At 37.5% G+C, this 107,861-nt stretch overlaps 5 protein-coding genes and 1 long non-coding RNA gene across 8 annotated transcripts; 4 read left to right on the top strand and 2 right to left on the bottom strand.

Annotated features, from left to right (window-relative positions):
* Positions 1-9,486: 9,486 nt before the first annotated feature.
* H2.0 (Homeodomain protein 2.0) lies at positions 9,487-42,586 on the top strand. Its single transcript, XM_044393554.2, has 3 exons — positions 9,487-10,153; positions 24,237-24,703; positions 42,286-42,586. Exons 1-3 carry the CDS (start codon positions 9,646-9,648, stop codon positions 42,511-42,513), a joined length of 1,203 nt encoding a protein of 400 aa, XP_044249489.1. The 5' UTR covers positions 9,487-9,645; the 3' UTR covers positions 42,514-42,586.
* A 2,345-nt stretch (positions 42,587-44,931) lies between these two features.
* Positions 44,932-52,978, top strand: LOC138912577 (uncharacterized). Its single transcript, XM_070213657.1, has 5 exons — positions 44,932-45,053; positions 45,625-45,694; positions 45,755-45,880; positions 45,931-46,083; positions 52,302-52,978. The coding sequence occupies exons 2-5, from the start codon at positions 45,637-45,639 to the stop codon at positions 52,652-52,654; spliced, it is 690 nt and encodes a 229-aa protein (XP_070069758.1). The 5' UTR covers positions 44,932-45,053; positions 45,625-45,636; the 3' UTR covers positions 52,655-52,978.
* A 10,062-nt stretch (positions 52,979-63,040) lies between these two features.
* On the top strand, positions 63,041-77,856 carry LOC108069081 (breast cancer anti-estrogen resistance protein 3 homolog). Its single transcript, XM_017159031.3, has 6 exons — positions 63,041-63,279; positions 63,557-63,914; positions 64,015-65,001; positions 75,036-75,470; positions 76,170-76,576; positions 76,632-77,856. Exons 2-6 carry the CDS (start codon positions 63,621-63,623, stop codon positions 76,756-76,758), a joined length of 2,250 nt encoding a protein of 749 aa, XP_017014520.2. The 5' UTR covers positions 63,041-63,279; positions 63,557-63,620; the 3' UTR covers positions 76,759-77,856.
* Positions 77,857-78,235: 379 nt separating this feature from the next.
* Gal (beta galactosidase) lies at positions 78,236-86,614 on the top strand. The gene is made up of 6 exons (XM_044393498.2): positions 78,236-78,474; positions 78,823-78,986; positions 80,559-80,709; positions 81,047-81,386; positions 81,446-81,593; positions 85,366-86,614. The coding sequence occupies exons 1-6, from the start codon at positions 78,349-78,351 to the stop codon at positions 86,456-86,458; spliced, it is 2,022 nt and encodes a 673-aa protein (XP_044249433.1). The 5' UTR covers positions 78,236-78,348; the 3' UTR covers positions 86,459-86,614.
* Positions 86,615-88,803: 2,189 nt separating this feature from the next.
* Positions 88,804-92,549, bottom strand: Tsp26A (Tetraspanin 26A). 3 transcript variants are annotated; one of them, XR_011418121.1, is made up of 7 exons: positions 91,948-92,549; positions 91,804-91,884; positions 91,464-91,742; positions 91,278-91,388; positions 90,874-90,990; positions 90,642-90,783; positions 88,804-88,941 (listed from the first exon to the last, which is right to left on the bottom strand). XR_011418121.1 is itself a non-coding variant. In XM_017158892.3 (6 exons), the coding sequence occupies exons 1-6, from the start codon at positions 92,233-92,235 to the stop codon at positions 90,715-90,717; spliced, it is 945 nt and encodes a 314-aa protein (XP_017014381.3). In that variant the 5' UTR covers positions 92,236-92,347; the 3' UTR covers positions 89,697-90,714. The 3 variants fall into 3 exon arrangements, 2 of the variants coding, with proteins under 2 accessions (XP_017014381.3, XP_017014379.2); XM_017158892.3 differs by lacking the exon at positions 88,804-88,941 and having other exon boundaries at positions 89,697-90,783; positions 91,948-92,347; XM_017158890.3 differs by lacking the exons at positions 88,804-88,941; positions 91,278-91,388 and having other exon boundaries at positions 89,697-90,783; positions 91,948-92,541.
* A 7,720-nt stretch (positions 92,550-100,269) lies between these two features.
* Positions 100,270-101,757, bottom strand: LOC138912581 (uncharacterized). Its single transcript, XR_011418127.1, has 2 exons — positions 101,468-101,757; positions 100,270-101,409 (listed from the first exon to the last, which is right to left on the bottom strand). It is a non-coding gene; the product is annotated as an uncharacterized lncRNA (long non-coding RNA).
* Between the last annotated feature and the right edge of the window lie 6,104 nt (positions 101,758-107,861).

The raw sequence follows: 107,861 nt of genomic DNA, 5'->3' as shown, positions 1-107,861 counted from the left end.
GTATAGCACATGTCGGTACCTTTAGTAGTGTAGAACTTACAAACTAACGAAATTTAGCTATTTTTAGCTTTTTCCCGCTAAAGTAGCGGCTTTTTCCAAAAGTCGTAGAACAAAAGATTCCTATATGGAACTCTTAAGTGCAAATATACTGATTCCATGACCCTAAAATACAGTTCGGATACCCTCCCACAAAATTCAATACTCAGGGAGCGTTAATTGTTCGAGCTGGCAAAAGTGGCTATTTTCGAATAAAAATAACTTTTAAACGTGACTTTTTACAGTAATGTGTTATATACCAAAATTTAAGGAATCTCAAGGGCTATACAGTTTAAAGTTGTAAGGAAAATCGTTAGAGCCGTTTTTGAGAAAAATAAAAAAAGCTAAAAAGAAAGTTTAAAAAAAATTTCTTTTGTTCATATCTTTTTAACTATTACATTTACACAAATTGCATATAGAAGGCGTTTATAGCATTTAAAAATACCTTTCAAACGAGATGCAGCACAAGCCTGTAGCTTTAGTAGTAGTATAGAAGTTACGGCTTTCCGAATTTTAGCTACTTATAACTGTTTTCCCGCTAAACTAGCGAGTTTTTGCAAAAGTGGTAAAACAAAAGTTTTTTATATCGATGTGATGAACGTCATATCAAATTTTCAAAACTTAAAAAACATGTTTTGGACAAACTGACAAACTGACAAACAGAATTAAATTTTCATTTTGGGAAGACGAAGAAAATCTTATTTTGGCTATAACTTTTGGACGGATTTTGACAAATGACCCCCCATTCGACGGGTATTTTCAAAAGGAATACAATTAAAACATTGCGAGGGGGCATTTATCCCCACCGGCCCCAACAGCGCCAAATTTCGAAATTTTCACTTTTTCACTTTCACTGCTTTCTCTCCCAAGCCAATTGATTTTCTTAGAGTCTTGGTATGCAATCCTGTTAGTTTTTGCAATACCTTTCGATAGGTGTATCATTCATTATGATCGGACCATGACAGTAGATTTTCATTTCTTCGTGTATATATAGTAGTCGCCTTCGCACACTCTCCTGGTGCGCTTCGTCACTACATGGACTGCCGTCCATAGTGATTAAATGATTGATGGGGGTACAGTGAAACTGATATAAAAACATGTGAGAGGAGTGGAGTTTCAGATAGATCTGCTGCTTTCATTGTAAATGCTCCAGGTAGGTCCTCTAAGTAATAGCGTGGAGAAAGATCCGACGAAAGCGACAAAAAGTTTGCATGGAAGTACAGTTTTATCAACAGGAAAAATAAACCTGGAAAATTTACGAATCCGAAAACCTATTATTAAAGAACACCTGAGCCTGGATCGGAGTACATCTTTCAGTCGATTCTGGAAATGCCAGTGAAATCGGGAGTAATAAAGAGCAGTTGGCATTTTCGTCATGGGTTTAACATCAAAACTAAATTCACCTGCACTGATGTCCCGAGTTTATAACTAAAAGATGATTTATTGTTTTGAAAACCATTCAGGGAAATGCATTTTTCTTATATCCAGAAAATATAGCCAGTAATGTTATATGATAAAGTATCTCATGTTAGGAAATCGGCGGTTGAAAAGATGTCGAAAGCAAAGAAGGAATTCGGCTCCTTTCTTTCTAGCGCAGGCTTAATGACAATCTTCTAGCTGCTACAGTTTCTGAGATCTGAGCGCTCATACACACAAAACAAGAGAGAACGCTATAATCGGTTGCCCCGACTATCAGATACCCGTTACTCAGCTAAAGGGAGTGCGAAGGAGATGGAGATAAAAACTTTGATCCGCCCTAACTTTTTAACGAATGCACTATAGGCTGGATGACCACTTTAGGTGGGCAAAAGTAATTTTTTGAAAGTCCTTAAAATTAGGGTCCAATGATGTCATTCTGTTAGGATAACATCAGACTTTAATGTTACATACCAGAAATTTTAACAGAGGCTCGCACTGTTAAGGTACAAGTTGTTAAAACAGCTGTTGGCAGTGACGGGCGCACGTGGATCAAATAATTTAATAAAAACAAGAACTTTTAAATTAATTCAAAGAGCAATTTAGAACGATTATAACAACCGGTGCTTTACATCATCGAAAGAGAGTGGATTAAACTAATTATTTGTATATTTTAAGTGTTAAAATATAATGCGGTTTCTTTGCAATTGACAATTTATTTATACCCCTTTAACTTTTAACAAATCGAAATAAAAACTTATCTTTAAATAGACAAACAAAGAGAATGTAACCTAGTTTCATCTTAATATTTATACTGGGTTGTAGGGAATACAATTCTTGTTCATATGAATGTTATTTGAAGGTGCACTTTTGCGCACTTTTTCTTGAATCTGTAGTGAAAGGCCTCGACCTAAAACGGCAAAACACACGCAAAATTGGTGCACAAATGTCAATTGCGACGATATTTTTAATGAACGGTATACAGGTATCTTTCTAATTATATATTAGTAATTAAACAATTTTTTAACACCATCTTTTCAAAAAAATAACTTTGTTAAAAAGTATTTTTGAATTTTTTGTGTTTCTTATATTGATTTTAATAATTAAAACTCGATTGCACTTAACAAAAAAATGGAAGTCACTCAATTAAGGCCACAAAAAGTGGTCATCCAGCCTATAGTGAAATGGTCCGATTTAAAACATTTTTTCTGCATTTCGATAGGTATTCACAAACACAATAAAACTGCATTTTTACTTTTCTAAGTGATTGTGGGCGTTAGAGGGGGCGTGGCACCCTTTTGAAACCAACTTGCGCTGCGTAGGAACTCCTAGAATCTGCATGCAAATTGTCAATCTTCTAGCTTTTATAGTTTCCGAAATCTCAGCGTTCATACGGACAGACAGACAGACAGACGGACAGACGCACAGACGGACATGGCTAGATCGACTCGGCTAGTGATCCTGATCAAGAATATATATACTTTATGGGGTCGGAAACGCTTCCTTCTAGCTGTTACATACTTTTGCACGAATACAATATACCCTTTTACTCTACGAGTAACGGGTATAAAAAGTATGTTCTAAGGCGTATTTTTTCATGTGCATAAAGTTAGCAATGCAACTTTTGAAAATGCAAATTTTTTTCTATCGACAATTTGCCGTTATTTATCCGTAAATTATTCGTGAAAGAAAAAAATTTGCCGCTCAATTATTTTTAAAATTATGAGATGTTCTGCTAAGTTGATATCAATCTTTTTTAATGGGAATTTGCCGTTATTTATCCGTAAATGATTTGCGAAAGAAAAAATTTTGTTGCTCTTGTTTTAACATTTTTTTTTTTAAAAACATAGTTGTTCTGCTAAGTTGATATCAACTTATATCTCATAATTTTAAAAATAATTGAGCGGCAAATTTTTTTCTTTCACGAATAATTTACGGATAAATAACGGCAAATTGTCGATAGAAAAAAATTTGCATTTTCAAAAGTTGCATTGCTAACTTTATGCACATTATTTTTTCGACATTGGTCTCAATCGAAAGGTCTTGACTAGCACTATAATGGGTGAAAAGTCTGACTTTAAACTCTTGCTCGTTTTTAAGATATATACAAAAAACCAAGCTTTTCGCACGCGACACAGATAGAAGTCGTCTTTTTGACTATCACGCTAGCCCTCGAACTCAGCGAAGCCTGATGGAATTTTTGGATGCAGTTAATTTTATATTGTTTCTCATTCATTCTTCTTTAAAATGTATTTGGTTTGGTTAAAAAAGATTGAGTAGTTATTTGTTGCACCAAAAAATCGACTAAATTTGCGATTTTTTTTATAAAAACTGGTTGGATGGATTTAATTCAAACCTTTTGTATATTATTAAGTGCCATCTAAATAACTTCAACTAATTTTTATAGCCGATACTATTAGCTAATATATCGGTGGCAAAGCGATTGCTGGAACACTATTTAAAAAAGGCGTTTTGCGGTGTTCACTGTACCTCCGCTAAAAATTATCGGATTTCCATTTTGTTTTTACATTTCGCTTAAGAATTTAAAAAAACCTGGGAAGCCCTTTTTTTTAATTTTTTATTAAAAAAATTTTTTTTAAGTCCAAAGTCAAAAATGCGTTTTTAACCTAAAAAATTTGACTTTCGGCTTACAAATAAAATATTTAAAGTTAAAAAATAAAAAAAAACGCTTCCCAGGGAGCGGGTTTTTTTTATTCAGAAAAATATGCGAACAATTTTAAAACGATCGGTTGAGCCGTTTAGAAATGCCGATGAACACAGACTTTCGAAACGTGGTTTAGAGAAAAACACTTACGTACCTAAAGTCTTAGAGGTTAGGGTACTAGTTTTGGCATAACTTCTAAAGTTTTTGTCCGATTGACTTAAAACTTTTTTTGTATAATCTTAAGATGTTAATCTACACGAAACAAAACTTAAAAAAAATCTATATTTTTTTTTGCAAGACCCCCCTTAATAAACTCTATACTAGCTGCACACAAAAAAATTTGCTTGGTAAAATTGACAAACAAAGATAGTTACGTAACTATTTTAATAGTTACGTGTATTTTGTTTTTGCTTTGTGTTTGTGTCTTTGCTAATTGTGTGTATTTTGTTGTTGTGAAATAACAATTAACTTAGTAGAATTGACAATTTTGCTGGTTGGGGCCTGTTTGACAATTATTACAGTTGATTTTACTAAGTTTTTTTTTGTGTGTGGAAGTCAAGTGCAACCCGCACCTTTATTAGGTGTAGGATGAAGTCACTTTTGGAAAAGGTAATTGGATACCTACCTTCCTAAATTTACTTATAAATTACTTTTAATCCTAAAAGACCCTTATCTTTAGCTAAAATCAAACTCAAAATGCTACAGAATTGATAGCGACATGATCTGAAAATAGAACAAATGAACTTATTTTTGTATCCATTTTATTTAAAAATGTTGTTGAATTAAGGACAAAATCAACTTGAAAATAGAACGAAATGAACTTAATGTCGGATTTTTAGCTAACACCATTTCGTTCTGATGTTGAGAACATTCATAATCTGTGCACCAGGTGAACTTCACCCATATTCGCAACAAATTGGATGCGGTGAACAGGCTTTTCTTACACTTTATGATGAAAAATGTGTGCCTAACAATATTTTACAGCCATCTAGAGGCGTCTTTTCTCGAATGTTTGAGACAAATACCACTATTGCCATTTCGCAGTATATAAAATACACATTATTCAAAAGTCGGTATGGATCCTAGCTTACCTCATACTCGGCATAACCAAAATTGCGCAGCCAGTCGGTCACATCGTTGATACTCAACTTGAACACTTCAGTACGGGCTTGGGAATCTACGACGGCGGCGCAAAGATTAAAGAGGGAGTCCGGAGTAGCCCTGAAGGGTAACGGGACGTCTTCTTTGTCGTAATCCACATCCAAGGACATGTAGCTCGGATACCGGAAACAAAACTCCTCATCCTGGGGCGGCTCGCAGATATCCAGGCTATCCATACCAGTAACAATACCACTGTCTAGCCGTGAAGACGAAGACGAGGACGTTGAGAACGACTCCATTCGAGTGGAGGTAGCGCACTGTTTCCTTGGCTAAAATAAATTGAGTTGCCCCGCAACGTTTTAGTTGTTTCCCCCTCAAGAGTAAGTGGCGTTCGTGCCTGTTTACATAGTTTGATTACGTTTCTGATGTTTTCCTTTCATTTATTGTAAGCTCTATGGTTTCCAGGAAATAGCTTACAATGTCAGATATCAAATGAAAGCAGAAGTTATATTTTCCATTTAAAAGTTTGGCGCTTTTAACACTTTTATCGTAAACCATTGGAGGTAGAAAATATTTCCTAATCTGTATTAGGTTTTTAATTTTTCAAGTGTAATAAATAGCCTATTCCTTTTAATTAGTTAAATATTATACGAGGCTAGACTTGTTGAAGTAGTAGATACTTTCGTTTTGTAGAGAATAAAAAGTGTCACCAACTACCAAAGGGATTTCCTGTTTCATTTCTTGTAGCTGGATTTGCATATCCGATTTTTTTGGGTCAATTCGTGGGCTTTGTGGTGCTAGGAGGGTTTTGGAGCCAAACCCGCCCGACGGGGTGGGTATTTGCTGCCGGAAAGTATAATCGCGTTTCGCTTCGGAATTTTCACTTTACATTTTCATCTTAAGGATCACTTCGGCTTCAATAGTTTTCGTTTGGGGAATGCAAGTTGATTTGTGGTCTCACCCAGCGCACAAGCAGCTGATAGCGACGATCAGGTGGAGTTCGCGGAGATCGCTCAATTCCAGCCCAATTGGACTCACATTCCTTGAGTGAGAAAGAGAGATGCCGCATCGGCCTTACCAGTATCTGACTCTGACTCCGCCCAGTGGAACGGATCGCTCGCATTGGCCACCAGCCACACGCCATGGCCTCTATTCAAGGGAACCGGAATTCGAGAGGCTGTCTGTGTGGGAGTACGGGAACATATGGAAAAATCGGTAAACAAATCTCTGCAGCGGTTGAGGAAACAATCTCCGCCTGAGCTAATGACACAGCAGCATGCTTGTGTGTAAGCAACCAAACTGTATACCAAGTTTCCCGTCCGTGCTCGATTACAGTGGGCACAAGTCGATGGAAACTGGTACAAAGGAATTATTATTACTACAGTTGAAGTGATACAATAATAATCCGCTCCGTCCGAATGAACGCTGAGATTTCAAAAGCTATAAAAGTTAGAAGGTTCGGATTTCTCATTCATGTTCTGGGGGTCCCTGCGCAGCGCAAGATTGTTACTTACAGTGTCACACCCGTCATAAAGCTGTATTTAATTGACAAACTAAAAATAGTGGTCAAATCCAAGTGTGTCATTTTTAACAGTTGTTTGATTTAAATTTTTCTATTTTAGAAAAAAAAGTGTTATGGAGACACTTTAATTATCAAATAACAACTATTTTTGATCAGTATCACTACTAAGACTACTACTACAAGACATTAAGAAAATCAATTGGTTCAGGAGAAAGAGCGGTGAAAATGTAAGAGTGAAAATTTAGAAATTTGTAGCTATTGGGGCCGATGGGAATAAATGCCCCTGGTATTATTTTAGTAGTGTTCCTATTAAAAATACCCGCCAAATGAGGGGTCTTATGATAAGATCCGATGCTCGCCTTAAAAGTTATTCCAAACGTAAGCTTTAAGAGGGCTTTCCAAAATATACATTTTAAGCCTCTATTTGTGTGTTAGAGTCAAATCGTTGATTAACGTTTTATAGCTTTTCTACAGCTATAAATAGCTAAATTTGGTACACCGGTATCTTGTTTACTATTAAAGCTACACACAAAAAAAAAACTTGGTAAAATCAACTGTAATAATTGTCAAACAGGCCCCAACCAGTTTTCAATTCTACTAAGTAAATAGTCATTTCACAACAACAAAATTCACACAATTAGCGAAGACACAAACCCAAAGCAAAAACAAAATACACGTAACTATTTTAATAGTTACGTAACTATCTTTGTTGGTCAATTTTACCAAGCATATTTTTTTGTGTAGAGACTTGTGCTATACCTCGTTGAAAGGTAGTTTAAAATACTACACTGGTAAAAAAACGCATAGTAAAATCAAATATTTTTTTAGTTGATTTCATTTACTACTTTTCATAGTTAAATCAAATAAATAAATCATTGATTTTAATAAAAGGCATATTTAAACCTTCATTCAAATATAAAAATAATAAAATCGAAGGGAATTATATTTGAAATGATATTACTGATGTTGAAAACCAAAGTCGCAATAGTAGTTTTTAGTATTGTAAATAGTAAGTTATATACATAGTATAATCAATGTTTTTTCTGATCCGATTAAATACTTTCGCAATTTATTTTGAATAAAAAGTTTATTTGACACAATTATTTTGAAAGTCAAGATTCAAATAATATTATATTAAATTTCCATAAAATGTATGAGTGAAAAGTAGCATTTTTAGTTTTAAAAAGTTATATGTGTTATGGATCGTGTTAACTTTACATTTAAGTTGAACTTATCCACTCGCGCGTAACATGGTGCGATGGATCAATGGGTAAGGCATCTACCTCTGACGCGAGGGGACCCCGGTTCGAAACCGTCTGAGGCAGAGTAAGTAAAAAGTTTTTAAGAAGCGTATTTAACATTTCCTTAACATTTATAAGAACAATATTGTATTAAAAAAGTTGTAAGAATTACTAATTACAAAAAAAAAAAAAAAATAAGTTGTGGTGTCAGCGGGACTTGAACCTGGTACCCCCGAGCACAAAATAGTATCAGAACCTAGCCCTTGACCCCTGAGCCATGCCCATATTATTTCCTATCGAGGCAGAATGCTCTTTTAAGTTCACAGTAATATTTTTGATTGTAATGACAATAAATAACTGCATTTCAAAATTAAAGTAAATACTTTAGGCGCTCACTCGAAAAAAAAACAAATTTGTAAATTATTATTACAAGATTCTGGATAAAAAAAATAGTCAAATCAAATACAAACATCTTTGAATTTACTATAAAAATATTTAAAACATTATTAACTATGCGCCATATACGATTTTACTATTTTCATGTTAGGATCTATTTCGCTGGGAAAAATAATTGAAACAATGGTAAAATAGTGACATTTACCATTTTTTTTTTACCAGTGTATAAGTGCAATTTCAACAAAATTTTTCTAAATACAATAGTTAAACAAGAGAGAACGCTATATTCGGGTTGGTGTCCCGACTATCTAATACCCGTCACTCAGCTAAAGGGAGTGCGAACGTATACAACATTTTTTTGATTGCGCATAACTTTTAATGAATGGTCCGTTTTGAAAAATGTCTTCTACATTTCGATAGGTAAAAATATACACAACAAAACAGACGGACGGAACATAAATTATAGTTAACTTACTATTTTTATACTAAATATACAATTATTTATAGTTATTTCACAGTAATTTATAAGTAATATTTAAAAGGTAGTTGTCCAATTACCTTTTCCAAAAGTGACTTCATCCTACACCTTATAAAGGTGCGGGTTGCCCTTGACTTCCAGGTAGTGTGGAAGTATATTAAAGACTTAAGACAGAAAATAAGTCTTAATGGCTTAGAATCTGACTTGGGCTTGGTCCATGAAGGGCTAGACCCAGTTGGGAATTATAAATATGACATCGCAGAAGATTTCTAAAATTACTGTTGCATACTTTTATACTAAAGAAGTTACGTTAGGGTAACTATTGTTCATATTTAAACAACTATTTAAAATAGTACGCAAAGAAAAAACAAATACACGGACGACTATTTGTATTGTTAAAGTACTATTTTTAATAGTTACTGAACTATCTTATCTATCTGAACTAACTATTGTCGTATAATCCGTATGAAGTAATCATTTTGAGCAGTATTTACTTGTTTTTTTTTTAATTTTTTAGTTCTTTGCCCCACTGTAAACGTTAGGAATACACAATCTCAGCCAGATTAACCTAACACACTATTCCGCGTTGAGTGCCCGAACCGCAATCGATCGTTTAGCGTGCTCCCTGGTCTGTTCCGATCAGTTCTGAGTGGGATGTCTTGGAAGGCGGTTTAATCGGAGGTGCTTTAAATAATATTTCGCGACCGATAAAATCGATTACAAGCGACGGTGTTTGGGACATGATAGTTTTCTTGCGTGAGCCCCACAGATACACCAATATAAGTGAACAATGTTACTACAGGAGAGTGTCGCCAGTATGGAACAGAGTATGCCCGAGAACCTCAGCACTCACATGCACGGCGAGTGTGAAGTGAATTCAACTCTGACGAATTGTCCTGATCTAGCGGAAAGTGATCCAACGACCCAAGAGTCCTGTGCCCCGACTGCCATTGTCACCTCGCCACCCACCATCACGAGCAGCACGAAAGTCAAGTTGAGTTTTAGTGTCGATCGGCTACTGGGCTCCGAGCCCGATGAATCCCTCAAGAGGAACTCTTCGTCGCCTTCGACAAGGTCCTGCTGCGATGGCGGTATATTTTCCTGCTGCGCGTTCCCACATTGCTTCAGCCAAGCGAATGCTGAATCTCGAAAGGTCGGTCATGTTCCGATCCCAGCAAGTACGTCACCCGCTTCAACGCACCCTTACCCCTATTTGGGACTGGATAAACTATATCCTAGCCTGTATATGGATTACAAATCAGTGCTGAGACCGACGCCAATTCGGGCAGCAGAACACGGTAAGTCCGTGGAACGGACAGGATGAATTCCTTCTTGGGGTGCCATGCAAATTCCCGAATCCGCCTCTTCTGTATCGATGTATCAGTACATCTGCCAAAATTTGTATCAGTACTTATGCCAAATGCTTGATCACTTTACCCTTGCACGGTAAATCGTGCAAGGAAACCAAGACTTTTTTAATAGGATACAAATTTTTTTTTTAAAATGATATAAATAATTTATATCAATATATCGGCTTGAAACTTTCCCAAAAGTCTTCTTTCTATTGCAGCTAGTATATAAGTCGGAACCGACCGGATCGGACAACTATATCTTATAGCTTCCATAGGAAGGATAGAAAAAAAAACCTTAAACAAATTTTAGCTTCGGTGTTTTTTGAAATATTATCTTCTGCTCTTGGGATACTATTTTTTAAATATTTCTGAATTTCGAATCGATCGGAAAATTAATGGGAAAGTAATAGAAAATAAATTTTAGCTTATTTGGTTTTTATTGTATTCTCTTCTACTCTAGGACATGACTCTTTTTAAATATTTCCGAATTTTAATTTTAATATTATCAAAATCGGACGACTATATAATATAGCTGCCATAGGAACGATCGAAAATTAATGGCAAATTAAATGGAAACAAATTATAGCTCCGTTGTAGGATATGATTTTTTGTAATATTTCCGATATTCGAATTAAATTTAACAAAAATCGTACGACTAGTACGACTATATTATATAGCTGACATAGGGAAGGATAAAGTAAAATTTTTGCGATTTGTAAGTTATAGGAATGATCAGCAAGGGTATATAAGCTTCGGCTGACCTAAGCTAGCTTTCTTTCTTGTTTTTTAATATTTTCGATATTCCCATAGGGAAGGATAAATTAAAATTTTTGCGATTTGTAAGTTAATAAGAATTATCTGCAAGGGTATATAAGCTTCGGCTGGCCGAAGCTAGCATCCTTTCTTGTTTAAAATGTTTTGGTTTTGTGAATAAATTAATTATACCCGTTACTCGTAGAGTAAAAGGGTATATTGTATTCGTGCAAAAGTATGTAACAGCTAGAAGGAAGCATTTCCTACCCTATAAAGTATATATATTCTTGATCAGGGTCACTAGCCAAGTCGATATAGTCATGTCCGTCTGTCCGTCTGTCTGTCTGTCCGTCCGTATTAACGCTGAGATCTCGGAAACTATAAAAGCTAGAAAATTGACATTTTGCATGCAGATTCTAGGAGTTCCTACGCAGTGCAAGTTTGTTTCAAAAGGGTGCCACGCCCCCTCTAACGCCCACAATCGCTTATATACGATTTTAAATATTATATTATTAAATAATAATATTTTGGAAAAGTAAAAATGCAGTTTTATTGTGTTTATCAATACCTATCGAAATGTAGAAGAAATTTTTTAAATCAGACCATTCGTTAAAAAGTTACGGCGGATCAAAGTTTTTATTTCCATCTCCTTCGCACTTTATCACCTTTAGCTGAGTAACGGGTATCTGATAGTCGGGGCACCCGACTATAGCGTTCTCTCTTGTTTTTAATTTTAAGTTTAATAGAATTGAATACATTTGAATTTTGATTTAAATCGAATGAATGAATGAATGAATGGCATGAATTAAGAAATTTAAACGACATTCCCATTCTAGCCAGTTAACATTTATTTTTTACAAATTGTCGAAAATTTGTTCTTAAAAGAAAGCACAAATAAATGCTGGCAAATTCTAAAAAATAATTAAAAAATTATTTATTCAGTTCGAAAATGAACTAGAAAATTATTTAGTTCATTATACCCTTGCAGAGGGTATTATAATTTCACTCAGATGTTTGCAACGCAGTGAAGGAGACGTTTTCGACCACATAAAGTATATATATTCTTGATCACCATCAATAGACAAGTCCATCTAGCCATGTCCGTCTGTCCGTTTCTATGCAAACTAGTCCCTCAGTTTTAAAGCTATCGCGATAAAACTTTCCCAAAAGTCTTCTTTCTATTGCAGGTAGTATATAAGTCGGAACCGACCGGATCGGACAACTATATCTTATAGCTTCCATAGGAAGGATAGAAAAAAAACCTTAAACAAATTTTAGCTTCGGTGTTTTTTGAAATATTATCTTCTACTCTTGGGATATTATTTTTTAAATATTTCTGAATTTCGAATCGATCGGAAAATTAATGGGCAAGTAATAGGAAATAAATTTTAGCTTATTTGGTTTTTATTGTATTCTCTTCTACTCTAGGACATGACTCTTTTTAAATATTTCCGAATTTTAATTTTAATTTTATCAAAATCGGACGACTATATAATATAGCTGCCATAGGAACGATCGAAAATTAATGGCAAATTAAATGGAAACAAATTATAGCTCCGTTGTAGGATATGATTTTTTGTAATATTTCCGATATTCGAATTAAATTTAACAAAAATCGTACGACTAGTACGACTATATTATATAGCTGACATAGGGAAGGATAAAGTAAAATTTTTGCGATTTGTAAGTTATAGGAATGATCAGCAAGGGTATATAAGCTTCGGCTGACCTAAGCTAGCTTTCTTTCTTGTTTTTTAATATTTTCGATATTCCCATAGGGAAGGATAAATTAAAATTTTTGCGATTTGTAAGTTAATAAGAATTATCTGCAAGGGTATATAAGCTTCGGCTGGCCGAAGCTAGCATCCTTTCTTGTTTAAAATGTTTTGGTTTTGTGAATAAATTAATTATACCCGTTACTCGTAGAGTAAAAGGGTATATTGTATTCGTGCACAAGTATGTAACAGCTAGAAGGAAGCATTTCCTACCCTATAAAGTATATATATTCTTGATCAGGGTCACTAGCCAAGTCGATATAGCCATGTCCGTCTGTCTGTCTGTCCGTCCGTATTAACGCTGAGATCTCGGAAACTATAAAAGCTAGAAAATTGACATTTTGCATGCAGATTCTAGGAGTTCCTACGCAGCGCAAGTTTGTTTCAAAACTTCGGCTGGCCGAAGTTAACTTCCTTTCTGGTTTTAAATAAAATTGAATTAAATAATTCCGAAATTTCATGGTATACACACAAAAAATTTGCTTGGTAAAATTGACCATCAAAGAAAGTTACGTAACTATTAAAATAGTTATAATTGTCAAACAGGCTCCAACCAGCAAAATTGTCAATTCTACTAAGTAAATAGTCATTTCACAACAACAAAATACACACAATTAGCAAAGACACAAACCCAAAGCAAAAACAATATACACGTAACTATTTTAATAGTTACGTAACTATCTTTGTTGGTCAATTTTACCAAGCAAATTTTTTTGTATGTACAATACAATGGAAATTGAATAATTCGTGCATGGCTCTATTCTGTTAACGGTTTTGGTTGGTTGCATTTCAAATCAACCTTCCCAAAACCGACGGTTTCTGTGACAACGGTAGAAATTAAATTTTGGAATTCCTAATTTTGCACACAAAAAAATTTGCTTGGTAAAATTTACCCAAAAAGATAGTTACGTAACTATTAAAATAGTTACGTGTATTTTGTTTTTGCTTTGGGTGTGTGTCTTTGCTAATTGTGTGTATTTGGTTGTTGTGGAATAACTATTTTTAGTAGAATTGACAATTTTGCTGGTTGGAGCCTGTTTGACAATTATTACAGTTGATCTTACCAAGTTTTTTTTTTGTGTGTAGTATACCTACCTTTACCTAATACCAATAATAACACGGGCCAACAGAATTTTTTACCAGGCCAGACACTATTTTATATCGGTAATTGAGTCTTATCTCAACCTATAAATATATTATTAGCTTGAACATCATAGGTTGTCTAGTCAATCTGTGTTACGCATGATAAATACTACATATTATTGTAGGTTATAGAATTTCTATTTGCCCAACTTACTTTCAGCACCTTTAAAAATGATCAAGGATAGTCAAATACTGCGTTTTGTCAATCAAAATGCGTTCCTTTCTGGCAAATATTCAGGATCCTATCAAAACGATCAAAGGAATAGATGAGGAAGTTTCACCATTTACCAATTATAGCATAGGAAAATAACAAAGAAAGACAAGAAATGGAAGTGAGCAAAATTAACATACCAGGAAACACAAATGTGGAATACGGCCTATAAATATCCCGTTCCTATTTGAATTATTAGTTAATCTGTATCCATATTGTGCAATATTCCTGTGGCCAACTGTTCTTTGATTTGGGTTTTGACGAAAACATTTCGTTTGTTGAAATCGACAACAAAATAGTTTCAAATATTTCGGGTATTTGCGTTACTTCCTGCTGTTTTTGTATATCTGGGGACGACGACTTCTTAAAGGCTGCAGGCTGCCAGCGCACTTTGATCTTGTTTATATGGAAATAGTGGGAAACATAATCAATACTTTTTTGTTTTTCGTATAGAAATGGTTCATTGTTTAACAAGCTGCTAGAAATTTATGCATATCGTTAGCCTAGCCTTTCCTCATTCATTTTTGTATACAATCTTATCAAGTGGGTGCTAACAAGCTAAAGGCTGATTGTATAGAAGGTTTCTAATATTGTTAAACATAAAGACTTTTTACTATACCTAATTTGGCATAATTTTATCAGTCCTTAACTAAAGGCCATATTATTTTGCACTTAGGGCATAACTGACCATCAGAAGGTTAGGTAGCACAACGTAACACGGGAAATATTCGCGAAATTTAGATGTTAAGTTCTTAAAATTATTTTTAAAACTATTAAAAAAGTCTTTTCCGGTTCCTGTGACCTAGCTCACGTTTGGATATAAGGTATATGTATTTATACACACAAAAAAAAAACTTGGTAAAATCAACTGTAATAATTGTCAAACAGGCCCCAACCAGCAAAATTGTCAATTCTACTAAGTAAATAGTCATTCCACAACAACAAAATACACACAATTAGCAAAGACACAAACCCAAAGCAAAAACAAAGTAGGGGAGAGTGGGGGAATTTCGTCACAGGCGCAATTTCGTCACCTGCAATATCTCGGAATCCATAAGTCGTAAAAATATATAATTTTTTTGTTTTAGTCCTTCAAGACGGCCAGACACAACCAATGCATTTGTTTTGCACAGAAGGCCAAGATAATTAAGCTATAATATTAAATGTGTTTTAACAGTTCAAAAGCTACATTTAGTTCTCGACGAAATTTTTTCTGTATGCCACAATTCAAAAGGAATAAGATACACGATTTTTTATATAATACACAGTGCTATAATGTGCATTTCTGCGTCAGTGATTTTTAACTTCGCGCCTAATTTCGCAAGAAAAATAATTATTTCTAAAAAAGTACGGTCTGGGGAAATTTCGCCACCCTACGCTAAGGGTAAATTCTCACCTATTTTAAATACATATTTTTATATTTGACGAGCTGGCTAACGAACTGACTACCAGCAGCAGCAACAAATATAGGACGTCAACAAAAATGGTACGCTTGATCAGTGTAGCATATTTTCAGGCGTTAAACTCCCTACATTTTTCAGGTGACGAAATTTCCCCAGTTGTGTGGTGATTTTACCCCCCTGTGTGGTGAGATTGCCCCAGTATATTGGTTTTACATTTTATTTTTTTATAAATCACCAAGCTAATTAAAAAAATAGGGGAATGTCACATTTTAAAGCTTGGTGCTAACCGCATTCAACAATAAAAATAGAAATATGATAACGTGTCTCAAGATGGACAAAAAATAGCTTTGAAAAAATGCTGACGAAATTCCCCCACTCTTTCCCTACACAAGTAACGTAACTATCTTTGTTGGTCAATTTTACCAAGCAAATTTTTTTGTGTGTAGCTATGATGTAATTTTTATTGTGAGGGGTGTGTTGGTACGGTCTGTAAGTTGGAACACCTAACTATCTCAAAACTATATATGCACTCATATTCTTGACCTTCCTACTGTAATAATTGTCAAACAGGCCCCAACCAGCAAAATTGTCAATTCTACTAAGTAAATAGTCATTCCACAACAACAAAATACACACAATTAGCAAAGACACAAACCCAAAGCAAAAACAAAGTAGGGGAGAGTGGGGGAATTTCGTCACAGGCGCAATTTCGTCACCTGCAATATCTCGGAATCCATAAGTCGTAAAAATATATAATTTTTTTGTTTTAGTCCTTCAAGACGGCCAGACACAACCAATGCATTTGTTTTGCACAGAAGGCCAAGATAATTAAGCTATAATATTAAATGTGTTTTAACAGTTCAAAAGCTACATTTAGTTCTCGACGAAATTTTTTCTGTATGCCACAATTCAAAAGGAATAAGATACACGATTTTTTATATAATACACAGTGCTATAATGTGCATTTCTGCGTCAGTGATTTTTAACTTCGCGCCTAATTTCGCAAGAAAAATAATTATTTCTAAAAAAGTACGGTCTGGGGAAATTTCGCCACCCTACGCTAAGGGTAAATTCTCACCTATTTTAAATACATATTTTTATATTTGACGAGCTGGCTAACGAACTGACTACCAGCAGCAGCAACAAATATAGGACGTCAACAAAAATGGTACGCTTGATCAGTGTAGCATATTTTCAGGCGTTAAACTCCCTACATTTTTCAGGTGACGAAATTTCCCCAGTTGTGTGGTGATTTTACCCCCCTGTGTGGTGAGATTGCCCCAGTATATTGGTTTTACATTTTATTTTTTTATAAATCACCAAGCTAATTAAAAAAATAGGGGAATGTCACATTTTAAAGCTTGGTGCTAACCGCATTCAACAATAAAAATAGAAATATGATAACGTGTCTCAAGATGGACAAAAAATAGCTTTGAAAAAATGCTGACGAAATTCCCCCACTCTTTCCCTACACAAGTAACGTAACTATCTTTGTTGGTCAATTTTACCAAGCAAATTTTTTTGTGTGTAGCTATGATGTAATTTTTATTGTGAGGGGTGTGTTGGTACGGTCTGTAAGTTGGAACACCTAACTATCTCAAAACTATATATGCACTCATATTCTTGACCTTCCTACGCATCGCGAAAAAGAAGCCCCAAATCGTTATAGATTTGTAAAACTGCATTTTGTTGAGTTTATTAATATCTATCTGCTAGGGTCCTTGGCATCAAAAAATCAAGTAACTTTGCTTTTTTTCTATAAAAACTGGTTGGATGGATTTAATTCAAACCAATAAAGTATGTTATAAAGTGTAATTTAAATAACATCTACTAATTTTTATAGCTGGAACACTATTAAAAAATATGCGTTTTGCGGTGACCACTGTATCTCCTCCAAAAATTATCGGATTTACATTCAGATTTTACATTTTGCTTAAGAAAAGGAAACACCCGCACCCTGGGAAGCGCGATTTTGATTTTTTTTTTTAAGAATTTTTTTTTTCCCTTCCTAAGTAAAAAATGCGTTTTTCTCCTAAAAAATTCGACTTTGGGCTTAAAAAAATATACTTAAAGTAAAAAAATAAAAAAAAGCGCTAAAGTCTTAGAGGTTAGGGAACTAGTTTTAGCATAACTTCTAAAGTTTTTGTCTGATTGACTTAAAACTTTTTTTGTATAATCTTAAGATGTTAATCTACAAGAAAAAATTTTCAAAAAAATCGAAATTTTTTTGCAAGACCCTACCTCTTCTTAATCAACAAGAGATACGTAAAATATAAAACAGTCTGCCCCTGAAAGGTTTCATCAGTCCTGAGGCTACCTCAGATAAATTAAACTCAAAAGACTAAAGTAAAAATTAACAATTTATGCACAAATTTCGAATCAGTCTTTAAAAATAAACTTTAAACTCACATAGAACGTGGAAAACGTTTGTGGATAGTTTGTTTATTTGCTTGAGCAATTGGCCCGTCATTCATGGGCAGATACAGATAGCTATTCATCTAATTGCTCTCTATAATGAATTGATCTGCTGAAAAAAAGATTAGGAACAAAAGGCAGGCACGGGAAGTGATATAGCAAATGGAAGAGACAGGTATTATATACGGTGAAAGAACTTTGGCCTGTAAAATCCAGCAAATCTCTGATAGATTGGGCGCCACGGGTCCAACCAATGGGACGGAACCGACGAGGCACGGCTGCTGTGCAGGCTAATGACAAGGAATGACTGCTCGATGGATTAAACAAATGGATGACTGTATGGGTAAGGCTATGCGGTGTTTTGGGGGCCAAGCCAAAGGCCAAGTATTTACACAACCACCCACTGTGGTGGCCTTTCCAGGAGAAGGCTACTCTGCGGCTGCCTGCCGGGTCCAACCTGCCTCTGCAGAATTATACGGTGATGGATTGATTGCATCGCATCGCACATCATAAAATCATGGGCCAAGCCAAATTTCTTCAACTCTTCCATCGACTGTTTGTTGCTGTTTGCCTGTCCCGCCTGGTGTTGAGTAGTTTGTGGATTGTTGTTGCTTTTTTGGTTGCGGATCAATCGACCAATCGATCGATTGATGGAACAGACTATTGTCTGATATGGAAATGTTGTCTGAACAATAATCCGGCGCCGTGGGTCTAATTAATTAACAATTTATATGTTAATCCAACTGTTAGGTGCATTTTCAAAGCGCTCAAAGATCCCTGATTAATGATAGCCATAAGACGATTTCTCTTGGAACTTTGAAGATTTGTTTCGAAGTTCTCAACAGCAGGGGAGGGCCACCTCTAACAATAGTAATTACTGTGCTCTGAATTCAAATTATCGGATTGGTTCCTAATATTATTAAGGTAAGTCGGGTCAGCTTGAAAGTTGAGATTAAGCAAACATATTCTAAGGATTCCAGCGAGGGTTGAAAAAACCTCGAAACCAGTCAGTAATAAAAAAAAAAGTAAGCCGCTTGCAAATCATCCATTGAAGTCAGCTGAACAACATGATACCCGATCACTGATGGATTTCTTACGATAGTAAATGATTACACAGGCCGACAAAATGTTACATGGGTCGGTGTCCAGGCCTGCCACCATTTTATTTCCTTTGCTTTGTAGAAGAAAATATTTTTATTTAATTTTAAAACGCTGTTCACAAATAAAGATTTTTAAACTTTTCTGTGAATTTGAAATTTTGAATGCGCCCACCTCCTCGTGTGGTTAAGGTTCCAAAACGACCGTATAAAAGAGACATGTAACTATTTAACTCTGAAAAGATTACCAAAATTGTTTCACCACTCTTGAAGATATATCCCAAAATACGAAGAAAATTGGTGATTTTCTTAAATTAAAGATACCGCAAATACCAGAGCTGATGGATTATAGGCGTAGTGGCAACTTATGCTTAGAAAAGCCTCATTTATCGAAATAAAATGGTGGCAGGCCTGGACACCGACCCATGTCACATTTTGTCGGCCAGTGCTATGCAATTCGGACTAAGTGCAACTTATGAGAAACAAAATTTAAAATGGTGTGGGCTATATTTCAAGTTTAACAATAAGCTCTAAATAATCAGTTGACTCCACTTTTGTTCGAGTTTGAAAAAGTCATAAAGTATGCAACCACCCTTGTTGTCAAAAGGGGGGGGCCAAAGGTACGCAGCCACATGGCCCATTTGGAGCGCAACGCTTTACCTAAAGATCGTTCGCAGTTTACTCAAAAATAAGACATACCAAGAAATATTCACAAAGTCGTAAACACTGAATATACCAGCAAGCCGTGCAAATAAATTGGTTCAAACTTAAACACACATAGGTACAGAATTTACGATTCACAAACACTTCCTTACGGACATGCTTCTGCATCAATGCAGCGAGCATTGGACACGATCTCGAGTGATTTAAGATAGCACACAAAAAAGATCACAACTCATTAGGCTATTTACCAGGCCGCGGGATTAAGGCACCCGGCATTTATAAACGAATCCGATAGTCGGCTATTAATGATCTCGCGCTGCGAGTAATCCGCAGCGCCCCAAATCCCCCCCCCCCCCCCCCACCACGTTGAAGGTGTTGATAATCAGTGAAAACTCATTACAACAAACCCCCGATGGTTGACACAAACCAAATGCCAAAAAGGCCAATTAAGGCGTTATTATCCTCTGCAGACGTACAGATGCAATGCCGTTGCCGATGCTGATATAGCAAGCGAAACAATTGTATCTACAACTGAAGAAGCGCATTTCCGTTGCAATGTAAATAGACACAAAAGAGAAGTGTTTTTCGTAGATAAATAAAACGCTCTCTACAAAAACAAATAGGCGCACGCTGGCAGCACAGAAAGAAACTAATTTTATTTAGCGCGACGTCTTAAAAAGCCAATAAAAAACAAGAAGATCATTCCTATTAAACTACAAATTACAAAATGTTAAATTTCCTATTGATTGACATCTTCCTATAGCAGAAGTAGTAGTAAACAAGAAAGAAAGCTAGCTCCGGCCAGCCGAAGCTTATATACCCTTGCAGATAATTCCTATTAATCACTAATTTTACGATCGTTCCTATGGCAGCTATATGTAGTAGTTCGATATTGATAAAATTAAAATTGAAATTCGAAAACATTTAAAAATAGTCATATCCCAGAGTAGAAGAGAAAACGATCAAAACCAACGAAGCAATAATTTATTTCCTATTATATTCCCATTAACTTTCCGATCGTTCCTATGGCAGCTATATGATATAGTCGTCCGATTTTGATTTATTCGAAATTCAGAATTAGATAAAAAATGGCATTTCCAAAAGTAGGAGGTTATAGGTTTAAAAACACCCAAGATATAATTTTTTTAAAATTTTGTTCCCCGATTATTCCTATGGGAGCTATATGATATAGTTGTCCGATCCGGCTCGTTCCGACTTATATACTACCTGCAATAGATATAAGACTTTTTGGAAAGTTTTAGCCCGATAGCTTTAAAACTGAAATACTAGTTTACGTAGAAACAGACGGACGGACAAACGCACATGGCTAGATCGACTCGTCTAGTCATGATGATAAAGAATATATATACTTTATAGGGTCGGAAACGTCTCCTTCACTGCGTTGCAAACTTCTGACTGAAATCATAATACCCTCTGCAAGAGTATAAAAAACCAACGAAGCTATAATTTGTATCCTATTAATTTCTCATTAATTTTCCGATTGTTCCTATGGCAGCTAAATGGCACTAGATCGAGTCGTCTAGTGATGCTGATCAAGAATATACATATATACGAGGGAGATTGAGATATGCAGTCATCAAAGGTACTCTCGCCATCTAGCGGCTATTAAAATTTTTGATGGCTCCATCTAGCAGCTGTTTAAACTTTTGCTCAAAACTTTTTTATGAAAGATCTGATTTAAAAAAAAGTTTCTACATTTTGGTCTGTATTTTTGAACACAACCAAATTACATTTATACGTTTCGAAAATCTTTAAAGATGTGAGCGCCATGTCTGCAGACACATTTTATAGTCCTTTAAGGAGATTGTAGGCGTTAGAGTGGGCGTGGCGCTCGGTTGAAACAAATTTGAACTGCGTAGAAAGCCCTGGAATATGTGTGTAGAATATCACAGTGCAACATGAAAAATGTAACCGCAATTCTGATTTCATGGGCGGAAAGAACTCATCGAAATAAGCTTAAACCCATTTGGGTTTCGCTGGCTTAGTTCGCGTTTACCTTTTATAGCGAGTTAAAGTTTTACATACAAAATTTATTTGTAACGGCCATATCTTGTGAACCGATTAAAATTTCACTATCAAGTCTTCAGTGATTATGTAGCTAGTTAACCCAAGGAACTAAATTGACAAATGACTCTTGCGCACTTAGCACCTAGTGCAACTAGCGCGTTAAAAAACCAATTTGCCTAATTTTTCGATTTTTAACGCGCTAGGTGTACGTCTTCGCAAGAGCCATTTGTCAATTTAGTTCCTTGGGTTCATAGCTACATAATCACTGAAGACTTGATAGTGAAATTTTAAACGGTTCACAAGATATGGCCGTTACAAATAAATTTTGTATGTAAAACTTTAACTCGCTATAATAGGTAAACGCGAGCTAAGCCAGAGAAACCCAAATGGGTTTTAGCTTATTTCGATGAGTTCTTTTCGCCCATGAAATCAGAATTGCGGTTACATTTTATAACCCTAAAAATGTTGCACAGTGTATCCTAACGTTCTAGCTTTTTTAGTTTCCGAGATCTCAGCGTTCATACTGACAGATAGACGGACTTTTCCTCGAATACAATATACCTTTTTACTCTACAAGTAACGGGTATAATTATGTACCCCTTTTTGGTGACCATGGTTAATCCCTTCGTGGTTTTAGGGACTTATCGTCTTTCTTCTTGCATTGCTCTCACATAGCACACAGTAAGTAAATCACGTTTGCTTCATTACACTCAAAGTGGAATCTAAGCACTTTTAGGATATCTTTATGATGGGCTAGGATCGAATATATTCTTAGATATTTAAAAAACATTTAAATGAAGGAAAGCACTTGGCTCGACCTCAACCCCGTGTGCCCCATGTCGTGCTCGATTACCCCAAATAATTTTCGCTCTCTATATATAATTGTTGTTGTTTAGATTGCCGCTTGAGGTAAACAAATTTTTTGCCACCGAGCCACAAAATGCTTCAATGATAATATCCAATTAAGTGAAAATTTTATTATAAACAAACCCATTTAAATATTTTCAACGTGCATATTACACAGGTCAACAAAATGGACTTTATTAAAAGGTGCAGGCCTATGGGCATTAAAATATGTTAATATAGACGTATATAAGAATATCTGCATACTTCGTTTTCGCGTTTAACGGGTGGTATTTGTGCAATCGCGGTTTGAAAAAAATAGCAACATTTAATGTTTTGATTTAAGATATCTTCGACGGTCTTTGCCCAACTGTATTAAAACCTATGCCAAAAAATGGCTTAGATGCCCATTTACTTAATTGCATTTAAGGTTCCATTATTATTTGAGTCAATCAAAGCCTATGAGCCATTGAAGTAATTTGTTCACCTCTATTCACAACCAACTTAATGCGGTGAACAGTCTTAAAAAATACAAGGAAAAATATGTGCCGTAAAATATTTGACAGGCATCTAGACACGACTTTTCCCGAATTTTTGAGATAAAACCCACTATTGTACTTCAAAGGATGGAATTTATAGAATTTTTTCCGTAAGAACGGAAAAAGTAACAAGAATTTTGAAATTCCATTTTACATAAATATCTGACACATTCGTAGAAATTTGCCTTTCAATTTGTTTAGCAGTAGGCGCCGAACATCGAAAATTTGTATTTTCAAGGGGTTAGTATGCCTGTTAAATATCTCCCCCCACAATTTTAAGGCTACGCCACTGTTATCTTTAAAAAACCTACTGTGTGAAGTCACGACCAACTCGTTACGTAATAGTTACTCAAAAATACTTGTTACTTTTTACGTTCCTATGAAAAAAATTCTATAAATTCCATCCTTCGACGTATAATGGTCTTATTTATCTTAAAAATTCGGTGAAAGACGCCTCTAGATGCCTGTCAAATATTTTAGGGCACATATTTTTCCTTGTATTTTTTTAAGCCTGTTCACCGCATCAAGTTGGTTGGGAATAGAGGTGAACAAATTACTTCAATGGCTCATAGGCTTTGATTGACTCAAATAATGATGGAACCTTAAATGCAATTATTTAGAAGGGCATCTAAGCAATTTTTTGGCATAGGTTTTATTACAACTAAGCACAGACCCTCGAGGATATCTTAAATCAAAACAATTAATGTTGCTACTTTTTTCAAACCGCGATTGCACAAATACCACCCGTTAAACGCGAAAACTAAGTATGCAGATATGCTTATACCCGTCTATATTAACACAATTTAATGCCCATAGGGCTGCACCAAAAACACTGTCGGCCTGTGTTATTGATCAAAATAATTTACTCAAGAAACAAAAATAGGAATTTCATATTTTTCGTGCTAAAAATTTTTTTTGACTGCGAATAATGTACTATTTCCTCCGGATATACTGTACAACTAGTAAGGGAGGATGTGGTCCATAAGTAATGGTGGTATTCTTATAAAAATAAGTACCCCAATGAATGAATAACAAACTCAGCCGGATTCGCTAAAAAAACAATCATGTGTTCAAGAAAATGAGAGTAATTGCTAATTTAAGAAGCAAAGTGTATCCATCATTCAATCGACTCCAACACTTTATATCTCCAAACAAACAGCGGCACCAACATATCCCACGCTGGCTACAAACGCTTTGCTGCGCTTCCATCAGCATCAGAAACAGCAGCATCAACATCACCATCCCAAACAGCTCCATCAGCAGCACAAGCCCCCGCAACATAATTCGACGACAGGTTCGGCGCTGCTGGCGCCTCTTCACAGCCTCACAAGCCTGCAGTTGTCGCAGCAACAGCGATTTATGGGCAAGGCACAGCTACTGAACATCACGCCCACACCGCCCGCATCAGTCATATTACAAAATGGTGGTTCCCCACAAGAGGGTAACAGCAGTTCTACCAGTAACGCTTCCGCAGGCAACAATGGAAAGCGCAAACGCTCATGGTCGCGGGCCGTCTTCACGAATCTCCAGCGCAAGGGTCTGGAGATTCAGTTCCAGCAACAGAAATACATTACCAAGCCAGATCGGCGAAAGCTAGCTGCTCGACTGAACCTGACCGACGCACAGGTGAGTTAAAAATATTGGCCTTGGCGCAAGTTTTAACTTAGAGTCGGTCACGGGTATTCAAACATAAGAAGGTTTTAAAAGAAAAATACTAAAACCTTTAAATAAACTTTGTCTCTTAGTTTATTGAAGTAAAACAATTTTTTTTAACTAAAAAGCATTTGGCACCGTCGTTTCCTTAGTATTTGGCAAAATTTATTACAATAGGAGGGTTAGCATCTGTCAATGTCGAGATGCTCGTCTATTCGTTCTCAGTAGGCGGAAGGAAGGCCATTTAGGCCGATCCACAGTTGGATAACAGAGTCCGATTTTGCGAAAAACGGTAAGAGCTAGAGCAGCCAAATTTTTGCACAGTATTCCATTGGGGGCGTAGGCGCCCACTAAGGTCCGACATGTCCCCCCAGTGGCCCCAAACAGCTCCAACATCCATATTTTGAGCAAAAAAACATTAGATGTACTTAAGCGTAACTTCTAAGCTTTTAACATTTTTATACCCTTGTAGAGGGTATTATAATTTCAGTTAGATGTTTGCAACGCAGTGAAGGAGACGTTTCCGACCACATAAAGTATATATATTCTTGATCAGCACCAGCCGAGTCTATCTAGCCATGTCCGTCTGTCCGTCTGTCTGTCTGTCTGTCTGTCTGTCTGTCCGTTTCTATGCGAACTAGTCTCTCAGTTTTAAAGCTATCGCGATGAAACTTTACCGAAAGTCTTCTTTCTATTGCAGGTAGTACATATGTCGGAGCCGGATCGGACCACTATATCTTAAGGCTTCCATAGGAATATTCAAACAAATATAAGAAAATTCATTGTAACTTTGTAGGAAGTAGGCGTTTTAATTCTTGACTACTTAAAAACAAAATTGAAATAGAAACGCTGAATCTGGAATCCCTGAAATTGCACCGAGTGAGCATTACTTTATCTGCAAGGGCATATAAGCTTCGGCTGGCCGAAGGTAGCTTCCTTTCTTGTTTTAAGTATTTTTAACGAATTTATTTAGATTTTTTAAGTTATTGCGTGGCACTTTGTGGGAGCCTGCCGAGAGAGCGAAACCCAGAGAGCCGATGCCAAGAGAGCGACGGCCGAGAGAGCAACACCCAAGTAAACTGATAAGGGGGAGGGGTAGTGCTGCATGGAAAGGGGAGGGAAAAGGAGCAATTTAAGTTAAAATTTGTTTTGGATTTAAAAAACAATATGCTGCTCCGATTAATATGATTTTCGATCAATAGTCAGTCCTGTGGATCAAATGCTTAGGTTTTATTTTTAAAAAAGTATTTTTCATTTTGTAGCAGAAGTAACATCCCTATTAAAATTCCACCATGACCATGTAAGCAAAGCTAAAATGTGTCCAAGTTAATTACACTATGCAGCATCAAAAATGTACCTCGATGGATGATATATTTTTGGATTCGTTACGAATTCCCAAATTAAACTGCGTTTTCCAAAGAGTTCCCCGACGCAAGGATTCTTAGCAAAAGGACCTCAAAGTTCGAAAAATGCTGAAATTGACCAACTTTGCGGAGCTCTCAGAGGCAAATGGATGCATGGTTTGATTCGATGTTAAAGTTTTTTAAAAGATACACCCTTTATCTTTCAAAAAATAATTTTTCTTTTTTCATTTCTTTTCAGCCAATGCAAAATTTGTCGAGTTTAAAATTAATAATTATCAATCAAATGTGGAATCGGAAAATAATAAGTTACTTTTGCTACTTTTGTATTGCATGCCAACCTTTTCGAGCATGTACAAATGTTTTTGTTTTATTGAAAGCAACCAATTAAAAAACAACAAATTTAAAAACAACCAATCCAAACATGTTTACATTTGTGCGCAAATTAAAATTTGCTTTGATAATTGTTGGGATTCTAAGTTCAAATAAACAAATCAGCGTATTTCGTATTCGATTACACAGGTCAACAAAATGGACTTTATTAAAAGGTGCAGGCTTATTGGCATTAAAACATGTTAATATAGACGTATATAAGCATATCTGCATACTTAGTTTTCGCGTTTAACGGGTGGTATTTGGGCAATCGCGGTTTGAAAAAAATAGCAACATTTAATTTTTTGATTTAAGATATCTTCGAGGGTCTGTGCTCAGTTGTAATAATACCTATGCCAAAAAATTGCTTAGATGCCCCTCTACATTATTGCACTTAAGGTTCCATTATACTTTGAGTCAATCACAGCCTATGAGCCATTGAAGTAATTTGTTCACCTCTATTCCCAACCAACTTAATGCGGTGAACACGCTTAAAAAAATACAAGGAAAAATATATGCCCTAAAATATTTTACAGGCATCTAGAGGCGTCTTTCACCGAATTTTTAAGACAAATAAGACCATTGTACGTCGAAGGATGGAATTTATAGAATTTTTTCCGTAAGAACTTAAAAAGTAACAACTATTTTTAAATCCCATTTTACATGAATATCTGACACATTCGTAAAAATGTGCCTTTCAATTTGGTTAGCAGTAGGCGCCGAACATAGACAAATTATATTTTTAAGGGGTTAATATGCCTTAAAAAAAATCCCCACCACAATTTTAAGGCGACGCCACTGTTATCTTTAAAAAGCCTACTGTGTAAAATCACGACAAACTCGTTACGTAAGAGTGACTCTAAAATACTTGTTACTTTTCCCATTCTTACGGAAAAAATTCTATAAATTCCATTTTTCGAAGTACAATAGTGGGATTTATCTCAAAAATTCGGGAAAAGACGCCTCTAGATGCATGTAAAATATTTTAGGGTACATATTTTTCCTTGTATTTTTTTAAGCCTGTTCACCGCATCAAGATGGTTGTAAATAGAGGTGAACAAATTACTTTAATGGCTCATAGGCTTTTATTAACTCAAATAATGATGGAACCTTAAATGCAATTATGTAGAAGGGCATCTAAGCAATTTTTTGGCATAGGTTTTATTACAACTGAGCACAGACCCTCGAAGATATCTTAAATGAAAATATAAAATGTTGCTACTTTTTTCAAACCGCGATTGCACAAATACCACCCGTTAAACTCGAAAACTATGTATGCAGATATGCTTATATCCGTCTATATTAACACAATTTAATGCCCATAGGGCTGCACCAAAAACACTGTTGGCCTGTGTTATAGTTTCGTTTATTAAGCACAATCAACCACAGCTTACGAGATCAGAAATAAGAGAGAAGGATTAACCGCGTGGTTCACGCTTTAGTGTTACCAGAGATCGATAACAATATAATGCTGATTTTGGTATATACTATAAATTATAATAGGGTTATTCAATACGCCCCCTCAAAATTAGCATTATAAAGAAAATTTAAATTGAAAATTAATTTTACATTTTTCAACTTAATCTATGTGGCTTGTGCTTGCTTGTGTTCTTTCTTTTCTTTTCTATTGGGAAGGTACAATTCAGTGATCCAGCATTCGCTGCTAGGATTGGGAAAACCCAATAAAACCCAATCAGATCACTTCTTAAATTAAAATAGTAAGGGTTCATAAATAAAGATATTCATTATTGTCGTATGGCTCGGATTAGTCTTTGTCTGCTCCATCCAGTCCCATTTTTCCTCGTAAATCCATGAAGCGTGGAGCAGGTAGCGGCTTAGTTAGAATGTCAGCAAGTTGGTTCTCTGTGGAAATATACTCGATACAAATTACATTATTTTCTATTTGCTCTCTATTTTATATCAATATGTTTAGATCTTTTATGGCATGAGGGATTATTAGCTATACTAATACATCCCTGATTATCTTCATATATTTTTATAGGTCTTTCAAATTCGATATGAACACTTTCTAATAGGGATTTCCGCCACAAGGCTTCTCTTACAGCCTCGAACCATGTATTCTGCCTCAGTCGATGAAGCAGCTACTGAATTTTGCCTTTTCGTATTCCAACATATAAGATTTTGGTTAAACATTTTGAATAGAAACCCTGTTGTACTCTTTCTATCGATTTCATTTCCTCCCCAGTCAGAGTCTGCGTACCCTACAAATATATTTTCAAAACTCGTATTCTTTTTAAATTCTAATTTCATATCAATATTCCCTTTTAGATATCTAAGAATCCTTTTTAAACATAGCCATAATTCTGCATTATTTTTATTCATATATCGACTTAAAATATTAACAGCAGTGGCCAAATCTGGTCGTGTACATAACATAACATACATAAGGCAACCGACTAAATTTCGACAAGGCGCGTCATGCCATTCATCTGAATTTAATAATTCATAATTAAGCTTGCTTGCTAGTGGAGTACTGACTGATTTACAATCACTCATATCACTATGGACGGCAGTCCATGTAGTGACGAAGCGCACCAGGAAAGTGTGCGAAGGCGACTACTATTATATAGCCGCAAAATTGAAAATCTGCTGTGATAGTCCGATCGTAATGAGTAATACACCAATCCAAAGGTATTGCAAAAACTTAAAGGATTGCATACCAAGACTTTAAGAAAAACAATTGGCTTGGGAGAGAGAGCGGTGAAAGTAAAAAAGTGAAAATTTCGAAAATTGGAGCTGTTGGGGCCGGTGGGGATAAATGCCTCCTCGCAATGTTTTAGTTGTATTCCTTTTGAAAATAACCGTCGAATGAGGGGTCATTTGTCAAAATCCGACGCTCCGTTCAAGTTATAGCCAAAATAAGATTTTCTTCTTCTTCCCAAAATGAAAATTTAATTCTGTTTGTCAGTTTGTCCAACACATGTTTCTTAAGTTTTGAAAATTTAATATGACGTTCATCACATCGATATAAGAAACTTTTGTTCTACCACTTTTGGAAAAACTCGCTAGTTTAGCGGGAAAACAGCTATAAATAGCTAAAATTCGGAAAACCGTAACTTCTATAACAGTAACATCCCTATTAAAATTCCACCATGACCATGTAAGCAAAGCTAAAATGTGTCCAAGTTAATTACACTATGCAGCATCAAAAATGTACCTCGATGGATGATATATTTTTGGATTCGTTACGAATTCCCAAATTAAACTGCGTTTTCCAAAGAGTTCCCCGACGCAAGGATTCTTAGCAAAAGGACCTCAAAGTTCGAAAAATGCTGAAATTGACCAACTTTGCGGAGCTCTCAGAGGCAAATGGATGCATGGTTTGATTCGATGTTAAAGTTTTTTAAAAGATACACCCTTTATCTTTCAAAAAATAATTTTTCTTTTTTCATTTCTTTTCAGCCAATGCAAAATTTGTCGAGTTTAAAATTAATAATTATCAATCAAATGTGGAATCGGAAAATAATAAGTTACTTTTGCTACTTTTGTATTGCATGCCAACCTTTTCGAGCATGTACAAATGTTTTTGTTTTATTGAAAGCAACCAATTAAAAAACAACAAATTTAAAAACAACCAATCCAAACATGTTTACATTTGTGCGCAAATTAAAATTTGCTTTGATAATTGTTGGGATTCTAAGTTCAAATAAACAAATCAGCGTATTTCGTATTCGATTACACAGGTCAACAAAATGGACTTTATTAAAAGGTGCAGGCTTATTGGCATTAAAACATGTTAATATAGACGTATATAAGCATATCTGCATACTTAGTTTTCGCGTTTAACGGGTGGTATTTGGGCAATCGCGGTTTGAAAAAAATAGCAACATTTAATTTTTTGATTTAAGATATCTTCGAGGGTCTGTGCTCAGTTGTAATAATACCTATGCCAAAAAATTGCTTAGATGCCCCTCTACATTATTGCACTTAAGGTTCCATTATACTTTGAGTCAATCACAGCCTATGAGCCATTGAAGTAATTTGTTCACCTCTATTCCCAACCAACTTAATGCGGTGAACACGCTTAAAAAAATACAAGGAAAAATATATGCCCTAAAATATTTTACAGGCATCTAGAGGCGTCTTTCACCGAATTTTTAAGACAAATAAGACCATTGTACGTCGAAGGATGGAATTTATAGAATTTTTTCCGTAAGAACTTAAAAAGTAACAACTATTTTTAAATCCCATTTTACATGAATATCTGACACATTCGTAAAAATGTGCCTTTCAATTTGGTTAGCAGTAGGCGCCGAACATAGACAAATTATATTTTTAAGGGGTTAATATGCCTTAAAAAAAATCCCCACCACAATTTTAAGGCGACGCCACTGTTATCTTTAAAAAGCCTACTGTGTAAAATCACGACAAACTCGTTACGTAAGAGTGACTCTAAAATACTTGTTACTTTTCCCATTCTTACGGAAAAAATTCTATAAATTCCATTTTTCGAAGTACAATAGTGGGATTTATCTCAAAAATTCGGGAAAAGACGCCTCTAGATGCATGTAAAATATTTTAGGGTACATATTTTTCCTTGTATTTTTTTAAGCCTGTTCACCGCATCAAGATGGTTGTAAATAGAGGTGAACAAATTACTTTAATGGCTCATAGGCTTTTATTAACTCAAATAATGATGGAACCTTAAATGCAATTATGTAGAAGGGCATCTAAGCAATTTTTTGGCATAGGTTTTATTACAACTGAGCACAGACCCTCGAAGATATCTTAAATGAAAATATAAAATGTTGCTACTTTTTTCAAACCGCGATTGCACAAATACCACCCGTTAAACTCGAAAACTATGTATGCAGATATGCTTATATCCGTCTATATTAACACAATTTAATGCCCATAGGGCTGCACCAAAAACACTGTTGGCCTGTGTTATAGTTTCGTTTATTAAGCACAATCAACCACAGCTTACGAGATCAGAAATAAGAGAGAAGGATTAACCGCGTGGTTCACGCTTTAGTGTTACCAGAGATCGATAACAATATAATGCTGATTTTGGTATATACTATAAATTATAATAGGGTTATTCAATACGCCCCCTCAAAATTAGCATTATAAAGAAAATTTAAATTGAAAATTAATTTTACATTTTTCAACTTAATCTATGTGGCTTGTGCTTGCTTGTGTTCTTTCTTTTCTTTTCTATTGGGAAGGTACAATTCAGTGATCCAGCATTCGCTGCTAGGATTGGGAAAACCCAATAAAACCCAATCAGATCACTTCTTAAATTAAAATAGTAAGGGTTCATAAATAAAGATATTCATTATTGTCGTATGGCTCGGATTAGTCTTTGTCTGCTCCATCCAGTCCCATTTTTCCTCGTAAATCCATGAAGCGTGGAGCAGGTAGCGGCTTAGTTAGAATGTCAGCAAGTTGGTTCTCTGTGGAAATATACTCGATACAAATTACATTATTTTCTATTTGCTCTCTATTTTATATCAATATGTTTAGATCTTTTATGGCATGAGGGATTATTAGCTATACTAATACATCCCTGATTATCTTCATATATTTTTATAGGTCTTTCAAATTCGATATGAACACTTTCTAATAGGGATTTCCGCCACAAGGCTTCTCTTACAGCCTCGAACCATGTATTCTGCCTCAGTCGATGAAGCAGCTACTGAATTTTGCCTTTTCGTATTCCAACATATAAGATTTTGGTTAAACATTTTGAATAGAAACCCTGTTGTACTCTTTCTATCGATTTCATTTCCTCCCCAGTCAGAGTCTGCGTACCCTACAAATATATTTTCAAAACTCGTATTCTTTTTAAATTCTAATTTCATATCAATATTCCCTTTTAGATATCTAAGAATCCTTTTTAAACATAGCCATAATTCTGCATTATTTTTATTCATATATCGACTTAAAATATTAACAGCAGTGGCCAAATCTGGTCGTGTACATAACATAACATACATAAGGCAACCGACTAAATTTCGACAAGGCGCGTCATGCCATTCATCTGAATTTAATAATTCATAATTAAGCTTGCTTGCTAGTGGAGTACTGACTGATTTACAATCACTCATATCACTATGGACGGCAGTCCATGTAGTGACGAAGCGCACCAGGAAAGTGTGCGAAGGCGACTACTATTATATAGCCGCAAAATTGAAAATCTGCTGTGATAGTCCGATCGTAATGAGTAATACACCAATCCAAAGGTATTGCAAAAACTTAAAGGATTGCATACCAAGACTTTAAGAAAAACAATTGGCTTGGGAGAGAGAGCGGTGAAAGTAAAAAAGTGAAAATTTCGAAAATTGGAGCTGTTGGGGCCGGTGGGGATAAATGCCTCCTCGCAATGTTTTAGTTGTATTCCTTTTGAAAATAACCGTCGAATGAGGGGTCATTTGTCAAAATCCGACGCTCCGTTCAAGTTATAGCCAAAATAAGATTTTCTTCTTCTTCCCAAAATGAAAATTTAATTCTGTTTGTCAGTTTGTCCAACACATGTTTCTTAAGTTTTGAAAATTTAATATGACGTTCATCACATCGATATAAGAAACTTTTGTTCTACCACTTTTGGAAAAACTCGCTAGTTTAGCGGGAAAACAGCTATAAATAGCTAAAATTCGGAAAACCGTAACTTCTATACTACTAAAGCTACAGACTTGTGCTGCATCTTGTTTGAAAGGTATTTTTAAATGCTATAAACGCCTTCTATATATAATTTGTGTAAATGTAATAATTAAAAAGATATGAACAAAAGACAATTTTTTAAAACTTTTTTTTTAGCCTTTTTTTATTTTTCTCAAAAACGGCTCTAACGATTTTCTTGAAAACTTTAAACTGTATAGCCCTTGAGATTCCTTAAATTTTGGTATATAACACATTACTGTAAAAAGTCACGTTTAAAAGTTATTTTTATACGAAAATAGCCACTTTTGCCAGCTCGAACAACTAAAGCTTCCTGAGTATTGAATTTTGTGTGAGGGTATCCGAACTGTATTTTAGGGTCATGGAATCAGTAAATTTGCACTTAAGAGTTCCATATAGGAATCTTTTGTTCTACGACTTTTGGAAAAAGCCGCTACTTTAGCGGGAAAAAGCTAAAAATGGCTAAATTTCGTTAGTTTGTAAGTTCTACACTACTAAAGGTACAGACATGAGCCATACCTCGTTTAAAAGGTATTTTGAAATACTTTTTAACTTAATTTGTTTAAATACAATGGCTTACAAATTATGATTGACCAATTTAAATTTAAATGTATATATTAGCTCCTATGAGAGCAAATGTAAACAAACAAAAACTTCTGATATCAAATAAAAACACCTCTTAACGAGGTAAAAAACTAGTGACGATCGCACCTTCAACATACAAAAGTTCTGATATCAACATTTGTGACGAAAAATTATTACACTCGTCATTAAATAGACTTTCTAATATTTTTTCATTCGGCACGCTGCAATAGAAAATGCCTATGAAGGGAAAAAGGCTGGAATAGTCTGCTAGGGCGGGCCGAATGAGAAAATATTAGAAAGTCTAGTTTATCTCGTTAAGAGGTGTTTTTATTTGATTGAACTTATTCAGAATCTTTTTAATATAAGCAGATTGGCTTAAAAGTATTTTATCATCATCAATTTCTATTCTCATTCCAATGAAATATTGTATTTCTTCCAAGTCAGTCATTCTGAACTTGTCCATTAAATATGTTTGAAACATTTCATTTTCTCTAAGTCTGATGTGGCAATAACTAAATCATCTACATAAAGAAATAAAATTATGTTTTTCTTCACGCCACCCTTATCAAGAACTTAAATATATCGATCTACCGGTGAGTTTACAAATCCACATTCCTTTAAAGCTTGTTCAAATACCTCAAACCAGCATCTTGCTCCTTACTCTCATTCAGGATACTAACATGATATATATAGCCTGCTGATTTTGGTATATACTATAAATTATAATAGGGTTATTCAATAATAATTCACTCAGTAAAGGATCTAGGATTTCGTTGTGGGGGGTGATATCAGAACAAAATTTTTGTTGCATACTTTTTGAATACCAAAATTCTTTTCATTTTTCACCCGAGTTGGTATTTAACACCCATATCCGCGCATGAATTCACTAGGGGAGTGTAGGGTAATTTGACGAGTAGGGTAATGTGACGAACTCGTCGAATCTCATATATGACGTCACGACAAAAATTCCAAATAAATGTAGTCGTCTCCCCTTATCGTGTCGACAATGTTTTTACAGTAATATTAATAAGAAGTCCCGTAATTTGTTCGTGAGGTAATTTTCGCTAAAAATGTGTTGCGCAAACTAGCAAACCCATTCAATTTACTTGTGTTTCAACAGTGCCAGAGCAAAGATGAGTGGAAAATAAAATCAGGCACCTCGCGTTTTTTTCTTTTGCGCCGTTTGAGAGTGACACCGTTTTTGCTCCAAGTCTACCTTGTAGGGTATCGTGACGAACTTTTTGTAGGGTATTGTGACGAACTTTTTTTATTCAAGAATTTTAACTGTTATCGTTGATTATTTGTAAAAAAAAAATATAATAATACCAGATAACATTTACTGCTGCAGTTTTATTGTTGTTTTTAATAGTGACGTCAGTTTAATTTAATTTAAAAAAAAATTTGCACTTTGACCATTTTTTTTTTGGAAGTTTGGGTATTATGTTATTACTTTTTTCTTTTCCGTATCGAAAATAACCTTTCCGTAAATAATATATAAAAAAATGTATTTTTTTGTTTGTAAAAAGGATGGTTTACACCAAACGCTGTGGGATTTGGCTACGTTGAAATTTCAAATCCAAATTTTTTTAGAAATATGCTCAGTAAATGTAAGCAACTTTCTGCTTTTACACTTTTAAAAAATATTGATTTTTGGAGAAGTTACATTAAAGAACAAATCGTTCGTCACATTACCCTACAACTTTTGAAAGTGCAAAAAAAGTAGGGTTCACGCCAAACGCTGTGGGATTTAGCTGCATTGGAATTTCGAATTTCGAATTTTACAGGGATATGCTCAGTAGATGTAAGCAACTTTCTGCGTTTACAATTTTGAAAAATATTGATTTTTACAAAAGTTACATTCAAAAAACGAATCGTTCGTCACCTTACCCTACACTCCCCTACTTTTATTTAGATCACATTCATTTATTATATAGCTCTGCTCTCCTGACAACCGTACTCCACACTAATTTTAAGCGAACGAGGTCGCTCCGGGTATAGCTAGTAGTACATAAAATTATCTTTCATAATCCGAAACTGAAATCGCATTACGTTTTATCAGACCGAAGTTATCCTTTCTTTAAGTTTTACTTTGGCTCAAATTTTACAAAGACTAGTCAAATTTTATTTTTTATTCCTTTTAAAAAAATATTAAAGTATCAATCTTTATTGTGTCAAAAAAGAGGAAGTGTCATTGTTTTCTTTTAAATGTTAAGGTTCAGATGACACATTCCATTTTTAGCGTCAATTTATTGTGACAATTTTTCATTTGTGTGAGTTTAAAGAAGTGCAAGCGGGTAAGGATTAAAATGATATCGCGCCTTTACTATTGGTGTTATTGGTAGAGCAGCCAAAAATATTAGGTTCTTTCTCGCGCTCGTTTAAAGTCCCATTAAAGAAAAATTGCTACAATAAATTGATGTTAAAAATTGAATGTGTCATCTGAGCCTAACTAATTATACCCGTTACACTGTGGGGCGCCTAGAACAAAAAGCCTGCCAAAATGGTTTTTTTTTTTTTAAGATTTTTCAAAATGTTGCAATGCAACTTTAAAAACAATTGAATTCTCTATACAAATCAAAAGGAAAGAGTGATCTGTGATGAATGGTTTTCCCATTCCAGATTTATAAAGTGGATTTTTCGAAACATAATTTTAGCCAATAAGAAAAGAGGTATTTTTACACATCTTTGAAATTTTCCTGAAAGCGCCCAAGGGCCTAAGTTGTATATGTAACGATTGAAATTTTAAGAGCAACCAATTCTTAAAATATTAAAAAAACAATACAAATTTTAGATACATAATTACTATTTTTTTAATTTTTTAAAAGGGGTCCAAAAAAAAATTGGATTTTTTGGATATTTTTGGACGTAAAGTAGTGTTACACCCTAGATCCCCGTTTAATTCTTTTTTTTTTTAAAGTTTAGATATTTAACTACATTTTCTGAAAAAATTAGCCTGCCCTTTTGTGCCTCTTCTGAGAAAACCGCAGTTTAAGTTTGCAAGAAACAGGGCTGTGAACCACTCCGGAGCTGAACCACTCCGAACCGGAGTGGTTCACTTTTTTTAGAAAACGAACCGAACCGTAAACCGGAGCGCCGAATTTTTTTATAATTGAACCGGAACCGAACCGGAACTTTTTTTTTGATATTCGGTTCGGTTCACGAAAAATTTATTTTGTGTGTTCGTGTTTTTTTATTCAACAGAGTGGGGGGTTTTCTGATCATATTAACATAGAGTTTATTTACTATTTCCCTTAAAAATGCGCCAATTTTTCTGGCTATGCAATGACTGCATCTAACTCGAACAATCTAATAATATATAACTATCATCTTCCAAAACTTTTCGCAGTATGCCCACAATTAAATTACATGAATAAAGCAAAGAGTATACCCTTTGCCTTAACTGGTAAACACTTTATAAATCATAAATCTAGTAACTTTACTTATAAGTCTTAATGTTATGGTACATATTTCAATGAAAATACATGGAAATAAATGTTGACTTTATTATTTCATTACAAAAAAAATTTTTTTTTGAACCCTGGTTCGAACCTGAACCCTGCTCCGGCTCATCATTGAACCGGTTCGCAAACCGGAACATTATCTGTCGATTAGGTTTGAACCCCGAACCAAGAAATGTTCATAATTTGAAATATCGTCAGCCCTGGTTATCCGCGCGCCCTAACATCATGAAGATATTTTACTTATGTGAAGGTATTGATGAAGATAATGATAAATTAATAAACAAATTTGGGTTTAAAATTTTAAATTATGTTATTTTACTAAAAATGCAGATATGAAATAAATACCGGTTTCTACCAGTTTTTTTTTTGAAAATATGCTATATTTCCTTGATTGACCAATTAAAAAACAAGGTAAGCATAGAGCTAAAATGATAAATAATGCCTTAATCCCAATTTATATGAACCAATATTGAAATAGAACCGAGACATTCCCCTTTGTAATAAGCGTTTATATGGCAGCTATAAGTTATAGTTGACCGATTTGAATAATTTTTTTTTCAAAAATCAAGTTAAATAAAAAAAAAATATTGGGAAACTTAGAACCCTATAACTAACTTATTTATATTTTTTTCTTAAAAAAACAATTTTTTTTTTCTTAAAAATTTTCTACAACAAAAAAAATTTCACTAAAAAAATTCAATCAAAATTTATATATCTATCTCCCTCGCACTCCCTTTAGCTGAGTTACGATTATTAGTCGGGACACCAACCCGAGTACAGCGTTCGCACTCCCTTTAGCTGAGTGACGGGTATTAGATAGTCGGGATACCAACTATAGCGTTCTCTCTTGTTTTCTATTAAAAATACATCAATTTAGAATTCATACATTATATTCTTAAAAAATATTTTTTATACACCTTAAATTTAACCTGATTCTGAGAGATCTTTAGAAATTTCTCAAAAGAGCCGGGTTTCGCAAAATTCATATTTTACTGAATCGATTCCAGATAAGAATATAGATGCAGATACATACGGATACTAGATCTTGTACACATAAACTAACACCCACACACATGCAGAAACGTAAATCCGAAACACATTAGTGGTTACTGTTAAATTTAGTTAAAAATTAAAATTAAAAAACAACAATCTTTTAAAAACACAGGGCGGCAACACTACTACTGTTTAGGCCGCAGTTGTATTCTTTTATATTTTTTGACTATTTTTTCTAAAATTTGTTTCTCCCTTAAAAAAATTATAATATTATTTAATGAATAGGGTTTGAAAGATAAAGAGCGTATCTCTTAAAAACTTTAACATAAAAAAAAACCATTAATCCGTTTGCCTGTAATACCTTCGGAAAGTTGGCCAACAGTGCTGCCATTTTTTCCTTTTTCCGGACAGGGGTGTCCTTTTTTTAACGGCTTTATCCGGAAAAAATTTGAATCATCCCCTGTCCGGAAATCTGTCCTTTTTTAAAAAACAAGGTTTTTCATTTTAGTTTTGCTAGTCGGTGCTTTTGGTTGGGTTTTTATCATAAAAAAATAAAAAACCTTTTCGATTTTTTCTTTTAAGAGGGGAGATACATATAGAAAAAGTAAAAATTCAATTTTTTTATTACTTAAATTGGTAGAATAACTCTTTAAAAATGTGTCATGAAAGTTTCACGAAGAAATTCGACCTATTTTGGAACTTATACCAGGATGACGGCACCCACCTTCCTTATGCAGTAGATATATTTCATTACTTTAAATACCTTTTTCTCGAAACCACGTTTTCGTCAGCTGCGGATCGCGTATCTCAAAAGTAATGCCTCGATCATCATGCTGTTTTTACAGAAATGTTTGCAATAAAATTGTCCACTGTAGAAATTTGTAAACTTGGTTTCATAAAAATCGGATCTACAGGGGTGGTCAAAAGTATTTTTACAAATTTGAATGTTAACTGTACTCATATTTTGAACTTATAATATAAACATTTTGGCACCTATGGAAATAGCACTTCAATTCCGTTTAAATGACACAAATATGTTCTTAACCCATTGAGCACCCTTTGAAAAGATAGAAAATTAGACAATTTTTTTTTAAGTCAAATTTTCAACTTTTTTTCTGGGGCTTAAAACAAAAATGTTTTAATGCAAAGTTGTTTCCCAATCAAAATTAATAAAAACTGCAAAAAAAAAAATTCAAAATATTTTCCCTTGTATTTTTTATGATTTTTTGAATAAAGACATCTCAGTAAAATTTTGTATGAAAAGGAAGAAAAGCGGCTAAAATTTTCATTTTTGGCTATTTTCATTCTATTACCTGTAAAATTAGTTATTTATGGTTGGAATCGGTTAGCCACAACTCAAGTTAGAAATTGGAAAAGGGTCAAAAACGTTTTTTACACTTAAAAAAAATGTATCCATAAAAAAAAATTTAAGTGCCATTTTCTGAATCGGGAAGACGTACCTTACCGGAAAACAAAGGTTTCATTCATGGTATATTTCATAGATTTTTTTTTGTAAACTGGTGTAAGCAGAGCTCGTAAATAAATGCTCAATCATTTTTCTGTACGCTGTCGGGCTCCCATCAGAACACTAAAAAATTTCTAAAGTCTGTCTTTGTCAGAGCAAAAACATTTTGTTTTGTTTTACTCCCTAACTAGATGGGAAACACATGAAAGTGTCTCAAAATAACAGTTGGAGACATTTGAAGTTAATGTTACGTTCAGTAAGGGAGCAACATTTTCGTACTGGAATTAAAAAGTGTCCTGTTATCGTTACACAGAGAGAATTAATTAAGTAATTTGTACTCAAATTGAATATTTTTCTTCTTGAAAATTAAGCATGAACACAAATACTCATTCTGAGTCCAAATTACTAACTATCAGTAAAAATAGTATTTAACCCGAAAAAAGTTGTTGTTTTTTTAAATTATGTTTTTAACTTGTTTATTTTTAATTTAATTTAATTTAAACTTACAAATAAGGTTTTTTGCCTCCGCTGGGAATCGAACCGGGGCCGCAACCATCGGAGTCAAGCACTCTAACCGCTAGGCCACGGAAGAATGCTTTTTGTAGAGGAAAATCTATAGACTTGAAATCAACATTTAACAAAAAAAAAAGAAAAACATCATCTGCAAAAGCGGGATTTTAACTCACGACCCAGAGATTATTAGTCGGATACTCTAACCACCCTAAGTCCAGAAAAATAGTTGACATACAATTTATAATCGTATTTTTAAAACAACAAAATATATGAAGGAAAAAAATAGTTGTGTTACGATATTAATTGTGGTGCATTAAATAGTAATAATGCCCAAAAAAATAAAACAACAAAATACACGCAAACAAATAAAATAGTTTTGCTACGATATTAATTGAGACGTTACTATTTACTTTCCAAATGAATAAAACAACAAAATACATGCAAATTTCCTAAAAAGGTTTTCTACTATTTTAATTGTTAAATACTATTCAATGACCCAAAAAATAAAACAACAAAATACATGAAAAATTCAGAAAATAGTGAAATACTATTTTTCTATGTTAATTTTACATAGTTTTTTTTTGTGTATAACTTTTGAATGAATGGTCCGATTTCAAAAATGTCTTCTTCATTTCGATAGGTATAAATATACACAACAAAATTGCATCTATACTTCTCGCAAATTTTTAATGGTGTGGCCGCCAGACACATTTTAAAATCGTAAGTGGGCGATTGTGGGCGTTAGAGGGGGCGTGGCGCTTGCGCTGCGTAGGAAGCCCAAGAATATGTGTGGAAAATTTAAACTTTCTAGCTTTTGTAGTTTCCGAGATCTCAGCGTTCATACGGACGGACAGACAGACAGACAGACAGAAATGTACCAAATGTGTGATGTGTGTAAATAAGTACGCTACCTAAAATTTATTCATTCGGAACGCTACAACAGAAAACTTTCGTGTAGATATTAAATATTTGCTAAAGCGGGCCGAACGAGTAAATTTTAGGTAGCGTACTTATTTAGTCGCATCTAAAATCATTTTTCGTCACAAAAGTTGATATCAGAGCTTTTGAACGTTGAAGGTGCGATCGTCACTAGTTTTTTACCTCTTAAGAAGTGTTTTTATTTGATAAAAATTGAAGCGTAAGAGTTATTTGTCAACTTTTATAATAAAAATTGGAGAATAAGAGTTATATGTAAATTTTTTGAATAGGTTAACTCTTATTTACGATCCCTGGGCATATCACATTAATATGGAAAGACACTTTCGCCAGATTCTGAAAGGCAAACTGTCTCAGGAAAACAGGTTCCCAAATAGAACAAACGGAAATGCTCAGTGTCTGAGCTAGACACTTTAAAACAAAAAACACTTTGAGAGTGTCTCTCTATAACTTTCCATAGTGTCCTAAGGTAACAGATCTTTTTCTGACAGCCTGTAAAATGGCGATAAGTTTAAAAACGATCTGTTAAGCCATAAACAAATTCCGATTAATACAGGCTTTAAAAATCAATTTATATTAAAACAAAATTTAACCTGTTAGCAAAAACACAAAAATATTGAAGAAGTAACTTTTGTCCTCTTTCATGTCCTTTTTAATTTTTGTTTGTCCTTTTTTTCCCGGTTTTTTTTTGGCTGATCTGTCCTGTTTTTTAAGCTGAGTGATGGCAACACTGTTGGCCAATTTCAGCATTTTTTGAATTTTGAGGTCCTATTGCTAAGAATCCTTGCGTCGGGGAACTTTTTGAAGAGCACAGTTTAACTTGGGAATTTGTAACGAATTCAACTATATAGCATCCATCAAGGTAAAGTTAAAACGCATTAATATTGTTGCACAGTGTAATAGAAACAAAATGTACTTCAAATGCATTGAGACATGCGAAATGTACAGAGCAACATAATTTTCATCTGTTTTGCTAAAGTTAAATATTAATTTAATATATTAATTTACTAAAAAATATTTTTTTAGCAAATCAGGTTTTTTTTATATGTGATTTAAAATTGTTACGAATAAATTTTTTTGGCCATCGTATCATGCTTTGTTGATTTGACTCGCACTTTTGGCCCCTTTTAGCCCACTGTGCGATCGATAAAAAATGTTATTCATAGAAGTCTAGTGAATTGATTCACTAATTGATTAACTATCTCTTATTTTTTTTCTACTGATTAGGTCAAGGTGTGGTTCCAAAACCGTCGCATGAAGTGGCGGCACACAAGGGAGAACCTAAAGAGCGGCCAAGAGAAGCAACCCACTACCAGTGCCTTTAGGGCTTCGACGGCATCGGAAAGGAGTATTCCCCATGAATCTCTTGACTACAGTTCTGATAGTTGTTCTAGCGTGGATTTGAGTGAGCAGGCCGACGACGATGATAACATTGAAATTAATGTTGTTGAGTAGACGAATAGTCTATAAGTTCGTGTTACAAATGTAAAATGCCACGTAGATTAGGGTGGATATATACTGATATGAATATATACTTTGGAAATCACGTTTGACCCTTCCATTAGCAAAAGAAAAATACTGGTTTTTGATGAAAAATATCTGAGTTGCCTTGAATTATTACCATTTGTATAGACGCGAAAAAAAGTTATGAATTGTTTGGGCGGAACATAATCAATGGGCCATTCTAAGACATGTTGTCCAAGAAACTGTATGCCTAAATCCACGTTTGACCCTCCGCAATTGCAAAAGAAAAATTCTGATATTTCTCTTCATTTTTGAGAAAAATATCATAGTAGCCGTTACGAATATACAAAATAAAAGTTTTGAAAAAATGCTTTACAGGGAAACAAAACATTTTGAACAAAGGGAAAAATTTTAAATTGATAAATATTGAACGGCTACTATAATATTTTTCTCAAAAGTAAAACGAAAAACCAGTATTTTCTCTTGAAAATTAGGAGGGTCAATAAAGTTTTTAGGCATATAGTCCCTTGGACAAAATGGCTTAGAAATGCCCAGGTATTGTTTTCCGCCGAAACGATTTATTAATTTTTTCAGCGTATAAACTTTAGGGCTACTGTAATATTTCTCATAAAATACTGGGTTTTTTTTTTGCCAATGCGCAGGGCCAAACATGGTTTTAAGTTTTGCAATATTGCTTACAATTCTTTTGTCACTTTTTTTAGGCCCATACAAATGGACCCAGTCTAATGTAGATGTATTTATTTCAATCGTTTCTAGCAGTGATGTAGATAAATACTGGAAGAAGAAACTTTAAATTATTTACTTTAGTGAAACAAGCTAAAATTTTACTTGTAATTTATTTTTTAAAATCACATCTCGACATGAAAATAAACGTTGATGTAAATAAAAATTCAAAAACTTATTGATTGCTTTTTATTTTATTAAAAATCTAACCATCTCGTGTTTTAAAACAATAACACTAGTTTACAAAATAATATTCTTGGTGTGCTCCCCAGCAATTGATGGCAAATTCTGTCAGTGCTGGACCCCTAGATCACAAAAATACCACTAACTTTTTTTTCGATGGCACAGTTTTTTTTTAAAGATTTTTTAAAGTTCAAAATGTTAAATTTCGGACTTTTTTCGAATTTCTTCTTGTATCTCGGCAGATATCCACTCGATTGGGCCAGTTTTAGTTTTATTTTAAAGTCAATAGATCAGAGCTTAACTTTGCCATACAGATTAATATGATTGGATGAGTAGTGGCAGCGCAGAAGCTCGACAAAGATGAAAAATGTGTTTTTTGGTCGTCTGTAAGTCGGCTGTATATATCGTAAAAACTCGAAATAAATCCGTTGATAAATCGTAATGGGTACAAACTTAAAGTTTACATCCTACCGAATAAAACAAGTCGAATATGGCCCAAATCCATGGAAAACTGGATTTATGGTGGATTTTTAAAGTTCGGATTTTTCCACATCTTTTGATCGACAGATTTCAAATTTAAGTTTTATCGTAGGCGGCGACATGTACACAAAAATTTGTGGTGATGGCAGCCGGGTCAAAAAATAGCTAAATCAGATATTTAATAGCTAAAAAATTACAGAAGTGAATTTAATATTTGAAATTTATTAATTATCCAAATGGATGTTACTTATTAAAAATACGTACAGTCATAACGCAAGCAATTTTATATTTTTTTTTAGGAATTTTTAGAAATTAAATTCATTTTTATAATTTTCCAGCTTTAAAAATAGCTATTTTTTGACGCCGTTGTCGTCACCACTCATTTATGTTTACATGTCGCCGCCTATGATACATCTTAAATTTGGACTCTGTCAACCGAATAAAGTGGAAAAATCCAAACTTTAAAAATCCACCATAAATCCAGTTTTCCATGGATTTGGGCCATATCCGGCTTGTTTTATTTGGTAAGATGTAAACTTTAAGTTTGTACTCGTTATGATTTTTCAACGGATTTATTTCGAGTTTTTACGGTATGTACAGCCGACTTACAGTCGACCAAAAAACTCATTTTTCATCTTTGTCAAGCTTCTGCGCTGCCATTACTAATCCAATCATATTGATCTATATGGCAAAGTTAAGCTCTGATCTATTGACTTTAAAATAAATTTAAAACTGGCCCAATCGGGTGGATATCTGCCGAAATATAAGAAGAAATTCGAAAAAGGTACGAAATTTAGCATTTTGAACTTTAAAAAATCTTTAAAAAAAAACTGTGCCATCGAAAAAAAAATAAATGGTATTTTCGTGATCTAGGGGTCCAACACTGACAGAATTTGCCATCAATTGCTGGGGAGCATTTTGGCTGTAAACTAGTGTAATGTAATACCAGTACGCAACGCGACTTTCATGCGCAAAGCGGCAACAACACAAAATTTAATTAAGGGAATACCGCTGCGATCAGCAGAATATGAAACTCGGCGACTACGGCGAGACCTTCAAGACAATGATAAAAGACTAGAAAAGGCAGAATAAAAACGACTAATGTCAGTCGGTCAAACGCAGGGGTAAGGCTTTTCAGTCCTGATCGGAGGGATAGAGGTTTTTGTTGAGGGGGACAGCAGATAAAGAGCAGTAATTAGAAAAACAGTGAGAGTAAATTGTTAGTGCACGAAATCTAAATATTACTCACACTGCCTTTATTGGGAGTCCCTTCCAGAGAGTCCGTTAATTCTTTAAACAAACTTATCGATCATTTGAAGAGCTAGAAGTCGTTTTAAAAATTAACGAATTTATATATAATTAATTCGAATTATTTAATACTTTTTGGTCCATTTATCCATTCATGGTATTAGGGTATGTATCCATTTATAATCAGTAAGAACAGCTGATTTTAGGATCTAAGCAATGTAAAAAGTTCACTGAAATCTTAATTTGTTAATCTCAAGTTATTCTACTAGGGCATTCAGTCTTCAGTAAAGGCCGTTGTGAATTTCCACTCAGCTAAAGTCTGTTTGGGCTATATTTGCTCACGTTCAGTTGACTTCACCAAAGCGCTGCGTGCGAATTAGTTTAATTTTAGGTGTTGGTACTGATACAGAATATTTATTCTTTACGGATTTTTGCTTTAAACTAAAGGATCGTTGCAACATGGGAAACATGCAAGCCCGAAATCTTGAGACCCGTAATGGGACAAATCGGAGAAGCAGTGAGTGATAAAAAAATAATCATTTAGATCATAACGGTCTATTTCGTAATCGTTTCATAGGTATTTTATGGAACTTTCGGTACACGAGCACAGTCCGTCGTCGCGAAGAATTGGCCGTAATGGTCCACAGCTCCAAGATTAGCATAGTCGAATGGCTGGATCTCTTGGACCTCCATCAATACGAAGGTTTGGGCAATCAGCAGACCCCGATTGAGACTTATTATCATGCTTATCAGGAAACCTTCAAGAATTCAGCATCGTGGACGACGTGGTGGACATAACTGAAAAAGAGTTAAAGCAATGTGGCGTGCGTGTTGACCATCGCCAGAGAATGGTCAATAGTTTGCTTGGAATCCGAGCCAAGCGACGTCAATCGATGAATTTTGAAGGTAAGTCTCCGGCTGATATATACATATGGGCTATTATCTAATGATTTCAACAAAGTTAAAAAGCTTGAAACTTGATAAAAACAAGAGGGAACGTTATAGTCGGATGCCCCGACTATCAGATACCCGTTACTCAGGTAAAGGGAGTGCGAGGGAGATGGAGATGGAAAACGTTGATCACGCATAACTTTTTAACGAATGGTCCGATTTGAAAAATTTCTTCTACATTTCGATAGGTATTGATAAACACAATAAAACTGCATTTTTACTTTTCCAAAATATTAAAATTTTTAAAATTGTATATAAGCGATTGTGGGCGTTAGAGGGGGCGTGGTACCATTTTGAAAAAAACTTGCGCTGCGTAGGAACTCCTAAAATCTGCATCCAAAATGCCAATCTTCTAGCTTTTATAGTTTCTGAGATCTCAGCGTTCATACAGACAGACAGACGGACAGACGGACGGCAGACGGCAGACGGACAGACGGACATGGCTAGATCGACTCGGCTAGTGATCCTGATCAAGAATATATATACTTTATGGGGTCGGAAACGCTTCCTTCTCCCTGTTACATACTTTTGCACGAATACAATATACCCTTCTACTCTACGAGTAACGGGTATAACCACATTTCTATATGTCTTTGCACTAATATTTGATTCTAGTTACATGGATCCTCAACTAAGCTAAGAAATTTGAGTATCCTTAGATATTTAGTATTTTTTGGTATTTTTATACCCGTTACTCGTAGAGTAAAACGGTATATTGCATTCCTGCAAAAGTATGTATCAGCTAGAAGGAAGCATTTCCGACCCTATAAAGTATCAAATAAAAACACCTCTTAACGAGGTAAAAAACTAGTGACGATCGCACATACAAAAGTTGTGATATCAACATTTGTGACGAAAAATTATTACATTCGTCATTACATACACTTTCTAAAATTTTCTGATTCGGCCCGCCTTACACACAAAAAAAAAAACTTTGTAAAATTAACATAGAAAAATAGTATTTCACTATTTTCTGAATGTTTCATGTATTTTGTTGTTTTATTTTTTGGGTCATTGAATAGTATTTAACAATTAAAATAGTAGAAAACCTATTTAAGAAATTTGCATGTATTTTGTTGTTATATTCATTTGGAAAGTTAATAGTAACGTCTCAATTAATATCGTAGCAAAACTATTTTATTTGTTTGCGTGTATTTTGTTGTTTTTTTTTTGGGCATTAAATAGTAACACCACAATTAATATCGTAGCACAACTATTTTTTCCTTCATATATTTTGTTGTTTTAAAAATACGATTATAAATTGTATGTCAACTATTTTTCTGGAGTAGGGTGGTTAGAGTATCCGACTCATAATCTCTGGGTCGTGAGTTCAAATCCCGCTTTTGCAGATGATGTTTTTCTTTTTTTTTGTTTTGTTAAATGTTGATTTCAAGTCTATAGATTATTCTCTACGAAAATCATTCTTCTGTGGCCTAGTGGTTAGAGTGCAACAATTTTTTTCGGGTTATATACTATTTTGTAGGTCATCTACTATTTTATAGGTAAACTACTATTTTTTTGTGAATTTTCTATTTTTTATGGGTTGGGACAGTTTTTACTATTAAATAGTTGATTTTACATAGTTTTTTTTTTTTGTGTGTAGCAAACTATTCTAGCCTTTTTCTTCTTCACTCCTCAGAGCCTTTTTTATTACAGCGTGCCGAATGAGAAAATTTTAGAAAGTGTATGTAATGACGAATGTAATTGTTGAGAAATAGATCGGTCATTTAATATTGTTTTCTAATCGCACCTAGTTAAATGCTCATCATTGTATTGTTTTCTAAATGCACATCATTGTATTGCATTCTACATAAAAGCTTTAAGCTCACACGCATAGCCGAAATTGCAGTCGATCTGCATTAGTATTGGAATATCATGCGTTTTTTTGCATTATCTTTCTGCACGTTTTTTCGGCAGTCATATAGAAGTCATATAGTTGAATTGTACCCGCAATCGCTCGCTAATCGAAAACCCGCTTAAAACCTATTGTAAAACCGCTTATTATTAATAAAAACCTCAAAACCTATATAAACATTAATACAGTCCACTTCATTTATAACCATAACAAATTTTGGTCCGTTCGAGTAGCCGGATAACTGCGTGTGAATTTGAGTTTATTTGTGAATAATAAAAGACAAAATAGCCGCTGCTTTTCGCCATGAACATTCATCGGACAATTCAACAACGTGGTGCCTGCAAGGGGCAAATAACTCGCACCCTTAATAGTGCTTCGGAGTTTTCGCAGGAATGTGATAGTGTGGAAACATTGCAATGTAAGCTGGATCGTCATGTAGCCACCTTCAACCACTTTATGGACCTCTCCGAGGAGTTAGTGGCATTTAACATGGAGGAGGGATATGAAGACCCTGGATTGGATATAGCCGAATACGAGGACAAGTTCTACAGAGCGCACTCCATTTTTAGTAAAGCCATAAAGGAGATCTTGATCTTGACCCCCCAGATCATGGACAGGACCAGTCGAACCTTTTGCTATCAGGTACAGTGGAACGTCTATTTGAGGGACAAAACCAACTTCTGGAACAAATTCATACCTCATCTGGAGCAGCTAATTTAAGGTTTGAGAAAATTCGAATTCCCACATTTTCTGGCAAATACGAGGATTGGAGCCAGTTTAGTGATTTGTTCTTAAGCTCAGTAGATAATAACGAAAAGCTCTCCAAGTGCTAAAAATTTCATTATCTAAAATCTTATTTAGATGGAGAAGCCCTTTCCTTAATTAAACATATTGCCGCTTCGAATGATAATTATCAAGACGCGTGGGAAAAATTGCAAAATCGTTATAACAAGAAAACGCTAATCGCTCGATCATTTCTTCAGAATTTTCTTTCGTTGTCAACCGCTAACAATTCGAATATCGCCGAGTTACGTAGGGTAATTGACTCTGCCGATGAATGCATTCGAGGCCTACACGCGCTGAACTGTGACAGCCGCGATGTGTAGTTAATTCATATATTGCTATCAAAATTAGGCCCCGAGATCAAACAAGCTTGGGCTAACAGTAGTGTGTCGTCCAAGAAAGACGTCACCATAAATGATTTATTCACTTTTCTTTTCGCTCATTGTGATACTTTGGAGTCTTGTCAGGATTTACACGTGATGCAACCCTCAAGACCAGCCCAGAGTAGACGCCGCCAAGTCGCTTATCATGCAAGTGGATCAAATCAGTCTTCTCGCGACTGTATCTATTGTCAAGGACAGCACAATATATGCGCATATACTGCATTCAAAGCCCTGGATGTCGTAAAACGCCGTACTTTCGCCAGGGATACTAAGCTTTGTTTTAATTGCCTAAGTCGATCTCATCAAGTCAAGGATTGTAATTCTTCGAACACTTGCCGTCAGTGCAACGCTAAGCATCACACGCTAGTCCACCCGGAAGAGTCTAGATCGATTCCGATGGCCTCCGCCCATATGTCTGCGGCTGAGGTTAATAAAGTTCCTTCAATTGATCATGATGCTGATATAAATACTGCTGCTGTCAGCCATCATACTGTGGACAGGGCCAACAATCAAGCCCTACTGCCAACTATTCTGGCCAATGTAATTGACATTTGAGGCATTTTGGTATCAGACGAACATACGCAGTATCAACGCATAGTTTGGAGAAAGGAGGAGAACGCTACGCTGGATCACTATCGACTGCTGACGGTAACATATGGCTTAGCTTCATCGCCATTCCTCGCCGTTCGAGTTCTTAAGCAGCTCGCAAACGATTATGCCGAAGAGTATCCGAGAGCTGCTGTCGTTCTAAACAGAGACGCCTACGTTGATGATATTCCCACTGGATGCGACCAAATTCAGGATCTTATTGCCCTCAAAGATGAGTTAATTTCTCTTCTAAGTAAAGCTCAATTCAACCTTCGAAAGTGGAGCTCAAACTGTTGCGCCCTATTGAAGTCGTTGCCCAAGGAAATTTGTGAGTATCCGCTTGAAGCTTTAGAGAAGGACAGTTCATTTCGATTTGTTAAAGTACTGGGATTGTATTGGGAACCAAAAGCTGACGGCATTTTCTTCAAGCTAGAAATCCCCGGAATTACAACCGCTCTTACCAAACGCATTCTGCTTTCGGAACTAGCCAAGATCTACGATCCGCTGGGTTTGCTTGCACCTACAACTGTGTTTTTAAAGATTCTCTTTCAAGAATGGAATGAGGAACTACCTCCCCAATTATGTACACGGTGGCAACAGTTCGTATCTCAAATGCATTTATTGGAAACTTGTCGAATTCCTCGCTACATATCAACACCGCTTCAAACAATGGAACTGCACGTATTCGCAGATGCATCGTCCCAGGCATATGCAGCCGTCATCTATAGTCGCGTCAAAGTCAACAATGGATATGCTGTTAATTTGATAATGGCAAAGACCCGCGTGGCACCTATTAAGTCTGTCTCAATTCCACGACTCGAGCTACACGCAGCCCATTTGCTCTCTAAGTTAATGGTCAAGCAATCATTAACTGTTCCTATTTCCAGAATCAATTGTTGGTCAGACTCTGAAATAGTTTTGCATTGGCTATCATCTCCTCCCCGTACCTGGAACACTTATGTTTGCAACCGTACTGCAGAAATCTTAGAGACGTGCCCACGTAGCTGCTGGCAACATATTCGAAGTGGCGATAACCCTGCAGACTGTGCATCCCGAGGAATACTTCCAAAGGACCTCTTGGACCATCCAATCTGGTGGAATGGACCTGCCTGGCTATCTCAGTCACGCTCAACTTGGCCACCTGTTAAGGCTAAGTTTGTTCTGTCGACAGAAGAAGAGGCATCCCTGGAGGTAAAAGCCGATCCTAAGGTTAACATACACATTTCCGACGATGGAAATTCACTAACCTGCCTGATCAATAAAACCTCTTCATGGTCTCGTTTGGTAAGGATACTCAGCTACTGCTTTCGTTTTGTTCATCGTCTTCGCGGGAGAAATCAACTTTCGCCGTTTCTGTCGGCGTGGGAGCTACAACATGCCCGGTCTCGGATATTCACCCATGTTCAAAAGGAGTTCTTTAAAGTGGAATACAAGCAGTTAAGCACCGGAAAGCCATTGAAAAAGAACTCGAAGTTGATCCGCTACACCCCTTTCTTAGACGAGCAGAGTGTACTACGTGTTGGTGGTCGCATCGATAATTCTATGGCTAATTATGACGCAAAACATCCCATAATTTTGCCTAAGGAATCTCCAATAGCTGCTTTATTAGTTCGATATCAACATGCTGCATCGCTACATGCTGGAGTCGAATACACTTTTTATAGTCTACGACTAAGGCATTGGATTAAAGGAGCTCGAAACCTCGTCCGCAAAACCGTATTTAATTGCAGAACTTGCTTCTTGCAACGAAGACACACGAGTTCTCAACTTATGGCTGATCTTCCCGAGTTTCGAGTTCAACCCGCCCGCTGTTTTCTTCACACTGGATTGGATTATGCTGGACCTGTGACGATCAAAGCCTCTACAGGTCGGACACCAAAATTTGGCAAAGCTTGGTTTGCCATCTTCGTTTGTCTATCAACAAAGGCTATACACCTTGAACTCGTCAGCGATTTGACAACATACGCCTTTTTAGCCGCTTTCAAACGCTTTTGGTCTCGACGAGGGCCCATATCAGACTTATATTCGGATAACGGCACAACTTTTCATGGAGCCAAACGAGATTTAGCTGAAATGCAACGTATCGCAATCGGATACGGATTTGCTTTTACGAACAGTTTATCTGGTATTTAAGTTTTTCGAACAGATAGCTATCAGGGACTTTGACAGGGACTCGAGAAACCGGCCCTTAGTAGTGTAGAACTTACAAACTAACGAAATTTACCTATTTTTAGCTTTTTACCGCTACAGTAGCGGGTTTTTCCAAAAGTCGTAGAACAAAAGAACTGTTAAATGCAAATTAACTGATTCCATGACCCTAAAATACAGTTTGGACACCCACGCACAAAATTCAATGCGTTAGTTGTTTTGAGCTGGCAAAGGTGGCTATTTTCGTCTCTTAAAAACTTTTAAACGTAAGTTTTTACAATAATGTGTTATATACCAAAACTTAAGGAATCTGAAGGGCTATATAATTCAGATTGAAGGACTTCTGAATTCTCGACCTTTGTGCGCACCCAGCGATCACAGCCTTAACCCGCTAACCCCTTCTCATTTTCTAACAGGTCAGCCTCTCACTTCGGTACCAGAGCCATCGTTCCTGGATGTAAATATCAACAGACTGCAACGCTGGAGACAATTGCAGGCCAAGGTTCAAGGGTTCTGGAAACGCTGGAACTTAGAGTACCTCAGTACGCTTCAAACTCGCATGAAATGGCAACAAGATGCTCAGAACGTTGCCATGGACACCCTGGTAGTGATGAAGGAGCCGAATCAACCGCCAAGCAAGTGGCTGTTGGGACGAGTCGTACAACTTCATCCTGGACAGGATCAGAGGGTCCGTGTGGTCACAGTTAAAACTGCCAAAGCAACCTACAAGCTCCCCATTACGAAAATTGCTGTGCTTCCTTTGAACTGAACCGTCGTTCAGGGGGGCCGGTATGTTGAGAAATAGATCGGTCATTTATTATTGTTTTCTAATCGCACCTAGTTAAATGCTCATCATTGTATTGTTTTCTAATCGCACCTAGTTAAATGCACATCATTGTATTGCATTCTACATAAAAACTTTAAGCTCACACGCATAGCCGAAATTGCAGTCGATCTGCATTAGTATTGGAATATCATGCGTTTTTTTGCATTATCTTTCTGCACGTTTTTTCGGCAGTCATATAGAAGTCATATAGTTGAATTGTACCCGCAACCGCTCGCTAATCGAAAACCCGCTTAAAACCTATTGTAAAACCGCTTATTATTAATAAAAACCTCAAAACCTATCATTAATACAGTCCACTTCATTATAACCAGTAATAATTTTTCGTCACAAATGTTGATATCAGAACTTTTGTATGTTGAAGGTGCGATCGTCACAAGTTTTTTACCTCGTTAAGAGGTGTTTTTATTTGATATCAAAAGTTTTTGTTTGTTTTTTTTTGCTCTCATAGGAGCTAATGTATGCATTTTAATTTAAATTGGTTAATCACAATTCTATATCTAGTATTTTAAAATACCTTTTAAACGAGGTATAGCACATGTCTGTAGCTTTAGGGCCGGCTTCTCGAGTCCCTGTCAAAGTCCCTGATAGCTATCTGTTCGAAAAACTTAAAGACCAGATAAACTGTTCGTAAAAGCAAAACCGCTTTCTCGACTCTGAAATCACAGCTGACTTTTCCTTTGAATTATACCCAAACAGCTGATGAAATAATCGAAGCACGCCATTTATTGCGCTTCACAGCACAATTCTGTGCGTTAACAGCACTCTGTAATTGTTTCTTGTTCAGATAAATTAAAGCAGTCGAGAAAGCGGATTTGCTTTTACGAACAGTTTATCTGGTACTTAAGTTTTTCGAACAGATAGCTATCAGAGACTTTGACAGGGACTCGAGAAACCGGCCTTAAGTAGTGTAGAACTTACAAACTAACGAAACTTACCTAATTTTAGCTTTTTCCCGCTAAAGTAGCGGGTTTTTCCAAAAGTCGTAGAACAAAAGATTCCTATATGGAACTGTTAAATGCAAATTAACTGATTCCATGACCCTAAAATACAGTTTGGACACCCACGCACAAAATTCAATGCTCAGGGAGCGTTAGTTGTTTTGAGCTGGCAAAGGTGGCTATTTTCGTCTCTTAAAAACTTTTAAACGTAAGTTTTTACAATAATGTGTTATATACCAAAACTTAAGGAATCTGAAGGGCTATATAGTTTATAGTTTTAAAGAATCGTTAGGGCCGTTTTTAAGAAAAATAAAAAAAGGGGTGAACTTCCGCTTAGCTCCTACTCCCAATTTTGTTCAAACTTTCCATATCGACGTGTTTTTGGGTCCTGATTATTGGAAAAATTGTCAAAGTTGGCGCAAATAACGGGATCATGGAAAATAACGGTAAAAACTGTTTTTCTTAAATATCTTCGAATATAATAACTTAATCAAAAAGCTAGCTAGGAGAAATGAAAGCTATTAAATAAATGAGTATTTTATGTTTTAAACATTTTTTCTTTAAAACTAATAGTTTTCGTTAAAAACGATAAATAAGAATATTTTTTCACAATGTTTGAAAATAAAAAACCGTTGAAGCACACTTGCGTCATTTTGCCCGATATATCGCACGAAAGCTTCATGTTATATCGGTGTGTCAAAATTTATATCGATGTCTCTCGATGTATTAGCGATGATACTACCTAAGCACGAGAATGGCATTACATTTTTTTAGAAGAGCATTTCTGTTCTCGTAGTTAAATATAACATTTAGAAAACAAAATAAAATTCAAATTATACAACGGAAATAAAATTTATTAACAAAAAATACATATAAATAATTTATAAAGTTTCAGGCAAAAATTTTTTTAAACAAAAATCGCGGCGATTTTGGTTTAAAAAAATTTTTGCCGGCGGCGCTTTCCTAGCCCGTACCTTACTACTAGCTTATCCAGCTTTCATTCAGGTCATCCGTTCCATTTCCTTTTTTCGAGGAACATGAACACGATACATCGTATAAAAAGTCAAAATAGGTCCATCGCTAGATTAGAAGGTAAAATGCTGTTATCGGCTAATCGAAAACTATCTGACGCCATTTTTATGGCGGGATATTGCAGTATTTTAAAATGTTCACACCCAATTTAAAATACTTCTTTTAGTTTTTCCTCGAAAACCTTTATGTTTACGAATAAAATGATTAATACACAAAAGATCCGTTTTATAAATATCTTCTGTTTTTGTCTAAAACATTTTTTGATTTTTCTTTTATTTTCCGAAAAAACAGAAAATTTTACGATTTTTACCGTTATTTTTCAAGATCCCGTTATTTGCGCCAATTTTGGCTATTTTTCCCGTAATCAGGACCCAAAAACACGTCAATATGGAAAGTTTGAAAAAAATTGGGGGTAGGATCTAAACGGAAGTTTATCCAAAAAAAGTTAACAAGAAAGGAAGCTAGCTTCGGCCAGCCGAAGCTTATATACCCTTGCAGATCATTCCTATTAATTAACAAATCGCAAAAATGTTCAATTTTCTAATATTTCTCATTAATTTTCCGATCGTTCCTATGGCAGCTATATGATATAGTCGTCCGAATTTGATAAAATTAAAATTGAAATTCGGAAATATTTAAAAAGAGTCATATCCTAGAGTAGAAGATAATACAATAAAAACTAGTGTTGGGTAAAAACTGCTCATTTGGGTGAACATGTTCACTTGTTCTTTTTTTCCCAATGAGTCAACTCACTCAGTTTGCTCACTTGTTCACTTGCACACTTGTTCACTTGCTCTCTTGTTCACTTGCTCACTTGTTCACTTGCTCACATGTTCTGTCCTTAACTTTTTCACTGGCTCTGAAAAAACAGCTCATTACACTAGTTTACAGCCGAAATGCTTCCCAGCAATTGATGGCAAATTCTGTTAGATTTGGACCCCTAGATCACGAAAATAGCACTAATTTTTTTTTTCGATGGCACAGTTTTTTTTAAAGTTTAATATGTTAAATTTCGGACTTCTTTCGAATTTCTTCTTATATCTCGGCAGATATCCACTCGGTTGGGCCAGTTTTAGTTTTATTTTAAAGTCAATAGATCAGAGCTTAACTTTGCCATACAGATCAATACGATTGGATGAGTAATGGCAGCGCAGAAGCTCGACAAAGATGAAAAATGTGTTTTTTGGTCGTCTGTAAGTCGGCTGTATATATCGTAAAAACTCGAAATAAATCCGTTGAAAAACCATAATGGGTACAAACTTAAAGTTTACATCCTACCGAATAAAACAAGCCGGATAAGGCCCAAATCCATGAAAAACTGGATTTATGGTGGATTTTTAAAGTTCGGATTTTTCCACTTTTTTCGGTTGACAAAGTCCAAATTTATTTATTTATTTTTTTTTTTGGGGTTTAAGTTACCGCGTCACCCGTAAGTGATGCGGAGTTATTTGGCCGCCCTGAGTTCCAGGAAAACGTTTCAAATTCACTTAACCTAAAAGTGAATCCACACCACGCGGTCCCTTGCCCTACCCGGCGCGAATTGTGCGTGTTCCTTCAAGGGCCTGTGAATGTGGACTTAAGTCCAAATTTAAGATTTATCATAGGAATGAACTATCCAAATGGATAGTACTTAATTAAAAATACTCACAGTCATAACGCAAGCTATTTTATATTTTTAAAGGAATTTTCAGAAATTAAATTTATTTTATAATTTTCTAGCTTTTAAATTTAGCTATTTTTTGACCCGGCTGCCGTCACCACTCATTTTTGTTTACATGTCGCCGCCTATGATAAATCTTAAATTTGGACTGTCAACCGAAAAAAGTGGAAAAATCCGAACTTTAAAAATCCACCATAAATCCAGTTTTTCATGGATTTGGGCCTTATCCGGCTTGTTTTATTCGGTAGGATGTAAACTTTAAGTTTGTACCCATTATGGTTTTTCAACGGATTTATTTCGAGTTTTTACGATATATACAGCCGACTTACAGACGACCAAAAAACACATTTTTCATCTTTGTCGAGCTTCTGCGCTGCCATTACTCATCCAATCGTATTGATCTGTATGGCAAAGTTAAGCTCTGATCTATTGACTTTAAAATAAAACTAAAACTGGCCCAACCGAGTGGATATCTGCCGAGATATAAGAAAAAATTCGAAAAAAGTCCGAAATTTAACATTTCGAACTTTAAAAAATCTTTAAAAAAAAACTGTGCCATCGAACAAAAAAAAAAATGCTATTTTGTGATCTAGGGGTCCAGCACTAACAGAATTTGCCATCAATTGCTGGGAAGCACACCAAGAATATTATTTTGTAAACTAGTGTTATCTGTAAAACCGTATGCAAAATGCAACCTAAAAGTAAAAAAAATACTTTTTGTGCCAAGAACAGCAAGAGAGCAACTGAGCAAGTGAACTAAAAAGAACAAATAAGAGAGCCAAACTGAACAAGTGAACAAAAAAGAGCAAGTGAGCAAAAATGAACAAGTGAACAATAAAGAACAAGTTCGAAGGAACATGTTCACTCACTCAGTTTAGTGAGCAACTCTTTTTTGTTCACTCACTCATGAGCAACCCAATACTAATAAAAACCAAAGAAGCTAGAATTTATTTCCTATTACTTTTCCATTAATTTTCCGATCGTTCCTATGGCAGCTGTATGATATAGTAGTCCGATTTTTTAAATAATTAATTCGAAATTCAGAAATACTTAAAAAATAACATCCCCAAAAGTAGAAGGTAATATTTCAAAAAACACCGAAGCTAGAATTTTTTAAAGTTTTTTTTTCCGATCCTTTCTATGGGAGCTATAAGATATAGTTGTCTGATCCGGTCGGTTCCGACATATATACTACCTGCAATAGAAAGAAGACTTTTGCGAAAGATTCGTCCCGATAGCTCAAAAACTGAGAGACTAGTTTGCGTAGAAACAGACAGACGGACAGATGGACGGACAGACGGACAGACGGACATGGCGAGATCGACTCGTCTTGTGACGCCGATCAAGAAGATATATAATTTATGGGAAACGTCTCCTTCACTGCGTTGCAAACTTCTGACTGAAATCATAATACCCTCTGCAAGGGTATAAAAATAAAGTTTACAAAGAAATGGTTTTGTGCATAAGTTTTTAACTTTTGCATATTTATAAATAGTGTTAAGAAAGCATTTATTGTACTTCAAAATACCTTTAATATAAGGTATAGCACAAGTCTGTAGCTTAAGTATTTCGCAAGTTTTTGGCGAAATTTAGCCATTTATAACTGTTTTTCCGCTAAACTAGCGAGTTTTTCCAAAAGTGGTGGAACTAATGTTTCTCATATCGAGCTGTTTAACGCCATATAAAATTTCCAGGACTTTAAACCAACGTTTTGGGACAGACTGACTACTGACAAACAGAATTAAAATTTCATTTTGGGAAGAAGAAGAAAATCTTCTTTTGGCTATAAACGGAGCGTCGGATTTTGACAAATTACCCCTCATTCGACGGAAATTTTCAAAAGGAATACAATTAAAACATTGCGAGGGGGCATTTATCTCCACCGGCCCCAACAGCTCCAAATTAAGAAATTTTCACTTTTTCACTTTCACCGCTCTCTCTCCCAAGCCAATTGATTTTCTTAGAGTTTTGGTATGCAATCCTGTTATTTTTTGCAATACCTTTCGATAGGTGTATCATTCATTATGATCGGACCATCACAGTAGATTTTCATTTCTTCGTGTATATATAGTAGTCGCCTTCGCACACTCTCCTGGTGCGCTTCGTCACTACATGGACTGCCGTCTATAGTGATATATCAAAATTTAAGGAATCTAAAGGGCTATACAGTTTAAGGTTTTAAAGAAAATCGTTAGAGACGTTTTTGAGAAAAATAAAAAAAAGCTAAAAAAAAAGTTTTAAAAAATTGTCTTTTGTTCATATTTCTTTAAGTATTACATTTACACAAATTGCATATAGAAGGCGTTTATAGCATTTAAAAATACCTTTCAAACGAGATGCAGCACAAGCCTGTAGCTTTAGTAGTATAGAAGTTACGGCTTTCCGAATTTTAGCTATTTATAGCTGTTTTCCTGCTAAACTAGCGGGTTTTTCCAAAAGTGGTAGAACAAAAGTTTTTTATATCGATGTGATGAACGTCATATCAAATTTTCAGAACTTAAAAAACATATTTTGGACAAACTGACAAGCGGACAAACTCACAAACAGAATTAAATTTTCATTTTGGGAAGAAGAAGAAAATCTTATTTTGGCTATAACTTTTGAACGGAGCGTCGGATTTTATCATATGACCCCTCATTCGACGGGTATTTTCAATAGGAATACAACTAAAACATTGCGAGGGGGCTTTTATCCCCACCGGGGATAACATAAAAAAATGTAAAAAAAAATCAAAAATTTTTTTTCTTAAAAATAAATCAACATTTTTTTTACTTTTTAATTTTTTTCAGTGTTCTTCACCAGCTATAGAGTTTAAAACCATTTGAAAATAAAGTTTGATTCATTACGAAAAAGATAAAAAAAAAAAAAAAATTGGCCCGGCCAAAGGTTTTTTGCAATATCGATTTGAAGAAGGCAAAAAGTGCCTCATTGACAGCTGCAGTCGGCTGACGCTACGCGCGCAACGGCATGTGTTGACCAGCCAATTTTCACGAGCAAGCTGTTTTTGTATGGAAAACCGCTGTGCGCCCTTCTTCAAATCGATATTGCGAAAAACCTTTGGCCGGGCCACTCTTTTTTTTTTTGGATCTTTTTCGTAATGAATCAAACTTCATTTTCAAATGGTTTTAAACTCTATAGCTGGTAAAGAACACTAAAAAAAATAAAAACTAAAAAAAAAATGTTGATTTTTTTTTAAGAAAAAAAATTTTGATTTTTTTTTTTTTAATTTTTTTATGGAAAGCCATAATAATTCTTGAGCGATTAGTGAAAACATCATAAAGATATCTCATACCGTTCCGAAGTTATGAATTAATGACTGAGTGCAACTTTTTCGAAAAAGTGTCAAAAATGCCATGTTTTGACCCCTATAACTCCGGTAAAACTCAAAATTTCGCAAAACCGTTCAAATGAAGTTCTTATATTTTCGTTGTGAACCGGAAAAGTAAAAAAGTTCGATGAAAATCGGACCTTCGGAACAGGGGTGGCCCACTTGGCAGATTTTGACTCTTTATCAATACCTATCGAAATTTAGAAATTATTCAAATCTTAACATTCGTTAGAAAGTTATGCGCGACCAATGTTGTATATCTCCATCTCCCTCGCACTACCTTTAGCTGAGTAACGCGTATATGATAGTTGAAGTACTCGACTATAGCATTCTCTCTTGCTTAAAGTCGCTTTTAAACCGTTTTTTTTTTAACGTTAAGGTTAAAGAAAAACCTCCTAACAATACGACGGAAAAAACTGTCGGGTGGGACATGATCGTGTGACAGTCACTTTAATGCAAATAAAACAAGAGAAAACGCTATAGTCGGGTGCCACGACTATCAGATACCCCGTTACTCAGCTAAAGAGAGTGCGAGGTATTTGGAGATATAAAACTTTTATCGGGCATAACATTTTAACGAATGGTCCGATTTAAAAAATGTCTTCTACATTTTGATAGGTATTGACTAGAGCTCTGCATGAATGAACAGTGCTAGGATCATTCTGTCACAGTATGTTTCATATGTGTAGGTGATTCGTATGATTCGAAGTTTCAAAGTTTCGAAACATAGTAGACGAAATATCTCGAAACAATTAGGCAGTATGTTTCATATGTTTAAATGTTTCGAACAATTCGAGATAATTCGAAACACTGCGTAGGCAAAACGCCTACTGTGAATAAAAAAAAAAATTTTTTAGTTAACATATCAGTCCAAACGTCTGAGAAACCAAACGATCTTACAGGATACGATCCTGCTTAACTTAAGATACCTCGTTTTGAAATAATTTCCTTATGTTGCGAGAAATTGTGGTTGGATGGGGTACACTTTTTGATGTCGACTGAGGACCCAATCCGAGCACCAATTCCAACTAAAACTTTTGCCAAATCCAAGAGGCCTTCATCTGTAACTATTTGAAAAGGTCGACAATTTTTAACCGACCATTTTGATAGAGCTAAAGTAATTTAAGCGTCTAATACGGTTTTTCCAAAGCACTAGATGACGGCGATGACCTCTCCTTCAAATAATTTACATTTTGCATTCACATATTCCAATTAGAGTGACCAGCTTTTTTCCCAAAGAAGCAGGAGTGTTGAACACACGGCGGCGGCGCCATCTATGGCACGGAATTGGTACTGTTTATACAGAAAACTGTGGGCACCACGGCTTTTTGCGGTTTGTGGGCGTGGCACCTTGATAAAATTAACTTGCGCTGCGTAGGAAGCCCAAGAATATCTGTGGGAAATCCCAACCTTCTAGCTTTTGTAGTTTCCGAGATCTCAGCGTTCATACAGACAGACATACGGACAGACGGAAAGACGGACATGGCTAGATCGACTCGGCTAGTGATCCTGATCAAGAATATATATACTTTATGGGGTCAGAAACGTCTCCTTCACTGCGTTGCAAACTTCTGGCTGAATTCATAATACCCTCTGCAAGGGTATAAAAATCGCCAGTGAAGCAAATCCATATGCGATTTTATAAAATTCAGGGCGATTCATTTTTTGAGTGTTTAAAGGTGTGGGCGCTAGACACCTTTAAGGATCGTTTAAGGCGATTATGGGCGTTAGAGAGGGCATGGACCTCGGCTTAAACAAACCTGCGCTGCGTAAGAAGCCCAAAAATATGTGTGGGTAATCCCAACATTCTCACTTTTGTAGTTTCCGAGATCTCAGCGTTCATACAGACAGACAGACGGGCATGGCTAGATCGACTCGACTAGTGACCCTGATCAAGAATATATATACTTTATAGGGTCGGAAATGCTTCCTTCTAGCTCTTACATACTTTTGCACAAATACAATATACCCTTTTACTCTACGAGCAACGGCCATAAAAAAAAATACTCAATATTTTGTAACAAAGCCTAATACATTTTAAAGAAAAAATAACAAGGGAAAATTACCCGCAATAAAATATTCCTTCACGTTTCGCTCCAATCGAAAGTTGAGCTGGAAGTCAAAAAAGTAACTTGGAATTTTTAATATATCTTAAAAACGAATAACGGCCCAAATTCAGCCTTAGCACGCATTATAGTGCTAATCAAGTCCTTTAATTCGAGCCTAGTGTCAAAATAAAAGAAGTCCTGGAAGATGTTTTTCACCTGCAAAGCTTACGAATGTCGCGTGCAACAGCAGAGATTTGCCCATATGTATCTTACCTTAACATCACCTTAAAAATACCTTACAATCCTTTTTATCAAGCAGTAAGCACTGTACCGCGAGCGGTTCCGCGCCGCAAAAATTCCTGCCCGTTGGTTTATGTTGGAGAGAGATCTTCAGATGTGGCAGAAAGCGGCGATAGCAGACCCGGAGTGATTACCACCAAAAGCGGGAAGATTCTTAAGCAATTGACCTTCGACGAAACTTCAACAATGTAAGTGCTAATATTGAAGAGTTCCTAAAACTGAAAAGAATGAAGCAAAAAACCTATTCCTGAAGATTTTATTATATTCCTGAAGATAATATTATATTATATTATATTGTAGTATCTTGACATTAATTTTTCGATCTGTCTGTCTGTCTGTGCCCAAGAATATGTGTGGGTAATCCCAACTTTCTAGCTTTCGTAGATTTCGAGATCTCAACGTTCATCCAGACAGACAGACAGACAGACAGACAGACATGGCTATTTCGATTCGGCTAGTGATCCTAATCAAGAATACATATGTATACATACTTTTGCAGGAATACAATATACTCTACGAGTAACGGGTATAAAAATACTGTAATTTATTTTTAGGAAAAATAATTTTTAAAAAAGGGTTATATTTATATTTTATAAAAATCTTATACAATTCTTGACCCATTAGCGAAAACATCATAAAGATATCTCTCGTCGTTCCGAAATTATACAAAAAAGAGTGATTGCTCCTTTTTCGAAAAAGTGCCAAGCATGCCATCTTGTGACCGCTATAGCTCCGGTAGAACTCAAAATTTCACAAAACCGTTCAAATGAAGTTTTTATTTTGTCGTTGTAAACAGAAAAAGTCAACAAGTTCGATGAAAATCGGACCTTCGGAACAGGGGTGGCCCACTTGGGAGATTTTGACTCAATAGCATAGTCTGCGCATGCTCCCAGAATTTCCCAAAATGAATTCCAAGGCGGCATAAAAGTTGTAAAACAAAACCCAAAACAAACTGCGCGGAGTGACCTAGCAAAGAGAAAACAGTGAACAACCCCTAGAAGTACACCGCACTCGAGGCCATTGCCGTGAACTTTTCAGAGCAGATTTAAGCGGCAAAGGGTTCAGACTACTACAATAGGAAAAAGTGCAGTCCCGTTATAGGGCTGTCTGTGATGAAGAATTCTAGATAATCCTATATGACGGCTTTTAAATATTAATTGTTAGTTCAATAATCCAAAGATAAAATTAGCGATTAGGGTGTGTCCTGTTCTAAATTTTCTTCTGAAAAATGGGCGTAGCTGGTAAGTAATAAGACGAAGATATATCTTTCCAAAGATCAAAAACGAACGCATTGCGGTGGTATAAAATTTAAACTAAGTTATTTGATTGCCTCTTCAAAGTCCATTATAATACAGCATTATGCTACAATTTGAGTTTAGTATTTTTGCACTTTGACTTCACACATATAGATTAGTTCATATAACAAAGACCAAATCCTTTGGGAGTAAATTTCCTTTTCTACAATAAAATTACCCAAAATAAGGGAATTTAACTCTCACCCTCATTGCCTCATGACAGCTACGAGGAACTGAGACCGCGGTCCAGGTGCAATAGTCCCCGTTGGGCCATCGATTACAGCAGGATGGAGAGCTATGGCAGCAGCACTGTCTCCACTCCGCTGGCGTCCGCACAGCCCAGTCCCAGTGAGCAACAGGAGGCCATTGCCCTGAAAAAGGCGCTCGAGTGGGAGCTGAGCCTGGACGCTCGCGAACTGCGATCCCACGCGTGGTACCACGGATCACTGCCCCGCCAACGAGCCGAGGACATCGTACAGCGCGAGGGCGACTTCCTGGTCCGTGACTGCGCCTCCCAGCCGGACAACTACGTGCTCAGCTGCCGTAGCAAATCAGCCGTTCTGCATTTCGTACTTAACAAGGTGAGTCCAGAATAGGCATCTAATAATGTTAATTGTTGCCAAGGTCCAAGTTTTCAATGGACGGAAAAAAATATATATCTAATATTTCTGTAAATTTCAGTTGGTGCTACAGCCGGAGACAGTTTACGAACGGATGCAGTTCCAATTCGAAGAGGATGCCTTCGACACCGTTCCCGACTTGATTACTTTTTACGTGGGATCCGGCAAGCCCATCTCGTCGGCGTCGGGGGCTCTCATTCAGTTTCCCTGTAATCGCACGTATCCGTTATCCTTCTATGGCCACAAGATCGTGGGCAACCAGCTACACTCGCAGATGCTGGCTGGTCTCCGAGGTCTGAGTCCTCTTAACTCGCCGATGGCCAGCAATGGGGGTGTGGGAACTGGCGTGGCCGGGGCCTTTCGCTTCGACCCCCAGCAGCAGCAGCTTTCTCCGCGGGCCAGCTCTCCGGCTAGCCCACACTGCTCGCCTCCACGTGCACGACGTGAGGTTCCTCCACCGCCGCGGCTGCCTTGCAAGAAGCAACAACGCTCGCAGAGCCTCACGCCAGCCCAGGCAATGTTGGTCAGCAACATCAACAAGCTTCAGGAACAGCAACAACAGGTGCAGGAGCTGGAAAACGGAAATGGGAACGGCATGGTCCGCTTTCAGACGATCGCCAGGTGTAACCCCACGAGCGAGCACCACCTGGAGAGCAAGTTTACCACGCACTCACTACCCAGACCCAACACTTCTGCGGCGCAGGCGATGCGCCAAAATGCAGTGTCCCGGATCTCGAGCTTGGCGAGGAACTGCAGCCTCGACTCGCCAGCGGACTCTCGACCGCCCAGTCCGCCGCCCAAGCCGCGCAAGGAACCCATGGCAGTAGTACTGGCGTACCAAGCCAGTGGATCCGATTCGGGGAACGGCTCCGGGGACTCGGCTCTGGGAGATGTCTGTGAACCAAGCATACAGCGGGGAGTGATAATCAAGAATCCCCGATTCATGGCCACTTCGGTCTCTAACGGGGCGCTGAAAAGTTTCTCAGACTTTGATGTCCTTGCCGCCGAAGAGGAGCTGTTTACTATGGCAATTGATGAAGTTAGATCGGTAAGTATAACAGGTTATTTATAATTTAATTCATACTCCTCCAGAGTGTAGCGAAATATAGAAAAAATTCTGAAAACTTATAAAAAGAAGTGGCTAAATGGACTTGGCTAGTGATTCCTATCAAGAGTACATATTTTTATACCCGTTACTCGTAGAGTAAAAGGGTATACTAGATTCGTGCAAAAGTATGTAACAGCTAGAAGGAAGCGTTTCCGACCACATAAAGTATATATATTCTTGATCAGGGTCACTAGCCGAGTCGATCTAGCCATGTCCGTCTGTCCGTCTGTCCGTCTGTCTGTCTGTCCGTCTGTCCGTCTGTATGAACGCTGAGATCTCAGAAACTACAAAAGCTAGAAGGTTGAGATTTCCCACACATATTCTTTGGCTTCCTACGCAGCGCAAGTTTATTTTAGCCGAGCGCCACGCCCCCTCTAACGCTCACAATCGCCCACTAACGATTTTAAAATGGGTCCTGCGCCCACATCTTTAAAGATTTCCGAGAAGTATAAATGCAATTTTGTTGTGTATATTTATACCTATCGAAATGTAGAAGACATTTTTCAAATCGGACCATTCATTAAAAAGTTATACGCAATCAAAAATTATATATCTATCTCCCTCGCACTCCCTTTAGCTGAGTTACGATTATTAGTCGGGACACCAACCCGACACAGCGTTCGCACTCCCTTTAGCTGAGTGACGGGTATTTGATAGTCGGGACAACAACCCGACTATAGCGTTCTCTCTTGTTATACTTTGCACAGAACGCTGGAATCTTTTGGAATTTCAAAATGAAAGCCTTGCAAACTGTTTTTTTTAAGATTTTACAAAATGTTAAAGTGCAACATTACAAACAATTTAATTCTGCAAACAAATAAAAAATAAAAATTGGTCATATATGATTTGATTTCACACTACAGACTCGCTATCTCAGCGCTCATATGGACAGACAGATCCTGTGACCCTGATAAAGAATATATATGTGCTTTATGGGGTCAGAAACGCTTTCTTCTACCTGTTACATACTTTTGCACGAATACAATATTGCCTTTTACTCAAGTCCCTCGCACTCCCTTTAGCTGACTTACAATTACACCAGTTTACAAAAAAAATCGATGAAATATACCATGAATGAAACCTTTGTTTTCCGGTAAGGTACGTCTTCCTGATTAAGAAATTGGCACTTAAAATTTTTTTTATGGATAAAATTTTTTTTAAAGTGTAAAAAACGTTTTTGACCCTTTTTTAATTTCTAACTTGAGTTGTGGTTAACCGATTTCAACCATAATTCACTCATTTTACAGGTAATAGAATGCCCTCCAACTTTCTTATACATTGCATTGAGTTCAATTCATTAGTTTGGAAGCTACATTTCGTCAAAGTTGAAAAAGTTAGAAAAAAAGCAAAAATGCTGGCATAAATGGCTTCGTTAAAAATACACGCCTAAAAACCGAAATTATTTTTATGACTTATTCTTAAAGATACATCTTTCAGTCAACTAACAAGACCATCAACAAAAAAATCAATCAATAGCTCGATTTTATATCAAGTTTTTACGTTGGGAAAAACGGATATTACAGCCCTGTTAGAGCCCTGTTAGGTCAGTTAACAGCTGTAAACGGCCAAAAAACACCGTTGTCGCAAGCTTCAAAAATGCATATCAAATTAATTTGCTGGTGGATTCTAATGATCAATAGCTTGTTTCTTTTGTCAAAGCACCTTCTACCAGTAGAAGTTATAAAACTAATTTCGGTTTTTAGGCGTGTATTTTTAACGAAGCCATTTATGCCAGCATTTTTGCTTTTTTTCTAACTTTTTCAACTTTGACGAAATGTAGCTTCCAAACTAATGAATTGAACTCAATGCAATGTATAAGAAAGTTGGAGGGCATTCTATTACCTGTAAAATGAGTGAATTATGGTTGAAATCGGTCAACCACAACTCAAGTTAGAAATTAAAAAAAGGTCAAAAACGTTTTTTACACTTTAAAAAAAATTTTATCCATAAAAAAAAATTTTAAGTGCCATTTTCTTAATCAGGAAGACGTACTTTACCGAAAAACAAAGGTTTCATTCATGGTATATTTCATCGATTTTTTTTTGTAAACTGGTGTTATTAGGTAGTCGGGACACCAACCCGAGTACAGCGTTCGCACTCCCTTTAGCTAAGTGACGGGTATTAGATAGTCGGGACACCAACCTGACTAAAGCGTTCTCTCATTAGCTCATAGGAGCTAATATATACATTTTAATTAAAATTAATCAATCTTTATTGTATTTAAAGGAATTAAGTTAAAAAGGCGTTGAAGTATTTCAAAATACCTTTTAAACGAGGTATAGCACATGTCTGTAGCTTTACTAGTGTAGAACTTACAAACTAACGAAATTGAGCTATTTTTAGCTTTTTTCCCGCTAAAGCAGCGGGTTTTTTCCAAAAGTCGTAAAACAAAAGTTTCCTATTTGGAACTCCTTAAAACAATTGAAATGATTCCATGAACCTAAAATACACTTTGGATACGCACACACAAAATTCAATACTCAGGGAGCGTTAGTTGTTCGAGCTGGCAATAGTGGCTATTTTCGTTTCAAAATAACATATAAACGTGACTTTTTAGAGTAATGTGCTATATACTAAAATTTAAGGAATCTCAAGGGCTATACAGTTTAAAGTTTTAAAGAAAATCGTTTGAGCCGTTTTTGAGAAAAAAAAGCTAAAAAAATCATTTTAAAAATGTTTTGTTTTGCCATAATTTTTAAAATATTGTACTTAGACAAATTACGTTTAGAAGGCGTTTATAGTATTTCAATTAAATACCCTTACAACAAGGTATAGTGCAAGTCTGTAGCTTAGGTAGTACAGAAGTTACGGCCTTTCAAAATTTCGCTACTTATAGCAGTTTTCCCGCTAAACTAGCGAGTTTTTCCAAAAGTGGTAAAGCTACTGTTTCTTACATCGAGCTGTTTTACACCATATAAAATTTCCAGGACTTTAAAAACATGTTTTGGGACATACAGACAAACTGACAAACAGAATTAAATTTTCTTTTTGGGAAGAAGGAGAAAATCTTCTTTTGGCTATAACTTTTGAACGGAGCGTCGGATTTCAACATGTGACCTTGACATTCGACGGGTATTTTGAAAATACTTTTTTCAATAGGAAAACAACTAAAACATTGCGAGGGGGCATATATTCCCACCGGCCCCAACAGCTCCAAATTTCGAAATTTTCACTTTTACACTTTCACCGCTCTCTCTCCCAAGCCAATTGATTTTCTTAAAGTCTTAGTAAGCAATCCTGGTAGTTTTTGCAATACCTTTCGATTGGTGTATCACCAAAGATATTATAAACACTAAGATGTGTAACGAGGAGCAAGAAAATGTACGGAGGCAGCGTCATATTTGTCAAATGCGACTCACACGTATTCAGTCTATTTTTAGAATGCCGTTTCTTGACTTCTCTCTCTCTCTCTCTCTCTCGCTCACTTGCTCTCTCGCTCTCAAAACTCCGCGCTGCAGAAAAGTCGAAATTCAATTTTTGTCTCATTTGTTGATTCTTGAATTATGTTGCCGAAAAGGAATCGTCGTAAAAGGCACATTGCGCACAACATTTCAAAAAGGGCTGTGGCGCATTGCGTTAGTTAATGGCCCGCGATTAATGCGATTGAGGTTCGAGTCCACTCTGAGGCGAAGTGGTTTCATTTTTATCTTCATTTTTCATTTATTTTACTTTGTTTTTATACCCTTGCAGAGGGTATTATGATTTCAGTCAGAAGTTTGCAACGCAGTGAAGGAGACGTTTCCGACCCCATAAAGTATATATATTCTTGATCAGCATCACTAGACGAGTCGATCTAGCCATGTCCGTCTGTCCGTCCGCTTCTACGCAAACTAGTCTCTCAGTTTTGAAGCTATCGCGATGAAACTTTCCCAAAAGTCTTCTTTCTATTGCAGGTAGTATATAAGTCGGAACCAACCGGATCGGGCAACTATATCTTATAGCTCCCATAGGAAGGAAACGTTAAAAAAATTCTAGCTTTGGTGTTTTTTGAAATATTACCTTCTACTCTTGAGGATATTATTTGTTAAATATTTCCGAATTTCGAATAAAATATTTAAAAAATCGGACGACTATATCATATAGCTGCCATAGGAACGATCGGAAAATTAATGGGAAAGTAATAGGAAATACATTTTAGCTTTTTTGGTTTTTATTGTATTCTTTTCTACTTTAAGACATGACTCTTTTTAAATGTTTCCGAATTTCAATTTTAATTTTATCAAAATCGGACGACTATATCATATAGCTGCCATAGGAACGATCGAAAAATTAATGGCAAATTAATTGGAAACAAATAATAGCTCCGTTGGTTTTTATTGTATTCTCTTGTACTCTAGGATATGATTTCATTTTAATATTTCAGAGTTTTGAATTAAATTTAACAAAAATCGGACGACTATATTATATAGCTGCAATAGGAAGGAAAGAACAAATAATATTAAAATAATACGAAATTTAAAATTTTTGCGATTTGTAAGTTAATAGGAATGATCTGCAAGGGTATATAAGCTTCGGCTGGCCGAAGCTAGCTTTCTTTCTTGTTTTTTTTTAATTTTTTGGTTTGTTTTTTAATTTTTTTTGTGTTTGTTGTTTGTTTTTAATTTTGTAAGTTCTAAAAGCAGAAGCATTTTGAGCAAATCTTTTAAATTCATTACTTTTGAATTAAAACACGCATCCGAGTTTACTTTTATAATTTTAATTTTTATTGAAGTATACAATTTAAATGCAATTCAGGGACCAAAAATAACAATAATTTTAGTTTTTAAACAAAAAAGCAAGCACACAATCCCTAGAAAGAAATGATTTACACCGAAATCATTCAATCCATTAATGGTCTTTACCTTTCTTTCAATTAAAAAAGAATATATTCAATGAACAATGTTTAAAAAAAAAAAATACTTAAAAAAAAAGGTTGCCTTCAGTCGGAGTTGAACTCGGTCCGACACGATCCGCAATCGAGCGACTACACCCCTAGCCCACAGTGCCTTGTTACGAGACGTCAGACAGATGCGACATTGAGCCTATTTCGCAGTAGAGCAAACGAAATTGCACACTAACACAACCAAAGAATCTAACACGGACAACGCACACTAAGAAATGATAAATCCACTTTCTGAATCCACACCAAAAATTTTGCCGTACATTCAGTTGTATGGGCGTTACACCTCTTAGTGTTTATATTCTCTTTGGTGTATCACTCATTATGATCGGACCATCACAGCAGATTTTCATTTCTTCCTATATATATAGTAGTCGCCTTCGCACACTCTCCTTGTGCGCTTCGTTACTACATGGACTGCCGTCCATAGTCGTTCAATTTTTTAAATATTTAATTCGAAATATTTAAAAAATAATATCCCCAAGAGTAGAAGGTAATATTTCAAAAAACACCGAAGCTAGAATTTTTTAACTTTCTTTTCCAATCCTTCCTATGATATAGTTGACCGATCCGGGCGGTTCCGACTTATATACTACCTGCAATAGAAAAACTACTTTTGGGAAAGCTCCAAGTTCCAGCTTCAAAACTGAGAGACTACTTTGCGTAGAAACGGACAGACAGTCGGACAGACGGACGGACAGTGACAGTGATGCTGATCAAGAATATATATACTATGGGGTCGAAAACGTCTCCTTCACTGTGTTGCGATATTACCTTCTACTTTTGAGAATATTATTTTTTTTTAATTTCTGAATTTCGAATTAAATATTTAAAAAATCGGACGACTATATCATATAGCTGCCATAGGGAAGGATAGAAAATAAATGTCAAAATAATACAAAATTAACAATTTTTGCGATTTGTAAGTTAATAGAAATTATCTGCAGGGGTATATAAGCTTCGGCTGGCCAAAACTAGCTTCCTTTCTAATTGTGAACTGTTTTGGAATTTTTAAAATTAATTTTCTTACTTCCTTCACAGTGACGATTCACAAACAGTGCCCAAAACTGTCACTATTTTACGTAACCCATAACTATTTTTAAGCACAAGTTACCCTTGATTTAAACATACAGTGGTGGTCAAAAGTATTTTCACAGATTTGTACTCATATTTTGAACTTATTATATAAACTTTTAGCACCTATAGACAAAGCACTTCAATTCCGTTTATATGAAACAAAAATGTTCTTAACCCATTAAGCACCCTTTGACAAGTTAGAAAATTTAGTAAAAGTCAAATTTTAAACTTTTTTCCTGGGTCTTAAACCAAAAATGTTTTGATGCAAGCAAAATTAATAATAACTGCAAAAAAAAAATCATAATAATTTTTCTTGTATTTTAATATATATGATTTTATGATTTGTTTGAAAATAGTTAAAAATGAAAATTTTAGCCGCTTTTTCCTCCTTTTCATACAAAATTATACTGAGATCTTTCCATTCAAAAAATCATAAAAATACGGGGGAAAACTATTTTGAAAATGTTTTTTTTTTTATATTCAAAGCAAAAGTACTTAGACCGTTTAGAATTATGTTACTTCAAATTGTGACAGGTTTGGGCACAGTTTGTGAATTGTCACTGGGAAGAAGTAAAAAGTAAGAAATAAAATTTTAAAAACTCCAAACCAATTCAAAAAGTTTTGATGAGTGTCTTAAAGATTAAGGACATAAGGTATCTTTGGGTCAAAAATGCGTTTTAGAAGAAAATATTTTTATTTACTTCTTAAATGCTGTTCACAAATGAAGATTTTTAAACTTAGCTGTGACCACCTTCTCTTGTGGTTCAGTTAGATTGGATTTTTCAAAACGACTGTATAAAAGAGACATGTTAAATAAGTTAAATGGTTAACTCCGAAAAGATTACCAAAATTGGTTGACCACTCTTGAAGATATATGGCAAAAGATTGTGATTTTCTTAAATGAAAGATACCGCAAATACCAGAGCTGATGGATTATTAGCGTAGTGGCAACATATGCATAGAAAAGTTTAATTTATCGAAATAAAATGGTGGCAGGCCTGTACACCGACCTATGTCACATTTTGTCGGCCTGTGTTATTTATATTCTTGATCAGCACCAATAGCTGAGTCCATATAGCCATGTCCGTCTGCCAGACCGTCCGTCTGTCCATTTCTATGCAAACTAGTCTATGAGATTTAAAGCAGCGCGCTGCAGACCGCTGCAGCGGTCGGCACACTCATACAATTTTCTTTTTGTTTTTATATTCGTGTGAGTAAATTGCACGGGGCAGCTTCCCACCGGGAAAGTGAAAAGGTGGTTCTTTGTGTGCTGAAAATCCTGTTCCTTTTAGCAGAAAGTGTTGGAAATCCTGTTTCTTTCAGCAGGCGACGGTGTAGGGAAAATGTAAATTCCCTAGGAAAACCACATAGAAACCTCATTTCCCCCTTACTTTTTGTGTCACCCCCGTGTATTTTAAAACCAGGGACGGAAGAAATGTAAGGGGTGAATGAGGTTTTGTCCCTTCCGCTTGTATGGAGAAACCTCTTGAAAATATGTTATTTTCCAAAAGGAATGTTCCCGCTGGGTTATGTGCAGACCGCTGTTCTACAGTATACGTGAGAGGCAGAAGATGAGCAGAACAAATTCCTATTGTGAGGAGTCGTAAAACTCCCCACAAATCTTGAGACAGGAGAGCCCCTAGCAACAGCGAGAATGCGGCAGAATCCAAGGGCATCCAGGTCCACCGGTAAATACTGGACCTTGGACCCAGCCAAAGCGGAGAGACCGCGAATAAACGGTGCCGCGCTGGACCTTGGACCCACGCCGCCAGAGGGCAATAAGGTCGAACGGTAAAGCCGTGGACTTTGAACCGGCGCAAAGAGGATGCACCGTGAATTAACGGGACATTTTAGTCCTTGGACCCTAGCGAGCCGTGTGCAAAAGGACGGCGCAGGCGCAGCTCGAGACAGACAACCAAGATACGCGAGCGAAAGTACAAGTGCAACAAGTGAACCAGAATACAAGTGCGAGGATTCAACTGAAACCGAGTGCTCAACGCCCAGATCAAGATACCAGAGTCAAGACGCTAGGCCAAGGCTGAGACTGCAACGGTGAGATCTGCAAGACACAGAGATTGGAGTGGAGACGAGTGCAGGACAGGAGCAGAGTCGAAAAAAGGACGAGCTACCGGCAGGGTAAGCGCGGATCAAGAGTTTGTGCCAGGCGTCGGGTTTACGGTAAACTGACGATAGATTTGACCTGTCGGGACATTTGTTTCTCAGGCTAGAGCCAGACCGACCCCAGGGAACACGACGGAACAGGTAATCCCAGGATCATTCTGGTCGGACCCGAAAGGAAGGTTGTACAAACTTTTGAGTCCTACAAGCCGGGTGGAACTGGAGAGACGCCGTTGGAGAATGACGCCGCAGGAGTCCACAAGCACCACGAAGGGAGACGAGAGCAGCGACACCGTCGAGGAGCGCCGCCGAGAAACGCACGAAGTGAATCTTGAGCCGAGGGAGGCACGTCGCCGACCAGGCGAGACGCAACAGCCAGCTGACGAAGAATTCCAGCGAAAAGAAAAATTTAATAAAGTTTTCCGATTTGTCCCAATCGGATATCTCTGCATTTTCTTGGGTCACGGGCAGTCACGCAATAAAAATTTGGTGGGATGAACACGCAATATCTCTGAGCTAGTCGCGGAGTTTACGTAGCTGAACAGCTGAAAACAGTTCGTTACACTATGCTCAGGTTCCGCGGTACACTTAAGAATACAAAAAACCGATGTTTGCCTACATTTCAACTTATGTGGCCTATATAATTGGACTAACCTTTATTATTATATAATACTAGTAGGTCTTGCCAATACAAAAATTTTATTTTACCACTTCGTGAAGAATTGATGAAGCAACATGGGGATAATTATTTTTTTCGGAAATCGCGTGTATTCCGGCGTACAGAATTTTTTTTATTTTAAATACCCTTAAAAAATACTACATTTTAAATTAAACGAGGACGGAAGCTAACTTCGGCAAGCCGAAGTTTTAATACCCTTGCAGATTTTACGAATTAAAACTTGACTAGACTAGCAACATGAATTAATAAACAACAAAATATTTTATAATTAAAAAAATAAAATTTTAAAATTTTTCACCCTATTGTTCCTATGGGAGCTATAGGATATAGACGCCCGATCGGCACGCGCGTTTACCCTAATGAAGGTACGCACAAAAAAATACGATTTGGAAAGTTTCATGGGAATAGCTAATATTTTGCGCGAAATATCCTGAAAAACGTCAAATTTTGACCGATTTCACCCTATTGTTCCTATGGGAGCTATAAGATATAGACGTCCGATCGGCACGCGCTTTTACCCTGATCAAGGTACGCACAAAAAAATACGATTTGGAAAGATTCATGCCAATAGCTCTTACACTGAGCGAAATATCTTCATTTTTGTGAAAGCTATATCCGATTGTTCCTATGGGAGCTATAGGATATAGACGTCCGATCGGGTCGGCTTTCAAACTTGATCTGCGTACACATGTTTTAGGACGACTGTGAAAGTTTCAAGGCGCTAGCTTTTAAACTGAGCTCGCAAACGGTATTGAAACAGACATACAGACGGACAGACGGACAGACGGACAGACGGACAGACGGACATGGCTATATCCACTCCCCTATTGATCCTGATCAAGAATATATATACTTTATGGGGTCGGAAACGTCTCCTTCACTGCGTTACAAACTTCTGACCAAAATTATAATACCCTCTGCAAGGGTATAAAAATGTTTAAAAATATTTTTCTGAAAGATATCCCACAAAGTTGCATACCAAATATTAAAATAACTCAAACGAGTCTCAAGTGATGCATAACTGAAAAATCGGAGCTAATTACAAAAAAACCGATCCTCATATTTCCATACTCTATCGAAAAAAAAGTTTCGATTGATTCTGAGATTTGACCCAAATGGGCCTGTCACGTTTCACGTGGAATAAGCCTTTAGCAGTTCGATTCAGGTTTAATTTATTGAAATAAAATTAACTAATATTTTTAAAACCTTTTTTTATTTTAGGCAAGTAAGTTCGACTTTGAAAATTTTGTAACTCTGCTATTGCCTTCTATCGAGAATAAACCACTCGACGGCGATGCCCTGAACACCTTTAAGATGATGCTGCTGGAGACGGGACCAAAACTGCTGGCGGAGCACATAACCCGCATCGACATCGCCTTATTTTTGGACGAACCATCAAACGAGAAGGACTACTATCTGAGCTGTTCGGGCCTTGAGCTGCTGACACTGCCTCACGGTAAGCTATTCCGCGAGGATATCATCGAACGGACACAGTGTATTAAGCTGATGGTGGCCGTGACTATACTCACCTGTCAAACGGATCTGGATCGCGCCCAGCTACTAAGTAAATGGATTCAGGTAGCGGTGGAGACTAAAACGGCCCTTGGAAATCTGTTTGGGTTCTGTGCCATCATGTTGGGATTGTGCATGCACCAGGTAAATATTCTATGGGTGCAGCGAACTCAAAAAATATTACAAACTCCTTAAATGCTCTATGAGAAAAATACTTACACTTCCTTCTTTTGTCGCCGACAGATTAAGTTTTATGGATGCGTTGGTTAAAAAACTAAGTCTGAGAAAGAAGATATCGCACTTTGAGCGAAATTTTAATTGTTAAATACAATTCAATGACCAAAAAAATAAAACAACAAAATATATGAATAATTCTGAAAATAGTTAACTACTATTTTTCTATGTTGATTTTACATTTAGGGTGTTCAATTGCGTTGCAAACTTTGTAAAGTGTAAAAGTGTAAATCAATTCCTACAACAATTTCTATACAAAACAGTTTTAAAGGCCTACTTTTGAAAACTATTTTGTATAGAAATTGTTGTTGGAATTGATTTACACTTTTACACTTCACAATGTTTGCAACGCAATTGAACACTTGAACACTGGCACTTACAATTTTGGCAGTGGGCGTATCCCACTAAGTGGGTATCCGCTAATTATCGCTCTTTAGAATTATACATCCTTACAAAGTAATTGTGACTTTCTCTGAAAACATGTACACCGCTTAGTAAGGACGATAGCGGCAATCCGGCATACATATATGTATATTTTTCCGTATCCAGCCATTGCAACAGCTCTTTATTTCCGTGTAATTCAGTGCATTACTTTCACTTAATTTCCAGATTCAGAAACTTGACCAGGCATGGCACATTCTGAGGCAGCAGTATACGGACAGCGCCTTTACCTTCGAGGCCAAGCTACGTCCCACGCTGAGCATCATGAACGAGGCCTCTAATCCACAAGCTCCAAACACAACTGTTCCTCACGTTCTTCTGTACGCACTATTAATCGATCGACCAGTCATGGACATTATAAACCACTCGAACATCGACGATCGCCCGGCTCTATACCACACCTGTATAGCTCCTTGGGAATCCAAGGCTGACGATTTCGGCATGACCATTAATTTCCAACACCTGGATGCCTCGCGCGGCTTTCTAAAGAACTTGGATTTATATCGAAAGAATGCCAAGATCATACTTGAGGACGCCAGTCCTAGACTGGATGAGCTTCTAGCAGATGCTTTTCGGTAATATTACAGAATTCATTCCCCAGAACATTTATAAAAACCTTCGCTTTTATAGCACCGAGTTCCATGTAAAATTCCTATGGGGGAGTTCCGGAGCAACTGCAAAAGCGGAAGATCGTCACAGCAAGCTGGAAAAGGTGCTAACCCTGATGGCTGACAAGTTCTGCGTGATGGCCGAATAGTAATCTTAAAAATTATATGGACTATAGTTTCTAGCTGATAACCAATGAAATTACTGTAATCAATTTATCATTATACATTTTTTCACTTCTTATCTTTACGTTACTATTCACAATACCTCCAACCCCTCCGCAAATTTAAATTTCGTGCTGTCTCTACCTCAGTCGAGTATATTTAATTTCAGCAGAATCAAAAAAGCACCTTATTTATGTTCAAATATCCTTAGTTATGTCAAATTTAAAATTGTTTAAGAGGATCACAGGAAAACAGGGCCCCACTAGTTATCATTCGTGAGACACTCCAACTCCAAACTATTGTATTGTACTACCATTACCATTACTATCTATTACTTATTCTTCCTATTCTACACCCAGAAAAAAAAAGAACGAAAAAAATCAAGAACATTTTTCTTGATTTGCGAACAATCCGTTCTCCTTTTTTTGTTCTCACATTTTGAACGTTTGTTCTCAAATCTTCCTAATTCAACACCAATATGTTCTAAAAGTGACCCCATTCGTTCAAAGCATGCCAATATTTCGGTCAAATTTTATGACCAAGCGTTCATGAACTGACAACAAACGGGCTTACGCACTTTTCGACCCCGTTTGGGATTGATTTTTTAACGTTTCGAACGGATTTTTTTCTGGGTGTACTAATGATCAGACAATATACAGGGGTGGTCAAAAGTATTTGCACAAATTAAACGCACTTACTCATAATAAACGTGCAAATACTTTTGACCACCCCTGTACAGTAATCAAAACATCATACATAAACATACTATCACACATAATTATATAGGCATAACACAAAGAATGCATAATTTTTGCAATTTTATATTAGTAATGATAATGCTAATAAAAAAACTACTTAAACTCAACTACAAGACTATCTTAAACTTGGAGTTCAGCGACCTTTTGTTTACAGTATACAGTATAGAGACAGATAGGACTGACCCGCGAAAGATTGATATAAGCTTCCATCTCCCTCATACATAGGTTGAAACGGACGGATGGAACGGATATTATTATTTTTAGTCTTAATATTTTTGTGTTTTTAAAACCGGTTTAGCTTTTAAATAATAAAAAAATAATAATAATAAATATAAATATATAAATATATATATATAATAATAATATATAATAATATAACAATAATTAAATGAAAAAAAAAAACTAATCACAAAAATATTGCTTATCAATCTTGGCCTAATTAATATAATCAGCCGATACGTCGATTAACTTAAACAACGCTCTTGAATACTTATAAGCGAGCAAACCACTTGAATAAATGGCAAATATAACAACGATGAATTCAAAATGAATTACGATTAACAGGCGAAATGTGCAGCTTTATCATCCACTCAAGCGACGACCAACAAGTCTTATCGGGCCACCAGGAAAGGCGCGTCCAAAGTTCCTACAAGCCATACGAGACCACTTGCCCATTATCCATTACCCTTACATTGTGCTTCGGTCAGCACCAGCGAGCGGTTGTGCATTATTTTTCATCTATCCGAGTCGAGTGAGCTTTAAGCTTCTCCTGACGATAAGTTTGTAGGCTTTCTGCACGCTCTTAAGTCAGGCCTCAAAATGAGCAGCGGCTGTCGCTGCACTCGAAAGCTGACGATGGCCGTAAGTGGTTGTGTAATTATCGCGGTGATGGCCCTCACCGTTGGACTGTGTGTAGGTCTGAGCGGTGACAATGAAGCCCTCGAGGTAAGTCGTAGCTGGCTTATTCCACGTGAAACGTGTCAGGCCCATTTGGGTCAAATCTCAGAATCAATCTAAACTTAATTATACTTTATGTGGTCGGAAACGTCTCCTCCACTTGCGTTGCAAACTTTTGACTGAAATTATAATACCCTCTGCAAGGGTATAAAAATAAAAACCGAACCCTTTATTTCAATCCTGTATCGAAATTTCGATTGATTCTGAGATTTGATTAAAATGGGCTTGTCACTTTTCACGTGGAATAAGCCAGCTGTCAAACCAGATGATTTTATTGGCGGCAAACTTAGTAGGATTGTCAAACCGGTTTTCGACTTAAATCGCAAATTCCAACAGGACCAGACAAGATTTTCGATCGATCACGAGGCCAACACCTTCATCCTGGATGGCAAGCCCTTCCGCTACGTCTCGGGATCGTTTCACTATTTCCGGGCTGTGCCCGAGTCCTGGCGAAGTCGGTTGCGCACGATGCGAGCATCTGGTCTGAATGCTCTGGACACGTAAGTTAAATCGTTAAAAATAATAAAAGTCACAGACAATTTATCAACCATTAAAATTAAAACCCACTTGGATGTTGATTCTGATAAAGAATTCTTGATATATATATAGAGGCGAGGTCTGTAGTTTGAGACAATCTGTAAGCTGGGACCACCCATTTTCTCAAAACTTTTCCACTAAAAAAAAATTTTTTTTTTTGTGTTCTTTTTAGTAACAAAACTTTTGGGTAAAACATTAGAAGCCAGGCTTAAGCCAGATTTATGCTGCGACACTCGTGTACCATTTTCACCAAATAAAGTGACTACGTTTTCTAGAATTTGTTTCTGACTTTAAAAAAATCCTAAAATTATTCTAAGTATGGGGTTTGAAAGATAAAGAGTGTATCTTTTAAAAAACTTTAACATCGAATCAAAGAATGCATCCATTTGCCTCTGAGAGCTCCGCAAAGTTGCTCAATTTCAGCATTTTTCGAACTTTGAGGTCCTTTTGCTAAGAATCCTTGCGTCGGGGAACTTTTTGGAAAACGCAGTTTTGCTTGGGAATTCGTAACGAATCCAAAAATATAGCATCCATCGAGGTAAATTTTTGATGCTGCATAGTGTTAATAATAGGTCTAAGTTCTTAAAAAATGGACGGAAAATAAGTTAAAATGAACTATAATTGATTAAAATAACATAAATAACAAGAGAGAACGCTATAGTCGGGTTGGTGTCCCGACTGTTTAATACCCGTCACTCAGCACTCGGGTTCGTGTCCCGACTATAATCGTAGCTCAGCTAAAGGGAGTGCGAGGGAGATAGATATATGTAGATATTTTGATTGCGTATAACTTTTTAATGAATGGTCCGATTTGAAAAATGTCTTCTACATTTCGATAGGTATAAATATACACAACAAAATTGCATTTATACTTCTCGAAAATCTTTAAAGATGTGGGCGCAGGACACATTTTAAAATCGTTGGTGGGCGATTGTGGGCGTTAGAGGGGCGTGGCGCTCGGCTGAAATAAACTTGCGCTGCGTAGGAGGAAAATCTCAACCTTCTAGCTTTTAAAGTTTCCGAGATCTCAGCGTTCATACAGACGGACAGACGGACCGACGGACATGGCTAGATCGACTCGGCTATATATACTTTATAGTGTCGGAAACGCTTCCTTCTACCTGTTACATACTTTTGCACGAATCTAATATACCCTTTTACTCTACGAGTAACGGGTATAAAAATGTTCTGAAAGTTTGGAGTACTTTTGGTGTGAGTTTTATTGACTTTTAAAAGTGTCCCAACTTACAGACCACTTTTTGAGAGTGTCGTTTTTTGGCACTTTTCGAAAAAAATTTATTTTTTAGTTTTCCATAAAGAAAAAAAATTTGTTGTATTGTTTTTTTTTAAAGCTAATAGTTTTATAAGTGAATGTCGAAATGGGAGATCAAAAACAAAAGGTGTACCAACCTACAGACCTCTCCCCTACATTGTATATATTTATAGGATCTCCTTTACTGTTCTAAATTTCTGAAAAAAGTGATTACGCAGAGGGCATGGGCAAAAATAAGTCAATCGTTTATTCTTATTTTTAGGTATGTGGAATGGTCGCTCCATAATCCCCATGATGGTGAATACGACTTTGAGGGAATCGCAAATGAAGTCAAGTTCTTGGAAATTGCGCAGGAAGAGGACTTTTATATCATTCTCCGTCCCGGCCCCTACATTTGTGCTGAGCGAGATAATGTAAGGATTTAAGGGGCTGTCCGTATACATATAACGTAATCACCAAGTGGGGACCTTCTATGAAAAAAGGATTACATGGGGAAGAAGAGGTGGTCAAACTTATTCAAATTAATCTGATTAAATTTAAAAGTGGCATGTGCTTATGTGCATATTTTTATCAAAAGTAGCTCAGATCTTTACGTTTTTTGACTTTTTCTTATTGCAAGAAAATAGATTTAACAATAAGAAACTTGTTAACTTAGGTGAGGACAGAGAATCTGATTTACGAGTAAATCTTTTGTAAAGTGTCCTCCTGATTGAGTATAGAAGAAAGAAAGTATATTCATTACCTTTATAGGGTGGACTTCCCCACTGGCTGTTTGCCAAATACCCGACAATCAAAATGCGGACTAACGACGCCAACTACATCTCAGAGGTGGGCAAGTGGTATGCGGAGTTGATGCCACGCCTCCAACACCTGTTCGTGGGCAACGGCGGCAAGATTATTATGGTGCAGGTTGAGAACGAGTACGGGGACTATGCGTGCGATCGCGATTACCTCAACTGGCTCCGAGACGAGACGGAGAAGTACGTTTCCGGTAAGGCGCTGCTTTTTACGGTGGACATCCCCAACGAGAAAATGAGCTGCGGTAAAATTGAGAACGTGTTTGCAACCACAGACTTTGGCATTGATCGCAGTGAGTGAAGAAAGTGATGGTTACTCCAAAAACAAAGATTTTACTCAACGACATTGCAGTCCAAGAGATTGACAAGATTTGGGAAATGCTGCGTGTCTTGCAGCCTACCGGCCCACTGGTTAACTCAGAATTTTATCCTGGCTGGCTAACCCATTGGCAGGAGCAAAACCAAAGGCGTGATGGTCAAGAAGTGGCCAATGCGTTAAAGTAAGTTGAAACTGTAAAATAACTAAGAGTACGTCAATATACAACCCTAGTCAAAGATATTTTCACAAATTTGAATGTTAACTGTGCTCATATTTTGAACTTATAATATAAACATTTAGGCACCTATGGAAAGAGCACTTCAATTCCGTTTAAATGACACAAACATTTTCTTAACCCATTAAGCACCCTTTGAAAAGTTAGAAAATTAGACCATTTTTTTTTTTAAAGTCAAATTTTCAACTTTTGTCCTGGGGCTTAAAATAAAAATGTTTTGATGCAAAGTTGTTCCCCAATCAAAATTAATAATAACTGCAAAAAAACAAGAAAGGAAGCTACCTTCGGCCAGCCGAAGCTTATATACCCTTGCAGATAAAAGAATGCTCACTCGGTGCAGTTCCAGGGATTCCAGATTCAGCGTTTATTTTTTTTATTTAAATTTTGTTTTTAAGTAGTCAAGAATCAAAACGCCTACTTCCTACAAAGTTACAATGAATTTTCGTATACTTGTTTGAATATTCCTATAGGAGCCTTAAGATATAGTGGTCCGATCCGGATCGCTCCAACATATGTACTACCTGCAATAGAAAGAAGACTTTCGGGAAAGTTTCATCGCGATAGCTTTAAAACTGAGAGACTAGTTCGCATAGAAACGGACAGACGGACGGACAGACGGACATGGCTAGATCGACTCGTCTAGTGATGCTGATCAAGAATATAAATACTTTATGGGGTCGGAAACATCTCCTTCACTGCGTTGCAAACTTCTGACTGAAATCATAATACCCTCTGCAAGGGTATAAAAAGGCGTTTTGCGGTGTTCACTGTACCTCCGCTAAAAATGATCGGATTTCCATTTGGTTTTCACATTTCGCTTAAGAATTAAAAAATCCGCCCCCTGGGAAGCCCTTTTTATAATTTTTTATTTTTAACAATTTTTTCGAAAGTCCAAAGTATTTACCTAAAAAATCGGTTAAGCCGTTAAGAAATGCCGATGAACACGGACTTTTGAAACGTGGTTTCGAGTAAAACACACTTAAAGATGCCCTTAAGTCTTAGAGGTTAGGGTACTAATTATACCCTTGCAGAGGGTATTATGATTTCAGTCAGAAGTTTGCAACGCAGTGAAGGAGACGTTTCCGACCCCATAAAGTATATATATTCTTGATCAGCATTACTAGACGAGTCGATCTAGCCATGTCCGTCTGTCCGTCCATCTGTCTGTTTCTACGCAAACTAGTCTCTCAGTTTTTGAGCTATCGGGATGAAACTTTCCCAAAAGTCTTCTTTCTATTGCAGGTAGTATATATGTCGGAACCAACCGGATCGGACAACTATATCTTATAGCTCTCATAGGAAGAATCGGAAAAGAAAACGTTAAAAAAATTCTAGCTTCGGTGTTTTTTGTAATATTACCTTCTACTTTTGGGGATGTTATTTTTTAAATATTTCTGAATTTCGAATTAAATATTTAAAAAGTCGGACTACTATATCATATAGCTGCCATAGGAACGATCGGTAAATTAATGGAAAAGTAATAGGAAATAAATTCTAGCTTCTTTGGTTTGTATTGTATTATCTTCTACTCTAGGATATGACTCTTTTTAAATATTTCTGAATTCCAATTTTAATTTGATCAAAATCGGACGACTATATCATATAGCTGCCATAGGAACGATCGGAAAATTAATGAGAAATATTAGAAAATTGAACATTTTTGCGATTTGTTAATTAATAGGAATGATCTGCAAGGGTATATAAGCTTCGGCTGGCCAAAGCTAACTTCCTTTCTTGTTTTAGAATAACTTCTAAAGTTTTTGTGCGATTGACTTTGAGTATATAAGTCGGAACCGACCGGATCGGACAACTATATCTTATGGCTGCCATACGAAGGATGGGAAAAAAAAACAACAAATATTACCTTCTACTATTGGGGATATTACTTTTTTAATTTTTTATAATTTCGAATAAAATATTAAAAAAAATCGGGCGATTATAGCATATAGCTGGGAAAGTAATAGGAAATAAATTTTAGCTTCTTTTGTTTTTATAGTATTTTTTTCTACTCTAGGATATGACTCTTTTTAGATATTTCCGAATTTTAATTTTAATTTTATCAAAATTGGACGACTATATCATATAGCTTCCATAGGAAAGATCGAAAAATGATTGGGAAATTAATTTGAAACAAATTAAATCTCCGTTGGCTTTTATTGTATTCTCTATTACTCTAGGATATGATTTCTTTAAATATTTCCGAATTTGGAATTAAATTTAACAAAATCGGACGACTCCATATATAGCTGCCATAGGGAAGGATAGAAAAAAAAATGTCACAATAATACGAAAGGATAAATGAATTAAAAACTCAAAGGATCTTGAAATATAAATTAATTTTTGATTTAACTAAAAAAATGACCCATGGGAAGTGCATATTTTTTCGCAGATTCAGCTCATCCAGAGCTCTCGAGAGCTAATGATTATGAATTAAAGGTATCTTAACATTACCACAAAACAAAATTGGAAGTCAACACAACGAAAAAATTTTAGAAAACACAATATTTTTAGACGAAACTACGCAAAAAGTCCTTCCCAAGGGTCGAGAGTAGTTTTTACTTGGCAACGATAACAAAAGGCATTGTATCCATGTAAAGTTAACAAAAGGGTAGTCATGACAAATTAAAAAAAAAGTTATTGGCCAGTATGTTCATTTATTCGATTTTTTTGTTAACTGGTTGAAGTAAGCTGTGGCCTTTTTTTGGACTTTTTTTGTAATTAATTCAAAAAAAATATTTGTAAAATATTTAAAAAACCATAAAATAATTAAACACTAATGTGTATCATCATAGATGTGTTCTGCGTTTAAATTTTTTTTATTTTTTTTTTTTGGGGTTGGGCTCGAGTTAAGCTAAAATATTTTTATTTTTTTAATTTATTTGATTGTTTTTATCCCAGCCCTACAAGCATGTAGCATACTTATAAATAAAGGCGCTAGTCACATGTTTTGATAATATGTTTTGTTTAGTTTTTATGGGCTGTTAAAGTTTTTGATGTAGACTGGTTGAAATAAGCTGTGGACCACTATGTATATACTTTATGTGGTCGGAAACGTGTCCTTTACAGCGTTGCAAACATCTGACTGAAATTATAATACCCTCTGCAAGGGTATAAAAAGAGATAATGATATTGTCGAGTGCCTCGACTATCAAAAACCCGTTACTCAGCTAAATGAATGTTAGAATGATGAAGATAAAGTGGCGCAATCTAACGGAAACATAAATAAGTGGGCCGATTTAAAAAAATGGTTATACTTTTCGGTAGGGATTACTAAACCAAAAAAAAAACGCATTTCCACTTTATCAAAATCTGTTAAGATTTTTAAGAAAGTTTGTGTTTTGTTTTTAAGAAAGTTTAAAGCAATTGTGGGCGTAAGATTGGGCGTGGCCTTGGCTAAAACAAACTCGCGCTGAGTAGGAACCCCTAGAATCTGCATGCTTAGTCCCAACCATATAGTTTCATAGATTCAAAAATCTCAGCGTTGGACTTGGCTAGTGATCCTGATGAAGAATATATAGGGTTGGATACGCTTCCTTCTACCTACCTGTTTATCCCCAAAACAATATACACCTTTACTCAACGAGTAACGGGTATAAAAACCTCGAATTTATACAAAATACAAGATAATTTCCCATAAACGGCTAATGGTTCTGCAAAACCTGCTGCATAATATGGTTTAATTTTAATATACTACTTACGTATCTTTTAATGATTCCAGGACAATTCTCAGCTACAACGCCAGTGTCAACCTATACATGTTCTTTGGCGGCACCAACTTCGGATTTACTGCCGGGGCCAATTACAATCTGGACGGAGGTATCGGATATGCAGCGGACATTACAAGTTACGACTACGATGCGGTGATGGACGAGGCCGGAGGAGTAACAACGAAGTATGACCTTGTCAAGGATGTAATTGGTCAGTTCCTTCCGCTGCCCGAAATCACGTTGAGTCCCGCCAAACGCCTCGCCTACGGAAAGGTGGAGTTGACACCCAAGTTGACGCTGCTTTCGGCGGAAGGACGGGCTGCACTCTCCAAAGGTGATCCTGTAGAGTCGACCAAGCCAAAAACCTTCGAGGAATTGGACTTGTACTCGGGCCTAGTTCTTTACGAAACAGAGCTCCCGAGCATGGACCTGGACCCTGCTCTATTAAAAATAGATCAGATTAACGACCGAGCACTTGTATTTGTAGACCAGGAACTTGTAGGAACACTCTCCCGGGAGGCTCAGATCTACTCGCTGCCGCTCAGCAAAGGGTGGGGAAAAACTCTCCAGTTACTAGTGGAGAACCAAGGACGCGTTAACTTCTACATCTCAAATGACACAAAGGGCATTTTCGGTGATGTGAGTCTCCAGTTGCACAATGGTGGGTACCTGCCCCTAGAAAACTGGCGGAGCACCGCTTTCCCGCTGGAGCAATCAACCATCGAACTCTGGCGTCGCAATCACAGTCAGCAGAACAGTTTGGACTCTTTTCTAGCTAGGCAACGCATTCTTCGCAACGGGCCTATTCTCTACACTGGCAGTCTGACGGTGACAGAGGTGGCCGACACCTACCTTAACATGGCCGGTTGGGGCAAGGGCGTGGCCTATGTAAACGGATTCAATCTCGGACGCTACTGGCCCGTAGCTGGTCCACAGGTTACTTTGTATGTGCCTAACGAAATCCTCAAGGAAGGCGAAAACTCGCTGGTCATCCTCGAGTACCAACGCGCCAATAAGTCAGCGACAGGCGATGACCTGCCGGCCGTGCAGTTTGACGCATTGGCTCAGCTGGATGGAGAGTCAGGAGATGTTCCGCTCAAGTAGTGGATTTATCCGTCAATTTGTATTTGATATTTCTTTATTCGAAGCAGTTTTGATTGATTTTTGTGTCAACAACCTTTGTTAAGCATTAATATACAAATGTATGTAAATCTAACTCTTATCATATTTCTACATAAATATTAGCTGATGCTTGCTTGACTGACTCGATCTTATTTTCAGCTTATTATCAATTGACTTTATTCGTTACATAACAGTATAATGTTAACTATTTTAATTATATTTTTTTAAACTTTTATTGTGTCCGACATTTTATAATCATATATTTTATAAAATTGCGATCGTATTTTGGCCAGATGTTTGTAAAGACATAACAGACATTTAATATAAACAAGAAAGGAAGTTAACTTCGGCCAGCATAAGTTTATATACCCTTGCAGAGAGTATTATGTGAAGGAGACGTTTCCGACCACATAAGGTATATATATTCTTGATCAGCATCAATAGCCGAGTCCGTCTAACCATGTCCGTCAATCCGTCTGTCCGTTTCTATGCAAACTAGTCTCTCAGTTTTAAAGCTACCGCGATGAAACTTTCCCAAAAGTACATATGTCGGAACGAGCCGGATCGGACCACCATATCTTATGACTCCCATAGAAAAAACATTGTAGAAAGTAGGCGTTTTGATTTTTGACATTATAAAAACAACATTTTAAGTAGGCAAACCTGCAAGGGTATATCACTGCCTTGCAAAATTTTGACTGAAATTATAACACCATCTGCAAGGGTGTAAGAAGTAGGAAAGATAGATGCCCAAATAGTAAAAGGGGCACAATAGTATATGACCCTAGCGGCCAAACGGATCGTTTAAATTGTGCGCAGTGTTAACTGAAGGTTTCTTAGAATACCAGAAGGCTGCATTAAATTTGAGCTTTAAGCGCCATCAGTTGAAGAAATTACGAACAATTTCCGACAATGTCAAATTTGTGAAAATAGTCTCATTGCGTTCGGGACATTAGTCGCTCGCCAGATTTTTTGAAAAAATTATTTCCTGGAGGCAAATTTTGTGCCCAAAGGGTTCCTCTTACTAAATATTCTCTTGGTCTTAAATCTTAGTGGTCTTTAGCAAAACTTTAAACATTTCTTTTGGGGTCAAAATAGTAGAGGCTACTATATGATGACACATGGTCCTTATTTCATTTTTTATGACATATGCAGGTTGGTAGTCGCAGTATTGGTTCCGCTTATGGTCGAATCTGCAAGCGAGAGCTCGATGCGTCGGATTGCAGTCAAGCTGAGCAAAAGGGTAGCGGTTAAGGGCGGCAAAACAAACAGTTTACAACACGATTTTTTTAAGGAATAATGGAATTGTGGACATTAAGAAAGAAAAACAAGAGAGAACGCTATAGTCGGTGGGTGTCCCGACTATCTGATCTATCTCAGTTAGCAGTACGAGGGAGATAGATATATAATACTTTGATTGCGCATAACCTTTTAACGAATGGTCTGATTTGAAAAATGTCTTCTACATTTCGATAGGTATTTTTTAACACTTTAAAATTGAATTTATATATTTTTAAAATCTTAAAAGATGTGGCCGCCAGACACATTTTAAAATCGTTTATGGCGATTGTGGGCGTTAGGGGGGCGTGGCACCTCAATGAAACAAACTTGCGCTGCGTAAGAATCCCAAGAATATGTGTGGGAAATCCCTACCTTCTAGTTGTAGTTTCCGAGATCTCAGCGTTCATACAGACAGACATACAGACGGACAGACAGACATGGGTAAATCGACTCGGCTTATGATCCTGATCAAGAATATATATACTTTATCGAATACACGAATGCTCTACGAGTAACGGGTATAACAATAAACTTTCAAAAATATGGACCTCCGCGTCAAAGAGCTATAGCCGCATTTTTAATAGCAAAGGAAGGTCAAAAAAGAAACACAACTAATATACACCATTTTAGATCGAAGGATTAGTGTCGAAGGAGTCCAATAAAATTGTATGTAAATTATCTCTTTTACCCTATACCGTTAACAGCGAAAGTAAGTTTTGCACTGCTATTACTCCAGTACTGGGACTAGACTAGTTTAAAAAGGATGTTAACATTTCGCAACGTTACTCGAACGCTTTGCAATAGACTTTAGAAAAAAAGGTATAGCCAAAGGAACAGCCTTTCCGAAGATACCAGTCTCATTCCAATGGCTCTTTGTTTATAGCTGCTATGTCTAACACAACTTTTCCTATTATTAGAGCCCTTTTCTCTCATACATTTTTTTTTACAGGAGTCTACATTTATATGTCCGTATGTTTCAATGCTATCTGGACGACAGATTTCTGATTTCCGATAGAGGAACGGTTTAAATAAGGAGAACCATATAATGACATTGAGAAAACTTTTGACATTGTCTTCTATTTTCTAGTTTGATTCATTAAGGTAGATAGTCTTGAGAATTATACGCAGGTCATACTGACTAATTGGACTTACAAACTTTAACGGCAAATAGCTGTATCAGAAATCTGCGAATCGAAAGAGAATATCATATAGCTTTTATAAAAACAATCTAGCCAAATCAATTATTAATACAACTTCAAGTCTACGTATGTTAATTTAAATCAGTAATAGCATTGATTGTGGAAAGTATTTTCTGGTATTTTAATTTTGAGCATTGCCACAATTTCAGTTTGGTGTATTTAATGTCACTATTACTGTTGAACAGCATTATTATTATGGCCTATTTTAAATTAATAAACAAGAGAGAACGCTATAGCCGGGTGCTCCGACTATCAAAATCCCGTTACTCAGCTAAAGGGAGTGCGAGGGAGATGAAGATACAAAACTTTGATCGCGCATAACTTTATAAAGAATGGTCCGATTTAAAGAATTTTTTCTACATTCTTATAGGTATTAATAAACACAATAAACTGCTTTATACTTTTCCAAAATTATTAAAGGTGTGGTCGCCAGACACCTTTTAAAATCATTTTAGGCGATTGTGGTCGTTAAAGAGGGCGTGGCCCTCGACTGAAACAAACTTGCGCTGCGTAGTAAGCCCAAGAATATGTGTGGGTAATCCCAACTTTCTTGCTTTTGTAGTTTCCGAGATCTTAGCGTTCATACAGACAGACAGACAGGCTTGGCTAGTGACCCTGATCAAGAATATATATACTTTATAGGGTCGGAAATGGTTCCTTCTAGCTGTAACATGCTTTTGTACGAATACAATATACCCTTTTACTCTACGAGTAACGGGTATAATAAGTTGAAGACTGGGTTATACAATTTTTAATAGACAAGAATTTTTATAGAGTACTCAAAAATAGGTTTCACCTTATATTACAAAACAGTTGTTGACCATGTAATAATCTATTCAGGGCAGTGGTGTACATACATATGAACATTTGTAGACAAAAAAATAAGAATATTACAATTTAGAAAGGGTTTTTAAAATATTTTTAACAAATATTAGTCTTCCCAAATTACATATGCTTGTCAAATAGATTCAAAAAGGTACAGGAGCAGTTCTTATTTTTTCTTATAAATCATATTATATTTTGTTGTAGCAAATAAACTAACATTAGCTTAATCTTTGCTCAAATAGAACTGGTTTTTGCAAAAATATATATAAGCTTACAATTTTTTGTGCACTAATTTAAGCTCATTAATATTAATTAGCAAGTTAGCTTGTTTTTTTTTTTCGTTTTGTGTTTGTAAAACTCCTACACAAAAGGAGGTTGTTCTTCGCTTATAAAAATATCTATGTATTAAAATATTAATTTGAACACAAATACATGTTGTGGTAGGTTTGTTTTTGTTCAGTTAAGAAATGAGTTTCGTGCTATTTTCATTCGATTTGCTGAAAATGGTTGCATTTATGTTCGGTTTCTCTATACATTTCTTTAAAAATATATCACAGCTGCATTTCAAGATACATTTTTCACTTTCCTTGTAAAAAGTTTAGAAAATCTATTTCAAATGTTTTGTTCTTATTTTCGTATTTCTTTTTGAGAAAAGGGACGCCGACTTAAAAACAGCAACAAATTTGGCAACCTAGTTAATATTAGTCAATGTCCACGAAGACGGAATGCATTTTCTTTAGTTAGACACATATGTATAGGACACGGGTAAATACGGAATTTATAGAATAGTTAACTAACCGGAGCGCAGAGTAGTAGTTACAGATTCTTGTTCAAGGTAGGAGATGCTCGAAGTTGCTTACCCAAAAGTTCCTTCAATCCTCCGCCGCGTAGGATGTCTTTCTAAATAGCTGTTGGGGCAGCAAGAGCGATTTGTCAGTGCCACTTTGACTTTTGAGTGTAGATATCGACGCGTAGGTTCTGAGCAAAGCAAATTCCCAGGATCTAAAACAAGGTTCGAGCGTTTAAAATTTGCCTAACTTTTGACATGGTAAAAAAAATAATAAAAAGAAAAAATCTTAATCAAACAGAGACCTGAAAAAACATTACAACAATAACAGCGGTGGAAATAATAATCAAATTGTGTTCCATCCATTCTTCTCCAGCTTGAACACAGCCCTTTTCATAGATTATTTTAGACAGCTCCATGCCCTGGCAAGAATAAAAAAAAGAGAAAGAAACCCAAATCAGTACAAATTAAAAACTAAAAAAAATGTGAAATGTAAAACAAAAATATATACAAAATGTATATGTAGATAGCCTTTAAATTTAAATTAAATTAAATTATAATATAGAAAAAGCAGACGGACATGTCCTTATGCTGTTTATAAACACACATGTGAAAACGTCATCCGCCCTTGCGTTACAAAATTATAGATTGTAATATGAGGGGATAATAAATTCACACCCAAGAAAATGATAAAGGTCTTTTTATGCACCTGCACGACTAACAAGGCCACGCAGCAAGTCGCCACACTAATTAGATGTGCCTCCAGCCAATCTTCGCCAGCGCGCAAACACCCACGTTCATGAATGTTCCTATCCACAGGCTGCATGCGTACATTTAGTGAATGAAATACGAGGACCATTTAAAGTAGTCGGGAAAACTCAACCTGCAGACTTACATATCCCTCCTTGCGCACATCGTAGCCGCATTGCTTGTTCTTGATTAGCTCATGGGGACGCCTGCGACAGCAGGAGAATGGCACTCCGCACGCCTCCCTGCTGCCAATAGCGATGGACGAGCAGTTAAAGTAGTTGTTGCTGTCCCAGTCCTTAGGTCCATCAATGCCGCAGCACTGTAACCAGTCCTCCTGGATCCAATCAATGAGATTCTGTTGGTCTGCGTCCTCACGATAGTGACGGATAAAGGCCTTTAATCCCTCGGTGGCCTGGTCCTTGATCTGGGAATGGCAAATCTTAATATAGGCTCGCCTGACTAAAAAGCATTCATTTGGAACTCACCCAGCCCTTGTCCTTAAGCACGAAAGCCACGGCACAGAATCCGATCTCGGCGAGGAGCAGGACACTCAAAAATATAGCATACTACGGAAAATGGCAGAACGATTAGCTGGGCTCAGATAATCCCACAGACAATGGAATACTCACCGCCGCCAAGAGACAAGTGTTCTCGCGCAAGGCGCCCACGCTGCCCATAAAGCCCAGCAGGAAGGTTACGCCGCCCAGGATGATCAGGACAAAGGCAGGGTCCAGAGCGATGAAGTGCAGGCGAGTAATGTTGCGGAACATGTCCTTCTCACTCCAAGCCCAGATGCCAACCGACAGGACTAGCAGGGCTGAGATCCAAAGGATAACATTGCTGGCGAACAGAAGGTACTTCAGGCAGCAGCTGATTTCGCTGGTCTCGCGGCGGAACTTGCGCACAGCAGCTGGCATTGCTCCAATTTTAACAATAATAAATATAGCCAAAATTAAACAGTGTGACCGTGGGTGCACTATTACAAGTTGGCCTAATGGCCAGGTGTAAATATACCGAAACTGTTCAGTACCGACCATCTTTACGTCAGCAAGGGAAATGAAAATTTGCAATATTATTAGGGTATTCCCTAAACTGTTGAATTGCTAAATTGTTGAAAATTCAACAAAAATTTCAGCAATTAAGGGATCGACAGAAAATGGTTCCTGTTGAATTTTCAAACAGCTGTTATTTGTTAAAAAATTACACGGAACTTAAAACATGTAAATTTTTATTTATTATTGCTATTGTTACGAACTGCTAATTTTCCTTTTGGCAGTGCCGCTAGCTCAGTTTTCCCTCAGGGCGGAGTCCCCCTAATGCCACAGCTCGCAACATAAATATCGACAACTACGCAGTCTCACATCACTAAACTATCGGTCATCACTACATATAAAACGTAAACAAAGGCAAATAACTACAAGTGACGGGAAGTATTAATTGTTTTGGTGGCTATTGATGACCTAGCCAAGCACGCCCACCCAACCAAGGATGCCCCGGAGGATTCCGCAGAGGCATCACCCATTCTTGGTCTGCCGGAGTCACTCCTCGCGCCTACGACAGCTCCATCTCCCCCACAGTGACGACTTACTCACGCATTTCGGTCTTCAATTACATTTAATATCGGTGGTAAGTACAAGTGTTCAAGTTTAACATCACTATTGTTGTTCTTGCATTAATTCATTTATCTTTCTTCAGCCTTTAATATCACAGTTGGCCGCCGTTTCAATACTTAGGCGGTCAAAGCAGAGGAACTTGCTTCCCTGGGAAAAGTCTGCAGGCGCCGCGTAACTATACTCCACCAGTCATTTGTTGGTGGAGCTCACACTAAAACGAGGCGCAAATAAGACACACTATCTGTGTGTCGGGTCACCTAATCCAAAGGAGCTCCTGGGGAAAAGAAGGGACATGCCAAAGATGTAATTGCGCGCTGCAATCTCCCCCACCGAAAACTAAGGCTCGCGACCCTTTCAATAGGCAACACTGAGGACAACTATGGTTTTAGGGTCTGGATCCGGATAAATTTACAAGTAACCACGGGAAGTATTCCCATTAATATTTACAAAGATATACTTATGACTAATTATTATAATTTTCCGCCACTTCTAGGCTAGATATATGGCGATATTCTATCCCGGACGAGGGCTATTCCGCTGGAGGCCAGCGGCCGTTAAAGCCTGGAAAGCCCCGAGGAATGGTGATGGTCTATAAAATGGCGTGGCCGTTCACCGCCGCGCAAATTGACGCCGTTGGACCCGAAGGCGAGAGGGACTGATACCCCGGAACGGACTCACCGGAGATCGGCTACCTGGCGTGGACGGCGTACGAGGAAGGCAGGGTAGGAGTCGTCTAGCTGAGTCCAAACGGCTTCAGGGATATAACCACCTCAGGCTCTCGGATCCACTTCAAGGTGTGTATGGGTTGTAGGAGAATTTCCAACCTCACTTCCAAAATGTATTTCCAAAATAAATCTTCTGGGATAAATCTTCCGGGGCCCTTGGTGTTGGGACCCCGGTTGCCCTGCAGACAATTATTTGTTAATACCGTACACTAATAAACCTAACACGCTAACACTCACTTTTTTTTGTTTTTTTGCACAAACACTTGTTCAAGTAACTCCCGCTGCGTCCAGCTTCTGGGACAATATGGCTGCGACTATTCTAATCTGCCTATCATCATGGCGGTCTTGCCATATTCCCTTGCCTCTCCCAAAACTGGGTCATCGGACGGATTCAAGGCCACGGGAGAGTAGTCCCTGAGCGAACAGGGATTACTCCAAATGGCCAGATCGTCCTCCAGATTCCCCACAGGGGGGCGCCACCAAAACCATCGCCTTATCGTCCTGACCTATCGATAAAATCTATCTGACAATCGACTCCAACTGCAACACCAACCAAAGATTTCGAGAGGCGCTACCCGGAGTCCCAGCAGAACGACGAAATAATTGGTAGCTTTGGAGATACGGCAGGAATCAACACTGCACTGACATCGTCCTGCAGTTCGAACGGCGCCTTACGCGGGGCCCACGCATGACGGGAAGTATTGATGATGTTGCTGCTATGCTTGTGTACTTTGTGTGTCCTTTTTTGCAGATCACAGCCGGATGTCCTTAGCGTGATACACTCCCAGACTGCGGCCCTGAAGGTCCTCCAACAAGTATGCATTGCCGCCAACAGATTTGACCACCCTGGCCTTCAGGAACTTGCGAGCAAACTTCGCATTGAAGGATTTGCTGAAGTCACTCAGCACGAAATTGCGGCGGAAGACTTCTTGACCTGGTTTGGCGAGTAGCGTACGGGCTCGCTTATCATAGCGTTGTCGGCTCATCTCATATGCGCCCTTCAGCTGCTTCTGAACCTTGGCATGGATTATCCGAAGCTTGTCCTTGGTCTGCATTCCCGCCATCTCGTGGTCGCACAGGGACCGGAGTTGTCTGGCTAACTTGTAGCTGGAACCGTTGAGGAACATATGATGGCCGAATACGGTGAAGAACGGCGCTTCTCCTGTAGCAGAGTGGACAGCGTTCCGGATGGCCACTTCAATCTCCGGCAGATGTGCATCCCATTCCCGGTGGTCTTCGTCCAAGAAGCTGCGAATCGCTGCCAAGACGCTACGGTTAACCCGTTCCGCTGCATTGCTCTGAGGTGAGTATATCGGAGTCCTGATGTGCTGGATACCGAAGCCATCTATCAACTCCTCGAACGCCTTGGATGTGAACTGCTTCCCATTATCCGAATGTATAATTTCAGGCACACCGAACTTGTAGAACACCTCATTCACCAGGAAAGTCACCACGTTTGACGCCGTCGCATCCTTCATGGCCTTTAGGAAGGTGTACTTGGAGAAATGGTCCACCACGATGAAAATCCACGCGTGACCACTCTTAGACCTCGGATACTTGCCCAGGAAATCGATGTAGAGTTTCTGGAATGGCCTTTCCGTCTCTACCCGTTTCCCAATTCCCACCTGCATCCTGAAGTTCGGCGCTTTGGACTCCTTGCACACCTCGCAAGCCCGGACGTATTCACGCACCTGGATAGTCATCCCGGGCCAATAGAACTGGCGTCGTATGGTCTCCAACGTCTTCGCCATTCCACCATGGCCAGCCTTGGGGTCGGAATGGGCACGCTCTATCAGGCTGTGCGTTAGGCTCTGCGGAATCCACAGCTTCCACTCGGATCCTTCCAGTTCATCATCCAGATTCGGATTACCCAAACGCTTGAAAATCAGCCCGCCGTCCACTTTGAGGTCCGGTAAGTGCTCCCTGTTGGACTCTACATCTTGCACTAACTCCAAATAATCCTCTGCAGCAAACTCGGTCGTCTCGAATCCTAATAACTCCGTTGGATCTATGAGGACTTCCTCGATGCAGCGGGAGAGAGTATCGGCAACTACGTTCTCGCTGCCTTTACGATGCTCAATGCCGAAATCGTAACCCTGCAGCTGGAGAGACCATCTCGCAAGTCGTCCTGACAGATCCTTCATCGTCATCAACCACTTCAGACTGGCGTGATCAGTGATGCATGTGAACGGCATCCCCTCCACATACGGTCTGAATTTTCGAATGGCTAGGATGGCTGCCAGACACTCTTTCTCCGTGACCGAGTAGTTCACCTGGTGCTTGTTCATCTTGGCCGAGAAGAACGCGATGGGTTGCTCGTCTCCGTCCTGGTTCCGCTGAAACAAAACTGCACCGACGCCAACGTGGGATGCGTCGCACTGGATGAAGAAATGTTTCTTGAAGTCCGCATGAACCAGGACCGGCGCGCTCGTCAAGGCCAGCTTTAGGTCATCGACTGCCTGTGTTGCGCTGGGATTCAATGAAAACCTCGTGCTTCCCGTCTTCTTTAAGGCTTCGGAAAGCGGTGCAGCCAGCGTGGCGAAGTTCTTCACGAATCGTCGATACCACCCAGCAGTGCCCAGGAAGGCTCTTACTTCCTTCATGGATTTCGGGTAAGGCATCTTCTGAATTGCTGACACTCGTCCAGGATCCATCCGCAGGAGTCCACCTCCGACTATAAACCCCAGGTACGTTAAAGACTTAAAGCAGAATTTCGACTTCTTTAACCCTATCGTCAATCCTGCTGCTTTCAGACTTTGGGCTACGCGAAGCAAGTACTTCAGGTGCGTCTGGAAATCTGGAGCGAGGATTAGGAGATCGTCAAGGTAGACGAAAACGTTGGATCTGAGTTCCGCTGGTATCACCCGATCCATAAGTCGCACCAAGCGTTGCGCCGCGTTGCACAGTCCAAATGGCATCATCCGGAACTGGTACAACGGTCTGCCTGGAACCGTGAACGCCGTATACTCCTTGCTTTTGTCCTCCAGTTCGATCTGCCAGAACGCAAACTTGAGATCTACGCTGGAGATGTAATGCGTCTGATCTATCCTGGAGAGGATTCCATCTATACTGGGCAAGGGATACGCATCCTTGACTGTCAGCGCGTTCAGCTTACGGGCGTCCAGACAGAACCTGTCTTTCCCGGGCTTCGACACCACCGTTGTGCGATTGCTCCACGGGCTCTTGCTCTCCTCGATGACCCCCAGTTCCAGCATCTTATCGATTTCATCCTCGACCACCTTTTGCTTTGCCGGAGACATCGGGTACGGACGATCCTTGAACACCCGGGCTCCCACGATCAGCTCAATGGAATTCTTTTCCAGGTTGGTGGTCCCTAGACCATCCCGTTCAAAGGTAAGAAACTCCTCCTTGACCTTCTCTAATGCCTCCTTTTCCTCCGCAGAAAGTCTCCAGCATTCGGGTTCCTCCTTCGTCTCGTCCTCATCCTCCTGATCGGCGTAGTGTTCCATCTGGCTGGCATGGATTTCTTCAGCTGCCTTCACGACTCTCGCCACCGGGTTTCCTAGGACGGCTGGGGCTAGTCCGAACGCACGCCAGAAGTCGACTCCAAAATACGCGGCTTGTTCCAGGTATGGGCAAAGGTAGAACATGATCAGCTTACTCACGCCTTTGTACTTCACAGGTAGCTCCACGCGTCCGATAATTGAACGATCCTCGCCAGAAGCCGTCCGGACCACCGAGAAATACGGCTGAGCCGTCACCCCCAGCGTTTCCAAGAGCTCTCTACAATGTCTGCCCAGCACGCTAACACTAGCCCCCGTGTCCAGCAAGCCTTTGAGCTGCTTGCCCATGATGTCCACGTCTGCAAAGGGTCTCGGATCTCCGGAATCGATCCGCTTCACGGCAGCCACTACCTCTCGTCGTCGGGATCTCCGCTGCCTAAAGCGTTCCCTTGCCTTCTGGACTCTCCGTGAGACGATACGCATGCCGCTCAGTTGATGGTCTGCAAAGATCCTGTTTCGCGCTTCCATATATCGCCGTAGCCGTTCTTCAGCCGGTAGGTACCTTAACCAGTACTTATTACTATTCGCTTGGCTATATATGTGATTATTTATTACGTTATTGTCTATCTTAGGCACTACTTCGTGGGATTCCAATCTGGGCGAGTCCCTCCCACTTTTTGACTGCCCAGTCGACCGTTTTCCGCACACTCTGGGCATTTTGGTGTAATGGTGTCCGGTCTGCCGCACTTGAAGCAGAACCTCTTCCACTCCGTGGACGGGCAGTCTCGGAATCCGTGCTCCGCGGCTCCGCAATTCCAGCAGCCTGGCTTGAAAGGATTTCTAGGCCGTCCACGGATCTCGTCCACTTCCAGGATCTCCTGCTCGTCGACTTCGTCCGGTATGCGCGCTTCGCTGACCCGCAACTTGTTCAGCTGCCCGTACGCAGCGCGTCCTCGACGACCGAACGTCTTCTCCACTTCGACGCACTCCTCCCGAAGTTCATCCACCGTGAGTACGTCCATTGCGTAGACAAACCTGGCTATCCCATCCCTCAAGCCCTTTTTCACCACCTTCACCAATTGCCGCTCTGGCATTGGTTTTTTCAGGCGGGAGGCGAGTTGCTGAATTGCGTGAACGTAGTCATCCACGCCTTCTCCTGGCTGCTGCTCACGCTGTAGTAGCTCGTGCATCCGTCAAAGGAGACATTCCAGCGGTCCACTCGGATCCATCGGTTCCCGTTGCCAGCTCCCGAGTTGGCGTACAGCCGCGGCTCGTCCCTAAAATCATCAGACCTGCGATCCTCGACACGCCAATGCCGAGCGTGGCGATCGTTCCGGCCTGGCGGATGATACTCCGGTTCCTGGCTCAGGCTGCTGTCGATTCCCGGAGACTCGTCCACCAGTAGCCGAGGCCGTTGCCTGGGTGGCAGCTCTGGAGGCCTTCGGATGCCTCTGTCCGTCTCTTGCCGCTGATGGACTTCGCCAGCTGCACCACTTGGGGCGACTTCTGGACCCGTGGACCTGGCCAACAGTGATCCTTGGCGATCCTCGCTCTCCTGTAGCGGCTGCGGTCTGCTCTCGGCTGGCCGAAGGACGTCGTTCAGCAACTTCATCATGTCCATGAATCCGTTCCTGATCTCCTCCCTCAACGTCTGGCTAACCCCAGACTCCTGGGACGCGCGGTATGTTTGTGCCGCTTGTGCTAGCGCTGCATTCGCCGCCGATTCAGCTGCCGAATCCCGTTCCAGGTTTGGCTCCTGAGGATCCTTCTTCTCCGAAACCGCCAGTTTATCCCGCGCCTCGAAGAACCCCTTGAAATCGAGATTTCTGGGCGACCGATGCTGTTCGATGTCCACCGGTTGATCCCTAAGCCGATCCACTGGACCACCGCCTACCGGCGTTCTGGGTAAACCCCCAGCCAGCGACATTCGCACCAACCCTGCAGCGCCCTCTCCGTCTGAGGACCAGAGTGCGTCTTCGTCGGCGTTGGGAGGACCCATCGACCTTAGCTGATGGCCATGCCTATTATCTGCATCCTTCTCCATTCTTTTCCCTATCTAACCAATAACCCAAATACATTCAATAATAATAAATAATCCAATAAATAAATAATATAAATAATAAATAAATAAATAAGGATGCACCAAGACGATAATAAATAAATAAGAATAAATAAATATGATAAATAAATAAACAAGAATAACTAATAGTGAAAATATAAAAAAAATTACTCAAACTTTCCTAATCACAAACATCCGCTTCACAAATTACCTATTTAAATTTTCTTATTCTTTTCCCTTCACAGATTTGGACGTGGGGAGATGGAACTGACCCTCGCCGGTGGACTTCCGACCTAACCCGTCCTGCGCTTTCTCCAAAACCGAACTTTCCCGTCACCTCCTAGCCGTTCGTCAACTGGACTGGCTATCACTCGTGGTGATAGCCGCCAGTTAAGGACTTTGGCTGGTTTTACTCCTGCTGGCTTTTCCTTCCCATCGGCATTTTCTATTTTAAATCGCGGCAACCGTGCAGCGCGTAGGGCCGCTACGGGTCACGATTACCATTTAAGTTTAAAACCGACATAAAATTAGAAATTTAGGACGGGGAGAAAAACTCAGGAATTTATTACATTTTAAGCAAAACAACATTTTAAATAAATAAATAACAAAAAACAAGCTTTTTAACCTAATATATCACAGAATTTATCACAGATTTTTTTCAGTGTACTCGCTGTTACACGATGTACCCCGTGATGCAAAACCTGGCTTCTGCCGGGATGTCATCACAGTTTTACTGGAAAACCTGTGACCAGGAGCAATTTGTCGGCACAAATTTGCTGACCAAGCCTCCTATTCCATGCATTTTTTTGGTACCCCGTTTGACTTCCCCGTCATCACCTCCGATGCAATTGCAACGAATATTGCAAGCCACCGTCGGGGATGACGAGGGGAGTCAGGGCCATCAATGGGCGAGACGTCGCCGCCTCGACAATTTTATTGTTTAAATTGGGCGCCACTATGTTACGAACTGCTAATTTTCCTTTTGGCAGTGCCGCTAGCTCAGTTTTCCCTCAGGGCGGAGTCCCCCTAATGCCACAGCTCGCAACATAAATATCGACAACTACGCAGTCTCACATCACTAAACTATCGGTCATCACTACATATAAAACGTAAACAAAGGCAAATAACTACAAGTGACGGGAAATATTAATTGTTTTGGTGGCTATTGATGACCTAGCCAAGCACGCCCACCCAACCAAGGATGCCCCGGAGGATTCCGCAGAGGCATCACCCATTCTTGGTCTGCCGGAGTCACTCCTCGCGCCTACGACAGCTCCATCTCCCCCACAGTGACGACTTACTCACGCATTTCGGTCTTCAATTACATTTAATATCGGTGGTAAGTACAAGTGTTCAAGTTTAACATCATTATTGTTGTTCTTGCATTAATTCATTTATCTTTCTTCAGCCTTTAATATCACAGTTGGCCGCCGTTTCAATACTTAGGCGGTCAAAGCAGAGGAACTTGCTTCCCTGGGAAAAGTCTGCAGGCGCCGCGTAACTATGCTCCACCAGTCATTTGTTGGTGGAGCTCACACTAAAACGAGGCGCAAATAAGACACACTATCTGTGTGTCGGGTCACCTAATCCAAAGGAGCTCCTGGGGAAAAGAAGGGACAGGCCAAAGATGTAATTGCGCGCTGCAATCTCCCCCACCGAAAACTAAGGCTCGCGACCCTTTCAATAGGCAACACTGAGGACAACTATGGTTTTAGGGTCTGGATCCGGATAAATTTACAAGTAACCACGGGAAGTATTCCCATTAATATTTACAAAGATATACTTATGACTAATTATTATAATTTTCCGCCACTTCTAGGCTAGATATATGGCGATATTCTATCCCGGACGAGGGCTATTCCGCTGGAGGCCAGCGGCCGTTAAAGCCTGGAAAGCCCCGAGGAATGGTGATGGTCTATAAAATGGCGTGGCCGTTCACCGCCGCGCAAATTGACGCCGTTGGACCCGAAGGCGAGAGGGACTGATACCCCGGAACGGACTCACCGGAGATCGGCTGCCTGGCGTGGACGGCGTACGAGGAAGGCAGGGTAGGAGTCGTCTAGCTGAGTCCAAACGGCTTCAGGGATATAACCACCTCAGGCTCTCGGATCCACTTCAAGGTGTGTATGGGTTGTAGGAGAATTTCCAACCTCACTTCCAAAATGTATTTCCAAAATAAATCTTCTGGGATAAATCTTCCGGGGCCCTTGGTGTTGGGACCCCGGTTGCCCTGCAGACAATTATTTGTTAATACCGTACACTAATAAACCTAACACGCTAACACTCACTTTTTTTTTGTTTTTTTGCACAAACACTTGTTCAAGTAACTCCCGCTGCGTCCAGCTTCTGGGACAATATGGCTGCGACTATTCTAATCTGCCTATCATCATGGCGGTCTTGCCATATTCCCTTGCCTCTCCCAAAACTGGGTCATCGGACGGATTCAAGGCCACGGGAGAGTAGTCCCTGAGCGAACCGGGATTACTCCAAATGGCCAGATCGTCCTCCAGATTCCCCACAGGGGGGCGCCACCAAAACCATCGCCTTATCGTCCTGACCTATCGATAAAATCTATCTGACAATCGACTCCAACTGCAACACTATTTACTGCCTAAAGCCTAGTACTCTGTACGACGAAAACTGCTAGCTAAGCATAGGAGTAAGCGAGAGGCAAATAGGTAGCTAAAGCCTTTAGCTGGGACTTTTTTCCACCGCGGTACTCAGTTGAGCTAAGGAAATAGTGAGAAAATACCACAAAAATACTAGATTTAGCGGATGAACTCCGATGAACGCCTTTAGCCGCCGACCAAAGAATAAAAAATTTGATCTTTGCCTGTGTGTGTGCAGAAGTGGTGTGCCAATAACAAATTATAAATGGAAGGAAAACCCTAAAAACCAATGGAAAACTGCCTGTAGGAGTTGCGGCAATACATATCTCCATGCCAACAGCAAATTTAAAGCTTGCGACCCAGGTCGGCTCAACATTTTGTAACATTTCAAAATTGGCGCCAGTTGATTTGATTGCTGAGAGTAAGACCATGCTACATGCATTGCGGATGAAGTTCGAAAACTTCGGCCACACTAAAGAATTAATATTTTTCGACTAGTAAAACTCTTAGCCAAACTGAGTACTAGGCTTATAGTTGTTACCAAGGTTAAGCCTAGTACTCAGTTTGGCTAAGAGTTTCACTAGTCGAAAAATCTTATTACTTTAGTGTGACCGATGTTTTCGGGGTTCAGCCTAGTACTCAGTACGACGAAAACTGCTAGCTAAGCATAGGAGTAAGCGAGAGGCAAATAGGTTGCTAAAGCCTTTAGCCGGGGACTTTTTTCACCGCGATACTCAGTTGAGCTAAAGAAATGGTAAGGAAATACCAAAAAATACTAGATTTAGCGGATGAATTCCGATGAACGCCTTTAGCCGCGGCCCAAAGAATAAAAAATGTAATCTTTGGCTGTGTTTGTGCAGAATCGGTGTGCCAATAAAGCCTAGTACTCAGTTGGGCTAAGAGTTTTACTAGTCGAAAAATATTAATCTTTTAGTGTGGCCGAAGTTTTCGGACTTCATCCGCAATGCATGTAGCATGGTCTTACTCTCAGCAAACAAATCAACTGGCGCCAATTTTGAAATGTTACAAAATGTTGAGCCGACCTGGGTCGCAAGCTTTAAATTTGCTGTTGGCATGGAGATATGTATTGCCGCAACTCCTACAGGCAGTTTTCGATTGGTTTTTAGGGTTTTCCTTCCATTTATAATTTGTTATTGGCACACCGCTTCTGCACATACACAGGCAAAGATCAAATTTTTTATTCTTTGGTCGGCGGCTAAAGGCGTTCATCGGAATTCATCCGCTAAATCTAGTATTTATTTGGTATTTTCTTACTATTTCCTTAGCTCAACTGAGTACCGCGGTGGAAAAAAGTCCCAGCTAAAGGCTTTAGCTACCTATTTGCCTCTCGCTTACTCCTATGCTTAACTAGCAGTTTTCGTCGTACTGAGTACTAACACAAGAACACAAAATTAAACTTTGTGAAATTTCCACGAACCATTTCAAGTTTTCCATGATATGTGGGTGCTTCTGAGTAAAAGTCCCATACAAAATTATTTTCCATCACCTACAGGTTCCGCGGTACAGCTAAGAATACAAAAAACCGATGTTTACCGACATTTTGAATTACGTGGCTTATATAATTGGACTAACCTTTATTATTTTCGGTAGGACATACTCTCAATACATCACGGCATTCCTAAAAAATAGTCCCCATTGTGAACCATTGCCCATGTCTTTGGAATTCGACGCCAAAGGTGAAAATCCCAAAATTGTAGAGATTTTTCTGATGGAAAAACAATTCTGAGAGTTAAATCTTGAATGGAACTAATTTTAACTATTCATTGTATCTATTGTTCATTGTATGCTTTAATTTCGGTTTAAAGCGTTTTCATAAGGACATTTTATTGGATTTCTTATACTAATAAAACCGATTTTTTGATTTCATTATCTACTCCTAAATGTTGTCAAATTTTGAATAAGTCATGGCAACCTCTAGAACTACGAAACTAAATACGTTCACTGAACATACATAGAGAAATGTATATGTTTACTTTCATTCTGTAGGATGCCTTGACTTTTTTAAAATTTGACAACATTTAGGAGTAGATAAAGAAATAGAAAAAACGGTTTTATTAGTATAAGAAATCCAATAAAATGTCCTCATGAAAACGCTTTAAACCGAAATTAAAGCATACAATGAACAATAGATACAATGAATAGTTAAAATTAGTTCCATTCAAGATTTAATTCTCAGAATTGTTTTTCCATCAGAAAAATCTCTACAATTTTGGGATTTTCACCTTTGGCGTCGAATTCCAAAGACATGGGCAATGGTTCACAATGGGGACTATTTTTTAGGAATGCCGTGATGTATTGAGAGTATGTCCTACCGAAAATAATAAAGGTAAGTCCAATTATATCGGCCACATAATTCGAAATGTCGGCAAACATCGGATTTTTGTATTCTTAGCTATACCGCGGAACCTGTAGGTGATGGGACATAAGTTTGTATTGGACTTTTACTCAGGAGCACCTAATAATCATGGAAAACTAGAAATGGTTCGTGGAAATTTTTTGCTGTGTACCTGTGTAACATGTAAATGGAAGGAAAACCACAAAAAACCAATGGAAAACTGCCTGTAGGAGTTGCTGCAATACATATTGCCATTCCAACAGGGAATTTAAAGCTTGCGACCTAGGTCGGCTAATCATTTTGTAATATTTCAAAATTGGCGCCAGTTAATTTGCTTGCTGAGAGTAAGACCATTCTACATGCATTGCGGATGAACTCCGAAAACTTCGGTCACACTAAAAGATTAATATTTTTCGACTAGTAAAACTCTTAGCCGAACTGAGTACTAGGCTTTAAAAGGAACCCCAAATATGCTTTCTAAGTTGATTTAAAAGTAAATAATCCGTACTGGTGATAATTTTACGGAGTTGCCATGACTTTAAAAAAAAGGTGACAACTCTGGCTTTTCAGCCATTTAACAAAATTGCTGAATTTTCTGAAAGTTGCCTTTGTATGGAACAGCTGATTAACAGCTGACCAAAATTCAACAATTCAGCAATTCAAAAGTTTAGGGAATCCCCCTAATGTATTTTCAACAAGAGAAGGAAGTTAACTTCGGCAGGCCGAAGTTTGTATACCCTTGCAGTTCAAATGCATAAGGTGAGAGTTTCAAACGTTTTATCTCGATGGGTCCCGTTTAGGAATATCAGATGTATATTAGCAATTTTTTTAGATTTGTGTTTTAAAATGTCAGAAATCAAAATGCCTACTTCATAACGAAAAACCTATAATTTTCGAATATTCCTAAGAGAGCCATAAGATATTGTGGTCCGATCCGACTCGTTCCGACATATGTACTACCTGCAGTAGAAATAAGACTTTTGGGGAAGTTTTATCGCGATAGCTTTAGAACTGAGAGACTAGTTCGCATAGAAACGGACAGACGGACATGACTAAATGAACTCGGCTTTTGGTGCTGATCAAGAATATATATGGGCAATTCTCTGGGGATGTCAACCAAGCCAAAAAGCGTAAAACTTGAAAAAAACATATTTCTACATGATTTTGCACTGATATTTGATTCTAGTTAGATGGATCCTCAACTAAGCTAAGTAATATGAGTATCCTTGGATAATTTTACAGGGTAATACCGGTTATATGGACAAAAAAGTCATTTTTGGTATTTTTTTAGTATTTTTTAAAGTGGCTCTTAAACGGTTTTTTTGACGTTAAGGTTGCAGAAAAACCACCTAAGAAAATGACGGAAAAAACTGTCGCGTGCGACATGTAGCGTGTGACAGTCACTTCGATACTAATAAAAAATTAACCACTCAACCCACTTCAAACCAAATACATTTTAAAGAAGAAAGACCAAGGAACACTATGAAATTAACTGCATTAAAATATTCCTTCACGTTTCGTTACAATCGAAAGTTAGGCAGGAAGTCAAAAAAGTAACTTCTATTCGTGTCGCGTGCAAAAGTCTTGGTTTTTTTTATATATCTTAAAAATGAAAAATGTCCCAATGTCACCCCTAGCACATATTTTAGTGCTAATCAAGACCTTTAATTTGAGCCTAGTGCCAAAGGAAAAGAAGTACTGGAAGATAGTATTTTTCACCTGCAAAGCTTACGAACGTCGCGTGCAACAGCAGAGAATTGCCCATATACTTTATGTGGTCGGAAGCGTCTCCTTCACAGCGTTGCAAACATCTGACTGAAATTATAATACCCTCTGCAAGGGTATAAAAATGTCTCTTAAATTCTAACATTTATACACACAAAAAAATTTGCTTGGTAAAATTGACCAACAAAGATAGTTACGTAACTATTAAAATAGTTACGTGTATTTTGTTTTTGCTTTGGGTTTGTGTCTTGCTAATTGTGTGTATTTTGTTGTTGTGAAATGACAATTTACTTAGTAGAATTGACAATTTTGCTGATTGGGGCCTGTTTGACAATTATTACAGTTGATTTTACCAAGTTTTTTTTTGTGTGTACAGCCTACCAACGGTACCGATGGATTTTCACAAAGAACATTTATATATATGGGCACTTCCAAAAAAAAGTCCACCAAGCCAAAAACCTTGAAACTTGAATAAAACATATTTCCACGTGATTTTGCCCCGATATTAGTTTCTAATTAGTTGGATACTGAGCTTAACTACAAATTTGGAGTACAGTTTGATTATTTTTATGACAAACCCCACCAATATACGCGAAAATCACTTTTTGGCTATTTTTTTGCTATTTTTTGGACCTATCTTCTGTTGTAAATTTATCCTATAGGAATGCTAATATGTGACATTTTTCTGTACTAAATGCTTCATTTACATGCTAAACTATTAAGTTAAAAGCAAAACATCCAGCAATTGAGAGATAGAGGTAAAGAAATCCGCTTTACAAAACAGTCGGAAAAAATGTCCCGAGCGACATGTCCCGAGCGAATGTGGTTGAAACTGCATAAAAAAAAAACGGCAAAGAATTTTTGAGTAAAACCAAAAGCATTTCATAGCGACATGTTTGAACGACATTCTAAAAAAAATCGCATTCAAATATTCCATCAGAATTAGCTAATTTCTGGTGTTGTATGAACTTCCCCGAAATCCACTTCTATTTTTGTCCCGAGCGAATACGGCAGTTTTTTACCGATATCTTAAAAACTAAAAGTGGTACAAAATCAAGATTTTTACCAAAAATAGAGCTTGGGAAGAGTGAAAGGAAAAGCCCATAATTAAAATTTAAATCCATTGTTTTACAATTTTTTTTCAACTTTAAAGGTGTGCAAATGTCCCGAGCAACATTTTGGAAGTGCCCATATATGTACATTAGGGCGGTTTTTTATAAGGAATTTTTATCTCACCCTTTTAAACACAAGATATTTGCGCAAAATAACTTAAACTAAAATCAAAAAAAATTTAAATTAAGTCTAAGGGCTTGCGCAATGCTCTCAAAGTTTTTTCAACTTTAAAGGTGTGCAAATGTCCCGAGCAACATTTTGGAAGTGCCCATATATGTACATTAGGGCGGTTTTTTATAAGGAATTTTTATCTCACCCTTTTAAACACAAGATATTTGCGCAAAATAACTTAAACTAAAATCAAAAAAAATTTAAATTAAGTCTAAGGGCTTGCGCAATGCTCTCAAAGTTTCCAAAAAGATTACTCTTACGGCACGTAAGCCAGTATGAATTTTGGGAAGGCAAATCTTTTCCCATATCTACACTTGTCAAATATTTGATTTCGTTCATAATCGTTAACAAAATGGAGAGCACCTTTTTTTTGGCTGAATTTCAATTTTGTTGAAGATGAAACTTTGCCGTCAAAGAGGACCGTACTATCCTTTTTGCTCTACAGGACAGTTCTTCTGAAGCAAGCCTTATCTAAAAGTGCTCAGCTTGTTGCAAAAATGCTGGTTAGCGTATGGGAGAGCAAGGAAATTCGAGTACGTCCTTTGACGAATAACACGGCTTAACAAGAAAAGACAGACGGACATGGCTTGATCGACTCTCCTAGTGATGCTGATCAAGAATATATATACTTTATATGGTCGGAAATCATTCCTTCATTGCGTTGCAAACTTTTGACTAAAATTACAATACCCTATACCCTATAATGCA

The sequence above is a fragment of the Drosophila takahashii genome, chromosome 2L (genome assembly GCF_030179915.1).
Source record: "Drosophila takahashii strain IR98-3 E-12201 chromosome 2L, DtakHiC1v2, whole genome shotgun sequence".
Classification (NCBI taxonomy): domain Eukaryota; kingdom Metazoa; phylum Arthropoda; class Insecta; order Diptera; family Drosophilidae; genus Drosophila; species Drosophila takahashii.
The sequence above is the reverse complement of the archived record's forward strand: the minus strand, read 5'-3'. Positions and strand labels throughout refer to the sequence as shown.

Excerpts from the sequence above, each read along its gene's own strand:
- H2.0 (XM_044393554.2), top strand. The coding sequence starts at position 9,646 with ATGTTACTACAGGAGAGTGTCGCCAGTATGGAACAGAGTATGCCCGAG. Across the intron at positions 10,154-24,236 it reads AATTCGGGCAGCAGAACACG|CGGCACCAACATATCCCACG; the intron begins GTAAGTCCGTGG and ends CCAAACAAACAG. Across the intron at positions 24,704-42,285 it reads TGAACCTGACCGACGCACAG|GTCAAGGTGTGGTTCCAAAA; the intron begins GTGAGTTAAAAA and ends TCTACTGATTAG.
- Gal (XM_044393498.2), top strand. The coding sequence starts at position 78,349 with ATGAGCAGCGGCTGTCGCTGCACTCGAAAGCTGACGATGGCCGTAAGT. Across the intron at positions 78,475-78,822 it reads GTGACAATGAAGCCCTCGAG|GACCAGACAAGATTTTCGAT; the intron begins GTAAGTCGTAGC and ends AAATTCCAACAG. Across the intron at positions 81,594-85,365 it reads GAAGTGGCCAATGCGTTAAA|GACAATTCTCAGCTACAACG; the intron begins GTAAGTTGAAAC and ends TAATGATTCCAG.
- LOC138912577 (XM_070213657.1), top strand. The coding sequence starts at position 45,637 with ATGGGAAACATGCAAGCCCGAAATCTTGAGACCCGTAATGGGACAAAT. Across the intron at positions 45,695-45,754 it reads TGGGACAAATCGGAGAAGCA|GTATTTTATGGAACTTTCGG; the intron begins GTGAGTGATAAA and ends ATCGTTTCATAG. Across the intron at positions 45,881-45,930 it reads GGACCTCCATCAATACGAAG|GAAACCTTCAAGAATTCAGC; the intron begins GTTTGGGCAATC and ends CATGCTTATCAG.
- Tsp26A (XM_017158890.3), bottom strand. The coding sequence starts at position 92,355 with ATGGTCGGTACTGAACAGTTTCGGTATATTTACACCTGGCCATTAGGC. Across the intron at positions 91,743-91,803 it reads TGCTTAAGGACAAGGGCTGG|ATCAAGGACCAGGCCACCGA; the intron begins GTGAGTTCCAAA and ends TGCCATTCCCAG. Across the intron at positions 90,784-90,873 it reads TTGTTGTAATGTTTTTTCAG|ATCCTGGGAATTTGCTTTGC; the intron begins GTCTCTGTTTGA and ends ACCTTGTTTTAG.
- LOC108069081 (XM_017159031.3), top strand. The coding sequence starts at position 63,621 with ATGGAGAGCTATGGCAGCAGCACTGTCTCCACTCCGCTGGCGTCCGCA. Across the intron at positions 65,002-75,035 it reads CAATTGATGAAGTTAGATCG|GCAAGTAAGTTCGACTTTGA; the intron begins GTAAGTATAACA and ends TTTTTATTTTAG. Across the intron at positions 75,471-76,169 it reads TGGGATTGTGCATGCACCAG|ATTCAGAAACTTGACCAGGC; the intron begins GTAAATATTCTA and ends CTTAATTTCCAG.